This window comes from Oryctolagus cuniculus, chromosome 15 (genome assembly GCF_964237555.1).
Source record: "Oryctolagus cuniculus chromosome 15, mOryCun1.1, whole genome shotgun sequence".
Lineage (NCBI taxonomy): Eukaryota > Metazoa > Chordata > Mammalia > Lagomorpha > Leporidae > Oryctolagus > Oryctolagus cuniculus.
Window position 1 is genome coordinate 88,673,102 of NC_091446.1, and position 144,179 is coordinate 88,817,280.

The 144,179-nt window shown below is 40.2% G+C and overlaps 2 long non-coding RNA genes and 2 pseudogenes across 3 annotated transcripts; 2 read left to right on the forward strand and 2 right to left on the reverse strand.

The window, feature by feature from the left end:
- Window positions 1-7,632: 7,632 nt before the first annotated feature.
- LOC138845446 (uncharacterized) lies at window positions 7,633-56,106 on the reverse strand. Its single transcript, XR_011382706.1, has 4 exons — window positions 55,880-56,106; window positions 48,102-48,169; window positions 14,734-14,845; window positions 7,633-11,005 (listed from the first exon to the last, which is right to left on the reverse strand). It is a non-coding gene; the product is annotated as an uncharacterized lncRNA (long non-coding RNA).
- Window positions 56,064-70,226, forward strand: LOC127484110 (uncharacterized). Of its 2 annotated transcripts, XR_007910862.2 has the most exons (4): window positions 56,064-56,388; window positions 56,813-56,918; window positions 63,631-63,752; window positions 69,878-70,226. It is a non-coding gene; the product is annotated as an uncharacterized lncRNA (long non-coding RNA). The 2 variants fall into 2 exon arrangements; XR_007910861.2 differs by lacking the exon at window positions 63,631-63,752 and having other exon boundaries at window positions 56,084-56,388.
- Window positions 70,227-106,916: 36,690 nt separating this feature from the next.
- LOC100356738 (large ribosomal subunit protein eL42-like) lies at window positions 106,917-107,341 on the reverse strand (annotated as a pseudogene).
- Window positions 107,342-118,559: 11,218 nt separating this feature from the next.
- On the forward strand, window positions 118,560-120,121 carry LOC138845507 (E3 ubiquitin-protein ligase Mdm2 pseudogene; annotated as a pseudogene).
- Window positions 120,122-144,179: the final 24,058 nt, after the last annotated feature.

Consider the following 144,179-nt stretch of genomic DNA (forward strand, 5'->3'; position numbering starts at 1 on the left):
CATGAACTCAGTGACCTATGTCTGAATGTACAGTTTTTCCTATAGGCTTGGCTTGCTTACAGGAAAACAAGATAGGGAGCAAGGACAGATGTGTGTTCCTCTGGGTTCCTAGCCAGTTCCAAGAAAAATAGACAATCTACATAGCCACACAAGGAGTCTTTGTTCAGAATAATTTTAAGAGACCATTGGAGGGAGAGACTTCGAAATTTCACCTACATAGATGAGGCTCTGTGTGGGACCTCCCAAGAAGAACCCTGAAAAGCTGCCCTGGGATTCCCCAGTCGTGAAGTTTTAGGAGCTGGCATTTTCCCCCAATTTGATGCTTTCTTCTTAACCTTTTTTTCTTTCTCTTTGATTGTAAATAAATTTCTGGCTGTTCTATCTCTGTGTGGAGAGTGCTTGTTGCTCACAGATTTGGCCCTGCTGAATTCTGCAGCTGCACTTTAAAGTAGCTCTTTAATGCTACACACATGCAGCCAGGTTCACTTTTTGTTTTACATTTGAATTGATCACCTTCATTTTTGTAGATCAGTAGCCTGTACTGTAACGTTTATCACAAGTCTAACCTCAAATCACCAAGCATGGCTTTCTGATTAGGGCATCATCCAGTCCCTGTCATTACATCAGTTGTCTCAGAAGCAGCCATGTCTATGATTTTTTGGAACCCACTAGGGACATATGTCATCAGGTGCTGTCCCAGGAAATGCATATCTTTACATATAGATGTGTACATTTTTGTTACTTTTGGGGGATACTCAGGAAAAAAATTTATTGTTTTTTTTAATTGTCTAAAATACAATTCCTTAGCCTCACCTTTCCTTTAATATATTTGCTTTATATCTTTGTCAAACCAGTGGTTAATAATGCTATACTACTGTAGTTTTCATGATCTGTCATTATTTAAAAATTTATGTGGTTGAAATGATTATATTTACATTTGATAATTATTTATAACCCTTGTCTATATTTCCACTGAAGTAGGGTCTTTATTTATTTATTTTTTTTGGACAGGCATAGTTAGACAGTGAGAGAGAGAGAGACAGAGAGAAAGGTCTTCCTCTCATTGGTTCACCTTAATGGCACATTAAGCCCTTGACTATATTGTTAAATAAAATATGTTATCTCAAAAACAAGGATTAATTTACTTGACCCATTTATTTTTGATGATGATCTCAGTTAACCACTCCGTTTTTTTTTAAAGATTTAATTTAATTATTTGAAAGTCAAAGTTACACAGAGAGAGGAGAGGCAGAGAGAGATAGAGGTCTTCCATCCAATGGTTCACTCCCCAGTTAGCTGCAATGACCAGAGCTGTGCAGATCTGAAGCCAGGAGCTAGGAGCTTCCTCCAGGTCTTCCACACAGATGCAGGGACCCAAGTACATGGGCCATCCTCTACTGCTATCCCAGGCCATAGCAGAGAGCTGGATCAGAAGTGGAGCAGCTGGGAATAGAACAGGCGCCCATATGGGATGCAGGTGCTTTGGACCAAGGCGTTAACCCACTGTGCCACAATGCCAGCCCCATCCACTCTGAATTTGTACCTAACAAACTAAGGAGTTACTCATAGGATTGTTGTGGATTTAAGAAGCAGTTAAATAAGTATCATTGGGCTCCAGAAATCCTGATGAGCAGCTGTCATTGCAGCAGTGCTATTGAGATCTGCTTTATCAATTGTATCTGTGAATAATTACTAGGACAAAAAAAATTGTTTCAGGTAGAGAGTACCATTAAGCAGTTGAATTTGACCACAGACTATCTCTGGGAGCAACCATGACAGCTTCTTTAGGGACTATGACACACGCACTCCAGAGTCCTCATAAACAGCTGTCTCTTCCTGTACACTATACCCTGTCTAGCAGGCTACACATGAAGAGATGAAGCTATTCATCTCCTTCGTAGGATGTTAGGCTTTGATCTGATTAAAAGAGTAGCCAGTTAGGATGCCTTAGATGAACAGTGACTATGATACCACTTGTGTATATGTAAATCTTGCTTTTCCACCTCTTGTGGAGGAGTTTGTAGGAGTGACTTTGAGCCATCACCAATCCAAAATTTGATAACACTATTGATAAGAATCTCAGGTCTCTAAGTCAGTTTAAATATTCACCAGTTCCTTCTTGGAACAGCGAAAAGGAAACAGAATGCTTCTTTGCATCAACTCCCAGTCTGCTATGTGACTTTACAATCTTTGTTAGTTTCACTGTTGCTTAGCCCTCTGCCATACTCCCAACTAGTCTGGTTTGTGAGTGACTGTGGATATTTGAGCCATTCCTAAGGATTTAAGATTTTCTAAAACAAAAGAATCTAAAAACCTTGGCTATGACAAATCAAGGAACCTCATGAACTCATATGGGTGCACTTGTGGAGTGGGGAGTCAGGAAGTAAGGAAAGAAAGATTATCTAATGATTAATCCCTAGAATTAGCTTCTCATTAGAGCTGTGATGGTCATGTGTGTTTCCTAAAATCCAACATTAGGGGCTAGCATTATGGCACAATGGGTTAGGCTGTCGCTTGTGATGCCAGCACCCTATATTGCACTGATGGTTTGAATCCAGTTCTGCCTCTAATCCAGCTACCCAATTATGAATCTAAGAAGGGAGCAGCAGATGACTCGAGTGTTTGGGACCCTGCAACCCATGAGGAAAACCAGAATGAAGTTCCTGGCTCCTGTCTTTAACTGACCCAGCCCTGGCTATTACAGCCATTTGGACAGTGAACCATAACATGGAAGATTCTCTCTCTAATAAAAGATCCTTAATAAATAAAATCTAATATTTTGGGTAAAGAAAATGAGTTTGTGCCTAAGAGAGACTAAATTCTTATTTTACTTGTGCGATATATGTATATAAAATCCATTCTTATTATAAGTGTTTCTGCTCATATGGATATAAAAAAAACTATGCATGCATCTTTGCATGGACTATTTTCAAAATAATCCAACATTGCTTTATATAGAGGGAATTAGTTTGCACATTTTGGGCCTGAAATTTTGTGATACTTTTCCTTCATTGGACAGTGCAAAATAATAAAGACAAAAATAAATTAAAAATTTAAAGCCAAAAAAACCCACAAAATTTGCTTCTATCAAAAGTATTTGAATGGATGTCACAGTGGTAAATAACAGTATTTTTTGACATTCTTTAGTATGTATGTATGAATACAACATGGAGCCCTCTACTCCTGGAGCTGTGTAACTGGTCTTGTTTACTTCCAAATGTTGATGATGAAATTTTTAAATTCAATATGAGACTTGGAATTTTAATGTCCCTTCCAACTTTTATATTAAAAATAAAAACAAGAAAATAAGAAAATTGGAAGTTGTTTTTCACCTGTATAAGCACAAATGGGTTATCTTGAAACTGGTCATGAATAAAACCTTAGTGTATGTCATGGACAATTAACTGTTAAAGTCACTGTAAGATATCTGTATTTAGCAGACTATTTGTATCTAGAATGATCTGAGTTGAATTTCAAGACTATTAAATTATGTTTGGAAGTTTTAACATCAGTGAAGTAATTATTTACTGTGAAATTAACAAACACTGAATTAATGAAGTATTCATTTGTTAATAATATTAACTACAATATAACTATAATATATAATATTGTAATTATAATTATATATGTAATATAACTATAATATTAACTTGCAAAGACTAAAGAAGCAACTCAGTAAAAATTAATGAAAGAAAATGAATAATGTTATTTATGGATTTTTTGTATACCAAAAGTTTAACTGTTATTTATTTACTACTAACAAAAACATTGGAAGACTGATACTTTTTCTCTCATCTTATTTATACCAAGACATATGTTAGATTATTTTTACAGGTAGACACTAACAGCCTACTTTCTTCCTTGAATGCTTATATTTGGATTGACAAAATGGTTTTAAAAGAAACAAACTGGCCAGCGCCGTGGCTCAATAGTTTAATCCTCCACCTAGTGGTGCCAGCACACCGGGTTCTAGTCCTGGTCGGGGCGCCGGATTCTGTCCCGGTTGCCCCTCTTCCAGGCCAGCTCTCTACTGTGGCCCGGGAAGGCAGTGGAGGATGGCCCAAGTGCTTGGGCCCTGCACCCCATGGGAGACCAGGAGAAACACCTGGCTTCTGGCTTCAGATAAGCGCGGTGCACCGGCCACAGCGCGCCAGCCGTGGCGGGTATTGGAGGGTGAACCAACGGCAAAGGAAGACCTTTCTCTCTGTCTCTCTCTCTCACTATCCACTCTGCCTGTCAAAAAAAAAAAGAAAAAAGAAAAAAGAAACAAACTACTTTTCCCCATCTCACCAACATCTGCTTTTTGTTTTTTGGATAATAGCCATTGTAACTGTAGTGAGGTGATACCTCATGGTGATTTTTGTTTGAAGTTCCCTGCTGCCAGATATTTAAGGAGCTCAGTAAATACAATAACCACAAAACAAGTATCCCAGTTGTGAAGTGAGCAAAGGATACATATGAACAGATATTTTTCAAAGGATGAAATACAATGGGTAGCAGACAAATGAATAAAGTCTGTTTATATCATTTATCCAGTGGTATATTCTGGATATTAATACTTATATCAGATACATAACCTAAAAACGTTTCTCCCATTCTTTGTTTGCCTCTTCATGTTGTTAGTTGTTTCCTTCACTGGGCAGAAGTTTCTCAGCTTATTGCAATCCTATTTGTTTATCTTTGCCTTTATTGCCTGTGCTTTTTGGATCTTATACAAGAAGTATTTGCTGAGGCCAGTGTCTTTCAGCATTTTCCCTATATTTTCCTCTAGTAATTTGATGATTTTAGGGCTTAAGTTTAGATCTGTTACCCATGGTGAATTTATTTTTGTATAGAATGTAAAGAAGAGGTATTGTTTCAAACTTCTGGAAGTAGAAATCCAATTTCCCAAAGTTTGTTTGAATGGAGTACCCTTTTTCATGAATGATTTTAACTGTTTTGTCAAAGATTAGTTGATTGCAGATGAATTTCAAGATTTTTTGGGTCTGTGTGGAATTTCCTTGGGATTTTCATTGGAATTTCATTGACTGTAAATAGGTGTGGATAGTTCAGACATTATGCTGATAATTATTTATTTTAATCCATGAACATGTACAATTTTCCAGTTTTTATGTCTTCTATTTATTTCATGTTTTTGTAATATTCATTATATAGATCATTCATATCCTTGGTTAATCATATCCCATGGTACTTAAATTTTTAAAGGTATTATGAATGGGACTGTTGTTTTGAGCCCTTTTTCAGCTAGGACATTGCTGGTGTTTAAGAATGCTATGGATTCTCTGTGTTTTTGTAACCTGCAACATTATCAGTTCTAATCGTCTCAGAGGATTCTTTTTATTCTCATGTATAAAGGATCATGTTGTCTGCAATCAGAGATAATTTGACTTCTACCTTTCTAATTTTATTCCTTCAATTTCTTTTTCTTATATAATGACTGTGGCTAAAACTTCCAGAAACATATTGACTAATAGTGGTGAGAATGGGTGTCATCATCTGGTTCCAGACAATGTAGAAATGCTTCCAGCTTCTCTCCATCCCATATGATTTTAGCTGTGGGGCTGTCATATATTCCTTGATTCTGATAAGGTATGTTCCTTCTACATCCAATTTTAAGGTTTTTATCATGACAGAATGTTTTATTGAATGCTTTCTTGGCAAATATTCAGGTAATCATGATCTTTATCTTTCATTTTATTTATATCATGTGTCAGATTTATTGATATGTATATGCTGAACCATTCCTGTGTCTCTAGGATAAATCCAAGTTGGTCTGGGTAGATAATATTTTTGATGTATTGCTGGATTCAATTAGCTAATATTTTCTTGAGAATTTTTGCATTTGTGTTATCAGAAATATTGATCTATAGTTTTCTTTTTTGTTATACCTTCACCTAGTTTTGGAATTAAGTCAATTTTAGCATCATAAAATGATTTTGGAATATTTTCCTTGCTTTCAATTGTTTTTGGAAAATTTAAGAAGAATGGCTATTAGTTGTTCCTTGAAAGTTTGGTATAATTAAGTAGTAGAATTAAATATCCAATCCAGGGCTTTCCTTTGTTGAGATCTTTAATGCTGCTTCTATGTCAGCCTGGTTATTGATCTATTCATGTTTTCTATGTCTTTGTGCACCAGTTTTGGTAATTATATGTGTTCAGAATTGTATCATTTTTTCTAGATTTTTCAATTTGTTGGAATATATCTGTTTGCAGTAATTCCTAATAGTTCTTTCATTTCTGTGGTATCAGTTATGACATATCCTTTTTCATTTTGTTTTATTAACTTGAGTCTTGTCTTTTCTCTTTGTTAGTTTGGTCAATGATTTATCAATTTTATTACTTTTTTCATTTCACTGATCTTTTGTAAAATTTTTATTTTTTATTTCTTTTGTAATTTTTACTATTCTTCCTAGTAATTTTGGATTATGTTTTTTTGTTATTTTTGTATGTCTTGAGATAAATTGTTAGATCATTTGTTTGATATCCTTTCCTTTTTTCTAGAAATTTATTTATTTATTTGAAAGAGTTACACAGAGACAGGAGGAGAGGCAGAGAGAGAGAGAGAGAGAGAGAGAGAGAGTTCTTCCATCTGATGGTTCACTCCCCAATTGGCTGTAATGGCCAGAGATGCACAGATCCAAAGCCAGGAGCCAGGGGCTTCTTCTGGGTCTCCCAAGTGGGTGCAGGGGCCCAAAGATTTCAGCCATCTTCTACTGCTTTGCCAGGCTACAGAAGAGAGCTGGATTGGAAGAGGAGCAGCCAGGTCTTGAACTGGCACCCATATGGGATGTCGGCGCTTCATGCCAGGGCATTAACCCGCTGCACTACAGCCAGCCTTGATAAATTTTCTTTTCTTTTTTTAAAGATTTATTTATTTACTTTGAAAGGAGTTACACAGAGAAGGAGAGGCAGAGAGAGTGAGAGAGAGAGAGAGAGAGAGAGAGAGAGAGAGAGAGAAGGAGATAGAGAGTTCTTCCATCCACTGGTTCACTCCCTAGATGGCTGCAACAGCTAGAGCTGCGCCAATCCAAAACCAAGAGCCAGGGGTTTCTTACGTGTCTCACATGCAGGTGAAAGTGCCCAAGGACTTGGGCCATCTTCTGCTGCTTTCCCAGGCTATATCAGAGAGCTGGATTGGAAGTGGAGCAGTCAGGACTCAAACCAGCGCCCATATGGGATGCTGGCACTGCAGGCGGCAGCTTTACCCACTACACCACAGTGCCAGGAGCAGAATCCTTTCGATTTTTGTTATATATACTCGTTGATATAAACTTTCCTCTTAACACTGATTTTGCTATATCCCATAAGTTTTGATATGCTGTGTTTTCATTGTTACTTATTTCAAGCATTTTAAAATTTCTCTTTCTATTTCTTCTATATCCAATTTTTATTCAGGAATATATTGCTTATTCTCCATGTGTTGTATATTTTCTAGAATGTCTTTGATTTTTATCTCCATCTGCATTCCACTGTGGTCATAAAAGTTACATGATATAGTTCCACTTTTTAAAATTTTGTTAGAACTTGTTTTATGATCATGTTTTACAGTTCATTGCAGGGAATGCTCCACTCATTGCAGGAAAAAGTGATACTTTCTACCCTACCCTCCCTCCCACCCTTCTTCCTCTTCCCTCTCCTATCCCCATTCTTATTTTTTATGAATATCTATTTCAGTTAACTTTATACTCATAAGATTAACCCTAGACTAAGTAAAGGATTCAATAAATATTGTGAAAAGAAAACACTGTTCCTCAGCAATAGAGACAAGGGCTATAAAAAAATCATCAAATCTCAAAATGTCAATTTTAATCCTATAGGTTATCTTTTAGGTACTCTATTAGTTATCACAAATAAGCAAAAACATATGGTATTTGTCTTTTTCAGACTGACTTATTTCACTAAATATGTGTCCAGTTGTGACCATCCTGTTGTAAACAATAGGATTTCAATTTTTATGGTGTAGTAGTCCATAATGTGTATTATACACCACAATTTCTTTATCCAGTCTTCAGTTGATGGATATCTGGGTTGATTCCATATCTTAGCTATTGTGAATTGAATTGCAATAAGCACAAAGGTACATATAATTCTTCCATATGCTGATTTCTTTTCATTTGGGTAAATTCCCAGGAATAGGATGACTGGGCCATGTGGTAGGTTTCTAGTCAGATTTCTGAGTTATCTCCATGCTACAGTGACTGTGTAAGTGTACATTCCCACCAGCAATGGATTAGGGTGGCTTTTCCCCCCCACATTCTTGCCAGCATGTTGTCTGTTGATTTCTTACAAGAATGATTCTAACAGTGATGAGGTGAAACATCATTGTGGTTTTGATTTGAATTTCCCTGATGGCTAGTTATCCTGAGCATTTTTTCATGCATCTGTTGGCCATTTGAATCTCCTTTCTTGAAAAACACCTTTTCAACTCCTCTGTCCATTTCTTGACTGGGTTGTTTGTTTTGTTGTTGAGTTTCCTGAGCTCTTTATAGACTCTGGATATTAATCCTTTATCAGTTTCATAGTTTGCAAATATTTTCTCCCATTCTGTTGGTTGCCTCTTCACTTTGCCGAGTGTTTTTGGTAGTACAGTAGCTTCTCAGCTAGATGTACTTCCATTTGTCAATTTTGATTGCCTGTGCTTCTGGGGTCTTTTCCAAGAAGTCTTTGCCTATGCCAATGTCTTACAGTGTTTTCCAATGTTCTCTAATAATTTGATGGTATCAGTTTGTAGATTTATGTCTTTGTTCCATTTTGAGTGGATTTTTGTGTAAGGTGTAAGATAGGGATCTCATTTCATACCTGCATGTGGAGACCCAGTTTCCCCAGCACCATTTTTTAAGAGACTGTCCTTGTTTCAGGATTTGACTTTACCTCCTTTATCAAAAATAAGTTGATTGTAGATGCATGGATCAATTTCTGGAGTTTCTATTATGTTCCATTGATCTACACATCTAACCTGGGTAGATCTTATTTCACCTTCATCTATCTATGAGATCATCCCTGTGTAAGTATTCTGGATTGGCTGATTTTTTTCTATTAGAATTTGGACTGTATCTATTTGTTCTCTCCTGGACTGCAATGTTTCTGTTAAAAAACATGTTAAGGGCCGGTGGTGTGGCCCAGTGGGTAAAAGCCCTGGCCTAAAGCTTTGGTATCCAATATGGGTGCCAATTCTAGTCCCAGTTGCCCCTCTTCCTATTCAGCTCTCTGCTGTGGCCTAGAAAGCAGTGGAGGATGGCCCAAATCCTTGGGCCCCTGCACCCTCATGGCAGACCTGGAGGAAGCTTCTGGCTCCTAGCTTTGGATTGGCGGAGCTCTGGCTGTTGCGGCCATCTGGGGAGTAAACCAACAGATGGAAGACTTCTCTGTCTCTACCTTTCTCTGTAACTATGTCTCTCAAATAAATAAAATAAATCTTCAAAAAAAAAAACCACACTAACCATATGGGTATGTTTTAAAAATGACCAGCCATTTATCTCTTGAAAATTTTAGGATAATCTCTGTATGTTTTACTTTTGAAAGTTTGACTATAGTGAGGATCTTTTTGATCATGCCTATTTGGGATTGAAGGTGCCTCCTGTATTTAGGTGTCCATACTTTCTCCAAATTAGGGGAATTTTCCAATATTATTTTATCAAATAGGATTTAAAAACTCTCCCATTTTTCCATTTTTTCACAAATTTCTAAGCCTAATGTATTTCATCTTTTGATAGTATCCCATAGATCATGAACACTTTTTCCATTTTCTCTGATCTTTACTAGCTTTGCTTTTTAATCTAACTGAAATATTTCCAAAGACTTGTTTTGCAGACCAGTTACTCTTTCTTCTGGCTCATCTGGTTTGTTGTTAAGACTTTCCATAGTGTTTTTTAAAATTTGGTTTATTGAATGTAGTTTTCTTTCTGAACCAGCAAACCAGCTTTCTGGGGACACACCCTGTGTGCTGCTTACTGGTTTGGATTGGATACAGCTACCTCAGGCCAAGCATCCAGTGAGCAATAGTATGAAACTTCCAGGTTCTGTGGGAGGAGCTGGAGCCCAGAGCTCAGGGTCACTGTGACTGGGAGAAGAGTCCAGAGTGACATCTAAGTAGTGGACAGCCTCTTTGGCTACAGTCAGTGGAGTGAGGGGATGTTGGCTCTCTCTGGTGTACTTGAAGTCCCATGTTTTCCATGGGCCAAGGTGAACTAGTCAATGCACAGCTCAGAATGAGCTCTTGAGGCCATCGTACTTCACCAATCCCGATGTGTTCACATTCCACAGCACTGTCTCTCTCTGCAATGTGCCCTTCATCCCCACTGTGAGATTTGCTCCCAGTGTGCAGTCAGACTGGGCAAGTGCACAGGAGCCCAGATTAAACCTGTAATTTTCCAAGTGTTCAGGGGAGATATCCCAGGGCATTTTCCAGCTGATCTGAGCCTGTTTGCTGCAGGAGAGTGCTAAATGGGTCTGAGATCCAGGACTGCAACTGCCCTGCTATGTCCAATTGGACCTGCTGAGCTGTGTTTCCCATTAGAATGTAGGACTTTGGGAGTCCTGGAAATAAGACAGAGAGGCAAAGCTTGTGAGTGGTTCCTCCTCTCAAGATAGCATATCCCCACCACAGTCCATGTTCTGAGGAGTGGGAAGTGGGGGAGGGAAACATGTGGGTTCCCCCTCTGAAATCCAGGAGACCTAAAGTTTCCAGAGACCACTTTTCATTGAGCTGCTGATGTGTAGCTGCTGGATACCTCTTCACATACTATCTCCTGGGCAATAGTCTGTGCAGATCCACACTAACATGTTTGAACTTGTTCCTCCTTCTCCCCTCTCCAACATGCTATGCCTGTTATCAAAATTCTGCTTGTGTCTTCTTGCTTTTGGTGCTCTTCTGGAAGTACTCATCTGTAGACATAGCTGCTGTGGAGTATCTCAGTAGAGGAGTGGGCAAACACTGTACTTCTCCATATGGCCAGCTTGAATCTCCAACTTCATTATTTAATTAGGTTTCCTCCCAACATCAAATCTGACATAGCAGAGAAAAAGACAGATGCTATGATCTCTGTTCAAAACTGCTTTAACAGAGCTAAGAATGAATAAGTGTTGGAAATTAATTCAGGATCCATCTATCACTCAATAAGCATCAGACAGCCTGGAGGAAACTTATCAAGAACTCAGATCCTTAGCATCTCTTGCATGTATTAGAATATCCCAACTAGAGAAGAAGCTTGTCTGATTGCTGGTGACAGAAGTCATTGTAGGAGAAAAAAATGAGTCTCTAGCCTCTAAGCATTCACAGCCAAGAAGCCAGCTGCCTAAGCACTGAGCATGCAGACTGAGAAAGAAGTAAGATTGCCTGGAGTCCAATCTTATCTACAATTGCCAGGTGCACACGGCATGATTCCCCAAATTTTAGCCTCAAGAGGACCCCCAGACCAACCCATATGCACATGCAGAGTACTCTGATAATCTGGGGGAAGCATCTACTCGCCTCTCACCTGGTCAAAATTCTGAAACCTTTGGCAATTGCTATTTATAAAGAATGCATTCATATCCCCATCTTATATCTGAGAAAATAAAACTATAGGTTACATGTTAATTACACTTCGTACTTATTCACTAGCTTCCTTTAATCCCAAACTTATGAAAATCGGACACATGTGAATCCAAATCCAAGAAATTGCTTTAATTTTTTTCAGATTTGTTCTTGACTTGATGTACTAACTTTGTTCCCTCCTTCTTCACAGAAGTCTCTAGCCTCAGATCCCCCCAACCTTAAGTGGCCTTCGGACTCTCTGAGGAGAATGACATAAATTGGCTTGTGTTCTCCATGTTAGGGATTCACATAGTGTGTGTTACATAATTCTGGCCACTACCTCTCCCTCAGTGATGTATTTGGAGTTCAGCACAGGCAACTATGGCACAAATTTCATGATGAGGTAAAATATATTGGAAGATTCAGATTTCCAACAGAAAGGTCTCTAAATTATCTACCAAACACTCTAATGCTAGGGTCCTATGATCTGTGCATGGGAGAAAAGATCACAAAATACACAGTGAAGAAGTATGGGGGAAAGTTATTGGTTCCATATAGTATATTAGTGAAATAGTATCTGAAATACTGTCCTATATTAATAATCGCTGTGGGCAGCAGTATCCTGCAAAGTTAATGTTTGTGTGGCATTTGTTAACTAAAGTTATGCCTAGTACACTTACTAATTAAATATGCTATATGGATAAATGGTGCTTCTGTGAAATAAGGGCAAAATGAATTTTACCCTTTGATACTGAGAAGCCTAATAGGAAAAGGTACACAAAAATCTCTACTAATTAAAAGTATGTTATAAAGTTTTACATATTGATCCACTAAGAATCATGGAGAGTCACGAATGTTTGCTGCAGCAGTTAAGATGTCACCTCTTGGGATGCCTGCATCCCATATCAGAAAATATGGGTTCAAGTCTTGACTCTGAATCTGATTCCAGCCGCTGCTAACATGTGCCCTGAAAGTCAGCAAGTATTGACTCCACTACTTTGATTCCTGCTTCCCATATGGGAGATCCAGGCAGAGCTCTATGCTCCTAGCTTCAGCCTGGCCCAGCCTTTACTGTTATGGCTATTTAAGAAGTGAATTAGTGAATGGAAGACCTCTGTCTCTATCTCCACTTTCAAATATATTTTTGAAATATTGTTTTTTAAGGAATATTTTATTTATTTATTTGAGAGGTAGAGTTACACACAGATAGAGGGAGAAATCGAGAGAAAGGTCTTCCTTCTGCTGATTCATTCCACAAATAGTCATAATGTCCAGAGCTGGGACAATCTGAAGCCAGGAGCAAGGAGCTTCTTCCAGGTTTCCCACAAAGGTGCAGGGGCATGAGCACTTGGGCCATCTTCCACTGCTTTGCCAGGCCATAGATAAAACTGGATTAGAAGAGGAGTAGACAGGACCCATATGGGATGCTGGTGCTGCAGGTGGAGGCTTAGCATACTACACCACAGTGCCAGCTTCTTAAATACATTTTTTTTTAAATCAGGAATTAGACAAAATGGGGAGTTAAGAGAGTGATGACAAGCTAGCTAAAATGTTTTCAAAATATGAGGGTGTAGTAAGTGATATAATGTGGTAGCATCAACCTCAAGAGTTTCAAATATCTTTATTATTCAGTGAATTTTAATAGTATTCATCAATAATTTTTAAAAAATTTTTTGTGGAAAGGCAGAGTGAGAAAGAGGAAAATACAGAGACATAAAGCAGTCTTCTAACCACCTGTTCATTCCCCAGAGGCCTACAATGGTCAGGGCTGGGACAAGCCAAAGCCAGTAGCCTGGAACTCTATCTGGGTTGCCCACAGGGGTAATAGAGGCCCAGGCACTTGGGCCACTCTCTGCTACTTTTCCAGGTGCATCATCAGGGACCTGGATCAGAAACAGTGCAGCTGGACATGAACCAGTACTCCCATATGGGATGCCAGCATTGCTGGTGGCAGCTTAACCTGTTGCTCCACAGCGCTAAGCCCTGGAAAGGAACTTTTTATTCTCACAATTTTTGACTCAACAATTATGACGCTGAAGGAAGGAGCTTCAATAATGGTAAAAACTGCACACATGGAAATTTGTGACAATACAACTCCAGGAGCTGTGCCTAGGATGATGTCCGGTACCTAGTAGAGTCACACAGATAATAAAAGTTTGTGAAATGACCGTCTAATGACAAAAAAGTAAACACAACTGAAGAGGCTAATATATTTCATCTGGGTAGATTTAAACTATTATATTGGGGCTGGCACTGTGGCATAGCAGGTAAAGCTGCCACCTGCAGTGCCGGCATCCCATATGGGCACCGGTTCAAGACCTGGCTGCTCCACTTCCAATCCAGCTCTCTGCTGTGGTCTGGGAGAGCAGTAGAAGGTGACCCAAGTCCTTGGGCCACTGCTCCCACATGGGAAGGCCCAGAGGAAGCTCCTGGCTCCTGGCTTTGGATCCGTACAGCCAATTGGGGAGTGAACTGCCAGATGGAAGACCTCTCTCTCTCTCTCTCTCTCTGCCTCTCCTCTGTGTAGCTCTGACTTTCAAATAAATAAATAAATAAATCTTTTAACAATGTAATGTTAAGCTTTTAAAAATAAACTATTATAGTATATATTTTTAATGCTATATCACATAGTCATTAAAACTAAGCTTTTGAGAACTATCAATATATGACATGGAATGATGTTTGGCCTAGCAGGTAAGATGCCTGTATCCTATATCATCCCATATCTGAGTGCGTGGGTTCAATACTCACCTCCAGCTTCCTGATAAGGAAGACCTTGAGAAGCAACAAATAATGACTCAAATAATTGAATCCTTGCCACACATGTGAGACCTGAATTGAGTTTCTGGCTCCTGGATTTTGCTCAGCCTGGGTTATTGCAGGCATCTGGGGAAGTGAACCAGTGAAGGAAAGTGCTCTCTTAAATAGCTAAACTTTAAAAATAAGACTGGATAAAACATTGTAGGTACATATAAAGCTTAAAAAATTAAAGGAGTTGCCTGTTTGTTTAAAGAGCAGTAATAATTACTTACATAAAATTAAAATCAGAATGGGAGAGGGAGTGGGAGATGGGAGGGTTGCGGGTGGGAGAGAAGTTATGGGGGGGGGAAGCCATTGTAATCCATAAACTGTACTTTGGAAAATTATATTTACTAAATAAAAGTGTTTATAATAAAAAATTAAAATCAGAAAAGATGAATTTTATGAAAAATACTTACCTGTTTAAGCAATAAATATTTTTCTTCTTCAAGGGAAAATTTAGCTGCAGAGTTTGTAGTACATAAAACTGAAAAATTTAACTGTATATTATATTAATGGTCTTGATACATGCTAAGGGAAAAGAAGTGAAATGAAATTGTCAGAAGGAAGGAATCTTCAATACTTTTAAACAATTTTAACCATTTAAACATTGAGATATAATGACATAGAAAGCACATTGTTATACTCTTTAATCATTATGACTTCTCCAAAACATTATGATGGTTTCAAAAACTACTTACTTCCTTTTAGATTATCTTGTAATATAGAAAATCATAGTAACATAATGGTCTATTATATAAAAAGTTTGGGTTTACTTTTATTCCAATGGTAAGAGTCAAATAAGTGAACATTATTTCCAATAAATATTTTCATTTATAAAAATATTAAGCACATGTCCAGATAAGTTAAATATATTAGTTAATATATTCAAAGGGATATTAATCTAATAAGTCTAGGGATCAGGGGGCTGGAGCTATGGCATAGCAGGTAAAGCCCCTGCCTGTAGTGCCAGCATCCCATTTGGGTGCCAGTTCAAGTCTCAGCTGCCCCATTTCTGGTCCAGCTCTCTGCTATGGCCTGAGGAAGCAGTGTAAGCTGGCTCAAGTCCTTCCCATGCACCCACATAGGAAGAAGTGGAGGAAGCCCCTGGCTCCTGTCTTTGAATCGGCACAGCTCCAGCTGTTTGGCCAAGTGGGCAGTGAAACCAGCAGACAGAAGACCTCTCCCTATCTCTCTGCCTCTCCTTCTCTATGTATCTCTGACTTGCAAATAAATAAAAAGATCTTTAAAAAATTCTAGGATTAGAACACTCAATTATTCTACTTTCTGCTTCTGGGTAAATATTTTGGATGTCATTTAATATATGATGAAGTTTTCTATTATGTGTCAGTTTAACTTACAGTTTCAAGTACCATTCTTAAATTTAAAATCAATGGAGTTCATCAAAGAATAATCAATTGAGTTAATCAATGATTAATTCTTTTTTAAAAAGACTTATTTATTTATTTGAAAGTCAGAGTTACACACAGAGAGAGAAAGGCCTTCCATTCACTAGTTCATTCTCAAATTGGCTGGAACAGCTGGAGCTGCGCTGATCTAAAGCCAGGGGCCAGGAGTTTCTTCCAGGTCTCCCACATGGGTGCAGGGGCCCAAGGACTTGGGCCATCTTCCACTGCTTTCCCAGGCCACAGCAGAGAGCTGGATCAGAAGTGGAGCAGCTGGGACTGGAACTGCCAGTATGGGATACTGGCAGTGCAGGTGGTGGCCTTACCCACTATGCCACAGTGCTGGCCCCAAGGAGTAACTTTTGAATGCCTTTAGATTCCACCTCTCTCTTCCATTTGCCATGATTTCCTAAGAGATTGACAAGAGAAATGTAATTTTTCTTGCAGAATTCTCCTATTCCTGTTTTCACGTGTTTCTATATTTTCTGTGTAGATGGATGGTGCTGTACATAGTTTTATATGTTCTCCTGATTTTTGTGATCTCATAAAAGCTCAGTAGAGTGCTTTGTTCTTTGCAGGGTCCTGATGTGCCAGGATCAAGATGCCCTGCTGGTGTGTACTGCAGAGCTGCTCAACCTTTCCCAGGTGCTGCCTCCATTTCTGGTCACATGCTGATGATTATGTGGCACTTGCTGTTTTCAAAGCTTCCACCAAAGCCAGCTTTGCAAAAACCATTATCTTTGAAAGAACATGTGATATTGGTGATTTCACTCATACCTCAGTAAGTTTGACCTTGAAAAGGACTGACATGTACAAATTTTTGTAGAATGAGAGTACCAGAAACTCATTCATTTCTGATAGCCACATACTCTTTATGTTTAAAAACTTTGTAAAAATCATTTGGCTGGCCGGTGCCATGCCTCAAAGGCTAATCCTCCACCTAGCGGCGCTGGCACACCAGGTTCTAGTCCTGGTCGGGGCGCCAGATTCTGTCCTGCTTGCCCCTCTTCCAAGCCAGCTCTCTGCTATGGCCAGGGAGTGCAGTGGAGGATGGCCCAAGTCCTTGGGCCCTGCACCCCATGGGAGACCAGGAGAAGCACCGGGCTCCTGGCTTCAGATCAGCATGATGTGCCGGCTGCAGCGCGCTGGTCTCGGTGGCCATTGGAGGGTGAACAAACGGCAAAAGGAAGACCTTTCTCTCTGTCTCTCTCTCTCTCACTGTCCACTCTGCCTGTCAAAATAAAAAAAAATCATTTGGCTGTGTCTACTAACAATCAACCACAAATACAAATATGTTGTGATCCAGTAATGCTATGTTTCGCTATACGCCCTAGACCTGTGCTTTGCAGTATGATAAATATACATCACATAGAGCTATTGGACACTTGAAATGTAATTTGTTTCACATGTTGTATAGACCATATTTTTCTTATATTTGATTAAAAGATATTAAAATTATTTGTAGTATTTTTCATTTTACTTTTTAGAATGTGTATACTACAGGGGCACACCTTGTGGTGTATTGTGTTAAGCCATTGTTTGAGACACTCAAACCTCATGCTGGAATGCCCAGAATCAAGTTTTGCTTCTTTTTCCAATACAGCTTCCTGTGGATGCCCACCCAAGGAGATAGAAGATGGTGGCTCAAGTGCTTGGTTCCCTAAGACTAAAATGGGACAGTTGGGTGGAGTTTCTGGCAACACTTCAGCCTGGCACAGCCCCTGCAGAAACACAGCAAGTACTCCAGGTTCTCTAGTAGATTCCATTACACTTTACTTATTTCTGCCTCCTCCCTGAACTCTTTACTCTGCAAAAACAGCTACACTCTCCCTACTTTTTGCTGTGTTCCCTAAACCCATAAGAGGGATAGGCCAGACATCACTACCCACTTGTATTTGTCTACAGATTTGATAGCTTAGCTTGTTGGATGCAGACCATGCTGGAGTTATAAGCAGATCATGAGTCTATTTGGATCTCATGGGTTCTGGAAGGATATTTGATATTTACAAGACAAATGACTGTTGCTTACTCTCTAGTGATTTTAACACCAAACAGATCACCTATCTTGTCTAAAGACCCAGGGATATCACAAGGGGTCCAGACATAAGTTGCATGCGTGGTTGACGATAGAGACAAGGAATGCAGAACGCTAGTCCAGCTCCATGAGCAGCTATACACATCAAAGAAAATAACAAATAAGTGAGTTCATATCCACAGGGCTCCCTGAACCAGCTGTGCTCCTTAGGCATCACAACACACACCAGACTCACAAACTAGACAGGCCAAACATACACTGAGATGCACAACCCATCACCCTGCACAGTGTGTGATATCAACCACAGTCACTCCATGCATCCCCATCTTATTTCTGAAGTTTTCAGCTACAGGAACTGAGTCCCAGAAAGCTATGCAGTGACCATTATTTCTGTGAACATGGCCATGGCTGTACCCAAAATGCACATGTCTCTCCCTCAAATGATGGTACCCTTTGGAGCTTGGGACTGACTGCCTGAAAGACCCTGTAGGCAGCAGAGGGGTTACCTCAGCCAGTAGAAGGTTCCTTTGCTGGAAACAAACTCCATGATGGGATCAGTAATATGACTTCAGACTGGATAAATAAGAGATGTTACTGAGTCTCTATGATTTGTCTGCTTCATTATATTGCTCAACTTTAATTGTATATTTGGTGAGGTCAAGTTGGGAGGCACAAAATCACTTATAATTCTTAAATCATCTTAATAGATTCAAGATTTTATCAATATTAAATTATTTTGTTTCTAAAAATGCTTTGACCTTGAAGTCAACACTTTTTATCTTTTTTGGGGTTACTTTTCAAGAAAGTAAATTTGTCTAAACATGTAACTGTATAAATGAGTAGCATCTTTTTTTCCTGTAATCTTATTCTTGCATTCCATGTGTGCATCTCATGATGAACACTTGAAATATGCCCAGGGCACATGCCTATGGCCAATAAACAGCAGTGGAGGTGGACAAAAGTAGTTTCAAGACTGTACTCAGGGTGGAAAATAGAAAAGCAACAACTATATTCAGATCGTCCATCATCTCAATTGTAGGCAAGTTACCTAGAAAGTGTCATGCCACCTTGATGAAGTGTTCCATCCTGAGTGGGTACATGCTGAGATACGAACTAATTATAAATCTAATGAGAAGGTGTGGGGAGCAACCCGGACTGGACTGAGTTACTGGAATTAAGACTTATTCTATGCATCTGCTCTCCCACAATATGGCGCTGGGAGAGAAGAAAACAGCTTCTACGCAGCTGCCTCTTGCCAACTTGAGTGATGACCTCCAGGAGCTGATCCTGCTCCTGATTGGAGGAGAGCAGCGTACTCGGCGTGTGGGCAGCCGAGTTAGGATTGGTGGAGGAGGACTATAAAGGAGGAGAGAGATGGCATGCACGAGGAACATCTAAGGGGAACATCTGAAGGAACACCTGTGCAGCCCCCGAGAGAGCCGGCCGGCGGTGTGCCGCTCCCCCGCGGAAGTGGGGAATGTGGCAGGGGGAACTGCCCTTCCACGGAGGTGGAAGGGTCGGTAGCCAACCCGGGAAGAACCAGCAGCAAACCCGGGGAGGGCCGAGCAGACGAAAGAACAACGCAGGGTCCTGTGTCGTTCCTCCGCGAAGATGGGGAGCGACAGAAGGCAAAAAGGAGTTTGTGAATGGGGAAGGGAAGTTCACAGAATTTAAATAAAACTGAGTGTTACCTTGAAGTGAGGGAGAATAATGAAACCAAAGAAGACTATATTAAAATGGATTTAAATCTACATTATTATAAGATAGTATAGAAATTTTTGTACTAGTGCCTTTGTTGTGGGGGTGGGGAAACTAGGTTATGCTTTACTCCATATTCTTGTCTCTAGATAAAAAGAATTCAAGGAAGTAGATAAAAGGATAAAAAAGGCAAAATTTATTTAAAGGGATAGTACACATTCACATGGGAATGTAGGCAACCTCAGGAGAAAATGACTATTGCAATTTAAAAGATTTGGTATTATCATTTATAGGATACGGGGTTGTGTCTGGGGTCAGCTCTCATTGAATATTCCAATTGAGTGCATTTAGGGTGGGGCTTGAGTGCTGCCCAATTCCATGTTTTTAGGGAACTCTTAAATGTGTCATTGTATCTGATGCCAGTGACTGGAGCACATGTTGAAAGTCCTAAGTGTCATGGCATCTGGTATATTATGGTAAATGATGCTCAAGTGCCTAAGGAAGAGTGAGTGTGCTAAGACTGCAACCATGTTGGATGCTTCTATTCAGCACAATCTTGGCAACTGTATACAGGTGTGGGGTTTGGGGAGTGGGTGTCTTCAGCACAGTTGATGATGGAATTTTCTGATCCAAGAGCTTGCTAGTTACCAGCCTATCTTTCCTCTACTTAGATTTTTGTATAATGTTTAAAGGAGTTCAAGAGAAGAAGGTCAATCTGCTGTAACTTCATGCTATGGCAGGGCATTGTTACTGTCTAGCGAGGAAATGAAAAACACTAACTGACCCAGAGATTTCATTTGATGGGCTAGAGGTTTTCTACTACTGACAATGAGCAGAATTTCTGCCTGACCAACACTGTACAACAAACTGTTGAATTCTCAAAGAAACAAATTTGACAATTCAGAGGCGCACACCGGAAAAGACAAGTGTAAGAACATTTTATTGCTTCACTGATGGTAGAAGATCATGGAACCACCTGGCTGGGTTAACATCTGGAGATGACTACCACTCAGTTAAATACTTATAATCTAATGCTTTAAGATTATATGATTATCAGAGGAGGCATATTTTTATTAAACATTTGTTTATTTGAAAGACAGAGTGACAGACAGGAAAGCAGAAAGCAAAGATGTTCCATCTGCTGGTTCATTCCCCAAGTGGCTGCAATGAACAGGGCTAGACCAAACCAAAGGCATAAGCCTGGATCTCAATTTTAATGTTCTACAATATTAGCAGGGGCCCAAGTATTTAAGTCATATTTTATGTTTTTCTGAGCATATTAGCAGGGAGCTGGATCAGAGGCAAAGCAGCCAGGATATGATTTAGTGCTCTGATGTAAGATGCTGGCCCATCATGCCACAAGACCAGCCACCACTCAGGAGATTCCTAAGCAAAGTACTGAAATAATGGTTTTATGCCTCCTGAATGCTTGCAGGAAAATGCAAAATGAGCAATGTATTAAAGAAAGTATTGGAAAACAGTATAAGAACAGAAGGATTTGGGAAATTTTCATCCTTTCTCTGTTACAACCAAGAGAATGCATATTGGTAACAGAACATCAGTGGGGCTGGCACTATGGTATAGAGGGTGAAGCTGCCATCTACAGTGCTGGCATCCCATATGGGCACTGGTTAAATTTCTGGCTGCTCCACTTCCAATCCAACTCTCTGCTACTGCCAGAGAAAGCAGTGGATTATAGCCCAAGTCTTTGGGCCCCTGCACTCGCATGGGAGACCTGGAAGAAGCTCCTGGCTCCTGGATTTAGATCTGCTCAGCTCTGGCCATCGCAGCCATTTGGGGAATGAAGCAGCAGGTGGAAGATTCTCTCTCTCCCTCCCTCTCTCTCTCTTTCTTCCCTGCCTCTGTAACTCTGCCTTTCAAATGAATAACTCTTAAAACCAGTGTGTTGTCTCTCTCTCTCTCTTATCTATGTATATATGCAAATATTTCTATGTGTGCTATATATAAGGTTCAGCAATCACTGATTTCCATCTGATAATCTATAAGACAACACACATTTATTACATAAATAGGTTTCCTATTCTTTTGAAAATTCCTGGAATATTTAGCTATGTCCAAGACATCAGTCAGAACCACAAAGTGGTGAAGATGGTCCACTCCCCAGTAACATTTGTCCTGGATTTTCTCAAACGCATTGTTGTTCTCTCTCTCTCCCTTTCTCTCTCTCTATATATATATATTTATATAGAGAATTTTATGTATTTTATATATTTATAAATATATTTAATATATTTTTGTATAAACAATATATAATTTTATCAATATTTGTATTTCTATTTTAATTTATATATAAATATATAAATTTTATATATAAATAGAATTATATGTTTTTTATATATAAGAAATTCTTTCTTAAAAATCTAATTTTTTTTTTGGTTCATAGAACCAGAGAGAGAGAGAGAGAGAGAGAGAATCTATCCACTGGCTCACTCTCCAAATGGCCATAACAGCCAGGGATGGTCCAGGCCAAAGCCAGGATACAGGAAACTCAGGTCTCCCATGTGGGTGCAAGGGCCCAAGCACTCAGGCCATCTTCTGTTTCTTTTCTAGTAACACCAGGATGGAGGTAGATTGGAAGTAGAGCAGCTGGGACTCGAACTGGTACCCACATGGGATGCTGGCAGTGCAGACAGTGGCCACACTGGCTACACCACAGCGCCAGCCCCTAGAACCAGTTTCTTGCATTACATCCTGTGAGAACTCATGGCTATCATAAATGTTTCAGAGCATTCAGGAGGCATGAATAAATGTTGCTGAAGACATTAAATTCAAAAAGTGAGAACACTAACAAGAGTGTCTATTGAAATTTACTTTGATGGTTTCTAGAGCTTTTTGTTGGAGGGGGGTCTATTTAATATGTGCTGATTTGTAAAGCTGCATCTGCAAGGAGATTAATCAACATTTATGTACAAAGCATACATTTCCACTGGAACACAAGACAAAAAGTTATTAGACTTGTCTTTTTTTAATGTTTTAAATACTTATTTAAAATTAAAGTTACAGAGAGAGCAAGAGAGAGGTTTTCCATGTGCTGGATCATTCTTCAAAAGGCACAATAGCCAGGGCTGGGCCAGGCTAAAGCCAGAAGCCAGGAGCTTCATCTGGGTCTCCCATGTGGGTGCAGGGGGCCAAGCATTTGGGTGATCTTCCAGTGCTTTTTTCGGGCCATTAGTAGAGAACTTGATTGGAAGTAAAACAGCCAGAATATGAAACATTGCGCATATGGGATGCCAGTGTTACAGATGGAGCTTTACCAGCTAAACTACAAGACTGGTCCCTAGACTTTTCCTTTTTCCTGAGTATCAAATGGGTCTCCTTGAGGAAGAATTTAGTTAATGTGATATCATTCCTGTTCTACTGTTGAAAGGCAGATGCAGTTAAAATTTGCCAAGGTTGTTTAAGATGGTGTTGAGGTGTCAGTGCACACTCTTGCAGAGTTATACTGCAACCTTTTAATGTGAAGGGAAACTGGGACTGAGAAGCTTTTGAAAAACCAATGAACAACAATTTTTCCCTAATACGTGTGTGTGTGTGTGTGTGTGTGTGTGTATTATACCCCACGGTGAAGGAATGGGTCAGAGACAGAAGGAAATCAAGAAAAGATGTAAGCGTTTTGCATGCTAGAGGATGGAAACATGGGGACATCAGAATGTGAGTGTGTGTTCTTCAGTAACAAAGTGGATACACCCTGAAGGTAGAGCTTGTGACAGTCACTGTTTAAAGTTCAATGATCACTAATTTCTGTCTGGTAATACGTAAGGCAACACATGTTTATTACATAACTAGTTTTCCTTATTCTGTTGCAAATTCACAGAATATTTAGTTGTGTCCATGACATCAGTCAGAGCCACAAAGTGGAGAAGATGGTCCACTCCCCTGCAGTTCTGTGTCCTGGAAATTTCTCAAGTCACTTGGAACTCAGTATTTATCTGTAAGGTGAGGACTTTTTTTTTGACAGGCAGAGTGGACAGAGAGAGAGAGAGAGAGACAGAGAGAAAGGTCTTCCTTTTTGCCGTTGGTTCACCCTCCAGTGGCTGCCATGGCCAGCGCATCATGCTGATCTGAAGCCAGGAGCCAGGTGCTTCTGGTCTCCCATGTGGGTGCAGGGCCCAAGCAATTGGGCCATCCTCCACTGCACTCCTGGGCCATAGCAGAGGGCTGGCCTGGAAGAGGGGCAACCGGGACAGAATCCTGCACCCCAACTGGGACTAGAACCCGGTGTGCCAACACCGCAAGGCAGAGGATTAGCCTACTGAGCTGCGGCGCCGGCCCAAGGTGAGGACTTTTGATAAGATTTTTAACAATAATGCTTGCTTAAACGTTGCTTGTAAAAATCTAATTAATCATTGCATATAAATAATAACAATAGAATATACTTAGTATAACTGACTCATTACTAACAGATTAACTAACCTAAACATATAACAAGAAATCTGAATATCGGCTCTATCTCTCACATTAAAACCATCTTGGAAATCATATCATTCTTTGCTAATATATAAAGGCACTGGTGTAGTTCTGTCAAAAGATGGACTGAAATCACAGAAATGAGAATGAGAGTCCCAAATCTAGATCACTCTTACATGTAGTCATGATGATTTTTGGAATAATATAACTATTATTAGCTATATTTACTGAGCATACACCACAGTCTTATGTTAGACTGTGGTTTATACTCATATTCAATGCAAACCAAATATAAATTCTTCCACTACACTGACTAAAATGCTGTACACAATATTGCATAAAGGGTAATGAATTTATTTTGTTTCTGCTAAAGAAATTAATGTCATTAACTTGCAATCTTGCACCGTCTGAATTCAATCATACACTAGTTAATAAATTTAATCAAGAGCAGTTTCAGTGAGGTTTGCTATGATGGAGACTGAGGTAATTTTAGGAGTATTAACTGTTTACAAACGTCTCTGGTACTGTAGAGTCTACAAACAAATTCACTTATTCCACAATATTTGCTGAGTGCCCACTATCCATTAGACATTTGTGTCATGGAAATACATCAAAGAAAAAGCTATTTGTTTACACACTGGAAGGGATGGACAGCAAATATACACATGAAAATGGGATTCACTTTCAGGAGGTAATGGAATAAACCTGCATGCCAAACCCTCCCACATTATTCATTGAATATTATGACAAAATGTATTTCCAACCTATTTCTTCCCACTCTGTGGAGGATATGGAAAAAATAATGTTGGAGAAACCAAGAGAGTTAGAAATAGCAGAGAGAATCCCAAGCCTGATGAAGATGGCTTCAAGGAGTTGACCCTGAGTTCTGGGAGGACATGCTAGACTGAGAAATGACTCTTGCCTGAGAAATCCAAGGACAAGAAGGGAGATGGGCTGAAGTGACTATGACAGCATAGGTGAGTGGGTTGCATTCTCTGGATCCTTGACAAATTCAAGGATCCAGCTCCACACATCATGTATGTAATCCTCTTGTGTATTACAAAGACACAGACAGAATCAACATTCCTAAAGTTCACTTTATGTTACTTTGTACAAAACAAAAAATAAGAAAGATGGTCAATGCTGAGCCAAGGAGATCAAAGGAGTCATAAGCAATAAGAGCTCTACAGTGATACCCACTTCCTGATGCATTAAATAACACTTAAAATGGCCCAGGTGGGAGCAGCTTTGGTGAGTGAGGAGCAGAGTGGTGCTCCCCAAGATCTATGTCCTTCTCCCTCAACAGAAACCAGAGTATTACTGAATATCAGCATTAGATATCTAAGAGAGTTTGGAGTATTCAAGAGATGAGAGAATATTTTCTGAAAGTTTGAAAATAAAATATTTGAAATGCTTAGCATTTCATCTAGTTCCAGGAAAAGATCAAACCCTTCTTCCTAATGAGATGTGCGCGAATGATTGAGAGGAAATTGGCACAAATGAGTGGCCTATATTTCATGGTACAACTCTTTCTATGACTTGATAGCACATGTAATTTCAGAACAGTTCAAATAAAACTAGCTTATAACATGAAAGTAAGATTAGAAATATAATAGGAAAAAATAAAGGTGTTTCCAAGAAGGTGACATTTGAGAAAAATCAGGAAAAAAAGGGACCCACATAATCAAAGTATGGGCAAGAGTTTTACACAAAGGTGGAACTATGAAGGACCAGTATTTTATTTTATTTTTTTTTATTTTTTTTAATCTTTTATTTAATGAATATAAATTTCCAAAGTACGACTCATGTGTTACAATGGCTTCCCCCCCATACCGTCCCTCCCACCCACAACCCTCCCCTTTCCCACTCCCTCTCCCCTTCCATTCACATCAAGATTCATTTTCGATTATCTTAATATACAGAAGATCAGCTTAGTATACCTTAAGTAAGTATTTCAACAGTTTGCTCCCACACAGAAACATAAAGTGAAAAATAATAGATGATTTTTTTTTAATGATGATGAAATCAGATCAGACCTATTGTCTTGTTTAATCCCAGTGAGAGTCAAGTTGGGAATTGATAATTTCTTTCTTTTTTTTTTTTTTTTTTTTTTTTTTACAGAAGATCAGTTTAGTGTACATTAAGTAAAGATTTCAGTCGTTTGCACCCCCATAGAAACACAAAGTGAAATATACTGTTTGAGTACTCGTTATAGCATTAAGCCTCAGTGTACAGCACGTTAAGGACAGAGATCCTACATGAGGAGTAAGTGCACAGTGACTCCTGTTGTTGACTTTACCAATTGACACTCCTGTTTATGGCATCAGTAATCTCCCTATGCACCAGTTATGAGTTTCCAAGGCTATGGAAGCCCCTTGAGTTCTCCGACTCTTATCTTGAGTGAGATACTCAGCAGACTCATAGAATGGCAGATGTCCTAAATAGCACTCTGGCCTCAGAATCAGCCCTAAAGGCACTCGGATCTGGCTGAAAAGCCCATGAGAGTATTTCAGGCATGGAAAGCCAAGACACTCTGGCAAAAAGATCTCTGTGAGTGAGATCCCAGTGGAAAGAACAGGTCTTCAAAGAGGGAGGTGCCTTTCTCTGAAGGGAGGAGAGAACCTCCACTTTGACTATGACCGTGTCTAAACAAGGACCAGTATTTTAATCCAGTTTTTGCCACTATAACAGAAAACCTGAAGTCTGATAATTTATGAAGAACAGACTCATTTCTGAGTTTTGAAAACTAGGGATTCCAAGTGCATGGCATCAGCATCTGCCCAGGGCATTCCTACTGCCTCATAACATGGTAGAGGGCAACATACGGTGAGAGAGAATGTATGAATCAAAATACTGGTTGGAACGTGCCCTTTAATCAGGAACACACTCATTCACTAACTATCCCTCTACTGCAATAATAGCCTTACTCAGTTCATGAAAGCAGAGCCTCCATGATGTAATCACCTCTTCAAGGTCACATAAGACTGTTACAAGGACTGTTAGATTTATTTAAAGATTTATTTTATTTATTTTATATAGAGAGGTAGAGACAGAGAGAGAGGTCTTCTATCCATTGGTTCACTCCCCAGATGGCCACAACGGCAAGAGCTGCACTGATCTAAAGCCAGGAGCTTCTTCCAGGTCTCCCACATGAGAGCAGGGGCCCAAGGACTTGGGCCATCCTCCACTGCTTTCCCAGGCCACAGCAGAGAGCTGGATCAGAAGAGGAGCAGCCAGGACTAGAACCAGTGCCCATATGGGATGCAAGCACTTCAGGCCAGGGCTTTAACCCACTGTGCCACAGAACCAGCCCCAGGACTATTAGATTTTAATGGAGGCAGTCAAGGTGGTGCTGTGGCTCATAGGCTAATCCTCCGCCTGAGGCGCTGGCACCCCGGGTTCTAGTCCTGGTTGGGGGGGCCAGTTCTGCCCCTGTTGCTCCTCTTCCAGTCCAGCTCTCTGCTGTGGCCTGGGAATGCAGTGGAGAATGGCCCAAGTCCTTAGGCTTGCACCCACATGGGAGACCAGGAGGAAGCACCTGACTCCTGACTTGAGGTCCACGCAGCACGCTGGCCACGTGGTGGCCATTTGGGGAGTGAACCAATGGAAGGAAGACCTTTCTCTCTGTCTCACTCTCTGTCTAACTGTCTAACTCTGCCTGTCAAAAAAAAAAAAAGGCAGATACCCTGACTCAAAACTGAGTGAGTCTCTATGTGAATCTCTATGTTGTAGCTAACACTTTGGATTTTTCTTAAAACATTACTTATTCATTGTTCCTAACAAAGCTTCATCACCCTAACAAATGTGACTCAACATTTATCAAGAGGAAATTTGCCAAAGTAGAGATACCCAGATCAAGTCAGTTTCAAAGGTATAGTGAGAACACACTGTGCTCTCACAGCAGCACTGTGCAGTGTTTGTGCCCCTGGACGTGAGTGCTGATGCTATTTCTGCATTGAAGTCTCATCTCTCTGGTTGGCCCCTCTAGCCTTGCATGCAACCTTCCAATCCGACATGTTATCCTTTCTAATGAAACATTAGGGACAGTGGTCCCTGCTCCACAAGCTACTGGGCCTCTGTAGCTGTTCCACCAAAACAGAGGCTGAGGCTCATACACACAACTGGGAGATTACCAGGAAGTGCTCTTTGTAGCAATACCTGTGAGGGAGCATGGGAAGCAGGACCCTACAAAGGCTGGGATGAAATGATGATATTCTTGCATGGACAGCCTCCGCTGCTGGATGCCCAGAGGCTGCCAGGCCCTTTGGAGACTGCTCAACATAAAGTACTATGTTGAATAAACCTTGGCTGCAGGATGTCTCTGTGTCAGGAGATGGAAAGGCTTGTGTAATGTAGCTCACTTTTGTCATCAATAGCTTCCAGGGAGGGATTCTGCCATCTTAAGTTACAGAAACAACAGCTGGCCACTGTGGGACTGGTATCTACATCCTGAGGGAAATGCCCAGTTTACACTGCAGTGTCCACCCCACATGATATAATTGAAGGGATTCTGCCAAAGAGAATAATCATACAAGAAGTCAGTATGGGTCAAGCAATCTAGCAATCACATCCTGGAGTCAATAGAAATATTCTGGTGAGTGTTAAAAGACAGAAGGGAGAGATCATCCACATCTTCACTATCTGACATTAGAAAATTGTTGGATTGGGCTGGCACTGTGTGGTAGCAGGTAAAGCCACAATGCCAGCATCCCAAATGGGCACTGGTTCAAGACCGAGCTGCTCCACTTCTGATCTAGCTCTCTGCTATGACCTGGGGAAGCAATACAAGATGGCCCAAGTTCTGGGGCTCCTGCACCCATATGGGAGTCCTGGAAGAAGCCACTGGCTCCTGGCTTCGCATTGGCAGAGCTCCGGCCATTACAGCAAATTGGGGAGTGAACCAGCAGATGGAAGACCTCTCTATCTCTGCCTCTCTTTCTCTCTCTGTGTAACTCTGACTTTGAAATAAATAAATATTTTTTTAAAAAAAGAAAAGTGATGGATCATTTATTAATAACTAGCAGGAGAGTGTCACCTATTATAGACAAAACTAATACTGAAGAGGGCGGCTGATAATGTTTACAGAGACCCAATTTTTACTTTCTTGTGAGATCCTTGAGTTAGTCCTTATAAGACTGTTCTTATGAAAGACAAATCTTATCCCCAAATCACTCTTTTGCTTCCTGTCTCAGCATACAATTTCTCCTCACAGAGATTCCCAACATTGTGATGCCATAGCACTGAGGCCCTCACTAGTGCTAAGCAAATGCTTGTGCCATGACCTTGAATATCCACAACTGTGACTTAAATAAATTTATTTTTCTTTATAAAATTGTCTGCTTCCATCTGCATGTGTACAAGTATGAAACACAACCCCTGCCTTAAACTTACAAAAAATCATCTCCAAATAGGTCAAGAATCTAAATCAATGATGTGCTACCATCAAATTACCAGAGGAGAACATTGGAGAAATTCTGCAAGATATCAGCATAGGCAAAGACTTCTTGAATAAGACCCCAGAAGCACAGCTAATACAAGCCAAAATAGACAAATGGGATTACATCGAGCTGAGAAGCTTCAACACTGCAAAAGAAACTCTCAGCAATGTGAAGTGGCAACAATAGAATGGAAAAAAAAACATTTGCACACTATGTAACTGATAAAGGATTAATATGTATAAAGAGCTCAAGAAATCCAACAACAAAACAAATGATCCAGTCAATAAATTGGCGAAGGATTTGAACAGACATTTTTCAAAAGAGGAATTTAAAATGGTGAACAGAAACATTAAGATTTAAGTGACACTATAGCCCAAATGGATCTAACAGATATCTACAGAACTTTTCATCCTACACATAAAGCATTTACATTCTTCTCAGAAGTACATGTAACCTTCTCTAGTATTGACCACATACTAGGCCATAAAGCAAGTCTCAGCAAATTCAAAAGAATTAGAATCATACCATGCAGCTTCTCAGACCATAAAGGAATGAAGTTGGATTAGCAACTCAGGAATCCCTAGAGCATACACAAACACATGGAGACTGAACAACATGCTCCTGAATGAACAATGGGTCATAGAAGAAATTAAAAGAAATCAAAAGAGCATGGTACTGGTACAGAAACAGATGGATAGACCAATGGAACAGAATTGAAACACCAGAAATCAATCCAAACATCTACAGCCAAGTTATATTTGATCAAGGATCCAAAACCAATCCCTGGAGTAAGGACAGTCTATTCAACAAATGGTGCTGGGAAAACTGGATTTTCACATGCAGAATCTTGAAGCAAGACCCCTACTCTACAGCTTATACAAAAATCCACTCAAATGGATTAAAGATCTAAATCTATGGCCCGACACCATCAAATTATTAGAGAACATTGGAGAAACCCTGCAAAATACAGGCACAGGCAAAGACTTCTTAGAAAAGACCCTGGAGGCACAGGCAGTCAAAGCCAAAATTAATAATTTGGATCACATCAAATTGGGAAGTTTCTGTACTACAAAAGAAACAGGAAAGTGAAGAGGCAACCAACGGAATGGGAAAAATATTTGCAAACTATTCAACCGATAAAGGATAACTATATCCGATAAAGAGATCAAGAGACTCCAAAACAACAAAACAACCCACTTAAGGGATGGGCCAACGGCCGGCGCTGTGGCTCACTAGGCTAATCCTCCACCTTGCGGCACTGGCACACCGGGTTCTAATCCCGGTCGGGGCGCTGGATTCTGTCCCGGTTGCTCCTCTTCCAGGCCAACTCTCTGCTGTGGCCCGGGAGTGCAGTGGAGGATGGCCCAAGTGCTTGGGCCCTGCACCCCATGGGAGACCAGGATAAGTATCTGGCTCCTGCCATCGGTTCAGCGTGGTACACCAGCCACAGTGCGCCGGCTGCGGTGGCCATTGGAGGGTGAACCAATGGCAAAGGAAGACCTTTCTCTCTGTCTCTCTCTCACTGTCCACTCTGCCTGTCAAAAAAAAAAAAAAAAGAAAAAAAGAAATGGGCCAAGGACCTCAATAGACATTTTTCAAAAGAGGAAATCCAATTTCCTCTTCTTTTCTTTGGTTTGACTGTATACTTTCCTGTTTTCTGTCTTCTAAGTCTGATATTCTCTCTTCTGCTTCACCCATTCTGTTTTTAAGGCTCTCTAATGTGTTTGTCATTTGATCTATTGAATTCTTTATTTCATTATGATTTCTCATCACTATCACAGCTTCATGTTCTACTAGTTGTTTCACTTCATTTTGATTCCTCCTAAATATTTCATTTTCATGAAAAAGATTTTCTATCTTGTCCATTAAGTATTTCTGTAGTTCCAGAATTTGTTTTTGAGAACTTCTTAATGTTCTTATCAATTTTGTGAGATCTGCTTCTTGCATTTCTTCTATGTCATTATCTTCATAATCTTGAATTGGGGTGTCTTTTTCATTTGGGGACGTCATAGTGTCTTCCTTGTTCTTATTACCTCAGTTTTTGCATTTGTTGTTTGGCATATTGGAGATATTGTTTGGTTTCTTCGCTGTGGTGCTTTTTCTTGTTATACTATGACTCTAGATTAAGTGGACTGTCTGCTTTTGATGGAACCTTAGAGGCTTGAGATGGGTGTGACCTGAGAGCTCTGTTTGGTTCCTCAGGGTTAAGGGTGTGCCAAAGGTGACACTCCCAGGTTAGGCATGGTAAATCTCTCTCTCTTTGTTTCTTTTTTTGATTCAAAAGGGAAGTAATTCCACACAGCTGAATGGAATTGGAGGTAGTTAACAGGCGAATGATATACCCACAGGAGCCAGAGATCAGAAGCTCTTTCCCAAGGACCACACAGGGAATCTGTTCTGCCCTCAGTGTGAGCTCAAATTCTCCTGCAGTCTCCCACTGGGTTGCCAAGGTTACTGAATTGTAGCATCTCTGGAGAGTACTCATGTGAATTCCATGAGTGCTCTCCCCCACCGTTTCTTTTTTCACAGTCTCAATTCAGTAGCACCACACATTCACTAGGTCCTAATCTCCTGTTATTTCACAGCCCCCGCACCCCAGAGTCAGGTTTTCTGCTAGGCTCAGGGCCGGTGCAGACCTGAGGTTGCCCTGCTTATCACATATGTCCAAGATGGCACCTGCTCTTTGTCTTGCTCGCCTTTGAGAGGTGAGCGGAGAGAGAGAAACTCATGTCCGTATTGGTGACTTTTTTCTCTCTCTCTCTCTTCTAGTTAGCCTGGTGAACTTTTTCCCCACAGGGTTTCAGGCCTCGTTCCCCCTAGTCTCCTTTTTCCGCTTGCCTGCCGGTGTCTCAAGCTATTGAAGTTTGGCTCACCTTGCGTTCCAGTGCTGGTGTGTTGAGTCTGCTGCTGGTGTCCTGAACTGTGGGCTCACACACTCTCCACGCAGGTCCACTGTGAATCACTAGTTCTGGAAGAGTTTCCTCTGCTGTTTCTTCCCCTACTCTTCCTTGAACCTGCAGTATCTCCACTTTCATTAACTGTCTTTCCCTGGACTATCAATGTGCTCCCTTCCTATTCCACCATCTTGCCATTCCTCGTTCAATAGGATGCTTGCTGTGGGTTTTTCATAAATTGCTTTGATTGTATTGAGAAATGTTCCTTCTATACCCAATTTGCTTAGAAATGAAAGGGTGTTGTATTTTATTGAATGCTTTCTCTGCATCTATTGAGATAATCATATGGTTTTTCTTCTGCAGTTTGTTAATATGATGTATCACACTGATTGTTTTGTGAATATTGAACCATCCCTGCATACCAGGGAGAAATCCCACTTGGTCTGGGTGGATGACCTTCCTGATGTGTTGTTGCATTCTATTGGCCAGAATTTTATTGAGGATTTTTGCATCTATGTTCATCAGGAATATTGGTCTGTAATTTTCTTTCAATGTGCATCTTTTTCAGGCCTAGGGATTAAGGTGATGCTGGCTTCATGGAAAGAATTTGGGAGGATTCCCCCTTTTTTGATTGTTCTGAATAGTTTGAGAAGAATTTAGAATGGCTCATATACAGAAATCTACCAACAACAGATGCTGGCAATGACATGGGGACAAAGGGACACTAACTCACTGTTGGTGAGAATGCAAACTGGTAAAGCCACTATGGAAGTTAGTCTGGAGATTCCTCAGAAACCTAAGTATAACCCTACCACACAACCCAGCCATCCCACTCTGTGGAATTTACTCAAAGGAAATTAAATTGGCAAACAAAAAAGCTTTCTACACCTCAATGTTTATTGCAGCTCAATTCACAATAGCTAGACCTAGAATCAACCTAAATGTTCATCAACAATAGACTGGATGAAGAAATTATGGCATATGTACTCTATAGAATACTATACAGCAGTAAAAAACAATGAAATTGGGTCATTTGCAACAAAATGGAGGAATCTGGAAAACATGCTGAATGAAATAAGCCAGTCCCAAAGGGACAAATATCATATGTTCTCCCTGATCGGTGACAACTAACTGAGCACAAAAAAGTAAACCTGCTGAAGTGAAATGGACACTATGAGAAACAGTGACTTGATCAGCCCTTGCCCTGACTGTTGATGAACAACTTAATACTTTAACCCTTTTAGTATTTTTAATTTGTTCTACTTAATTCTATTGGTTGAACTCTGTAATTAACACACAATTATTCTTAGGTGTTTAAATTTAACTGAAAAGTGATCCCTGTTAAATATAAGAATGGGAATAAGAGAGGGAGGAGATGTACAATTTGGGACATGCTCAAGCTGACTTGCCCCAAATGGTAGAGTTAGAAATGTGCCAGGGGGTTCCAATTCTATTCCATCAAGATGGCATGTACCAATGCCATCTCACCAAAGTGATCAGTTTCAGTTCATAATTGCTCATAATGATAAGATTAAGAGTCAAAGGGATCACATAAACAAGACTAGTGTCTGCTAATATCAACTGATAGAATCAAAAAGGAGAGAACAATCCAACATGGGAAGCAGGATACACAGCAGACTCATAGAATGGCAGATGTCCTAAACAGCACTCTGCCCTCAGAATCAGCCCTGAAGGCATTTGGATCTGGCTGAAGAACCCATGAGAGTATTTTAGGCATGGAAAGCCAAGATACTCTGGCAAAAAAAAAAAAAAAAAAAAAAAGACATAAATGCAAGATCTCTGAGAGTGGGATCCCAGTTGGCAAAAAAAAAAAAAAAAAAAAAAAAAGACATAAATGCAAGATCTCTGAGAGTGGGATCCCAGTGGAAAGAACGGGCCATCAAAGAAGGAGGTAACTTTCTCTGAAGGGAGGAGAGAACTTCACTTTGGCTATGGCCGTGTCTAAATAAGATTGGAACTGGCAAACTCAACGGGCTTCCATAGCCTTGGCAAAACATGACAAGAGCCTCGGGTGATTATTGACGCCATAAACAAGAATGTCAATTGTTAAGTCAACTACAGTAGTCACTGTGCATTTAGTCCCCATGTAGGATCTCTGTCCTTAATGTGTTGTACAATGTGAATTAATGTTATAACTAGTATTCAAACAGTACTTTACACTTTGTGTTTCTGTGTGGGTGCAAACTGTTGAAATCTTTACTTAATATATATTAAATTGATCTTTTGTATATGAAGATAATTGGAAATGAATCTTGATGTGAATGGAATGCGAGAAGGAGCGGGACATGGGAGGGTTGTGGGTGGGAGGGAGGTTATGGGGGGGAAAAGCCAGTGTAACCCAAAAGTTGTACTTTGGAAATTTATATTTATTAAATAAAAGTTAAAAAAAGAAAAAGAAGAAAAAAAAGAAGAAATGCTAAGGATCACTAGCCATCTGGGAAATGAAGCTCCAAACCACAGGGAGGTTTTGCCTCATCTCAGTTAGAATGGATCTCATACAGAAATCAACAAACAATATGTACTGCAAGGAAGTTGGGAAAAAGGTTCCCTAATCCAGTGTTGGTGGGAATGCAAGCTAGTATAACCATTGTGGAAAACAGTTTGAAGATTCCTTAGAAAGCTGACTCTAACATCCCATTCCTGGGAATTCATCCAAATGAATTGAAACCAACATATGAAAGAGTGATCTGTATCCCATGTTTATTGCAGCTCAATTCACAATAGCTAAGATATGGAATGAGCCCAGACATTCATCAAGTTATTACTGGATAAAAATTATGATATATGTAATATATGTAACATTATATACATTATATATATATACACATATTATATATACCTCTGATAATTTGATGGTATCACATCATTGATTTAGATTTTTGATCTATTTGGAGTTGATTTTTGTATAAGTTTAATGTAATAGTCATATTTCATACTTGTACACATGGAGATGGAGGCAGGCAACTTTATAAAGAAAAAGATACATAATATATATATGTATATATACATGGAAAGAGAGAGAGAAAGAGAGCGAGAGAAAGAGAGTGAGAGAATGAAAGAGAGAGAGAGAGAATGGAATACTACAGAATATATAGTATGGAATATATAGTGTGGAATACATGTCAGGCATAAAAAAAAAAAAACAAATGAAATCCTGTCTTGGCAGCAATTGCAATATCCTGGTTTTGGAAACCATTATACTTAGTGAAATAAGCCAATCCCTAAAAGACAAATATTATATCATTTCCCTGATCTGTGGTAACTAATAAAATACAAAAATGCAATGTGTTTGAGCAAATTTGACATTTTGAAATTCATTGTTTTTTTATAGCACTTGTTTCTACTGTTGAGGAGCAGTGGTATTTTCTGTTTTGTTGAATACTTAGTATGGGCTTAATTTTATTAGTATAAAGTAAACTGAAAGTAGGTCATTGGAAAAATTGATAGAATAAGAAAGGAAGGAGGAGGGAGGGTTTCAGCATGGGCAGGATGGGGGTAGGGTGAGAAGCATCATTATTCTCCTAAATCTGTATATATGTCATACATGAAATGTGTTCACCTTAAAAACTAAGTAAATTAATTAATTAAAAGATACTTTAAAAAGGGAAATCTCATCTTTCACATCAAAATGTATGCAACTGGAAACTATTATTTAGTGAAATAAGTTTATTTAGTGAAATAAACAAGTCACAAAAATACAAATATCATGTTTTCCTTGAACTGCAGTAGCCAATGGAGTACCAGAAAATTATTTCTGTACATAAACTAACGAGAAAAAATGGCTCAAAGTCTAAATGACCTTAATTGTTGTCTTATAATCACATAGGAAATATTTAGATGTTAAATTGTCATTGGTTTTATTTCCTTGAAAAAATTATGAATGCCTAGTTGAAAAAAAAACCTGTATAAGGGTGAAATGACCAACTATACGTTGAGTTATTATTTATAGCCATTGTCTGTATTCCCACTAATCTAGGGTCTTTTGGCTTTTTTGTTAAATGTCTTATTCAGTGTAGAATTAAGACTCTTTACCATAACAGAAATTTAAAATGTTATCTCAAGAAACAAAAAAATACAGAAAGGTAGAAGGATGGAGGACACGAGGGAGGGAGGGGAGAAGGAGAAGGGGGACATAATTATGTCCTTAGGTGTGTATCTATGAATCATATTGAATTTGTTAAAATTAATTAAAATTAAAATTAAAATGAAGTAATTAGAGATAGAAGAAAAGTTCTCAGTATCACTAGTGTCCAGGAAAAGCAAATTAAAACACATTCTGAGGTTTCCCCTCACCTCAGTTAAATGGCTGTCATTCAGAAATCAAAAAAAAAAAAGATATTAAATGCTGATAGTATGTGGAGGAAAATGTATCCTAAAATTCACTGTTGGTGAGAATGTAACCTATATAAACATTATGGAAGATTGTATGGGGGTTTCTCAGAAGTCTAAAAATGGGTTTGCCATATAATCCTCTCTTTCTATTCCTGGGAATTTACACAAATGAATTGAAATAAGCATATAGAAGTTATTTGAACTCCATTTATTATGGTTCAAATCATTATAGCTATGTTATGGAATCAACACATATGTGCATCAACTCATGACTAGACCAACAAAATGCTCTATGTACACTATGGAATACTACTCAGTTGTAAAAAATGAAATAATGTATTTTGCAACCAAACGGATGTAACTGAAAACCATTATGCTTTGTGAAATAAGGATGGCCCCCAAATACATATATTTTTTTCTCTGATATGTGGTAGTCAACATAGAATACAAAAATGTGTAGGAATGAAATATACATCTTGTGATATAATTGTTATTTTAGCCCTTGTTTATACTACTGTAGGACTATGGTCTTTCTACTTTTTACTAGTTTGAATATTCTGGTTTGTTTTTTATTAAGCCTGATTATAGAATGGATTGAAATTATTTTTTTGTAAAAATTGAAGAAAAAAAGAAAGAATGAGGGAGAATAAGGGAGGTCGAGAAGTAAGGTTACCTTTTTAGAATTATTCCAATGAAATGCATAAAATCTATTATCTTTATATTGTAAATGTAAAACAGACCCAAAGAATGATGGTTACACATAAAAATGGACATGGTAAGTTGCTCATGATATAGCAAGTAAAAACGTTAAAAATGTTTATATTGCGTGCAAGTAACTGTGGTAGATACTATTACTATTTCCATGTTCAGGAAGATGTTGTTTAGAAAGGATATGTAACTTTTCCAATTTCAAGGTGATTCTGGAATAAATTCCAGGCAGACTGGCTCCAGAAATTCTATTCCTAAACATTCTACTTGGCTACTTCTCTTAGACCCACAAAAATATCTATAAGAATGAACATATCTTTATTGTTGTTGCTTCTAGAAAGAGGAATTGAAAGAGGAAAAACTATGACTTTTTTATCTTTACTGTGTTCAATTTTCCCATGATGACTAGTTTGTATTTAAAATATATGAAATTAGGAGCCAGCATTGTGATGAAGTGGATCAAACTGCTGATTGCATCACAAACATATCAGTGCCAGTTCAAGTCTTTGATACTACAATTACAACCTAGCTCCTTGCTAATGTGCCTGGGAAAGCAGTAGAAGGTCTGAATCCTCAGGACTCTGAAACTCATCGGGGGACCCAGGTGGAATATCAGGTTCCTGGATTCAGACTGGAGCCTGGGACAGTCCCAGCTTCTATGGCCATTTGAGGGATAAACCATCAGATGGAAGATTTTCTCTCTCCCTCTCTCTCCCCCTGTTTCTCTCTCCCTCTACTTCTCTCTCCCTCTCTCTCTTCTTTCTATGCCTGTCTTTCAAATAAAACAAATCTTAAAATAAAACAAAATATAAAACTAAATCTAATGAAAAAGAAATATCTTTCATCTCTGAATAAGCATATCACTTAGGATAGATTGTATATGGTATTCTAGTTTTTTTTTCTTTTTTTTTAAACTTTTATTTAATGAATATAAATTTCCAAAGTACGAATTATGGATTACAATGGCTTCCCCCCCATACCGTCCTTCCCACCCACAACCCTCCCCTTTCCCACTCCCTCTCCCCTTCCATTCACATCAAGATTCATTTTCGATTATCTTAATATACAGAAGATCAGCTTAGTATACATTTAGTAAGGATTTCAACAGTTTGCTCCCACACAGAAACATAAAGTGAAAAATAATAGATGATTTTTTTTTAAATGATGATGAAATCAGAGCAGACCTATTGTCATGTTTAATCCCAGTGAGAGTCAAGTTGGGAATTGATAATTTCTTTTTTTTTTTTTTTACAGAGGATCAGTTTAGTATGCATTAAGTAAGGATTTCAACAGTTTGCACCCCCATAGAAACACAAAGTGAAATATATTGTTTGAGTACTCGTTATAGCATTAAATCTCAATGTACAGCACATTAAGGACAGAGATCCTACATGAGGAGTAAGTGCACAGTGACTCCTGTTGTTGACTTTACAAATTGACACTCCTGTCTATGGCATCAGTAATCTCCCTATGCTCCAGTCATGAGTTTCCAAGGCTATGGAAGCCCTCTGAGTTCTCCGACTCTTATCTTGTTTAGACAAGGTCATAGTCAAAGTGGAGGTTCTCTCCTCCCTTCAGAGAAAGGTACCTCCTTCTTTGAAGACCTGTTCTTTCCACTGGGATCTCACTCACAGAGATCTTTTGCCAGAGTGTCTTGGCTTTCCATGCCTGAAATACTCTCATGAGCTTTTCAGCCAGATCCGAGTGCCTTTAGGGCTGATTCTGAGGCCAGAGTGCTATTTAGGACATCTGCCATTCTATGAGTCTGCTGAGTATCTCACTTCCCATGTTGGATCACTCTCCCCTTTATTTACTCCATCGGTTAGCGTTAGCAGGTACTAGACTTGTCTATGTGCTCCCTTTGACTCCCAGTCCCTCCACCATGACCAACTGTGAACTGAAATTGATCACCTGGAACAGTGAGATGGCATTGGTACATGCCACCTCGATGGGATTGAATTGGAATCCCCTGGTATGCTTCCAACTCCACCACTTGGGGCAAGTCAGCCTGATTTCTTATTTTTAAATTTTATTTGAGAAAGTGAGGTATCATCTACTGGTTCATTTCCCAAAAGCCCCCAAACACCCAGAGCTGTGTAAATTGGGAATAGAGAATTCACATCTCCCAGCTTAACAGCAGGAACCCAGCAACTTGACCTTTTAATGGTTTCTTACATGCAAATAGCAGGAAGCTGGAGTAAAAAGCCATAATTAGAGATCAAACACAAGCATTCCCTGATCTGGAACACAAGCATCTTGTATCTTAACCACTAATACAAATACTTGTCCTTTAATTTCTTTTTGTTAAGGATTTTTTTAATTTATTTGACAGGTAGAGTTATAGACAGCGAGAGACAGAGAAAGGTCTTCCTTCCATTGGTTCACTCCCCAAATGGCTGCTATGGCCAGTACTGTGCTGATCTGAAGCCAGGAGCCAGGTGCTTCCTCCTGGTCTCCCATGTGGGTGCAGGGGCACAACACTTGGGCCATCCTCCACTGCCCTCCCAGGCCACAGCAGAGAACTGAACTAGAAGAGGAGCAACCAGGACTAGAACCCAGCACCCATATGAGATCCTGGTGCTGCAGGCAAAGGATTAACCAAGTGATCCACAGTGCTGGCCCCACTTGTCCTTTAATTTCTTGATTAAACTGTAAGCCTGTTAACTGGAGGGTTTTGTAATTGTGTCTTCAGTGGCCATTGTGGGGTGCATCACTCATACCACGTATACAGTGATTTACCAAATGAGACATTGACCTCAGAAATGGAGGAGTCGGAAAACAGCTATCCCATCTAATCAGTGCTATAAATGTCCAATAGCTTTCATCAAATATGCTATTATGAAATCTTGAAGATGGCGGAATAGTGAGGGCGTGCACCGATAGTCCGGGAAAATTTAGTTTAATAAAAGGGGAGTTACGGTAGCCTCAGAAAAAAGAACCAGGAAAATATTGCAGACAAAACTCTTCTGGATCCAGTGGGCGTGAATCGGAGGACCTACTGGGAGAACAAGGTCGCCCACCGCGCGCGAAAGCCGAACCGCAGGACCGAGCCGCGGGACTGAGCCGCGGAAGCTGAGCCGTGGGACTGAGCTGTGCAAGCTGCAGGGTCTGCGCGCAAGTGCTCGAAGGGGAGTGCAACAGCGGGGAGACTTGGGAAGTCCAGGGCTCCGAGTCCACACATCGGCGCTGGAAGGGGAGCAGACCTGCGTGGAGAGCGTGGGAGCCCACAGTTCGGGACATCAGCGGCAGACTCAACACACCAGCGCTGGAACGCGAGGTGAGCCGAACCTCAATAACCCGAGACACCGGCAGGCAAGCGGAGAGAGGAGACTAGAGGGAACGACCCCCGGGGCGGGGGGGACTTCACCAAGCTAACTGGAAGAGAGAGAGAGGGAAAAAAAAAAGGTGACTGGTATGGACACGGGTTTCTCTCTCTCCGCTCACCTCTCAAGGGCGAGCAAGACAAAGAGCAGGCGCCATCTTGGACATACGTCATAAGCAGAGCGACCTCAGGTCTGCACCGGCCCTGAGCCTAGCAGTAAAACCTGACTCTGGGTGGGGCGAATTAACAGGAGATTAGGACTTAGTAATTTTATGGTGCTACTGAACTGAGACTGTGAAAAAAGAGACAGTGGGGGAGAGAACTCACGGAATTCACGTGAGCACTCTCCAGAGACGCTACAATTCCGTAACTTTGGCAACCCAGTGGGAGACTGAAGGAGAATTTGAGCCCACTCTAAGGGCCGAACAGATTCCCTGTGTGGTCCTTGGGAAAGAGCTTCTGATCTCTGGCTCCTGTGGGTATATCATTTGCCTGCTAACTACCTCCAACTTTGTTCAGCTGTGCAGAATAACTTCCCTGTTGAATCAAAAAAAAAAAGAGAGAGAGAGAGAGAGGTTTACCACGCCTAACCTGGGAGTGTCACCTTTGGCACACCGAACAGAGCTCTCAGGCCACACCCATCTCAAGCCCTAAGGCTCCATCAAAAACAGATAGTCCACTTAATCTAGAGTCATAGTATAACAAGAAAAAGCACCACAGTGAAGAAACCAAATATCTCCAATATGACAAATAACAAACGCAAAAATCAAGGTATTAAAAACAAGGAAGTCACCATGAAGCCCTCAAATGAAAAAGACACCCCAATTCAAGATTAAATAAAAGTTAAAAAAAAAAACAAATATGCTATTATGTCATAGTCAGTCTGGCTAGCAAAATGACATTTGTCTAGGAATGTTACATTTAGGAATCCAGAAAGAGGCAAGAAACAGGAGAGCTGCTTGAATCATGAACTTTCTGTCAGTGGGTCAGCTCCAGGAAGTTTCTCTTTTCAGAAAAAGATTTATGACAGTAAAACAGTAGGCCTTTAATGTATTTTTCTTACAAATTGAGTGTATGCTGTCCTTTCTCTACAGAAAGCTCTGTGAAGCTTTGCTCAACTTGCAGGGGATGGAAAGACATTTATTTACTACATATCTATTACACAAAGAAAGCAGAGAAAGTGGGAGAATACTTCTACCAACTTCTGTCTTTAGCAAACATTGAGCCTCATAGCATGAATCTGCTGGCAACAAATAGAAGAAAAAATGTAAATTTTAATCCAAGAAGAACTCATGAAAGACTGTCCCACATCTCCAGATGCTCTTGCAGAAGAGGAGTTATTCCATCTGTAATTATTTTAATGTTAACAGAGCCTAAATTGATCAGAAGAGCTTAGCTAACTCAGATGCCACCAGCGTGACCTAATTTATCTATTTATAAATCCTGAGGTGAATTCTCCATTGAGAGATTTAATTTCAACCTGAGATACTGCTCACTGGGAATGATCTATGAGAAAAGTTTATGGTTCTATATTGAGGGGCTAGAAATAAAGTTATGTATGCAGAGAATAGAAGGAAGCATTGGAAACTGAGAGCAACGGGTTTCTCATTGGCCATTGGAAAGTGAACACACACACCCTTCTCCACCTTCAGTTTTTTATTTCTCCCTTTTCTCCTAAGGTTAAAAATGATAATAAATCTTTCATAACCTAATTTAAATGATTTCAAACAAATTGCATCTAGGTATACTGTCAGTAAGAACTAAAAGCAAGTCTAGTTATGATTTTATATGAAACAACTAAATTAGGAGAGGAAGAAAAGTAAAACATTTTGATTATATTCTGCTTGAATGTACACCATTTTGAGGTCATTTTATTTTTTTAATCTGGTTAACCCTTTCTTGGATCAAACAAATCATTCTTTTTATTAACTTAAAGAGAACAGAGTTCATTTATTTAATAGATGCAGTTCTAAGAAGATAACCATACTTTCCATCCTCTCTCCCTGCCTCAATACCCCATCCTTCCTTCATTGCTTATTTCTTTCCTTTCTTTTTTCTTTAATTTTTGCAATATCATAATTCCAAGTTACTTTGCAATCATATGTTTAATTCACCACTAACTTAATGCTCACCATCTAAACAGTAAAAGTCTGCTGTCTCACATCAATATAGACAAGGGCTATAAATAATATTTAAACTGTAAGATGCAGCTTTATTACTACACATTTTTATATTCAATAGTAAATACCACTTGTCAGGCAAAAAGGTATGATGTTTATCTTTTTGGACTGGCTTATTTTACTATGCATAATGTCTTCAGTTGCATTCATGTTGTTACAAAAGACAGGATTTCATTATATATATATATATATATATATATATATATATATTACAGGCAGAATGGACAGTGAGAGAGAGAGAGAAAGGTCTTCCTTTGCCATTGGTTCACCCTCCAATGGCCACTGGGGCCGGCGCACTGCGGCCAGCACACCGCACTGATCTGATGGCAGGAGCCAGGTGCTTCTGGTCTTCCATGGGGTACAGGGCCGAAGGACTTGGGCCATCCTCCACTGCACTCCCGGGCCACAGCAGAGAGCTGGCCTGGAAGAGGGGCAACCAGGACAGAATCCAGTGCCCCGACTGGGACTAGAACCCGGTGTGCCGGCAGCGCAAGGTGGAGGATTAACCTAGTGAGCCATGGTGCTGGCCGATTTCATTATATTTATGGCTGAGTAGTGTTCCATAATGTGTGTGTGTCACATTTTCTTTGTCCAGTCATCAATTTATGCACATATGCATTGACCACAGCAGGTTAATCCTTACCTGCAGCCCAGCTCCCATATGGGCACTGGTTCTAGTTCTGACTTCTCTTCTGATCCAGCTCTCTGCTATGGCTGGGAAAGCAGCAGAAGACGTCCCAGGCACTTGGGCCCCTGCACCCACATGGGAGACCCAGAGGAAGCTCCTGGATCTTGGCTTCAGATTGGCCCAACTCCAGCTGTTGTGGCCATTTGAGGAGTGAACGAGTGTGTGGAAGACATTTCTCTCTCTCTCTCTCTCTCTCTCTCCCTCTCAATCTATGTCTCAAATAAATAAATAAAATCACAATGGCTAGGGTGAGTCAGGCCAAAACCAGGAGACAGGAGCTTCATCCAGGTCTTCCACATGGGTAGCAGGAGCCCAAGTACTTGGACCATCCTTTGCTGCTTTTCCCAGGCCAATATCAGGGACCTGGACCTGAAATAAGGCAGCTAGGATACCAGCTGGTGCCCAGCCTGGGCATAAACCAGTGTATATATGGGATCCCAGCATCACAGGAAGTGGATTTACCTGATAAGCCACAACACTGCCTCCCCACACTAGTAGAATAATGTAAATCTGCTACTACAGATTAATTATCTAATTCTAAATGAGAAGGTAGTTCAAAGCTTTAGCAATATAACAAAAATACTTGGCTAAGTAGTATGGCATGGCAGGAACTTGGCTTCAGGTCTACCTTTTTCTTTCTTCTTTTTTATTTTGAAAGTTAGAGTTGCACAGAGAGAGGAGAGGGAGAAATAGAGAGAGAGGTCTTCCATCCACTGATTCACTCCCCAATTGGCCACAACAGCTGGGGCTGTGCTGATCTGAAGCCAGGAGCCAGGAGCTTCTTCCAGATCTCCCACACTGGTGCAGGAGCCCAGGGACTTGGGCTATCTTCTCTGCTTTTCCAGGCCATAGTAGAGAGCTGGATTGGAAGTGGAGCAGCTGGGTCTCGAACCGGCGCCTTTACGGGATGCTGGCACTTCAGGCCAGGGCATTAACCCACTGCATCACAGCACCGGCCCCAAGGTTTACCTTTTTCCAAAACTGAGAATCCAAACATGTTCATCTTCAGGGGCACCCATCAGATCTAAGCTTTATTGGGAATGCCACTTTCTAATTAATTCATACTATTGTCCCATATGACTCATTGGTGGCATTGCAAGGGAATTCCCTCTCTATTGGATCCAGTTCCATCTTCTTAATTTGACTTTCTAGTTCATTCTAGTTACTTATTTTACCACATTTTTACTAAGACTGCAGACTCTTAGTCATTATGTCTCCTGATTAAAGATAGCTTTGTGACTCAAAATGTTTGCCAATCCTGTGGCTGCATCTGACAGAGTATATGACAAGGATATTTATCCTGGTCTAACTAGATTCATCATTCACTAAATCATTTTAATATACATCTTTTTTTTTTATCTTTTATTTAATGAATATAAATTTCCAAAGTACGACTCATGGGTTACAATGGCTTCCCCCCCCATACCGTCCCTCCCACCCACAACCCTCCCCTTTCCCACTCCCTCTCCCCTTCCATTCACATCAAGATTCATTTTCGATTATCTTAATATACAGAAGATCAGCTTAGTATACCTTAAGTAAGTATTTCAACAGTTTGCTCCCACACAGAAACATAAAGTGAAAAATAATAGATGATTTTTTTAAATGATGATGAAATCAGATCAGACCTATTGTCATGTTTAATCCCAGTGAGAGTCAAGTTGGGAATTGAAAATTTATTTCTTTTTTTTTTTTTTTTTTTTTTTTTACAGAAGATCAGTTTAGTATACATTAAGTAAAGATTTCAGTCGTTTGCACCCCCATAGAAACACAAAGTGAAATATACTGTTTGAGTACTCGTTATAGCATTAAGCCTCAGTGTACAGCACGTTAAGGACAGAGATCCTACATGAGGAGTAAGTGCACAGTGACTCCTGTTGTTGACTTTACCAATTGACACTCCTGTTTATGGCATCAGTAATCTCCCTATGCACCAGTTATGAGTTTCCAAGGCTATGGAAGCCCCTTGAGTTCTCCGACTCTTATCTTGTTTAGACACGGTCATAGTCAAAGTGGAGGTTCTCTCCTCCCTTCAGAGAAAGGCACCTCCCTCTTTGAAGACCTGTTCTTTCCACTGGGATCTCACTCACAGAGATCTTTTTGCCAGAGTGTCTTGGCTTTCCATGCCTGAAATACTCTCATGGGCTTTTCAGCCAGATCCGAGTGCCTTTAGGGCTGATTCTGAGGCCAGAGTGCTATTTAGGACATCCGCCATTCTATGTAAATCATTTTAATATACATCTAGAAATACTATTGCATCTAGCAAATTACAGCATTCTTATGCTCCATGAATATCTCATATCCTCTTCCATGCACTGGGAATCCCCATATTTTCATGTTACCACTCACTTTTTCCTACACATGTGGAATGATAATTTGACAAAATACCTGTGTTTATGCTATACAATTTAAAAATATTACTGCATTGATATTTCATTTCATACTTCTTTCATTATAGCTGGAAGATCGTATTTACCTTAGATAATTCATTTTTTGAGACATAGGAACAATTCTTTTATTATACATTGGAGAAGTAGCCTGGTGTGTTGGCTCAAGGTGCAATAGAACAAAAGAGGGAGGGGCTGGCACTGTAGCATAATGGGTAAAACCACCACCTGTGATACTGTGAAACTAGCATCCCATATAGGCACCTGTGGGTCCTTCTGATCCAGTGCCTTACTAATGTGTCTGGGAAAGCAGTGGAGGGTGGCCCAGGTGTTTGAGCCTCTCCATCCACATGTGATACATGTAAGAAGGTCCTGGCTCCTGGCTTCGGACTGGTCCAGCTCTGGCCATTGCAGTCATTTGCAGATTGAACTAGCGAATAGATCTGTGTGTGTGTGTGTGTGTTTAAAAAAATGAATAAATCTGGAAGGAAGGAAGGAAGGAAGGAAGGAAGAAAAGAAGGAAAGAAGGAAGGAAGGAAGGAAAAAGGCGACAGTGAAAGGAAGGGAAACATCTTGAGGTCCAAAGTTGAAAGCCAGACAGGCATGATATACCAGGTTAAGCCACCATATGTGGCTATGGGTACTGGATGATCCACTTCAGATCTAGCTCCCTGCTAAATGTATGAGAAAAGCATTGGAATATGACTCAAGTCTTTGGGTGCTTGCATCTGCATGAAACCTGGATGAAGTGCCTAGCTCCTGGCTTCTGCTTCTGGCCTGGTTCACCTCTGGCTGTTGCTGCCATCTGGGGAGTGAACCAGAGGAAGAAAGATGCTCTCTCTCTCTTTTCTCTCTGTCTTTCTGTCTCTCTGTAGCTTTGACTTTCAAATAAATAAATAAATGAATCATTTTAAAAAATGTTGCAAACCAAAAATCTTAAAAGATTTCCTCATGCAACAGGCATTTTTGCAAATACAATGCAAAACAGGCAGCTGGTATACCTTAAGAGAATCCCTATAACTAATAGAAAAAACACTCCCAGCATTCCTTTAGGAGCACAGGGGCAAGAAACCTAAATACTTTTTTGGCATTTCAAGATATTTGGTTCTCTTATGATTGTATTTCTTAAAAATCTTGAAACAGAATAAAGTGACCTATTATCAGAGAAAAAAACCAGGCTGCTCACAAAACAACCTGCTAGGGGAGGGTCAGAAAAAGCTCAAGCATTTTGTTTTTAGGTTTTTTCTGACATGTAAAATGTGACCATTTGCATTATGTTTCGGCCAAAAGCTTGCTGTAACAAATATAAACTTCACACTTCATTTTATAATAAAACAGGATCCTTTCTATATCTCATTTCTCTTTTTTTTTTTGACAGGCAGAGTGGATAGTGAGAGAGAGGGACAGAGAGAAAGGTCTTCCTTTGCCATTGGTTCACCCTCCAATGGCCGCCACGGCTGGCATGCTGCAGCCGGCGCACTGCGCTGATCCGAAGCCAGGAGCCAGGTGCTTCTCCTGGTCTCCCATGGGGTGCAGGGCCCAAGCACTTGGGCCATCCTCCACTGCCTTCCCAGGCCACAGCAGAGAGCTGGCCTGGAAGAGGGGCAACCAGGACAGAATCCAGTGCCCCAACTGGGACTAGAACCCGGTGTGCTGGCACCGCTAGGTGGAGGATTAGCCTATTGAGCCACGGCACCGGCCTATATCTCATTTCTTAAAACTAAGTTATCTTCTTGCTTCAAACACATTCCTGATCACTTACAAAGATAATCAAACAGTATCTACTTATGTGAAAGGCTGAGAGACAAAGAGACAACAGATAGTGATCTCTCCTATCGACTTCACATATGCCTATGACAAACAGGACTGGGTGAGGTTAAAGCTAAGCACCCAGAAATCAATCTTGGAGGCCAGCGCCATGGCTCACTTGGTTAATCCTCTGCCTGTAGTCCCGGCATCCCATATGGGCACCGGGTCCTAGTCCTGGTTTCTCCTCTTCCAGTCCAGCTCTCTGCTGTGGCCAGGGAGGACAGTGAAGGATGGCCCATGTGCTTGGGCCTCTGCACCCACATAGGAGACCAGGAAGAAGCCCCTGGCTCCTGGCTTCAGATCGGCCCAGGGCCAGCCATAGCAACCATTTGGGGAGTGAACCAACAGAAGGAAGACTTTCTCTTTGTCTCTCTCTCTCACTGTCTATAACTCTACCTGTCAACAAAATTTAAAAAATAGAAATAAATCTTGGTTACTCACATGAGTGGCAGGATATCAGGGGTCTGATCCATCATCTGCTGCTTCCCAAGGTGTGCATTAGTAGGAAGCTGAAATAGGAAGCAGAGACAGTTTTAAACTCTAAGCCCTCCAATATGGAATGCAGGCACATCCCAAACATCTTTTTTTAAAGATTGATTGATTTGAAAGTGTCACACAGAGATAAGAGATGGGAGGGGGTGTTCCATTAAATGGTTCAGTCCCCAAACGGGTGCAACAGCCAGGTCTAGGCCAGGATGAAGCCAGCAGCCAGGAGTTGCTTGCCGATCTCCCATGTGAGTGGCAGGGCCCCAAACAACTGGGCCATTTTCAGTTTTCCTGGGCCATTAGCCCAGACTTGGATCAGAAATGGAGCAGCTGGTACATGAACTGGTGCCCATTATGGGATGCCAGCATTGTAGGTGGTGGCTTTACCCTCCACTTTACAACACTGTCCCCCCCCCCAACGACCATCTTAACTACTGATGTTTTCTTGTTTATTTTGGTTTATTCCCTTTAGACTAATCACAGAAAAATTAGCTGCAGAACCATAATTCAATTAACCTCTTAAACAAATCAACAGAGAGTTGCTGTATACAATAACCTACTGTTCTCAAAATGCTGGTGCCCTGTGCCTAGTAACCTGAAAATTAAAAATTAGATCATGGGTTGGGTGTGATTCAGAGGTTGAGATCTGAGCATCCCAATTCAAAGTGCCTGGTTTGAGTCCTGGCTACTTTATGGCTTCCAATTCGGGTTTGTGTAATGCCCCTGGGAGGTATGGGATAATGTCCCAAGTACTTGAGTTTGTGCCACCTAGATGGGGTTCCTGTCTCCTTTCTTCAGACTGGCTTAGCATTGGCTGTTGTAGCCATTGCAGTGTGAACCAGTGAATGAAAAATATATTTGTCTCCCCCTCATTGTTGCTCTGACTTTTAAATGAGCTGAGAAAAAAAAATCTTTTTTAAAAAACATTTATTTGAAAGTGAGAGTCACACACAGAGAGAAGGATAGACAAAGAGAGACTTTTCCATCCACTGGTTCACTCTCCAGATGGCTGCCAAGGCCAGAGCTGCACCGATCTGAAGCCAGGAGCCAGGAGTTTCTTCCAGGTCTTCCATGCAGGTGCAGGGGCCCAAGGACTTGGGCCATCTTCCACTGCTTTCCCAGGCCATAGCAGAGAGCTGGATTGAAAGTGGAGTGGCCAGAACTTGAACCAGCACCCATATGGAATGCCAGCACAGCAGGCGGTGGCTTTACCCACTATACCACAGCACTGCCCCAAAATCTTTTTTTAAGACAAAGGAGGGTGTAACTTACTGCAAAAGGGATAAAATAGTTGGAAAATTTCCATGACTGACTCATTGATGTTGTAGTCACTACATTTGAGGACTCAGATTTTCAGACACTTTGCACAAGTTGTGATCTCCTTTATTCTAAAGTTCATGATTGCATCAGCTTTATGATCTAAAAGGCATAGTCTGCTTAATCTGAATTAAGCTCAAGATCAATGTAATCACATTATGACATCGTCAACAAATTTTTCTCCCTCATTATGTACAATAGCTATGTAAGTTAAAGAAAACATGATGAACACTTTTGCTCTGTCCAAGTTCTAAATGGTTATAAAAGGTGCCCCCATGAGTTTGCATAGAGACCCTTCTGCTTTGTGGAGTTTGACTTGTTCTGATAAGAAATTCAGATAATTTCTGCAAGAATGTTAGTCTTAACTTGAAATAAGTGTAAACTACTGATGTTCTCTGAGGCCATGAATTTCTGAACAGCTCTCTATTAGAAAGAGTTTTATTTTACTGATTACAGGGACAAGCATTTGACAATGCTACTTGGAACACTCCTATATCAGAGTGCCTTTAAAAATTGTTTATTTTGTTTATTTGAAAGGCAGAGTTAGGGGTGGGAGAGAAGCAGATTTTCCATCCACCGGTTCAATCCCCAGATGGCTGCAACAGCTGGGGCAGGGTGGATCTGAAGCCACAAGCCAGGAGCCTCTTCTAGATATCCCATGTGGGTTCAGGGAACCAATAATTTGGGCCATCTTTTGCTGCTTTCTTAGGCACATTAGCAGGGAGATCTCTCAGAAGCAGAGCAGCTGGGACTTGAACCTGTGCCCATATGGAATACCAGCATTACAGGCAGCGGCTTTATCTGCTCTGCCACAGGTCTGACCCCTCAGAGAGCCCCTATTATGAATGCACACCCTGAGAGGCTGCAGGTGATGGTCTAATTAATCAGACATCTATCAACCATATGGGAAACACTGACTAAATTACTGGCTCCTGAATCAGGTTTACCCAGCCATGCTATTGCAGGCCTTTGGGGGAATGAAGCAACTGATGGGAAATAGCCTATCACTCTTCCTTTGAAATAAATAAGTATATTTTTTAAAAATCTAATTGCATATTATATTTCATATAATATATAATGATGTGAAACAGTAAGAGAGCAGATAATTGAGGATTCTAGAGTCTATGTCTTTGACATGGAAATGCTTTTGGAACAGATAGATTTTTGAATTACATTCAGCTCCATGAAAATTCTTCTAATGAGTAGATAGAACACTAGATCGCCTTTGATCAAGGTAATAAGCTAAGCATGTCAATTTTCTCAATTGACAGTGAGAAATTCTCTTAAATATATTTGTGTTAGAAATAAAAATTATTAGGAATTACTACAAAGATCTGTATGCCCACAAATAGGGTCACCTAGAAGAAATGGATAGATTCCTGGACACATAAACCTACCAAAATTGAGCCATGAAGACATACAAAGCCAAAAAAGATTGATAACCAAGATGGAGATTGAATCAATAATGAAGGCCCTCCCAACAAAGAAAAGCCCAGGACCAAATGGCTTCACTACAGAATTCTAACAGGCATTTAAAGAAAGAACTAATTTCAATTCTTCTCAAGCTATTCAAAACAATTAAAAGGGAGAGACTCCTCCCAAACTCCTTTTATGAAGCCTGCATCACCTTAATTCCTAAACCCAGAAAAAGATACAGCAGAGAAAGGGAACTATAGACCAATTTCCCTGATGAACATAGATGCAGAAATCCTCACCAAATACTAGCCAATTGAATCAAACAACACAATCAGAAAGATCATTCACCCAGACCAAGTGGGATTTAATCTTGGTGTGCAGGGATGTTTCAACATTCACAAATCAATAAATGTGATACATCACATTACAAACTGAAGAATGAAAACCCTATGACATCTAAACAGATGCAGAGAGAGCATTTGATAAAATACAATATCCTTTCTTGATGAAAACCTTAAGCAACTTGGGTATAGAAGGAACACTCCTTGAGACAAGGCAATCATGACAAACCCACAGCCAGCCTCTTACTTAATAGGGAAAAGTTGGAAGCTTTCCCACTAAGAATAGAATATGGCAACGATTCCCACTCTCACCGTTACTATTCAACAATATCCTGGAAGTTTTAGCCAGAGCCATTAGGCAAGAAAAAGAAATAAAAAGCATGCAAATTGGGAAGGAGGAAATCAAGCTATCCCTAATTGCAGATGACATGATTCTATATATACGGGAAGAAAGGACTCCAAGAAGAGACCATTGATACTCAAAAAAGAGATTGGTAAAGTGTCAGGATATAAAATTAACACAGAAAAATCAATAGCCAATGTATACACAGACAATGTCATGGTTGAGAAAAAACTTCTAAGATCAATCCCATTAACAATAACTATAAAAAATTTAAATAACCAACTGGCACCAGGGCTCACTAGGCTAATCCTCTGCCTGCAGCATTGGCACTATGGGTTCTACTCACGGTTGGGGTGCCGGTTCTGCCCAGTTGTTCCTCTTCTAGTCTAGCTCTATGCTGTGGCCTAGGAAGGCAGTGGAGGATGGCCCAAGTGCTTAGGCCCTACACCCGCATGGGAGACCAGCAGGAAGCACCTGGCTCCTGGCTTTGGAATGGCACAGCACGCCGGCCTTAGTGGCTATGTGGGGGGTGAACCAACGGAAGGAAGACCTTTCTCTCTGTCTCTCTCTCACTGTCTAACTCTGCCTGTCAAAAAAAAGACCAAGGAAATGTAACAACAGACACCACAGAAATAAAAAGAATCATCGGAAATTACTACAAAGAGCTGCATGCCAACAAACTGGGAAACCTTAAAGAATTGGGTAGATTCCTGGACACAAACAACCCACATGAATTGAACCATGTAGACATAGAAAATCTAAACAGACCCATTACCAAGACACAAATTGAATCAGTAATAACGGCCCTCCTAACAAAGAAAAGCTCATACCAAATTTCTTCACTGATGAATTCTTCCAGATATTTAAAAAACACCACTTCTCAAGTTATTCAAAACAATTGAAAAGGAGGGAATCCTCCCAAATTCTTTTTATGAAGCCATCATCACCTTAATTCTTAAACCTGGAAAAGATACAACAAAGAAAGAGAATTACAGACCAATTTCCCTGAACTCAGATGCAATATCCTCAACAAAATTCTAGCCTTTCAAATCCAGCAACACATAAGGAAGATCATTCTCCCGGATCAAGTGGGATTTATCTCTGGTATGCAAGGATGGTTCAGCATTTGCAAAACAATCAATGTGATACATCACATTAACAAACTGTTGAAGAAAAACCATTAGATTATCTCAATAGATGCAAAGAAAGCATTTGATAAAATACAACACCCTTTTATGATGAAAACTCTAAGCAAACTGGGTATAGAAAGAACATTCCTGAACAAAATCAAGGCAATTTATGACAAATCAACCATCAGTGACATATTGAATGGGGGAAAAGTTGTAAGCATTCTCACTGAGATCTGGAACCAAACAAGGATATTCACTCTTGCCATTGCTATTCAATACAGTCCTGGAACTTTTAGCCAGAGTCATTAGACAACAAAAAGAAATAAGGGATTCAAATTAGGAATGAGGAAGTCAAAGTATCCCTATTTTCAGATGACATGATTCTATATATAAGGGATGCAAAAGACTCCACCAAGAGACTATTGGAACCCATAGAAGACTTTGGCAAAGTAACAGGATACAAAGTCAATAGACAAAAATCAACAGCCTTTGTATATACAGATAATGCCATGACTGAAAAAGAACTTCTAAGATCGGTCACATTCACAATAGCTACCAAAAAATATTATTCTTTGAAATAAATTTAGCCAAGGATGTCAAAAATCTCTATGATGAGAATTACAAAACATTAAAAAAGAAATAGAAGACACAAAAAATTGGAAAAATCTCCCATGTTCATGGTTTGGAAGAATCAATATCATCAAATGTCCATTCTTCCAAAAGCAATTTGCAGATTCAATGTGATACTAATCAAAATACCAAAGGAATTCTTCTCAGATCTAGAAAAAATGATGCTAAAATTCATTTGGAGGCATAGGAGAACTTGAATTGCTAAAGCAACCTTATACATAAAAAGACAAAGAACATCACAATACAAGATTTCAAGACATATTACAAAGCAGTTATAATTAAAGCAGCCTGGTACTGGTACAAAAACAGATGGATAGATCAGTGGAACAGAATAGAAACATCAGAAATCAATCCAAGCATCTACAACCAAATTTTATTTGACCAAGGAGCTAAAACCAATCTCTGGAGCAAAGACAGTCTCTTCAACAAATGGTGCTGGGAAAACTCGATTTCCACATGCAGGCATCTGAAGAAGGACCCCTACCTTACACCGTAGACAAAAACCAATTACAAATGGATTACAGACCTAAATCTATCACCTGATATTATCAAATTACTGGAGAGCATTTGGGAAACCCTGTAAAACATTGGCAAAGGCAAAGCTTTCTTGGAAAAGATCCCAGAGGCACAGGCAATCAAAGCCAAAAATCAACAGATGAGATTATATCAAATGGAAAAGCTTCTGTACTGCAAAAGAAACACCCAGGGAAGTGAAGAGGCTACCAGCAGAATGGGAGAAATTATTTACAAACAATGCAAGTGATAAAGGATAAATAATGAGAATATATAAATAGATCAAGTATCTCCACAGCAACAAAACTAAACAACCCACTTAAGAAATAGGCCAAAGATTTAAACAGATAATTTTCAAAAGAGAAAATCCAAAATGGTCAAAAGACACATGAAAAATGGTTCAGGATCACTAGTCAGAAGGGAAATGCAAATCAAAACCACAAAGAGGTTTCATTTCAACACAGTTAGAATGGCTTTCATGCAGAAATCAACAAACCAAAAATGCTGGTCAGGATGTATGGAAAAATGTACCCTAATCCACTGTTGGTGGGAATGTAAACTGGTAAAACCATTATTGAAATCAGTTTGGAGATACCTCAGAAATCTGAATATAGACCTACCATATGACCCAACCATCCCACTTCTGGGAATTTACCCAAGGGAAATGAAATCAGCAAATAAAAGAGTTATCTGCACCCTCTCCCGCCATGTTTACTGAAGCTCAGTTCACAATAGCTAAGACATGGAATCAAACTAAATGTCTGTCAACTGAAAACTGGATAAAAAAATTATGGGATATGTACTCTATGGGATGCTTCACAGTGGTTAAAAAATGAAATCTTGTCATTTGCAACAAAATGGATGAATCTGGAAATCATCATACTTAGTGAAATAAGCCATTCCAAAAGGGAAATATACTGTGATAACTAATAAATAAATTGAAAGGAAATCTGTAGAAGTGAAATTGACACTTTAAGAAGCAATGACTTGAACAGCACTTTTCTTGACTGTGGAGAGAGTTCTTTTTTTTCTTAATGGAGAATGGGTGAGAATGGGAGAGGGAGGAGGATGTGGGTGGGAGTGGGGGTGAAGGGTGAGCATGATCAGAAGAATTACTATATTTCTAAGGTTGTACTTATGAAATTTGTACTCATTAAATAAACAGTTTCTTTGGGAAAATAAAGATTACCTTGACCTGCTCTTATGAAGCCTACAGTAGTATCATCATATAATGCAGTAAAGATGTCCCTTGTACATCCAACAGTCTATTGATGACATAATCAAATAAGGACATGAAATAAAAAGGAATTTAAGGAACATCTCTTGAATAAAAAGCAATACAAATATGCTAAGAAAAATTATTGTGTTAAACAATATGTAAAGTCATATATTAATAACAGGCTGGATATACTAAAAGATGCAAAGGTGGTTAACAATTAAAAATGAGTGTCGATTATCCGTGTAAGTAAAAATACAAGAAAAAGTTATATAATCCCTTAGATTAGAATACTTAATCAAATTTGGTATCTAACCTTAAATAAGAAGCTGTTAGAATAGTACATCACAGCAACTTCATTATTCCAACTAAGCTTACCTACTAGTGAGCCTATTAAAAACAGCATAATTGACACAGAACATTGAAATCTTTTTCTCTGGAAGCAGACCTAGACAAAGCTCTCTGTTCTCATTATTTCTCTTCAAGATTGTACATGAGTTGTGGTCAGGTAAATTAATAAAAAGGAAATACTGGGTGAAAGGACCAACTTTTAAGCAACAAAATTGTCAATATATGTGGGTGATGCCATTATCAACAGACAATCCAACATAATTCAGATATAACAGAAAATATTAACAAAATTAAACAAGATTCCTGGGTAGAAAGTCAATATATGCCATCAACTGGTATACTATTCACCAGCAGGAAATAAACAGAAAACGATTTGAAGGACAAAACAGAGACTCACAAACACATCCCTGTAAGAGAAATGAAAGATGAAATAGTCCATGGGATATCTTTACATTCAGATAAACAGCTTTAAAAACCTTCAGATGAGCTAACAACAGCAAGCCAAGACTGCGGGAAAGGCACGCGTTCAGCAAGCATCTTGTAAACTGCAGCTCTCAGGAAGCAAGCTTGGGCTCACAGGATCCAGCAGGACCGCAGACAGCTGAGGGCGCCCAGAAGCTGAGGTGCCCAGAGCAGGGACAGCGCCCCCTGCTGCCGGAGCACCGGGCCGGAGAACATGGCGGCTTCAGTCTGAGCCCCACCTCCCCTGTTACCAGGCACCGCCCCAAGGAACCGCCCCAGCCTAGGGGATTCTGATTGGCTGCACCTTCTGTGACGTCGCGCGGCCGGCTGCGGCCACTGTCCAATCAGGCACGTCAGGGCGACCCTGCGGAGCCCCGCGGGATCTTTCTTTGTGGCAGCGCTGGGAGGGGTCCCCGGGGCTGCTGCTGAGCGGGCTCAGGTGCCTCAGGGGCTGCGCTGTGTGACCTTCCTGCACCGCAGGAGCCGCCCACGGACCCCAGAATGCCGCGGAAGCGAGGAAATGGTGAGTGTGGGGCCCACCGGGTGGGAACTGCGCTGGTGGCCAGGACCCGGGTTTCTGCCCGTGCGGACTCCGCCCAGGGACCGCAGCCCCAGGTCTGCCCTGTTTGTGCAGTTAGGGCGGGCTGGTCCTCAGGGAGACTGTGGACTGCACTGTGGGGAGGAGCTGTGGTCTGCGGGTCCTCCTGCCCCTCTCTCTGCCCAGGGTGCCTGATTGCCCTGAGTTTTCTAACTGCACGGGGAGTGGAGTCTCAGGTACACCGCCGGGTTCTCTCAGAGTAGCTCTTCCTGGGGCACTGAGTCCTTCTGCTGTTACCTGAGCACAGCGTCCCACGCCGGGTGGGCGGTAGAAGCGGTTTATTTGGCTCAAGGTTTTGGTCCGAGGTTGAGCAGCGTCTGGCGGTGTCCTTTTTTTTTTTTTTTGGCAGAGGCCTGAGGTGGCTCAGGGACAAATACAGGGCCGCGGAGAGTGGCCAATCCAAAGTGGATTTCATGGGATACCCCGAGGAGATCAGCCATTAACCCGTTAATCACGTGAGTGGATTTATCCTAGTCACCTCTTATGAAGTCTGACCTGGACTCCCCCTCCCTTTTAAGATTCATTTATTTATTTGAAGGTCTGAGTTACGCACAGAGAAGAGGAGAAGCAGAGAGCGAGAGTGAGAGAGAGCGAGAGAGAGCTAGAGAGAGAGGTGTCTTCTATTCATTGATTCACTCCCCATGTGGCCACAACTGGCTGGGCTGATCCGAAGCCAGGAGCCAGGAGCATCCTCTGGGTCTCTCACTCTGGTGCAGAGGCCCAAAGACTTGGGCCATCCTCTACTGCTTTACCAGGCCATAAGAGAGAGCTGGATTGGTGCCCATGTGGGATGCGGGCACCACAGGTGGCAGCTTTACCTGCTAGGCCACAGCACTGGTCCTTGGACCCACTTTTTAATATCTCACAATTGGGGTTAAATTTCCTCATGAGTTTCAGAGGGGACAAATCATTTCCAATTCAGAGCACTAAGTCTGACAACAAACCCATAAATGTGCAGAGATCTCCCCAAGTAGCCAGATGCCAACTTCTACCCTGAAACTTACAGCATTATAAACCATTTTCTCCCATGGAAAATCAATATATCAAAGGTTTGTTGTCTGTTTGTAAATGTTTTCCATGAGAGGAAAGGAGGTAACATCTACTTGATACTCTAATATAAAATTTTTATGCTGAGATGGATGATTGGTGTAGTAGTTAAATTGGGATGTCTACATTCCATATCAGAGAGTAGCTGAGTTTGAACCTTGCTCTTCCAATTCCATATTCTTGCTGGTGCACACCATGGGAGGCAGTAGGTGATCGTAGTAGGCGATGTTTAGTAAGTACATGGGTTCCTGCAATCTGCATGGAAACACAGATTGAAATCTAAGGTTTCTGGCTTCAGGCTGGCCCAGTCTTAGATGTAGTAGGCATTTGGTGAGTGAACTACTGGGTGGATAATCTCTCTTCCGATCTCTCTCTCTCTCTCTCCCTTTCTCTCTCTCTCTTTTTAACAAATTGATTATTTTTAAAACAACTTATTAAAAGTTGGGAGCTGGGAACTAAATCCAGGTCTCCAAATGGCTTAAGGTTCCCAGTCACTTGAGCTGTTGCCTGCTGGATGTGTCCCCAGGGTTTCCACTAGCAGGAAGATTGAATTCAACCAGCAGTGGAAATGGCACTCAAACCCTGGCACTATGTGATCTGGGTGTCCCCAGCAGCATGTTGAGCACTAGGCCAACTGCCCCCACCTCCTACTTTCTTTTAGAGGTGCTAAAATGTTCTAAATTGGCAGCAGAGATGGCTACCAAGAACTGGAAAGGAATGAATTGTATGTATATTTTTAGTTCATGAATTCCATGATAAGTGAGCTATATTCATAACTCAATTATACTACATAAGAAAGTTATATGATTTCTGATATTTTTAAAAGTACATATTGGATTATTTTGGGGTTTAATGTAATATTTAATATTGTAGTATTCCAAACTCAAATCCACATGAAATCTGTCTTCCCTTCACTGCATATTTCTATAGACATGTGTATATAAATACAAGAGAAAAGTGATAGGAGGATGTAAACTGTACATCACAATGATTGATTCAGGACAGGGGTTGTGAGGAAAGGTGATATTGTCCAGCCCTGCAAAGATGCTTAATGATGTTGTTGGTACACACAGAAATATGGCAAAGTTGTTACTTATGAATAGTCACATTGAATGCACATAGCCCCCACTTTCCAGTTAAAAGGCACAGACTAGCTGAATGGATTAAAAAGCAAAACCCATCTATTTGCTGTTTGCAAGAAATACATCTTTCCAACAAAGTTGCATGCAGACTGAAAGTGAAGGTTGCAAAAGATATTCCGTGCAATCAAAACCAAAAGAGAGCTGGTGTAGCCATCTTAATATAGGACAAAATAAACTTTAATAAAAAAAAACTGTTAACAGAGGCAAAAGATACTATATAATGATTAAGGGATCAATTCACCAGGAAGATGTAACTATTATGAATGTATATGCAAATAATTATAGGCCACTTGCCTATTTAAAAGAAATGTTAAGGGATTTAAAGAGAGACTTAGATTCCAATATAATAGAATTGGGGGACTTCATTATACCCCCTTAAGTAGTGAATAGATCAAGCAGAAAGAAAATCAACAAGAAAACAGCAGATTTATTCAACACTATAGACCAAATAGACCTAAGAGATATCTACAGAACTTTTCATCCTACAGTTCCAGAATAGGCTTTCTTCTCAGTAGTGCATGGAATTTTCTCTGCTTTTGCTGTATCCCTTAAGTTTTGATATGTTGTGTTGTTATCTTCATTTGCTTCCAGAAAATTTTTTGAATTCTCTTTTAACTGCTTCTGTGACCCACTGTTCATTCTGGAGCATGTTGTTCAGTCTCCATGTGTTTGCATATGCTCTAGAGATTCCTGATTTGCAGATTTCCAGCTTCATTCTATTGTGGTCCGAGAAGATGCATCGTATGATTTTGATTTTTCTGAATTTGCTGAGGCTTGCTTTAGGGCCTAGTATGCTCTCCCGAGTCCTGCGCTGCCTCCTTCTCCCTCTCACCCTTGGAAGTTGGGGGTATAGCATCTGGGTGGAAGGATGTTTTACGGGTGGTATCAAAGTGTCTCTCCCTCTCAAGGGTGAGTTTTTCCACCCATGACAAAGTGTTCCAAGAAAAGAGATTGGCCGTCTGAATCCAAAGGGCCAGGGTTATGACAGCTTCCCAGACACTTTCAAACATATAGCATAAGGCCTTTAAGGCCTGGTCCTTTGGGGATGAAACTGCATCACCCATACTGAATGTTTCACTTATCCTGAGAGACCGCTTAGCTTCGGCTGAAAAGCTACTGGTCATGCATCACGTTGGGTGCCAGATGCAGGGTCTTAGTCCACCCTAACAAGGATGGACTGAGTCCAAAGAAAGGTAAGTGCACTGCTCACCTGTTCCTCAGCCTCCCGATCCCAGAGACAGATGCAGTGGAGAGTCAAGTCAAGGAAGCAAGAACTCAGTTTATTGCGTGCATAACAAAGCCTTTTAAAGCACAAGACCACAGGATTACTGGGGCAGGGCATAAGGACCAACCAATTACTTAAAAGGTCATTTTACAGGGTGACTTTTTACAGGACCAGCCATATGTCTGTACACTCATCATCAGTTGTCACCTCTCCTGATGCTGCGTGGCCAATCAGCTTTGGTGGTAAATGACTTTGGGTACCACCCACCTTTCTTTGGGCGCCATCTTTGAATTGCCACGTTTGTCTAATTTCCCTGCAGGAGCCATCTTTGAATTGCCTCCTGTGTCTAATTTCCCCACACAAGTGGTGGCAAATTCTTTCAATTTCTGTTTGTTATGAAAGGTCTTCATTTCACCTTTATTCACAAATGAGAGCTTTGCAGGGTATAATAATCTGGAATGACAGTTTTTTCCTCTTAGGACTTGGGCTAGATTTTGCCATTTTCTCCTAACCTGCAGGGTTTCTGATGAGAAGTCTACTGTGAGTCTAATTGGAAATCCTATGAAAGTAATCTGGCATTTCTCTCTTGCACATTTTAGAATTTTCTCTATTTGTTTCACTGTGGTTAGTTTGATTACAATGTGTCATGGCAAGGATGTTTTCTGGTCATGTCTATTCGAAGTTCTGTGTGCTTCCTGTACTTGGACATCTCTTCCTTTTTCCAAACCCAGAAAGTTTTCTGCTAGTATCTCACTAAAAGTGCCTTCTAATCCTTTCTCTCTCTCCATGCCTTCAGGAACTCCTAGATCATGAGTTTTTTTTTTTTTTTAATAGTATCCTGTAGATTCCCAACAGTGTTTTTTAGATTTCTAATTTCCTCTTGTCTTTGGTTTGACTGTATACTTCCCTGTGCTCTGTCTATGTCTGATATTCTCTCTTCTGCTTCATTGATTCTATTTTTAAGGCTCTCCACTGGATTTTTTATTTGTTCTATTGAATTATTCATTTCACTTTGATTTCTCTTTAATATCTCAGTCTCATGTCCTATTGAATTCTTCATCTTGCTTTGATCCCTCCTTATAATTTCAATTTCATGCGAGAGATTTTCTTTCATGTTCTTCATGGGTTTCAGTACTTTGTGTGTTTGCTTTTAATTACTTCTTTTTAATGTTATGATCTAATTTTTGAGTTCCATTTCTTGCATTTCTTCTATCTCATCATCTTCATGATCTAATATTTATGTGTCGTACTCTTTTGGGAACATCATGATGTCTTCCTTATTCTTGTTTCTTGAATTCTTGCATTTGCTCGGCATTTCAGGAGATACTCATTTTTTTTTTCTGCTGTGGCAGTTTTTATCATTGTATTATAACTGTAGATAAATGGACTTTCTGCTTTCAGTGAATCTCTAGAGGCTTGTAGTAGGTGTGGCCAGAGAGCTCTGGTGAGTTCTCAAGGGTAAAGGGTATGCCTAAGGTGACACAACCAGGTTTGGCATGTTAAGTCTTCTCTCTCCTTTTTTTAATCAGAAGGGAGTTATATTCTGTTCAGCTGAGCTCTTCTCTTCAATGGAGCCCAGTGCCTGAGTACTGAAACAGGTGTGTGTAATATCTGCTCTGTCGCACGGACCACATAAGGATCTGTGCTCCCCATGTGAGACCTCTGTCCATAATGAGTTGTACTATGAGAATTAACATTAAATCTAGTCTTCAAACACCTGTTTAGCTGGGAGCCTAGAAAAAGTGCTCAGGCAAGCTATATTGTGAAAAATTAGTTCTAAGTAATATGAAAGATAACCCAGATAAAACAGCAGTCCAGCAAATCACTCAACCTCACTGAAACTACAAGCAGCCACACCATTTTCTATTAAATCTGTTTATAATAAGATTTAATATGATGAACACTTGTAAGAAGCTGTGGGTACTTAAACAGGGATGAAGAGCTATTTCTAATGTGTAGTAATGGAGGTGGAATGGATTAATGCACACCTATTATCTAGATGGGAAATATAAGAGCTATTACCGCTAGATGCATCATAGCATTTGTAGCCCTGTTACCAAGGGATGGCCATGCAACCTAGGTAAAGTGTTCCTCCTGAGGGTATCCTCAGGAATGAACTGAATATAAATTAGATTTACATAAATAAAGAACTTTGTAAATTGGAAGGGATAAAAACACACATTTTCAATAAAAATGAGGGTCACCTGTAGGAGCAGGGAATAATACAACAAAAAAAGGTTATAAAAATTATAGTAAAGTTAAATTAATACAAAATTATACTAGAGGAGTTAGGACTGTGGTGCAACAGATTAATGCCCTGGCCTGAAGTGCTTACATTCCATATGGGTGCCGGTTTGAGACCCGGCTGCTCCACTTCCAATCCAGCTCTCTGCTATGGCCTGGGAAATGGAAAAAGGACCAAGTGCTTGAGCCCCTGCACCTATATGGGAGATCAGGAGGAAGCTCCTGGCTTCAGATCAGCAGTTTCTGCCATTGTGGCTAATTGGGGAGTGAACAAGTGGATGGAAGACCTTTCTCTCTCTGTGTGTAACTCTGATTTTCAAATAAATAAACCTTTTTAAAAAAGTGGACATTTATGCTCCTGCTTCTCTGTTGCAATGGGTACCACCTGGATAGACTTGAATCCATGTTCTTGTCTCAAGGAAATTAGGAATTGAATGAAGAATTTCATGAATGAAAAAGGCATTATGCACTCAGTAATACAGGAAAATTCAAAAGATGAGTGTTGCAACTTATAGGGTTTGAGGTTGTCCCTTTTAAGAATGAGGGTGATGTGTGGGACAACATCTACTTGCATATTCAAATAGACCTTGGGTAGTGGAGTCTAATCCAGATGCGCACACAGGTAAGTTGAAATTTATCATGGATATATAAGTCATCACAAACTCATTCCCTTGTGCTTCACACAACATTTATTATCCAGGGCTGGGGTACACTATTATGGCTGGAATATGTGTCACTTGATATGCCTATGGTCACATCACTGGTTTGCACTACAATAATGTGGGGAAAGAATCCTGGGTGGACAAAAAAGCAGACATAAAACAAGTAGCTGTAATTGATGAAGATGGTATTCCAAATAACTATTGCAATAACTGTTACTCTACTTTTAAATATTTATTAAAATTTACACAAGAGAGCATAGTTCAGTTCATATACTTGATCCCGTTCACAAAGAGAAACCAAAAAAGCAGGTTGTATAAGAGAAAAAATTTCTGAACAATGGTTAACCACTCTCTATCACAATTTGTCACAGAAACTGCCCAATACTTGCTAAGGTGTGATTCCTCCAAAGAATTCCAAACAAATTATATTTCAGGGACTTCTCTCTATAATCTTGTTATGTTTTGTGGAAGTCTGCCTAATAATAATGATATTTCCCATTACAATATAGTCATGGAATTTTTTCTTTCTGTGAACTGTCAGGTAACCATTGGGAGATGACATATAGTACATAACTTTTCTACGCATGTATTTTCTCATTTCTGAGTCTCTTCAATGTGAATTGATTAATGGCAGAAGAATTTTTTCACATTCATTTAATTGATATTTTGCTGTATGAATACTCTGGTGTTTGTTGATGTTTAATTTCTTTTTTAAGGGTTTTTGTTTAGTTATTTGACAGAGAGAAAGGTCTTACTTTATTGGCTCACTCCCCATATGGCCACCACAGCCACAGCTTCACTAATCTAAAACCAGAAGCTAGGGGCTTCTTCCTGGTCTCCCATGCAGGTGCAGGGGCTCAAGTACTTGGACTGTCTTCTACTGCTTTCCCAGGCAACAGCAGAGAGCTGGATTGGAAGAGGAGCAGCTGGGACTAGAACTGGCACCCATATGGCATACCAGCACTGCAGGTAGAGGATTAACTTACTGCACCATGGTGCTGGCTATGGTTTTTTCACATCTACTGCACTTGATGGATATCACCTTTTTTGAGTTGCATATTTATGCAAGCCTGAATTCCATTAAAATATACTTCCACATTCATTACACTCCTAAGAAACCCCTTGTGTAAATTCTCTGATGCATAATGATCGATTTCTAACAAATGACTTTTTGTCACTAATATTTTTTTGTCACTAATATTTTTGACCTTTCTTCCTTTTTTTTAACAATTTGTTTATTTGAAAGACAGAGTTACTGAGAGAGGTACAGAGAGAAAGGTCTTTCATCTGCTGGTTCATTCCCCAGACGGATGCAATGGCTGGAGCTGCAGCAATCCAAAGCCAGGAGCCAGGAGCTTCTTCAGGGTCTCCCACATGGGTGCAGGGGCCCAAGGACTTGAGCCATTTTCTACTGCTTTCCCAGGCCATAGCAGAGAGCTGGATCAGAAGAGGAGCAGCTGGGACTAGAACCAGTGCCTACATGGTATGCCGGTGCTTCAGGCCAGGGCTTTAACCCACTACACCACAGTGCTGGTCCTGACCTTTCTTTCTTATGGGAGTCCCTATTGTATGGGATGTAATTTCCAGCAAAAGGCTTTGTCACAATGGTTATGTTGATTTTGGGAAAAGTCCTTCACATTCATTATATTCTTAAGTTCTCTCCCTTGTTTCAACTACATGTGTTACGAGGTATTACTTCTGACAAAAGTCTTTCTCACATTTATTACAAGATTTCCACCATGTAATAAATTCTCTGATATTGTGATTTTGGCAGAGTTTTCCAACACTCATTCCATTCATAAGGTTTTTCCCCCATGTGAATTCTCTGATGTTTTATGAGGTGTTACTTATAGATAAAAGATTCCCCATATGCATTATATTCAAAGGGTTTTCCTCCTATATGAGTTAGATGATGTCCAATGAGGGCTGAATTATGGAAAAAAGCTTTCCAAGTCATTATGTTCAAAAGGCTTTTCTTCATGTGAATTTTCTGATGCATTCTCAGATGTGACTTATTGCGAAGGGCTTTTCTACAGTCATTGAATTCATGAGGTTTCTCCCCGGTGTTAATTCTCTGGTGTGACATGAGCTATGATTTAACAAAAGGTTTTCCCACACTCATTAGATTCATAAGGTTTCTGCCCTGTATGAATTCTGTTTCAATATGAGGTATAATTTATACAAAAAGGCTTTTCCACAGTCATACAAATTTTAAATTTATTTCCCTGTGTGAATCCTCTGATGCATTTGGAGTTGGAACTTAAGACCAAAGGCTTTTCCACAGTCATTACATTCATGAGGTTTCTGCCCTGTGTGAATTTGCTGATTGTTTATGAGGTGTGAATTTTGTGTAAAGGCTTTTTCACAGTCATCATATTCATGAGGTTTCTCCCTTGTGTTAATTCTCTCATGCATTATAAGGTTTGACTTTTGTCCAAAAGCTTTTCCATAGTCATTACATTCATAAGGTGAATTAAAACTGAGTGATTTTCCACAAGGTTTACATGTGTAGAGTTTTTCCTTTGTATTTAGCCTCTGATTTATTGCAAGATGTGACTGGTGAATGACAGGTTCAACATACCTAATGTATTCATAAAATTTCTCTCTTGTGTGAGTTTGTTGATGCATATTGAAGCTAGAATTTTCATGGATAGTTTTTTCTATTTGAGTTGCTTTTCCAAAAGTGACAGTTGACTTATTATGATTTTCTGCCATATGAACTCTCTCAGATTTACAACACATCTTTCTTGTGAAGACTTTTGCTTGTCCACTGGGTCCAAATGGCTGCTCCATGATGTGAGTCTTGTCATGCTGACCAAGAGGCTCACAGAACTGGAGAGAATTTCCAGGTATCTTAGTGTTATCAAATTTTTCTCCAGCCTGTAGTTGATCAGGTCCACTGGGGGGATACACATTGTGACATTTATTGCATTCCTCAGGCTTCAATCCTGAATAGGTTCCCTTTTTAATAATCAGTGTTGGAGTATGGCTTGAATTTAAACTAAGTGTTTTTCTTAATTCAACTCTCTTGGGGGTTGATGTCTTGTTATTTTTCATAAAATCCTGATTCAGAATTTCGTCCTGACTTTCCTGGTTGATCCAAATCAGGTCATCTCTTTTCATGCCCACTGAAATGAGAAAAAGCAATCATGTCACTGAATCAAATGTAACTGTTTCTCCTGGCATACTCATATAAAGGAAATGAAGTTGCTTGTTATCCAAGTAGCATAATATTTTCATAAAATCAGTATGAGGTACTTATTTATAACCATTATATGGTTTTTCTCCTTAATACATTAATATATTAAATTATATCATGAAGTTTCCCAGTGTTCAAACAAGATCCTTTTTACTATGAGAATTGTTCAAGGATGGTAGAATGACATTTGTGCTATGATGTGTTGTCGCTCCCCCTCTTCGCGGAGGAACGACACAGGACCCTGCGCTGTTCTTTTGTCTGCTCGGCCCTTCCCGGGTTTGCTGCTGGTTCTTCCCGGGTTGGCTACCGTCCCTTCCACCTCCGTGGAAGGGCGGTTCCCCCTGCCACTTTCCCCACTTCCGCGGGGGAGCGGCACACCGCCGGCTGGCTCTCTCGGGGGCTGCACAGGTGTTCCTTCAGATAGATGTTCCCGGTGCATGTTGTCTCTCTCCTCCTTTATAGTCCTCTTCCACCAATCCCAACTCTGCTACCCACACGCCGAGTACGCTGCTCTCCTCCAATCAGGAGCAGGTCCTACAGTTTATTGGTTGAACTAGAGGCAGCTGTGTAGAAGCTGTTTCCTCCTCTCCCAGCGCCATAATGTGGGAGAGCAGATGCATAGAATAAGTCTTAATTCAAGTAACAGTCTAATCCGAGTTGCTCTCCACAATGTGTGGGATGCCTGCATCTCAAATCAGTGTCAGTTTGAGCCCTGGCTACTCTGCTTTCAGTACAGCTCTTTGCCTATGTAAACTGGGAAGAAGCAGATAATGGTTCATGTGCCTGGGGACCTCTGAGACACCAGGGAAGACTAGATGAATTCTGGAGTTTTGGCTTCAGACTAGTTAGTGTCATCAGGAGTAAGGCTAGAGAAAAATTCATGGAAAGAGCACCAGTCAACATCTGCACATTTTCTGTCTTGGCCTCCCTGTCACTTATGTACAGACTGACCTGAAAGGCTCTGATTCAGGCATTCTTTCACCTTCCATGGCTCTGCACCTTGTTCCAACTTGAAGATCAAGTCAGGTTTGGTAATGCAGGGCCCTATTAATGGAAACAATGTAAGACTTTGTGAAATCACTATCTTGGGTTATTTAAAGGACTGCAGCTTGCTCCAGGAGCTATGCAACAAATGTTCCAATTTGAATCTCTTGCTGGATGGTAGATATCCAGATTATTCATGGGCTCAAATTCTATACCTGGCCAATATTAAACACTATTAAGAGTTCCCTTATTTCTCAAATAGCAATAAAATGTTATCACTGGGCATGTGATGGCTGTTACTCACCCAAAGAGAACAGGCTGCTGTAGGTCTCCAGCATCACATCTCTGTACAGGATTTTCTGAGCATTGTTCATTTTCTGCCATTCCTCCCAGGTAAAGTACACAGCCAGGTCTTCAAATGCTATCATCACCTGTAACATTACACTTCCAGTCAACATATTAACTCTGTCACAAGATAAACACTGACAGTTGTGTATTGATATGAAGGAAAAAAGGAAGGATATGGTTTCACATTAGACTTGTTGAGGGTTTAGAAAGCCACACAGAGCATTCAACAGAGTCAAACCTATGATCTACAGGCTGTGAAAAATGTCCAAGCTGAAGGGAAACAGTAGGTACAAATCACAAAGGCCACATCTGTCAAGGGAAATTGCACAGCAGGCTAAAAGAGGGGCAATATTGACTCTTGAATGGGCAATGTTAAGGAGAAGTATGTAGAAGCATTGAGGAAAAAAGACAAGAAACCATCAGTGAAACTATGATGGGAATGAACAGAAAAGAAATTCAAGGAAAACACCAAGCATATCACTTCCAATATGTCAGAGAAAAAATATATACTAAAAGAGAGGACAGACATTTAGCTTAGTTTTTATGATGCCACCTCAGAGTGCCTATGTTGGATTTCCAATGCCAGCTTCAGTTTTTAGCTCCCAGATAATGTAGACCTTGGGAAGCAGTGGTGTTGTCAACAATGAAGGAGGTCTAGATTCCATTCCTCAATCCTGGCTTCAGTCCTGCCCCAACTTTGGTATGGTTACTTAGTGAGTGATTGAATGTGTCAAAGCTCTCTAATTCTTAGTCTATCAACTTGTTTCTCTATCAAGCTAATAAATATTTTTAAGTAAGAGAAAATACAGGTAATACAAAGAATAGAAATTAACTTTTGCCCTTGTCTATGATTATTCTACTGATAAAGAATTGAAATAACATTATACCTAATTAAAGTGAAAGCAATGGAATTACTTGTCCAAAAAGAAAACCTGGGAATGTCTGCAGTACAATCTGCACTTGTGACTCACAGAGAAAAATGCTTAGTGATTTGTTCAAGAACCTACAATAGTCACCAAAATTGTGATGCAGCAGATTAAACCTCCACCATCACTGCTGGCATCCCATGTAAACAGAGGATTTGAGTCCTGGCTGCTCCACTTCCAGTCCAGCTCCCTGTTAATGTGACTGAAAGAGCAGTGAAAGATGGCCTGAGTATTTGGACCCTTCACCAATGTGGGAGACCTAGATGGAGTTCCAAGCTCCTGGCTTTGGCCTGGCCCAGTCCCAGCCATTGTGGGCATTTGGGGAATGAAACAGTAGATAGAAGATATCTCTTTCTGACTCCCTGTCTCTCCAAATCTCTGTAACTCTGCCTTTCAAATAAATAAATAAATTTTCAAAAATAAATGAGTCTCCAGTAGATTCTTTCCCCCACATATTCCTTATCCTATTCCTGAATCCAATTCAGCTTCTCAAATGTACTAAGGACTCTATTACTCTAACAGTTCAAAACCAAACTTAACTGATTTGTGTTTTAGCACTAGGTAACTCTTCCTCTTGCTGAATGCTAGGTGTTTACTTCATAGGTAGCACTAAAAAACTGCTCAGTACATCATCTATGTGACAATAAACACTGTTTCAGACAACATGACCCCAAAAATGTAGCATATTTTGCTTAGTTTCAGCTCAATTCATGTAACAAATATGTATTTTGCTATAGCAAAAGAAAGACAAGAGACCAAACTGCGTTATTATAGATGACAGTAACGTTTCATAATCATGCCAAATTCATCATTCATTTCTGTATGTTCTGTGAGAACAAATTTTATGTTTATTTTTCTATTTTAAAAAATTTTAAAGATTTATTTATTTATTTGAAAGTCAGAGTTATGCAGAGAGAGAGAGAGAGAGAGAGAGGTCTTCCATCTGCTGGTTCAGTCCCCAACTGGCCACAATGGCTGGAACTGCACCAATCTGAAGCCAGGAGCCAGGAGCTTCTTCTGGGTCTCCCACATGGGTGAAGGGACCCAAGGATCTGGGCCATCTTTCACTGCTTTCCCAGGCAATAATAGAGAGCTGGAGCAGAAGTGGAGCAGCTGGGTCTCAAACTGGCTCCCATATGGGATGCTGATGCTTCTGACCAGGGCTTTAACCCACTGAGCCACAGAGCCAGCCCCATATTTTTCCATTTTAATTAACTAGTATATTGGGGCCGGCACTGTGGCACAGTGGGTAAAGCCACTGCCTGCAGTGCTGGCATCCCGTATTTGTGCCAGGTCAAGTCCCAGTGGCTTTGCTTCCAATCCAGCTCTCTTCTATGGCCTGGGAAATCAGTAGAAGATGGCTTAAGTCCTTGAGACCCTGCACCCATGTGGAAGCTCCTCACTTCTAGCTTTGGAGCAGTGCAACTCTGGCCGTTGCGGCAAACTGGGGAGTGAACCAGCAGATGGAAGACTCTCTCTCTCTCTCCCTCTGCCACTCTGTAACTCTGATTTTCAAAAAACAAATCTAAGAAAATAAGTAAATAAACTAGCATTAAACTCATAAGTACTGACAAGCTGGGGAATAATTAACAAAAAAAAAACACTTACAGTGATATATTAATTTTCTTTCCTCTTAGAAACATGTGGAGGACCCAGAATCATACCTGGAAGAGAAGGTAAATGGAAGTTCAAAGAAAACTCTGGAGGCCAATGCTGTGGCATAATGGGTAAAGCTGCTGCCTGCAGTGCATGCATTCCATATGGGTACCAGTTCAAGTCCTGCCTGCTCAATGTACAATCTAACTCTCCGCTATGTCCTGAGAAAGCAGTGAAACATGGTCCAAGTCCTTGGGCCACTGCACCTGCATGGGAGATCCAGAAGCTCTTGGGTCTTGGCTTTGGCTCAGCTCAGCTCTGGCCTTTGCAGTAATTTGGAGGGTGAGCCAGCAGATGGAAGACTTTCTCTCTCTCTCTCTCTGCAACACTTTCAAGTAAATAAATGAAATCTTAAAAAAAAAAAAAACCTCTTGTTTCCTTCTTCACTGAACAGTGGAAAAAGAAGAATATCATAGAATGAATAAAGAATAATAAATACATTATCCAAGAAAACATCAGCTTCACTGTGGAGGAATAAACCTGTAAAAATGGAAATATATAGAAAATGCACCACCTATATTAAGTGACAGAGATTAAACAGAAGTTATCATTGGTTTAATGAAAGCATTATCTACAAATTTTGTAAAATAATAATGTAAAAGTAAAAAGAAACATTGAGTGTACACATAAATAAGGTTATCAGAGATAAACATGTTGTTATTAAAAGTTTATACTAAAGAAAGTTAACAAATACACATAATGTATATTTAATGCAGTACACTTTACCAGTAATGATTCTAATTAGCATCTTTCCCTGTATTCATCCCTTCACAAAACCCTTGATTGGGCTGGCACTGTGGCCCAGCAGGTAAAGCTGTGACCCGCAGCACTGGCATCCCATATGGGCATTGGTTTGATTCCCAGCTGCTCCACTTCTGATCCATCTTTCTGCTATGGCCTGGGAAAGCAGTAGAAGGTGGCCAAAGTCCTTGGGCCCCTGCACCCATGTGGGAGACGCAGAAGAAGCTCCTGGATCCTGGCTTTGGATTGGCACAACTCTGGCCATTGCAGCTAACTGGGGAGTGAACCAGCAGATGAAAGACCACTCTTTCTCTGCCTCTCCCTCTCGCTGTGTTTAACTCTTTCAAATAAATAAATAAATCTTCTTTAAAAAGACCCTAAATTTCACCCTTTTACTTGATTTACCCCATGAGATACCAGAAAATGTGATAGAAGTAGACAATTTGTTAAAAGATTTATTTATTTGAAAGAGTTACACAGAGAAAGAAGAGGCAGAGAGAGAGGGGGAGAGGGGAGGGAGAGGGAGGGAAAGGGAGAGGGAGAGTGAGGAAGGGAGGGAGAGAGAGAGGTCTTCAAACCACAGGTTCACTCCCCAGATGGCTGCAATGGCTGGAGCTGTGTAGATCCAAAGATAGGAGCCAGGAGCTTCTTCCAGGCCTCCCACATGGGAGTAGGGGCCCAAGGACTTAGGCCATCTTCCACTGTTTTCCTAGGCCATGGGAGAGAGTTGGATCAGAAGTAGAGCAGCCGAGTCTCGAACTGACACCCATATGGGAATGCCGCAGTGCAGGTGGTGGCTTTACCTGCTATGCCACAGAACTAGCCCCAGAAATAGACAATTCGTAAAGTATTTGCCTTCTCAAATTTTCCTTTTTTGACAGTTATCTTCTGAAAAACCCTGGGGCCTGCCTGTTGAAGAGATAGTATGTAACCAAGATTCACCACAAACCCCAGACACTTAAGTGAAGCCTCAATCAGTTCCCCAAATGACTAAACTCTCATTTCTGCTCCTGGACTGATCATAGGGACTGCCCAGCTGAGTGCAGCCCATAACATGGAATCAGAACTGCAAATCAAATGGCTATTTGTTAAGCCACTGTGTTTTCTGATTTGTCCTACATCAAATGCTGATACATATCAGTAAGTATGGCAGAAAGTTGAATTACATGTAAACTACAATGCATACAACTTTAAAATTTCATTTAGAGGTTCCCATAAAACAGGGCCAGCATTGTCACATAGCAAGTAAACCTGCCTTCTGCAATGCAAGCATCCCCTATGAGCATTGGTTCATGTTCTGGCTGTTCTGCTTTTGATCCAGCTTCCTGCTGATGGCCTGAGAAAAGCAATGGAAGATGATCCAAATGCTTGGGCAATGCTACCAATGTGGTAGACCCAAATGAAGATCTTGGTTCCTGGCCTCATTCTGTCCCAGTCCTGCTAAATGCGGCCATCTGTGACATGAACAAGCAGAAGGAAGATCTCTCTGGGTCTCTCCTCTATATACAATATTTTCAAACAAATATTTAAAGAACTTAGAAAAAAGCTCCTATAAACACAATCTTTGCCTATCAATTAGACCTTAAAAAAAAGTCCTGGGATTCATACAAATAAATTACCTGGAGGTCATAAGGTTGGTCTTCACATTTCTGCTTATATATTGTCATTGTGTTCTTTTGATTTATATTTTAAGAAGTTTATTATCACGTGAATCTGATTTAATATAATTTTACTATTTCAGAAAGCAGGATAAAGGTTCACAGTAATTTTCTGTAGCTGCATGTATATTGTATATTATTCAAGAAGAAATTACTGAAATGGGCAAATTTTTTATGATGTGTTTTTTTTTTTCTTTCTTTCTTTTTTTTTTTTTTGACAGGCAGAGTGGACAGTGAGAGAGAGAGAGACAGAGAGAAAGGTCTTCCTTTGCCATTGGTTCACCCTCCAATGTCCGCCACAGCCGGTGCACTGTGGCTGGTGCACCGTGCTGATCCGATGGCAGGAGCCAGGTGCTTCTCCTGGTCTCCCATGGGGTGCAGGGCCCAAGTACTTGGGCCATCCTCCACTGCACTCCCTGGCCACAGCAGAGAGCTGGCCTGGAAGAGGGGCAACCAGGACAGAATCCGGCACCCTGAATGGGACTAGAACCTGGTGTGCCAGCACCGCAAGGCAGAGGATTAGCCTAGTGAGCCACAGCACTGGCAACTTTTTGTTTTTATTTTTTTAAAGATGTATTTATTTATTTGAAAGTCAAAGTTACATAAATACAGGAGAGGCAGAGAGAGAGAGAGAGAGAGAGAGAGAGATCTTCCATCTGATGGCTCACTCCACAAATATTTGCTATGGCTGGGACTGCACCAATCTGAAGCCAGGAGCCAGGAGCCAGGAGCTTCTTCTGGGTCTCCCACGTGGGTGCAGGGATCCAAGGACTTGAGCGATTTTCTACTGCTTTCCCAGGCCATAGCAGAGAGCTGGATCAGAAGTGGAACAGCCGAGTCTTGAACCCGTGCCCATATGGGATGTGGGCACTTCAGGCCAGAGCATTAACCTGCTGTGCCACAGCACTGGCCTTATGATATGCTTTTTGAAGTCACACACTCCAAACATAGCATTAGTAGCAAAAAGGAAGACATGCTCAGGGAAGTTTTCTAAAGCAGTACTATTTGAACTGGTGACAATTTCTGAAATGGATTTGAAAAATAAATGATTTTTAATTAAGGGTGTCAAGATAGAGAACATTAGACAGAAGTTAGGGTGCCGGGTATTTACAAATCATGTGACACTACACAAAGCACTTTTCTCCTGAAATACAATTTGTTTCATCTTTTTTTACAGAGATCCTTGCAAAACTTCCTTGAGCTACCAGGAAGGACTATTAGAATACAAGGGGCAGCAGCATAGCCTAAGTACCAAGAATATGACTGACTAGGTTTCACAGACCTCCATTTCTAGAGATTCTGATAGTGGAATGAAGTAATGGGTATGTGGTAGGAAGCAAGGCAGATGGTGACTCTCAGATAGGAGAGGTTATCCCTCCACCCCAGTTGCACCCTTAAGACCACTGTCTTTCTAATCCATTCACAACTCTCTTTTGAATGCTGGTCCAAAACTTCTATGACCACCAAGTCTTAAAAACTAATGGATGAGGTAAGGTAATATCAAGTACATCTTGTTCACTCTGGTCCAATATGCTTGGACCATGCTACTAGGATCTTTACATTTCAATGACTCTTGTCTCTTCTCTGAGCCTTAAAGTGTTGTCTCAGAGAGCATTAAGTTGTATTCTGTTAGAAAAGATTCCTATTTGTGGAGTTCCCTTCTTCAAATACCATAACTGCTACTCACTTCCAAAGGAAATGGGACTGTCCCCCAGTACCCAAACTTCCATGTCCCCAGAAACTATGTATTGTATAAGTTCTGTAACCTCAAATGAGTAGCACTGGGCAGGCTATAAAGTGCAGGATACCAGAAACTTCATTTAAAGAAGATACACCAGAAACCCCATAAATGCAATTGCAACACAGTGTAAACCAGCCTGCACACATCTCACAGTAAGGACATTTCACTAGTATTGTTGCTATTCTCATCTTAAAGATGAGTAAACAGTGACAGAGGTGCAACCTACATTCAGCTCATATACAATTCAGCTCAAATGGTCTGAACACCCATCTCCATCCTACAGCCATCTTGTATGAGACTAGTTGTCTACAGAAATTTTAGAACCCCTTTCTGTATACCTGCAGACCCACTGGTCTTCTGTCAGACACATCATCTTTTTTTTTCTAAAGATTTATTTTTATTTATTTGACAGGCAGTTACAGAGAGAGGTAGACAGAGAGAGAGAGGTCTTCCATCCACTGGTTCACTTCCTAGATGGCCACAACAGAGCAGTGCCAATCTGAAGCCAGGAGCCAGGAGCTTCTTCTGGGTCTCCCACGCAGGTGCAGGGGCCCAAGGACTTGGGATATCTTCTACTGCTATCTCAGGCCATAGCAGAGAGCTGGATCAGAAGAGGAGCAGCTGGAATTAGAACCGACGCCCATGTGCGATGCCGGTGCTTCAGGCCAGGGCATTAACCTGCTGAGCCACAGCGCCAGCCACTCATCTTCTGACCAAAAAAAAAAAAAAAAAAGTCCTTGAAAACCCAACATTATTCATCCCTTCTATGGCTTTGGAACTGAGGATCTACCACTGGTATCCTTTCCTGAACCAGCCAAGGTCTATAGGGTGTACCTGAATCAGAGATTATAATGCCTCCAATCTACAACTGCACCTATGACACCAAGAGACAGGAACCTGTCCTGCTCTCCAAAGTTCCTTTTATCCCCACACTAACATTCACAGACATAGAAACCAATCACACAGTCCTGAAGCAATATGAGGACAGTCTCAGGACCAGAAATTCTCTAAAGATGGTGGGAGTGGTTGCAATGGCATATGCTGAGAAGGAAAACAAAGGAGACTTATCATCTTTCCCTGTTGACATCACGGGCAGATGAAGCTACCTTCCCTGTAAAACAGTGCACACCTCCATTAGGAAGAAATTTGCTGGAAAATCAACCTCTTAGGATACAGTGGGGGTACGTAAAAACTTGTGTAACCACATGAAATCCTCACATAATATTGCAATTCCTCATTAATTCCTGCTTTGGCAAATACATTTGAAAGAAACATACTATAAGTGGAGAAATAAAATGTGCAAAGAATTTTTGGAAACTGTCATTAAATATATTATTATTTTTTCAATTCTCATAATTAAATTATGGGTTTTTTTTTTTTTGACAGGCAGAGGGCAGTGAGAGAGAGACAGAAAGGTCTTCCTTTACTGTTGGTTCACCCTCCAATGGCCGCTGAGGCTGGTGCGCTGCAGCCAGCGCACCACGCTGATCTGAAGCCAGAAGCCAGGTGCTTCTCCTGGTCTCCCATGCGGGTGCAGGGCCCAAGGATTTGGGCCATCCTCCACTGCACTTCCAGGTCACAGGAGAGAGCTTGGACTGCAAGAGGGGCAACTGGGACAGAATCCAGTGCCATGACCGGGACTAGAACCCGGTGTACTGGCACCTCAGGCGGAGGATTAGCCTATTGAGCTGCAGCACTGCCCAAATTGTGGTTCTAAAACCCTCAAATACTTCTACAGATATTTAGAAAAAATCTCCAAGGACTCTTTTTAACTTCAGCATTTAAAAAAGAAAATAATATCTCTGAATAAGTAATTTTTAATCCTTTAAAATGATGCTTGATCTTACCCACTAAAACAATTTGTGGACCATCAATGGATCATATTTCACAGTGAAATAGTAATAATTTGGTGGATTAATATGGCTGGAAAACAGGGTGAATGCCTTGTAAAATCTTTGTGAACATTTAAAACTGTACTATCTAGTAATTCTTTGCATAAAACATCCTGAAATTCATCTACCCATCACATCCAGTTATCTGTATATTTTTAACAAAGCTACATTTTAAAAAACTGCACTTAAGTAGTTGTTTCTGCCACAAATTAGGCAAAGAGACAAATATTAGGGTATCATGGAGCTCCTGCTTTTACTCCTCTTCTTGTCTAAATGAGAATTGGCATGAAATTATAGTCAAACTCTTGAGGATTTAAGTGATGGTCTCATGGGCCATTGACTGTTGGCCCACAGCTATTGGTCATTTTTTCTATGTATAGTGTATGAATTGTACTATTGAACTGCCTATACCATCACTGATCTGGTAATTGCCTTTCAATGACTTCATTCTACAAATTGAGCAGCCTCAGTTTTGAACTTCTATCTTAAATAACTTCATCTCAGACCCAGAAGAAAATTATTATTTAGTTCCCAGCATCATACAATGTAAACAGAAAAAGAAGTTGTAGGCATCAAACAAGAATAGTATCTGAAATAGTGGATTCCCTTGTCCTTTCTAAAAATTATTGCTCCCTATAGTGGTAGCTACACACTTCTGATAGCAGGAGTTGCTGATTTTAGAATTAAGATTGAAAATTCTATGGGGATTCCTGAGAAGAAAATGGGAAGGCAGCACACAACTCAATTGTTGTTGATTGATCTTTTACAACTCATTTCCTCTCACTGGTTTTAAATACACCTTTTTGTTTTTTATTTGACAGCTAGCATTATAGTGAGAGAGACAGAGAGAAAGGTCTTTCTTCTGTTAGTTCACTCCCCAAATGGCCAGGATAGCCGGTTCTGCACCGATCTGAAGCCAGGAGCCAGGTACTTCTTCCTGGTCTCCCATGTGGGTGCAGGGGACCAAGCACATGGGCCATCCTCCACTGCCCTCCCAGGCCACAGCAGAGAGCTGGACTGGAAGAGGGGCAACAGGGACTAGAACCTGGTGTCCACATGGGATGCCGTTGCCACAGGTGGAGGATTAACCAAGTGAGCCACGGTGCCAACCCCTATACACACCTTCTGAGTAATGACCAGCATTTATAATTTCAAGCACTTAGAAATAGGAACTCTAATACCTGATTTTACTGAATCAATAATGAAAAATGTAGTCCCTAAGATATAAAGAGAGTGATGATCACAGAGTGAAAGTAATTCAGGATCCTACAAGGGCTAAATTTGAGGTCAAGCTTGAGCTACTTATCACTGATAGAAATATCACTAATAGAAACAATCAGTGTTGTCTGATCAAGTTTTACTAGATGGGAATGGCATCCCATATTTGTGCCAGTTTGTGTCCCAATCTCTCCACTCCTGATCCAGCTCCCTGCTACTGAAACTGGGAAAATAGCAGCAAAAGATGGCTCAAGTATGTGGGCCTCTGCCCACACCACAGTGCCAGCCCTAATAAATCTTCTGAAAAATCTAAAGAAGAAAAATGTAAAAATTTATAAATTATAGTTGTATATAGGTGTAAATTTTTGAAAAATATGTAATTTCATCCTTCTAGACATCTAAAATTTATTTTTAAATTATACAATTAAAAAAATAAAAAGACATGGATTCATATGTCTCTTCATCATAAGACATCAACTTTCCCAGGTTCTAGATGCACTTATTCACAATTTCATAGGTGTAACCAGTAATGTGGCTTAAATAACAGTCTTACCCAGGGACACCCCTAAATTTAAACAGGGTACTCAATACCATTTTAGAAAAGTTTCACAATATGTATCAGAAGAAAAAATTATTTATTTGGTACTTCTCATTTTAATTATACTACTACCTAAATTTCCAATAGTCAGATGTACTCAAAAAATACCACAGGTGGGAGAGATGGCCTAACACAGCAAGTAATTATTAAAATAAAAATTTTAAGCTACAACTTAACTAGGGAAAATTACACTCCACAGGTCCCAAACTAAAATAATTAAGATGACATAATAAAAGGAAACTCAATGTCTTCATGCATTAAAATTTATTACATTAGACTTAATTAACAAAGAGGTGATTATTCCAGCTCTTTCCCAATTGGCAGCCCAATTTTGCCTGCTGAATCTGGAAAAAAGTAAATGACATCTCATGGTAGATTACTCAAATTTAATGCTATATGCCATCGCTTATGTCCACCACACTTTATATCTAATATTAACATACCTGATGACTCTTAATAGATAAATGACCTGTCTTAATTATTACAAAAGTGGCAAATGTGTTTTGTTCAAAGTTTTTCCCACAGCTCCTCAGTCTATTTGCCTTCACTTTGAAAAGACACTTTTTCTAGGGTATACATGAGCATTTCATTCACTTTGCCATCAAGCATAATTTTTGCAAAGAATTTAATTGCACCCAGTTATTAGCAGCAGCACAAGAATATATCACATTGATGACTTCCTCCCTGAATGAGACTATTTGACACACTTGTGAAGAACATACAATGCTAATACCTTTTAGTCCTTCCTGGGTTTTTGTGCAATGCATGCCTCATTTAAAAAATTAATTGTCATGGATGCTACAAATTAGCAGCTTATATGGCCCCCCTTCCAATGAAAAGTGCTAAAATCAGTCAAATTAAATTCTGTGGGCACTATCATTAGTGCTCTCAGTGACTTCTTCACTTGTGGAGCTCATATGCCTTCTAAATTCTTTGGATCATCTATGATATTTATTACTTCTCAAGGGGTGTGATGCAAGAAATAACCTCTCTTGGAACCTTGCTATGTGCCAGTAAAATTAAATTAGATGGCTATTAACTGTGCTATACTGGAAAAACAGTCACCTACACACCTTGAGCCTGTGATGCTCCAAACCTTGTTGTCTAGTAGGACGTTGGCCATTGATATATAATAGTAAAACATGAGAATGGCTACTAAGGCCTCCTTAATAAATGATGGACCCAAAACTTGGCATACTCCTTTTGGCAAAGGGGATGGCTTCCAAGGTCTACTGTCTATGTCCAGATGCCAGGGTACTGCAGGAGGTCACTATTCTAACAATAAAAAAGAAAAACCATTTAAGTTCTTCTGGACACCATTCTGCTGACTGTTGATCTCATTCCTGTTAATCTGGATGCCTTCACAGGTGACAATCCAGAGACCCAAAGTAGCCACAGCCATTATATGCTAATAAAAGCTTAAACCAAGGGTTATGAATTAATATCTATTATAACACAATTTCTCAGAACCCATATAGTCCAAATCTTGAGAGTTAGAAGCTGTTATACTTGGCCCACCCATAAATAGGACATTAATTGTGCCAGATGTGTTCTATATTCTTATACTGCAAGGAAGATGTCATAGATATTGATGCTCCAAACTTATCCAGCTCCCTGATAAGGTGTCTGGGAAAGCAGCAAAAGCTTGCTCAAATGCTTGGGCCCCTGAACTCATGTGATATCTGGAAGAAGCTCCTATCTTATGAGATCAGCCTAGTCATTGTAGCCATTTTGGAGGAGAACAAACCAGAAGGAAGATCAGTCTCTCCCTTTCTCACTCTAACACCACCTTTCAAATATATAAATAAATCTTTTAAAATGTAAATCATTTCAATAGATTCCTCAGTGCTCAATCATGATGACTTTTACTATCTTAAGGATATTTTCATTTCTTTTTTAAAGATTTGTTTATTTGAAAGGTAGAGAAAGCACTGGTGTTGTGCTGCAGTATGCAAAGCTGCCATCTGTTATACTGGCATCCCCATAGGCACTGGTTCAAGTCCCACTTGTTCCACTTCTGATTTAGCTTCATGCTAATGGTCTGATATAGAGTGGAAGATGTCCCATGTACTTGGGCTCTTGCCACCTCCATGGGTGACTCAGAAGAAGCTCCTGGTTTCAACTTGGCCCAACACTGGCCATTGGAGTCACCAGAGGAGTGAACCAGATGATGGAAGATCTCTCTATGTCTCTCTCTCAGTAACTGTGACTTTCAAATAAAGAAGTAAATAACTTTTAAAATTATTTTAAAAAGGGCAGAGAAACATACAGAAAGTGGGTGGGGAAAGAGAGGCAGAGAGGTATTCCATATGTTGGTTCACTCTCTAAATGTCTGCAACAGCTGTGGCTGGACCAGGCTCTCAGGTCCCCTAATAAGTAGTAGATCTTGCACTTAGGTAAAAGAAACTGAAGAATTTGAGCCACCACCCCATGCTTCCCAGAGATATTAAGTAAGAAACTGGTTTGGAAGTGGAACACTGAAAATTTAGATTAGCACTGCAATATAGAATGTGGGCATCACATGCATCACATGCATCACATGATCAACAAATTAGAAAACCTAGAAGAAATCAAGGCATGCTAGATAACAAAACTGAGTCATGAAGACATATAGAAAACCTAAACAAACCAAAAACCAAGACAGAGATTGAATCAGTAACAAAAACCCTCCAAAGAAAAGCCTGAGACCAGAAAGCTTCACTGCTAAATTCTACCAGACTTTTAAAAGAGAATCAATTCCAATTCTTCTTAATCTATTCAAAACAATTAAAAGAGAAGAGTATTCCCAAACTCTTTCTATTTGGCAAGTGTCACCTTATTTTCTAAACCAGAAAATGATACAATAGAGAAAGAGAATTAAAGAACAATATCTCTGATAACCACAGATCCAAAATTTCTCAACAAAATACTAGCTAATAAAATCCAACAACAGATCATAAAGGTAATTTACCTGGACCAAGTGGAATGTACCCCTGGTATGCAGGGATGGTTCAACATATGCAAATCAATAAATGTGATATGTGACACAAGCAAACTAAAGAATAAAAACCACATGATGATCTCAATAGGTGAAGAGAAAGTATTTGATAAAAAACAAGCTTTCATTATAAAACCTTAAGCAAGTTGGGAATAGAAGGAAAATTCCTTAACACAATCAAGGCAATATATGACAAATCTTCAACAAACATCATATTGAATGGGAAATCATGGAAGCATTTCCACTAAGATCTGAAACCAAAGTTGCTCTCCATCATTACTGCTGTTCAATACACTACTAACAGTTTTAGCTATGGCAATAATGCAAGAAAAAGAAATTAAAGGAAAACAAATTAGAAAGAAGAAAGTCCAATAATCTGTTTGCAGATGACATGATCCCAAATATTGGGAAACCAAAAGACTCCACCAAGAGATTATTGAAACTCATAAGAAAGTTTGGTAAAGTTGTAAGATATAAAATCAACACACAAAAATCAATAACCATTATATACACAAAAATGCCATGGCTGAAAAATAACTTATCAATAAAATATTTTATGGTTGGAATAAATTTAGTCAAGGGTGTGAAAGATCTCTACAAGAAAAATTACAAAAGATTATAGAAATAGAAGAAAAAACACAAAAAAGAAAAATCTTCCATGTTCATAAATTGGAAGAACTAATATCATCAAAATTCCCATACTAACAAAAGAAATTATTTTTAATTTTACTTTTACTATCATTTATTTATTTGAGAGGCAGTTATAGACAGAGAGAGGGAAAGACAGAAAGTGATGCATTCTAACTGTTGGTTAATTCTCCAAATGGCTGTAATGGCTGGTGCTGGGCTGATCTGAATCCAGGAGCTAGGAGTTCCTCCTCATCTCCCATGTGGATACAGGGGCCCAAGCACTTGGGCCATCTTCCACTACCTTCCCAGGCCATGAGCAGAGAGCTGAATCAGAGGAACAGCTGGGACCCAAACTGGCATCCATAGGAGATGCCAATGCAACAGAGTCTCAACTTACTATTCCACAGTGCCAGCCCTCCCCAAAAGCAATTTACACATTCAATGTGATCTCAATCAAAATACCAACATTCTTCTCAGAGTTAGGAAAAAGATGATGTTAAAATTGGTATGAAATGCCAAGGCAATATTAACAAAAGCAAAGCTGGAGGCAACACAATTCCAGAATTCAAGATCTACTACAGGGCAGTTATAATCAAAATAGCTTGTTATTGGCATGCCAAAAGATATGTAGACCTATGAAACAGAATAGAACCTCTGAAAATTAATCCACACAGGGTGGAGCCAAGATGGCAGAATAGTGAGGATGCACACTGAAAGTCCAGGAAAAGATAGGTTGATAAAAGTGGAGTTACGGTAGTTTCAGGGAAAGGCTCGGGGAAAAAATTGCAGAGGAAACTCTTCCGGATCTAGTGGATGTGACACGGATGACCTGTGGGGAGAGCAGGGATGCCCACAGCTCCAAAGCCCAACAGCAGAGTCTACACATCTGTGCTGGAAGGGGAAGTGACCTCAGTAACCCAAGACATTGGTGGAGAAATGGCAGACAGAGCCTAGAGGGAACTAGGCTTGAAGCAAATGGCAGACAGAGCCTAGAGGGAACTAGGCTTGAAGCCCCGCTGGGGAAAGTTCACCAGAATAACTACAGGACAGAGGGGGAAAAAAAGGAAAAAAAGGGGGGGGGGCTGGTACATATGAGTTTCTCTCTCCACCCACCTCACAAAGGCGAGCAAGAGACAAAGAGCAGGCACCATTTTGGACATACGTAAAAGGTGCATGACCTCAGGGCTGTGTGTGATCTCAGAGCTGTTCCTGCCCTCAGTCAAACAGAAAAACCTGAGGGTGTGTGTGAAATAACAGAAGGTTAGGATTTAGTGAATGAGTGGAGCTAATGAACTGAGATGGTGAAAAAAGAGACGGTGGGTGAGAGAACTCATGGAGTTCATGTGAGTACTCTCCAGAGATGCTACAATTCAGTAACCTTGGCAACCTGGTGGGAGACTGCAGGAAAATTTGAGCCCACACTGAGGGCAGAACAGATTCTTTGTGTGGTCCTTGGGAAAAAGCAGATAAATGATATACACACAGAAGCCAGAGATTGGAAGCTGACTACCTTAAATTCCACTCAGCTGTGCAGTATTACTTCCCTCCTGAATAAAAAAATAATAAATAAATAAAGAGAGAGAGATTTACCATGCCTAACCTAAGTGTGTCACTTTTGTCACACCCTTAACCATGAAGAACCAAGCAGAGCTCTCTGGCCACACCCATCTCAAGCCTCCAAGGCTCCTCCAAAAGCAGACAGTCCACTTAATACACTCATAGTATAACACCACAGTGAGGGAAGAAGAATTCAAAGAGTATGTCCAAAATGCCAAACAACAAACACAGAAACCAAGGAAACAAGAACAAGGAAGACATTATGACACCCCCAAATGAAAAAGACACCCCAAGCCAAGATTATGAAGATGATGAGATAGAAGAAATGCGAGATATGGATTTCAAGAAATTTATGATCAGAACATTTAGAAGTTTTCAAAAACAAATTCGTGAACTACATAAATCCTTACTGGACAGGATAGAAAATCTCTCTCATGAAAATGAAATCTTAAGGAGGAATCAAAATGAAATGCAGAAACTAGTAGATCAGGAAAGTGTGATAGTGAAGAGAAATCAAAATGAAATGAAGAACTCAATAGATCAAATGACAAACACATTAGAGAGTCTTAAAAACAGAGTCAGTGTAACAGAAGAGAGAATATCAGACTTAGAAGACAGAGCACAAGAAAGTATACAGTCAAACCAAAGAAAAGAAGAGGAAATTAGAAATCTAAAAAATATTGTTGGGAAACTTCAGGATACTATTTTTTTTAACTTTTATTTAATGAATATAAATTTCCAAAGTACAGAATATTGATTACAATGGCTTCCCCCCCATAACGTCCCTCCAACCCGCAACCCTGCCCTTATCCACTCCCTCTCCCCTTCCATTCACATCAAGATTCATTTTCAATTCTCTTTATATACAGAAGATCAGTTTAGCATACATTAAGTAAAGATTTCAACAGTTTGCTGCCACACAGAAACATAAAGTGAAAAATACTGTTTGAGTACTAGTTATAGCATTAAATCTCAATGTACAGCACACTAAGGACAAAAATCCTACATGAGGAGTAAGTGCACAGTGACTCCTGTTGTCGACTTAACAAATTGACACTCTTGTTTATGGCATCAGTAATCACCCTAGGCTCTTGTCATGAGCTGCCAAGGCTATGGAAGCCCCCTGAGTTCACGGACTCTGATCATTTTTAAACAAGGCCATGGTCAAAGTGGAAGTTCTCTCCTCCCTTCAGAGAAAGGTACCTCCTTCTTTGACGACCCATTCTTTCCACTGGGATCTCACTCATGGAGATCTCTCATTTAGGATATTTTTTTTCCCCCAGAGTGTCTTGGCTTTCCATGTCTGACATACTCTCATGGGCATTTCAGCCAGATCCGCATGCCTTAAGGGCTGATTCTGAGGCCAGAGTGCTGTTAGGACATTTGCCATTCTATGGGTCTGCTGTGTATCTCACTTCCCATGTTGGACCATTCTCTCCCTTTTTTATTCTATTAGCTAGTATTTGCAGACACTATTCTTGTTTATGTGATTCCTTTGGTTCTTAGTCCTATCATTACGATCAATTGTGAACAGAAATTGATCACTGGGACAAGCCAATCCCAAAGGGACAAATACCACTTGCTCTCCTTGATAGGTGACAACTAACTGAGCACCAAAAAGGAAACCTGTTAAAGTGAAATGAACACTAGGAGAAATGGTGACTTGATCAGCCCTCACCCTGACTGTTGATGAGCAGCTTAATATCTTATCCCTCTTAGTATTTTTTTTGTTTATTCTACTTAATACTTTTGGTTGAATACTGTAATCAATACACAATTCTTCTTAAGTGCTGAAACTTAACTGAAAAGTGATTGATGTTAAATATAAGAGTGGGAATAAGAGAGGGAAGAGATGTGCAATTCAGGACATGCTCAAGCTGACTTACCTCAAACAGTAGAGTTAGAAACATACCAGGGGATTCGACTTCAATCCCATCGAGTTGGCATGTACCAATGCCATCTCACTAGTCCAAGTGATCCATTTCAGGATGCTATATAAAAATGCAATATTCGAGTTCTAGGAGTTCCTGAAAGCATGGAGAGAGAGAAAGGATTAGAAGGCACTTTTAGTGAGTACATGGAACCTACTCTAGGATTGCCCACATACTAGGCCATAAAGCAAGTCTCAGCAAATTCAAAAGAATTAGAATTATATGATGCAGCTTCTCAGACCACAGTGGAATGAAGTTGGAAATTAGCAACTCAGGAATCCCTAGAGCATATGCAAACACATGGAGATTGAACAACATGCTCCTGAATGAACACTGGGTCATAGAAGAAATCAAAAGAGAAATCAAAAACTTTCTCGAAGTAAATAAATGAGGATAACAGCACAACATATCAAAACTTATGAGATACAGCAAAAGAAGTGTTGAGAGGAAAATTTATATCAATAGGTGCCTACATCAAGAAATTGGAAAGGCACCAAATAGATGAGCTTTCAATGCATCTCAACAATCTAGAAAAACTGCAGCAAACCAGACCCAAATCTAGTAGGAGAAGACAGAAATAATTAAAATCAGAGAAGAAATCAATAGGATTGAATCCAAAAAAACATTACAAAAAATTAGCCAAATGAAGAGATGTGTTTTTGAAAAAAACAAAACAAAACAAAACAAAATTGACACCCCATTGGCCCAACTAAATAAAAAAAGAAAAGACTCAAATCAATAAAATCAGATATGAAAAAGGAAATGTAACAACAGACACCACAGAAATAAAAAGAATCATCAGAAATTATTACAAGGACTTGTATGCCAGCAAACAGGGAAAACTATCAGAAATGGATAGATTCCTGGACACATGCAACCTACCTAAATTGAACCAGGAAGACATTGAAAACCTAAACAGACCCATAACTGAGTCAGAAATCGAAACAGTAATAAAAGGCCCTCCCAACAAAGAAAAGCCCAGGACCAGATGGATTCACTGCTGAATTCTACGAGACATTTAAAGAAGAAATAACTCCAATTCTTCTCAAATTATTCAGAACAACTGAAAAAGAGGGAATCCTCCCAAATTCTTTCTATGAAGCCAGCATCACCTTAATTCCTAAGCCAGAGAAAGATGCAGCATTGAAAAAAATTACAGACCAATATTACTGAGGCACATAGATGCAAAAATCCTCAATATAATTCTGGCCAACAGAATGCAACAACACATCAGAAAGATCATCCACCCAGACCAAGTGGGATTTATCCCTGGTATGCAGGGATGGTTTAATGTGCACAAGACAATCAATGTGATACACCACATTAACAGACTGCAGAAGAAAAACCATATGATTATGTTAATAGATGCCAAGAAAGCATTTCATAAAATACAACACCCTTTCATGATGAAAACTCTAAGCAAACTGGGTATGGAAGGATTCCTCAATACAATCAAAGCAATTTATGAAAAACCCATGGCCAACATCCTATTGAATGGGGAAAAGGTAGAAGAATTTCCCCCTGAAATCTGGTACCAGACAAGGATGCCCACTCACACCTCTGCTATTCAACATAGCTCTGGAAGTTCTAGACAGAGCTATTAGGCAAGAAAATGAAATTAAAGGGATACAAATTGGGAAGGAAGAACTCAAACTATGTGTTTGCAGATGATATGATTCTTTACTTAGGGAATCGAAAAAACTCTACTAAGAGACTATTGGAACTCATAAAAGAGTTCGGCAAAGTAGCAGGATATAAAATCAATGCACAAAAATCAATACCCTTTATATACACAGGCAATGCCATGGCTGAGAAAGAACTTCTAAGATCAATCGCATTCACAATAGCCACAAAAACAATCAAATATCTTGGAATAAACTTAACCAAGGACGTTAAAGATTTCTATGATGAGAACTACAAAATCCTAAAGAAAGAAATAGAAGAGGATACCAAAAAATGGAAAAATCTTCCATGCTCTTACATTGGAAGAATCAACATCATCAAAATGTCCATTCTCCCAAAAACAATTTATAGATTCAATGCAATACCAATCAAAATACCAAAGATATTCTTCTCAGATCTGGAAAAAAAATGATGCTGAAATTCATATGGAGACACAGGAGACCTCGAATAGCTAAAGCAATCTTGTACAAAAAAAAAGAAAACTGGAAGCATCACAACAGCATATTTCAGGACATACTACAGGGCAGTTGTAATCAAAACAGCATGCTACTGGTATAGAAACAGCATGTATAGAAACACATGCCTAGCATGTGGTCAATCCTAGAGAAGCTTCCATGTACTGCTGAGAAGAATGTAAAATCTTTAGCTTTAGGATTGAAAGTTCTGTATATATCTGTTAGATCCATTTGGGCTATAGTGCCGTTTAAATCTACTGTATCCTTGTTGATCTTCTGACCGGATGATCTGTCTATTTCTGAGAGTGGAGTATTGAAGTCCCCCAGTACTATTGTATTGGGGTCTAAGTCTCCCTTTAAGTCCGTTAATAAATTTTTTAGATAAACTGGTGCCCTGTAGTTAGGTGCATATTCATTGATAATTGTTATATCTTCCTGTTGAATTGATCCCTTAATCATGATATAGTGTCCCTCTTTGTCTCTCTTAACAGTTTTTGTGGTAAAGTTTATGTTGTCCAATATTAAGATGCCTACGCCTGCTCTTTTTTCATTTCTGTTGGCATGGTATATCTTTTTCCAGCCTTTCACTTTCAGTCTGTATGGATCTTTGTTGGAAAGATGTGTTTCTTGTAAGCAGCAAATAGATGGGTTTTGTTCCTTAACCCAATCAGCCAATCGGTGTCTTTTAACTGGACAGTTCAGGCCATTCACGTTCAAAGTGACTAATGATAAGTGGTAACTTTGCCCTGCCATTTGCCAAAGATAAGTTCTAATATATGCTTTGAATTCCCTGTGATCTTTTGCTGTGAGGTTTCCTTCCTTGATTTCCTTCCTTTACCTTCTTTCATATTGATGACCGTGTTTCTGTGTTTCTGTGTGTAACACATCTTTAAGCATCTTTTGCAGGGCTGGACGAGTGGCCACAAATTCTTTCAATTTCTGTTTGCAATGAAAACTCTTTATTTCACCTTCATTCACAAATGATAGCTTTGCAGGATATAATATTCTGGGCTGGCAGTTGTTCTCTCTTAGTACCTGGGCTATATCTCGCCATTCCCTCCTAGCTTGTAGAGTTTCTGATGAGAAGTCAGCTGTGAGTCTGATTGGAGATCCTCTGAGAGTAATCTGACGTTTCTCTCTTGCACATTTTAGGATCTTTTCTTTATATTTCACTGTGGAGAGTTTAATTACAACGTGTCGTGGTGAGGATCTCTTTTGGTCGTGTTTATTAGGGGTTCTGTGAGCTTCCTGTACTAGGATTTCTCTGTCCTTCTCCAAACCTGGGAAATTTTCTGCTAATATCTCACTAAAAAGGCCTTCTAATCCTTTCTCCCTCTCCATGCCTTCAGGAACTCCTAGAACCCGAATGTTGCTGAAGATTCCCGACAATATGTTTTAGAATCCTAATTTCCTCTTCTTTTCTTTGGTCTGACTGTATCCTTTCCTGTTCTCTGTCTTCTAAGTCTGATATTCTCTATTCTGCTTCACCCATTCTGTTTGTAAGGCTCTCTAGTGTGTTTTTCATTTGATCTATTGAATTCTTCACTTCAGTCACTATCACAGTTTCCTGTTGTACTAGTTGTTTCGTTTCATTTTGATTCCTCCTTAATATTTCATTTTCACGAGAGAGATTTTCTATCTTGTCCATTAAGGATTTCTGTAGTTCCAGAATTTGTTTTTGAGAACTTCTTAATGTTCTTATCAATTTTTTGAGATCTGCTTCTTGCATTTCTTCTATGTCATCATCTTCATAATCTTGAATTGGGGTGTCTTTTTCATTTGAGGGCGTCATGGTGACTTCCTTGTTTTTATTACCTCGGTTTTTGCGTTTGTTATTTGGCATATTGGAGATATTTGGTTTCTTCACTGTGGTGCTTTTTCTTGTTATACTATGACTCTAGATTAAGTGGACTATCTGTTTTTGATGGAGCCTTAGGGCTTGAGATGGGTGTGGCCTGAGAGCTCTGTTTGGTGTGCCAAAGGTGACACTCCCAGGTTAGGCGTGGTAAATCTCTCTCTCTCTCTTTTTTTTTTTTTTTGATTCAAAAGGTAAGTAATTCCGCACAGCTGAACGAAGTTGGAGGTAGTTAGCAGGCAAATGATATACCCACAGGAGCCAGAGATCGGAAGCTCTTTCCCAAGATCCCCACAGGGAATCTGTTCGGCCCTCAGAGTGGGCTCAAATTCTCCTTCAGTCTCCCACTGGGTTGCCAAAGTTACGGATTTGTAGCGTCTCTGGAGAGTGCTCACGTGAATTCCGTGAGTTCTCTCCCCCACTGTCTCTTTTTTCACAGTCTCAGTTCAGTAGCACCACAAATTTACTAGGTCCTAATCTCCTGTTAATTCGCCCCACCCAGAGTCAGGTTTTTCTGCTAGGCTCAGGGCCAGTGCAGACCTGAGGTCGCTCTGCTTATGACGTATGTCCAAGATGGCACCTGCTCTTTGTCTTGCTCGCCCTTGAGAGGTGAGCGGAGAGAGAGAAACCCGTGTCCGTACTAGTCACCTTTTTTTTTCTCTCTCTCTCTTTCTCTTCCAGTTAGCCTTGTGAACTTCCCCCCCCGGGGGTCGTTCCCTCTAATCTCCTCTCTCCGCTTGCCTGCCGGTGTCTCGGGCTATTGAGGTTCGGCTCACCTCGCATTCCAGCGCTGGTGTGTTGAGTCTGCCGCTGATGTCCCGAACTGTGGGCTCCCACGCTCTCCACGCAGGTCCGCTGTGAGTCACGCGTTCCGGAAGAGTTTCTTCTGCTGTTTCCTCCCCTACTCTTCCTTGAACCTGCAGTATCTCCACTTTTATTAAACTATCTCTCCCCAGACTATCAGTGTGCTCCCTTCCTATTCCGCCATCTTCTCTCCTAAAAATCTTTAAGAACTTGCCAGAAACTTATAGCAGAGCAGGGAATGATGTGCCAAGGATAGTCAGCGTGAGTAGTCTAGGAAGCCTGTTCTTGGCTGTTTTCAAGTTCGCATTAATGTACACACAATACAGTTGCTGAGAAAGTGGTCTTAGAGTTGTTTCCTGGGTGTGAAGCAACTCTTCTCAGCAGAAACACATAACTGCTTGTCCACTCACAAGCACTGTCATAGAGTACATGGGAGAAAAGGTCAAAAACACACTGGGTTTGATAGGAAGAATGCTGTTACCTTAGCAACCTCTATCCAGGATTCCCTTTCTATTTTTACTTCCTAGGTCACTTTACTATGCTAAATGAGTTTCACAGATTAGTAATCTGGTGACAACAGGACTCTAACAGAACCTATGAATCACTCAGTTAATCCAGTTGAAAACTTCATTATATTGCATATATTAGTCTATAGCAGTAGTTTTCAAGGCCACATCTTTTTTTTAAGATGTTTTATTTATTTATTTGAGAGGTAGAGCTACAGTAAGTGGGAAGGATAGACAGAGAGAAAGGTCTCCCTTCTGCTGGTTCACTCCCCAGATGGCCAAAATGGCCAGAAGAGCTGCACTGTTCTTAAGCCAGGACCCAGGAGGTTCTTCTGGGTCTCCCACCTGGGTGCAGAGTCTCAAGCACTTGGGCCATCTTCTACTGCCTTCCCAGGCCATAGCAGAGAACTGGATCAGAAGAGGAGCAGATGGGACTCGAACCAGTGCTCATATGGGATGCTGGCTCCGCAGGCAGAGGATTAACCTACTATGTCACAGTACCAGCCCAAAGCCACATCTTTTACCCTACTGTGTGGGCATTGCTGTGGGGGGAGAGGAGCATATTTTCTTTCTTTTGTACCCCTCCCCACATTAACACCTTGTACAAAGGCTTCCACAGATCACCGTAATTAAGAAAATCTATCACTAATATCCTCCCATGTTGAAAATGTCATGGGGTTAAACACAGAACCCAGAATAAGAAAAGTAACTTGAAGCTAGTGCTGCGGCCGAGCGGGTAAAACCATATGGGAGCCAGTTTGAGACCTGGCTGCTCCACTTGTGATCCAGCTCTCTGCTATGGTCTGGGAAAGCAGTGGAAGATGGTCCAAGTGCTCGGTCCCCTGTACCTGTGTGGGAGACCTGGAAGAAGTTCCTGGCTCCTGACTTCAGATCCATGCAGTTCTGGCCATTGTGACCATCTGCGGAGTGAACCAGCAGATGGGAGACCTCTCTTTCTCTGTGTCTTTGCCTCTCTGTAACTCTGCCTTTCAAATAAATAAATAAAATCTTTAAAAAAAAAAGTAACTGGCCCTCTTAATTAAAACAGTATGGACTATAAGATAATCAGCTTAGCAGAGCTCTGAGTGAGAGAAGAGAAAAATTTACTTTTCTGTATTTATGTTTTCATAGCTCTCCACTTTATGAAAATCCATATTTAAGTAGCTCATTATTAACTACACGGTAGACTTGCATTAATTTCAGTTCACTTCTCACTTTGCAATGGGATTAGCAGCAGATAATAATAGTTGACATCCCTAATACCATGAGAAGAAGGGTTGAAGACAGAAATCCAAAAGCAGGAAAATAAATCATCAGCTACATTTCCATGGCCTCAAGCTCCAGACTGAAAGAGTCTGTTAATTAAACACAGAGGAGAGATCAATCCACAAAGCTACTGCACAAGCTTCATGTGCTGCTGGGAAGGTCAGCAGCACATAGGGCCCCAGCTGTCAAATGTGTCCGCGGGGTCCAGCATGGGGGCCAGGAGCCAGATCCTACTCTGATCCTCCATCCCCACCTCTCCACTGCCTCGGGCTCCAGCTGAAGGACACCAAACCCCGCCCAGCTGGAACCACCATGGGATATAGCTGGAGGCCCAGCCGGAAGGCATTCTCTGACCCACCCAAAGTGAGAACTGGGCCTATTTAAATATAGAGAATGGGACTCCATTCTGCTGTGCCCTAAACTGCCCTGCTTGTGCCATTCCTCGTACAGTGTACTTTAAGGAATTTGAGCGAGGCAGCCTGTGGGACTGGCTGAGTGTCAGGAGACTGGGAAGTGGCGGTGGGAGACACAACACCTAGGCCCAGCCTTGACTCTGCCGGAAAAGCTCCCAGGATCACTGAGAAGCAAGTGATCAATGTCTGGGAGCCGCCACCCACCATCGCACCCACCCCTCTCCCACACACACATAGATGCCCCTTCCTGTTCTCCATACTTGCCGTAGAAAATCTCGGGAGCATGTCCCCTTTCTTCAGGACACACGGGGAGCAAAGCGGAGAGTGTGGGACAGAAGTCGCTGGAACTTGGGACCCATGGGTGGCAGATGCAGAGGCACAGAAGCAGCGGGTGGCAGATCTGGGGCGTGTGCTCCCGAACCGCCTGCAATTGCACTTGCAGAGCAAGACTCCCCAGTGAATGTGGGAGAAGGTGCAGCACGGCCTCTCAGGGCACACTCTGATCAGTACATTAACTTCCTCTGTTCCCAACCCTGGGCCACATAGAAAGGCACGCGCATGCGCACATTCTCCCACATACAAACGCAGGGGCGTTCAGAGCACGAAAAGCGTTTGAGCACCAGGTGGCCCTGGGAAATGGAGTCCAGGCCAGGGCATTCCTAGATAGACTTACTGGCCCTCTCCTAGGGCTTCAGTGTGGGGTGGGCGGGGACAGCCTGGGAACCAGAGGGCGTTTGCTATTGTTTACATCCCTCCTTCCCTTCCTTCCCACCCCAAATCTCAAGGGTCAGGTGCTGTTCTTCCTTTCTTGAACAAAATCTTAAGAAGTGGCAGCCACTGCTGCTGAGTCCCAAATCCCGGTTCCCTCACACATGCTATTTTCCTCAGAAAAATCTTACTGCTGCTTTATTCCTGGACAGCTTCTCTCAAGTAATGAATGACAACAATTTCAATGTAGCTTAGCACAGGTGTACAAGGCATAGTTTAACATCTAGATTTGAGAATAGAGTTTTTATTTGTGTCTTGTTGATGTTTATTTTTCTTTTCAAATTTTTTTTACACCACCCTCTCAACAAGTACAAAAAAAAAAAAAACACAACAGGAGAGCTGGATACAGAACTAACATTGCCAAGTATCTTCTAGGGGCCAGATTAACAGAATAAAAGCCTTACTTTGTATCATTTATACCTTAGATTAATTCTGGAGACAATATTATCAATTTACAAAATGGAAACTGAGGTGGAAAGAGTTTAGAATTGAATTTGCCCATGGAAATATGGTTAAAAAGTCTAGGTTAAAGGCCAACCAAAGTGAAATACTGGTTTAAGAAATCTTTCGGGAGCAGCACTGTGGCATAGTGGGCTAAGCCTCTGCCTTCAGCACCGACATTCTATATAGGTGCTGATTCAAGTCCCTGCTGCTCCGCTTCCAATCCAGCTTTCTGCTCTAGCCTGGGAAAGCAGTAAAAGATGGCCCAAATGCCTGGGACCCTGCATCCACATTGTAAACCCAGAAGAACTTCCTGGCTCCTGGCTTTGGATCAGCTTAACTATGGCCATTGCAGCCATTTGGGGAGTGAATCAGTGGATGGAAGACTTCTCTCTCTGCCTCTGCCTCTCTGTAACTCCACCTTTCAAATAAAAAAAAAATAAATCTTATTTAAAAAAGGAAATATTTATTTTATCTTGGAGATCAGTTTCTAAAACCCCAGGTTTCTCATCTCTAAAATAAAAAGTGAAGGAGAGGAAGAGTATCTATAATGCTAATCTCCACTGTAGAGAAACACATTGGATTATAAATTATCTAAAAAATAAAGGAGATTCAAAGTTGCTATTGCTGTATGGTTATATTTCTCATGTTTAATATCAAGATAGCATATAAATATTTTGCATTCTTAGGTATATGTGCTTGATTTTTAAGATTTTAAGTAGAAGTGTAAATGGAAGCAGGATGACATGGAGTTCTGTTTGTGATTACTTCTGTCAATTATAATTCATGGGATTAGAATTGCTGGATTAGGAATGCTTAAATGTATCCACTCATTTCACATTAATGTTTATTAAATCAGGCAATATTCTTTGTGTAGACTGCTTTTTCTTGACAGATTGAAAATTAGGAGGGCAAAAAACATGTTTGCTTTGACATGAAAACTCAGCATCTTGATAGAGTAATTCTTTTTAGTTGAATGAATAAATAAGGATATAAAAATTAAACAAATACCATTTCTTATCCCCAAGAACTACCTAGTTGAAGAGACAATGAAATAGATATCTATTTGATAACTGCCACAATTAGATGAAAATATAATTTGTTGCTCAGAGACAAATTTGATAATTAAAGAGACATATTAATAATGACACAGGGTTGAAATGTATGAACAGAAACCATCCAGGGCCAAGTAGGTTAAATGTTCACCCTAGCTTTGTAAGGCATTCCATTCATTATTTAGTAAGCATTTACTGAGCATTCTTTTGTGTGGTGTGTTGAAAGAACTACCAGCCACATGATTTTCCCAGATATTGGAGTAAGAGATCCTGAGCAATCAGAAAAAGGCTGAGATGAACTAAGGGGCTTTTGACACAAAGGTAAGAAAAGAATAAAGTAGAGAGGTCAATTAAAAAGTATATCAAAGGTAATTAGTAGGATCTGAACCAAGGTATCGTGGTAGTGGGAATGATGAAGAAGGAACAGATTACAGGGAGATCTAAAAGGCAGAAACAACAGGATTTCAACGGTAGATGAAAGCAGGAGGGTACTCACGTGTAAATCTTCATTTTGATTTTATTATTTTATAGGTAAGGAGTTATCAGTACATTAATGTTCACCAGTAATAAAAGGCTACCTCCAACTGACTTATAAACTTCCCCTAAATCCAGGACACAATCTCATGGGTAGCTACTATCTACAAGCCTTATGTTGATCATCAAGCCAAGTATTTTTAACTGCTACAGTATACAATGGTCCTCGTTATGATGCAGTTACTTAGAAACTAGAAGACATAATCAGTGTCTATAAGAACAATCGAAATAAAAAAGTTAAATTCAGGGGCTGGCGCTATGGCGAAGCAGGTTAACACACTGGCCTGAAGTGCCAGCATCCCATATGGGTGCCTGTTTGAGACCCAGCTGCTCCACTTTCAATCCAGCTCTCTGCTATGGCCTGGGAAAGCAGTAGAAGATGGTTCAAGTCCTTGGGCCCCTGCACCCATGTGGGAGACCCAGATGAAGCTCCTGGCTACTAGCTTCATATTGGCACAGCTCCAGCCATTGTGGCCAATTGGGAAGTGAACCATCAGATGGAAGACCTCTCTCTCTCTGTGCCTCTCCTCTCTCTGTGTAACTCTGATTTTCAAATAAATAAATAAATAAATAAATATTTTTTTAAAAAAGAAGAGTAATGCTCAATATTTATTTTAAAAAGTTACATCAGAAGATGGCAGAATAGTGAAGGCGCGCACCGATAGTCTGGGAAAATTTAGTTTAATAAAAGGGGAGTTACGGTAGCCTCAGAAAAAAGAACCAGGAAAATATTGCAGAGGAAACCCTTCTGGATTGAGACTTCGTGAATCGGAGGACCTACTGGGAGAACAAGGTCGCCCGCCGCGCGGAAGCCGAGCCGCGGGACCCAGCCGCTGGAACGCGAGGTGAGCCGAACCTCAATAGCCCGAGACACCGGCAGGCAAGCGGAGAGAGGAGACTAGAGCGAACGACCCCCGGGGGGTGGAACTTCACCAGGCTAACTGGAAGAGAGAGAGGGTGACTGGCACGGACACGGGTTTCTCTCTCTCCGCTCACCTCTCAAGGACGAGCAAGACAAAGAGCAGGCGCCATCTTGGACATACGTCATAAGCAGAGCGACCTCAGGTCTGCACCGGCCCTGAGCCTAGCAGAAAAACCTGACTCTGGGCGGGGTGAATTAACAGGAGATTAGGACCTAGTAAATTTGTGGTGCTACTGAACTGAGACTGTGAAAAAAGAGACGGTGGGGGAGAGAACTCACGGAATTCACGTGAGCACTCTCCAGAGACGCTATAAATCCGTAACTTTGGCAACCCAGTGGGAGACTGAAGGAGAATTTGAGCCCACTCTGAGGGCCGAACAGATTCCCTGTGTGGTCCTTGGGAAAGAGCTTCCAATCTCTGGCTCCTGTGGGTATATCATTTGCCTGCTAACTACCTCCAACTTCGTTCAGCTGTGCAGAATAACTTCCCTTTTGAATCAAAAAAAAGAAAGAGAGAGAGAGAGAGAGGTTTACCACGCCTAACCTGGGAGTGTCACCTTTCACACACCAAACAGAGCTCTCAGGCCACACCCATCTCAAGCCCTAAGGCTCCATCAAAAACAGATAGTCCACTTAATCTAGAGTCATAGTATAACAAGGAAAAGCACCACAGTGAAGAAACCAAATATCTCCAATATGCCAAATAACAAAGGCAAAAACCAAGGTAATAAAAACAAGGAAGTCACCATGAAGCCCTCAAATGAAAAAGACACCCCAATTCAAGATTATGAGGATGATGATATAGAAGAAATGCAAGAAGCAGATCTCAAAAAATTGATAAGAACATTAAGAAGTACTCAAAAACAAATTCTTGAACTACAGAACTCCTTAATGGACAAGATAGAAAATCTCTCTCGTGAAAATGAAATATTAAGGAGGAATCAAAATGAAACGAAACAACTAGTACAACAGGAAACTGGGATAGTGACTGAAGTGAAAAATTCAATAGATCAAATGAAAAACACACTAGAGAGCCTTACAAACAGAATGGGTGAAGCAGAAGAGAGAATATCAGACTTAGAAGACAGAGAACAGGAAAGGATACAGTCAGACCAAAGAAAAGAAGAGGAAATTAGGATTCTAAAACATATTGTCGGGAATCTTCAGGATACTATTAAAAAACCCAACATTCGGGTTCTAGGAGTTCCTGAAGGCATGGAGAGGGAGAAAGGATTAGAAGGCCTTTTTAGTGAGATATTAGCAGAAAATTTCCCAGGTTTGGAGAAGGACAGAGAAATCCTAGTACAGGAAGCCCACAGAACCCCTAATAAACACGACCAAAAGAGATCCTCACCACGACACGTTGTAATTAAACTCTCCACAGTGAAATATAAAGAAAAGATCCTAAAATGTGCAAGAGAGAAACGTCAGATTACTCTCAGAGGATCTCCAATCAGACTCACAGCTGACTTCTCATCAGAAACTCTACAAGCTAGGAGGGAATGGCGAGATATAGCCCAGGTACTAAGAGAGAACAACTGCCAGCCCAGAATATTATATCCTGCAAAGCTATCATTTGTGAATGAAGGTGAAATAAAGACTTTTCATAGCAAACAGAAATTGAAAGAATTTGTCGCCACTCGTCCAGCCCTGCAAAAGATGCTTAAAGATGTGTTACACACAGAAACAAAGAAACACGGTCATCAATATGAAAGAAGGTAAAGGAAGGAAACCAAGGAAGGAAAGCTCACAGCAAAAGATCACAGGGAATTCAAAGCATATATTAGAACTTATCTTTGGCAAATGGCAGGGCAAAGTTACCACTTATCATTAGTCACATTGAACGTGAATGGCCTGAACTGTCCAGTTAAAAGACACCGATTGGCTGATTGGGTTAAGGAACAAAACCCATCTATTTGCTGCTTACAAGAAACATATCTTTCCAACAAAGATCCATACAGACTGAAAGTGAAAGGCTGGAAAAAGATATACCATGCCAACAGAAATGAAAAAAGAGCGGGCGTAGCCATCTTAATTTCAGACACCATAAACTTTACCACAAAAACCGTTAAGAGAGACAAAGAGGGACACTACATAATGATTAAGGGATCAATTCAACAGGAAGATATAACAATTATCAATGAATATGCACCTAACTACAGGGCACCGGTTTATCTAAAAGATTTGTTAACGGACTTAAAGGGAGACTTAGACCCCAATACAATAGTACTGGGGGACTTCAATACTCCACTCTCAGAAATAGACAGATCAACAGGACAGAAGATCAACAAGGATACAGTAGATTTAAACGATCCCAAATGGATCTAACAGATATATACAGAACTTTCAATCCTACAGCTAAAGATTTTACATTCTTCTCAGCAGTACATGGAACCTTCTCTAGGATTGACCAAATACTAGGCCATAAAGCAAGTCTCAGCAAATTCAAAAGAATTAGAATCACACCATGCAGCTTCTCAGACCATAAAGGAATGAAGCTGGAAATTAGCAACTCAGGAATCCCTAGAGCATACACAAACACATGGAGATTGAACAACATGCTCCTGAATGAACAATGTGCCATAGAAGAAATCAAAAGAGAAATCAAAACCTTTCTGGAAGTAAATGAGGATAACAGCACAACATACCAAAACTTATGGGATGCAGCAAAAGCAGTGTTAAGAGGAAAGTTTATATCAATAGGTGCCTACATCAAGAAATTGGAAAGGCACCAAATAGATGAGCTTTCAATTCACCTCAAGGATCTAGAAAACCTACAGCAAACCAGACCCAAATCTAGTAGGAGAAGAGAAATAATTAAAACCAGAGAAGAAACCAACAGGATTGAATCAAAAAAAAATTACAAAAAATCAGCCAAACGAGGAGCTGGTTTTTTGAAAAAATAAACAAAATTGACACCCCATTGGCCCAACTAACTAAAAAAAGAAAAGACTCAAATCAATAAAATCAGAGATGAAAAAGGAAATGTAACAACAGACACCACAGAAATAAAAAGAATCATCAGAAATTACTACAAGGACTTGTATGCCAGCAAACATGGAAATCTATCAGAAATGGATAGATTCCTGGACACATGCAACCTACCTAAATTGAACCAGGAAGACATCGAAAACCTAAACAGACCCATAACTGAGACAGAAATTGAAACAGTAATAAAGGCCCTCCCAACAAAGAAAAGCCCAGGACCAGATGGATTCACTGCTGAATTCTACCAGACATTTAAAGAAGAACTGACTCCAATTCTTCTCATACTATTCAGAACAATCGAAGAAGAGGGAATCCTCCCAAATTCTTTCTATGAAGCCAGCATCACCTTAATTCCTAAGCCGGAAAAAGATGCAGCACTGAAAGAGAAATACAGACCAATATCCCTGATGAACATAGATGCAAAAATCCTCAATAAAATTCTCGCCAACAGAATGCAACAATACATCAGAAAGATCATCCACCCAGACCAAGTGGGATTTATCCCTGCTATGCAGGGATGGTTTAATGTGCGCAAGACAATCAATGTGATACACCACATTAACAGACTGCAGAAGAAAAACCATATGATTATCTCAATAGATGCCGAGAAAGCATTTCATAAAATACAACACCCGTTCATGATGAAAACTCTAAGCAAACTGGGTTTGGAAGGAACATTCCTCAATACAATCAAAGCAATCTATGAAAAACCCACAGCTAACATCCTATTGAATGGGGAAAAGTTGGAAACATTTCCACTGAGATCTGGTACCAGACAGGGATGTCCACTCTCAGCACTGCTATTCAATATAGTTCTGGAAGTTCTAGACAGAGCTATTAGGCAAGAAAAAGAAATTAAAGGGATACAAATTGGGAAGGAAGAACTCAAACTATCCCTCTTTGCAGATGACATGATTCTGTATTTAGGGGACCCAAAGAACTCTACTAAGAGCCTATTGGAACTCATAGAAGAGTGTGGCAAAGTAGCAGGGTATAAAATCAATGCACAAAAATCAACAGCCTTTGTATACACAGACAATGCCATGGCTGAGGAAGAACTTCTAAGATCAATCCCATTCACAATAGCTACAAAAACAATCAAATACTTTGGAATAAACTTAACCAAGGACGTTAAAGATCTCTACGATGAAAATTACAAAACCTTAAAGAAAGAAATAGAAGAGGATACCAAAAAATGGAAAAATCTTCCATGCTCATGGATTGGAAGAATCAACATCATCAAAATGTCCATTCTCCCAAAAGCAATTTATAGATTCAATGCAATCCCAATCAAGATACCAAAGACATTCTTCGCAGATCTAGAAAAAATGATGCTGAAATTCATATGGAGGCACAAGAGACCTCGAATAGCTAAAGCAATCTTGTACAACAAAAACAAAGCCGGAGGCATCACAATACCAGACTTCAGGACATACTACAGGGCAGTTGTAATCAAAACAGCATGGTACTGGTACAGAAACAGATGGATAGACCAATGGAACAGAATTGAAACACCAGAAATCAACCCAAACATCTACAGCCAACTTATATTTGATCAAGGATCTAAAACTAATTCCTGGAGCAAGGACAGTCTATTCAATAAATGGTGCTGGGAAAACTGGATTTCCACGTGCAGAAGCATGAAGCAAGACCCCTACCTTACACCTTACACAAAAATCCACTCAACGTGGATTAAAGACCTAAATCTACGTCCTGACACCATTAAGTTATTAGAGAACATTGGAGAAACCCTTTAAGATATTGGCACAGGCAAAGAATTTCTGGAAAAGACCCGGGAGGCACAGGCAGTCAAAGCCAAAATCAACTATTGGGATTGCATCAAATTGAGAAGTTTCTGTACTGCAAAAGAAACAGTCAGGAGAGTGAAGAGACAACCGACAGAATGGGAAAAAATATTTGCAAACTATGCAACAGATAAAGGGTTAATAACCAGAATCTACAAAGAGATCAAGAAACTCCACAAAAACAAAACCAACAACCCACTTAAGAGATTGGCCAAGGACTTCAATAGACATTTTTCAAAAGAGGAAATCCAAATGGCCAACAGGCACATGAAAAAATGTTCAAGGTCACTAGCAATCAGGGAAATGCAAATCAAAACCACAATGAGGTTTCACCTCACCCCGGTTAGAATGGCTCACATACAGAAATCTATCAACAACAGATGCTGGTGAGGATGTGGGGAAAAAGGGACACTAACCCACTGTTGGTGGGAATGCAAACTGGTCAAGCCACTATGGAAGTCAGTCTGGAGATTCCTCAGAAACCTGAAGATAACCCTACCGTTCGACCCAGCCATCCCACTCCTTGGAATTTACCCAAAGGAATTTAAATTGGCAAACGAAAAAGCGGTCTGCACCTCAATGTTTATTGCAGCTCAATTCACAATAGGTAAGACCTGGAACCAACCTAAATGCCCATCAGCGGTAGACTGGATAAAGAAATTATGGGATATGTACTCTTTAGAATACTATACTGCAGTAAGAAACAATGAAATCCAGTCATTTGCAACAAAATGGAGGAATCTGGAACACATCACGCTGAGTGAAATAAGCCAGTCCCAAAGGGACAAATACCATATGTTCTCCCTGATCGGTGACAACTGACTGAACACCAAACAGGAAACCTGTTGAAGTGAAATGGACACTATGGGAAACGGTGACTTGATCAGCATAGCCCTGACTGTTAATGAACAACTTAATACATTATCCCTCTTAGTAGTTTTTTTGTCTGTTCTACTTAATATGACTGGTTTAATTCTGTAATTAATACACAGTTATTCTTAAGTGTTGAAAATTAACTGAAATGTGATCCCTGTTAAACATAAGAGTGGGAATAAGAGAGGGAAGAGATGTATAATTTGGGACATGCTCAAGCTGACTTGCCCCAAATGGTAGAGTTAGAAACATAGCAGGGGATTCCAATTCAATCCCATCAAGGTGGCATGTGCCAATGCCATCTCACTATTCCAAGTGATCAATTTCAGTTCACAATTGATCATAATGAAAGGACTAAGAGTCAAAGGGAGCACATAAACAAGTCTAGTACCTGCTAACACTAACCGATAGAATAAATAAAGGGGAGAGTGATCCAACATGGGAAGTGAGATACTCAGCAGACTCATAGAATGGCAGATGTCCTAAATAGCACTCTGGCCTCAGAATCAGCCCTAAAGGCATTCGGAGCTGGCTGTAAAGCCCATGAGAGTATTTCAGGTATGGAAAGCCAAGACACTCTGGCAAAAAGATCTCTGTGAGTGAGATCCCAGTGGAAAGAACAGGTCTTCAAAGAAGGAGGTACCTTTCTCTGAAGGGAGGAGAGAACCTCCACTTTGACTATGACCTTGTCTAAACAAGATAAGAATCGGAGAACTCAGAGGGCTTCCATAGCCTTGGAAACTCATGACTGGAGCATAGGGAGATTACTGATGCCATAGACAGGAGTGTCAATTGGTAAAGTCAACAACAGGAGTCACTGTGCACTTACTCCTCATGTAGGATCTCTGTCCTTAATGTGCTGTACACTGAGGCTTAATGCTATAACGAGTACTCAAACAATATATTTCACTTTGTGTTTCTATGGGGGTGCAAACTGTTGAAATCTTTACTTAATGCATACTAAACTGATCCTCTGTAAAAAAAAAAAAAAAAGAAATTATCAACTCCCAACTTGACTCTCACTGGGATTAAACATGACAATAGGTCTGCTCTGATTTCATCATCATTTAAAAAAATCATCTATTATTTTTCACTTTATGTTTCTGTGTGGGAGCAAACTGTTGAAATCCTTACTTAAGGTATACTAAGCTGATCTTCTGTATATTAAGATAATTGAAAATGAATCTTGATATGAATGGAAAGGGAGAGGGAGTGGGAAAGGGGAGGGTTGTGGGTGGGACGGACGGTATGGGGGGGGGAAGCCATTGTAACCCATGAGTCGTACTTTGGAAATTTATATTCATTAAATAAAAGTTAAAAAAAAATAAAATAAATAAGAGGTCTCTAAATCACATCTTCATGTTCTTTTAGTACTTTGGAAAATAATTCACCTGAACACAAACATTGAGTTCTTTGTGTGGCTGTCATGTCCCTGTCTTCCTATTGATATCACTTAAAGTTCAAGTTTTACATAAGCACTTTTTTCAATAAATAAGAAATTCAAGCATGATACTTTCTGAATAAATAGCAACAAATAATATTCTACATTTTCTAGACCATCTCAGTTGTCAATAATAACAGGAAATCCCCATGATAGTTTCATTTTTTTATCCGTATTTCACAGCATGCCCCTAGCTCATATCCTATCTCTACCTTACTGCTACTTATTGAAATATGGCTTGAGTTTTTTCTAAGAAATTTTGACACACCTAAGCTGAGTATCAACTATATTATATTTTCCCAATACTACAAATTTAGAGGATACCTCCATAAAAGCCAATTGTTAATGCTGATTATTTAACAGATATATTTTTTTTATTTTTTTTTATTTTTTTTTATCTTTTATTTAATGAATATAAATTTCCAAAGTACGACTCATGGGTTACAATGGCTTCCCCCCCCATACCGTCCCTCCCACCCACAACCCTCCCCTTTCCCACTCCCTCTCCCCTTCCATTCACATCAAGATTCATTTTCGATTATCTTAATATACAGAAGATCAGCTTAGTATACCTTAAGTAAGGATTTCAACAGTTTGCTCCCACACAGAAACATAAAGTGAAAAATAATAGATGATTTTTTTTAAATGATGATGAAATCAGATCAGACCTATTGTCATGTTTAATCCCAGTGAGAGTCAAGTTGGGAATTGATAATTTCCTTTTTTTTTTCAGAAGATCGGTTTAGTGTACATTAAGTAAAGATTTCAATCGTTTGCACCCCCATAGAAACACAAAGTGAAATATACTGTTTGAGTACTCGTTATAGCATTAAGCCTCAGTGTACAGCACATTAAGGACAGAGATCCTACATGAGGAGTAAGTGCTCAGTGACTCCTGTTGTTGACTTTACAAATTGACACTCCTGTTTATGGCATCAGTAATCTCCCTATGCACCAGTCATGAGTTTCCAAGGCTATGGAAGCCCCTTGAGTTCTCCGACTCTTATCGTGTTTAGACACGGTCATAGTCAAAGTGGAGGTTCTCTCCTCCCTTCAGAGAAAGGCACCTCCCTCTTTGAAGACCTTATTTAACAGATATATTTTCTCTGAGGAAGAGTTAGATGAAAAACGCACCTCTTATATACAGCGAAATTTTTTTTCATATTCCCAGGTAATGGACTTTATACTTGTGAATAATGTCAGAGCACCCATATGATGGCTCACTCATCCAGTGTACAAAGCAGATAAGGCTAGGCCAGGCAGATGCTGGGAATAGAGAACTCAATCCAGGTTTCCCACATTGGCAGCAGGGACCAAATTACTTGAGCCATCACCTCTGCCTTCTAGGATGCAGATTAGTAGGAAACTGGAAACAGGAGCCAGTACTTGAATCTACATATCCCAATCTGGGTGGGCTTCTCAAATGACATCTGCTAGAAAGATAATTTCCAAAAAACTTTGGGCTTCTCCTGGTTACCCTAATATATTCTGCTGCTCCTGATAGTGAGTCTCAGAGAGTCTTCCTTTTGTTTTTCCACCATTTTAATGAAACTACTGAGATTTAGTACTGGAGATCTTGCATGCCTGCATTCAAATACAGGGCTCCCAATTTGCTGGCTGGGTAAAATTGTACCAGTTAACATTAGTGCACCTCAGTTTTTCATCTGTGAATGGGGAATAACATTAATGTCTCCAGGGCTATTATAAATGTCAATCTGTATGGCCTACCAAGTCAGTGATAATATGTTCAAAACCCTGTACAAATACTAGTTCTGTGCAATTCTTGTTCTCAGTGGGATTGCAAAATGACAGGAATGTGGACAGGAGCTAGGGCAGAAGACTACAACTGGAAACCCATGGTATGTCAGAGGTCCTTCTGAACAGTGCTATGCTGTACAATTAAAATCTGGTAGCAACAATCTACAGTTATATCACCCTGGATACACCGAGGTCATGTCTGGTCTGAGAAGTTAGGCAGGATCAGCCCATTTAGTTCTTGGGTGGGAGGTCACCTGGGATTTTTGGGACATACAAAGAGGTGTGTCAGAGGCTGCTGAACTATGAGTCTGAGCCTGCCAGTTTCTAGCAGAAGTCTGCTGATATCCTGTGCAACCACTGAACCAATGGGTGAATGACTGGAAAGGACTTGGCCCTTACCCTGCAGGAGATAGTTTGTGATGTTGCAGTTGGCTCCATGGACTGATTTCAATGGGACATGAGACCCTTTACCAACATCTCATCTTCCAAACTGCAACAGTACTGACCTAGTCCGTTTCTATAGACCAAGAGCATGGTGCCTGGGTAAGGCAAAATGAGTACTGAGAAGAGATCAGGCTCTGGAGTCAGGAAAATTGGAGGGTGAATTCTGCCTCCATTCCATATTTCTAGTTGACCATATATGATCTGTTCAAGTTTGGATTCTCTATTTTATTTTCTTATCTCCTCCCCTCTCTCCTTCCCTTTTTTCCTTTCTCTCTGCCTCCTTTTCTTTATCTGTTTTCATTGTTTCCCTTACTCTTTTCCTTTCCTACACTCTTTCTCTTTATATTCTTTATTTTTTTTCCTTCCTCTTCCCTTTCTTCCTAGAGTGGTAGATAGAGTTTCAACCTCCTGGTTCATTCCTCTAAGCCTGGGGCTGGGCTGGGGCTAGATCAGGTGAAGTCAGGTCAGGAGGCAGTAACTCAACCTAAATCTCCCACTTGGGTGGGAGTAATCCAACTACTTGAATCATCACTGCTGTACCCCAGGGTCTGCACTGGAAAGAAGCTGGAGTCAAGGACAGAGACAGGAATTAAATCTAGTACTCCAATATGGGACATATTTAATTATCAATCTAATTTCTCATTCTCTGGGGCCCCTTTGAAAGTGAAAGGGGGGCTATTAAATGCTCTCAAGGACAAGAGATGTATGTGGAACTTTGCCAGGTCCTGACATGTGTGGATGCCCCATCTATAGCTGGGCAGCTTGAAAAAAGTTATACCTCTGTAAATTGTTTTCTCACCTGTAAACTGGGAATAGTTGTACCCACCTTCATAAAAGCAATGACATAAAGTATGTCTTTTTAAAAAGATTTTTTTTATTTATTTGAGAAGCAGAGTTAGAGAAAAAGAGAAAGAGAAAGGTCTTCCATCCATTGGTTCACTGCTAAAGTGACCACAATGGCTGAAGCTGGACTGATCTGAAGCCAGGAGCCAGAAGCTTTTTCTGGGTCTCCCATGTGAGTGCAGGGACCCAAGCACTTGGGTCATTTGCCACTGCTTTCCCAGACAGTAAGCAGAGTCGGATCAGAAGAGGAGTAGCTAGGAATTCTGGTGCTCATGGGGGATGCAGGCACCACAAGTGGAGGCTTATCCTAAGATGCCACAGTGTCAGCCCCAAAGGATGCCTTATTTCCAGGGAAAGGGAAGGCATTCAACAAATGATATCTAAAGCAGTAACACTGAAGTCAAAATTCTAAACCAGCTGGCCACTTGCTTTGGTGGGTGCACCACATACTATGCACTCAGCCCCTTCTCTGCCATGCCCCTCTACTCTTCCTCTGTGATGGTGTTCTCTTGGCCTCAAGAATCCACACCTACTTCCTGTATCCTCCTCTAGGCTAGAAACTTTTTCATGGAACATGGCCCCCACTTCCTTACTGCAGCTAATTTCAGTCTCTCTTGTGTCCTTCACATTGCTTCTTAGTGATTTCAGAGACCTGATAATGACCCACACACTGATGCAGAAAACTTTGCAACATTTCTCCCAACCTCATCACCCCTACATAGCACATTTAAAAACTTAGCATTCTGTGATAGGCCCTTAGGGTCTGATCCCACCATTCTTTCCACTGGTGCTGCATTGCAGGTCCCCTGAGAACCCTGTCATGGCTGACTTGAGGAACTTGCTTTATGTTATTTCCTCAATCATAATCTCCTTTCCATAGGTTGGCTGTTTGACACAGCAGTTAAGACATTGCTTCAGATGCTCTCGACCCATATTGGAGTCTCTGGGTTCAATTCACAACTCTACTTTTGATCCTGCATGTGGAAGAGTGGGTTAAACCCATATAGGCAACAATGTCTGCTCTACTTCTGATCCAGCTCCCTATTAATGCACCTAGGGAAGCAGCAGATGATTCATGACCCAGTTTTTTTGTCAGCATTTGGGAGACACTCCTAGAGTTTTAGACTCCTGGCTTCAGCCTGGCCCAGCCCTGGACATTGTGTCCATCTGCAACATAAATCAGCAGAATGGAGATTTCTCTTTTTTAAAAAAAATTTCCAAGAGGAGTTTTATTGATGGCTCTGGTTCATTCCCTTCCAAAAGACCAAATGAAGTGAACAGTGGTAACCTTTAGATTCTATTGTCTTCATAACAAAACAGAAGATGAAGATTAGAACTGGATCATTTGCCCCTTTTTCTTCTTATCTCCTCCCAATTCAAAGTATTTACATCTCTTAATAGCCAACATTCTCTTGGATCTGCAGTTGGGCTCCACACACTCAAACCTCAGCACAATCTTCTTTATAGTTTTAGCCTTTTCTGGAAAATTGGCTTAGTCTGTCCCCCATAGCCACTCTGCTTTCTATCATAACGCCACTTTCCCTGGGCATACAGAGTCTTTGCCCTTCTTATACTGTATCATCTTGTGGGGCTGGTGCTTGCCACACTTCTTACAGAAGGTCCGGCAGGTTTTCGGAATATTCACCATGTTGCTGGAATGCTATCAGCTCAGAAAGAAAGAGAACCAGCCTGAGATTTCTCTTTATTTCTGCTTCGTTCTATCTTTCTATCTTTATTTCTACTTCTCTGTGCACAAATAAATGAAAAAAAAATGTGTATTACAAAAGAATGATGCATGGGTACCCAAACTTCTTGTAGCAAAATATAATTAGTTTTAAATCTCATTTTCCATTAACTATTTGAAGTGCTCTTATATATTAAAAACTCTATATGCAATCTCAGGGATCTGGAAACCACCTTCCATCCCCAGTTTTGAGTTCTGAGGCTAAAGAACACTACAAGAGTTGATGTTGATTGAACACTGCCCATATACCAGGCAGTGTTCCAAGTACCTGCAGGTCCACCTCTCTTGGACTAGGAGTGAGCTCTCTAAGACAGCTATCTGTTGCACTTCTCCAGTGCCTCCTGTGAGACACCTGTCAGCAGCATTATGCAATCCTGACTTGTACCAGCTCTGCCTTACCTACAAGTGTGAGTGCCACTTTCCAGCCAAGGGCTCATTCTCTGCCCTATGCACCTGTCCCTGAGCACCACCTGTGGGAATGCAGAAATGTTGTTGTTGCTAGGATGGCTTCCTACTTTCCTTCCTTTTGAAATATGAAAGTTAAGAAACTGTTTCCTATTTGCTTCCTCTCCCCAACTCAACCATTTGCTGATTCATGCTTCTTTCTTCTTTCAGGACCCAAAATTGCTGTCCATCTCCCACCCTCTTATTTCCCTCCTTCCTGCTTGAGCCTTCCTGCTGCATACCTGAGACAGATAAAGGTAGATGAGGGGACACATCTGTGTGAGATTCCCAAAAGGAGGCTGTTGCACTTGATTTCTCAACAATGTTGCAGTGGATTCATTTCTGAGAGGAGGAGCGTGGTGGGGGCAAGAGGTGTGGAGTCACCACACAAACCCCAGGAGTCGGGTGAAAGTGGGCTTGAGGCAAGCAGCCCACAGACTTGTTTATTTCAGTTAGTACAACAGCTTATATAGCCAAGACCAGTCAATCCGGTCAAAGGGGTGGTCTATGCCCCAACCAATCACAGCCTGTTGCCAGGCAGTTTCCAAAGCCATCCAATCACAGCCTGTTTCCAGGCAGGCTCCGTTGCCAGTTGGATTCAAAGCCATTCCTTAGTAACTGACCCTCGCTTGCCAGTGGCCATCTTGGCATGCCTTCTCATTCCACCACAGGAGGCCAGTTCCTGAGGGGGAGGGCCACAGTAAATGACATCTGTTACCATTTGCTAGCTTCCTCCCCAACACCTACAATGTATAAGAAAAATTCTATATTGGCCCACATCAACACAAAATTTTGAATCTTCATGCTGGATATTTAGACACATTCAGTAGAAACAAGCCTGATAGCTGCTGTGTCCAAGCCCCATCTTATGATATACTGACACACGGTGACAAACAAGTAACTTTGTCCCAGCGCTTATGTTAAAGGAAACTCCACTCAGTAAAATCAATCCTTAATATTCAGAGAAAATAATGAAGTACCTTGTGCAAGTGGAAACACTCAATCTCCTACATTTAGCCAGCTAAGTAGAAATGCCATTGTTTTATTCACAGCACAGTAATAGGTTTACTTTTTGAAGTAAATTTATATCTTCCAGCTGATGGACCTTGAGGGGAAATAGCTTGCATTATCCTCACCAATGCCAGAGAGATCACTTTAAAATCCCACACTGCTAGATCCACCCACTGATGGCTTCAAATCAAAGACACTCCCAGGCCAGCCACTACTTTCAATTTTTGGTTCTGCTTTTATAACTTGGGCACTCCTCTCTCCTTCAAATAGATTCCATATGGCATCTCTGCCATCTTGGGTCTGAAGATCCCTGGGGAGGGTAACAGGGCATGGACATGGGGAAAGAAAAATGAGAGTTGACAAATACAGGATATGTCCATTCCTGTAGACATTTCTGAGAACCCCAGAACAGTATGGTGGACATGAAATATTGGGTCCAAGAATTAGAGATCAGGGGCTGCATTGACTTTCCACTTACCAGTGTGTGGCACTGGGCATGCCACTCCACTGTTTTGAGATTCTGTTTCCACATCCATTTTCCCCTCCCATACAACACACCCTTCATCTGTGCCTTGTCTTGTGTTAATATCTTTCCCAACACTAATAGCAGCTTAGGTGTCATAGTCTTCTCCCTATCCCAAGGGCTGGAACTCTGTCTGTCCTATTCCTTATAGTTTAATCCCCAGAGGCTGAACTGTGGGATCTACTTGGTACATGATATTGCACAAAAATTTCCTGCAGAGTCCAAGCACCATATAAGAGGGAGCCTTGAAGGCATGAGCTCAACTCCAGCCTTTGCCCATGGCCAGACATGATGGACACCCATCAGAGCCTAGTCTGTCAGCTCCTGGGTGTGTGATTCCTGTGCCCCAACATACCATTCTAGGGCAGATGTCACATTTCAGACTTTATGGAAGGGCACTCATCCTAACATTTTACCACATTTCTATAATATGATCCCACACTTACATATCCAAGCTAGAGAATTCTCTTGCAAATTAAAAAAAATTATTCTTTCCTAACTTGCTGGAGATGAGTGAAGGTTGCCCCATAGATGGGTATGTACTGACCCATTCAAGATTCCCCAGGTTTGCCTCCTCTTCCTCATCTCCTCCACTTGCAGGAGGCCTTCTAATCAAAGTCTACCCAGCCTTTAATATACATAACTCAGTGCTTAGCTACAGCTTCCCCTGTGCAGGATCAAAGGGTCTATGCTTTCTGGAGTCAAGCTGGTAAATACGGACTTTAATATGCTCTGTCTCAAGACACAATATAGAGAGCTGCTTCCAAACCCCACCCTGACTTGCATATATTACTTCTTCCAGATACAGGGATTTAACTTCCTTAACACAGGTGAATTTGCAAACACCTCCTCTGCCAACTCAGCTTTCTTGGCCAAAGATGCCCAATTTTCAAAGTAGTTCATGCCCACCCATCACAGGACCAGGTCAGTGGCCCCCTCAAGAACTTGTCTGAGCTCTTAGTCTTGCCTCCTCCTTTGACAACCTCCAGTCTTCAGCAGCCAGAAAAAGAGCCCATCCTTCAGCATCTACAACCACACATGCAGCTGCATTAGCAGACCTGGAGTGCAGGGAGAGCAGGTTAAGTGAGTAACAAGATGGCTACCCGACACCCGCAAAGCACTGTATAGAACCATGTGGCTGTGACCAATCCTCCACATGCACAAAGTTGTATCCATTGGCCAATCAGTTCTCCCAGATGAGTGAAAAACTCTACCCTAGTGCTCCATTCATTCCATCCAGCTTCTTAGCCCCAGCACTATGTTCCTGAGATCCCAAGGGACTCCACAGAGGCCGACTGTGCCATAACTGATACCCACTTTACATGTTGCTGTTTCTGCTCCTGCACACAAAGCCCAACAGATTTGCACTCCATCCTGGGTCCTAGCTCAGGATCACTACATCTCAGCTCCTAAAAAGTCCTCTTCCCACAATGCAGCTCCCTACCACCACCCTACAAAAGGCTCATCTTGCCTTGCTCTGCTTGCCATGCTCAGGCTACCTGGGAACTCTGCAGAGAATTGCCAACTGCCGAGTCTCTCTGTCTCTGGAGACACAGCGAGGTGCAGGAGTGGACAGGCTAAGGGAAGGCAGGAGAGAGAAGAGGGTACAAGGAGCAAAAGTTCAGGCCCCTCTGGGGTTGGCCATTCCTTTTCCCGGAGAGTTCCACTGGTAGAATCAGGTTCCATGGGCTTATATGTGGGCCAGAGTCCCTACATCCTTCCCAGATGTGGCAGAGGGCTGAAGAAGGGTTTCCGGTGGCAGTGCAGAGCCACCCTATACATGCCCAGGCCCATGTGTGGATACTTCCCAGATGTCTGAAGGGGTGAGGAGCACACTGCTGGGGCAAATTTCTGCCCCCACACACACCCACATGATCAAAGCAACATCTTTGCCAGTCCCTGCCAGGACTGGGGGGGTGGAAACACCTGATCTCTACTCCCCAGGATGTTGTGCAGCACTGCATGCATCCCTCCCCAGCCTCGAGGCATCCACAGCAACACCATGTTACCTCACAGTCCTGTGCCCCTGAGTTCCTCTGTCCCTGAGCCCAGCAGTGCCACCAGGAAGCCATTTCAGGAGGGTCCCAAAGGGCTCTAGGCTCTGGGAGCGCAGGATGACACGGCGGGTCTGATGCCTGCCACTGTTGAAGGAGAAAGCTTCTGGGAGGCTGGGTTGAGGGGTTCCCTGCCCACAGATGCTTGGGCTCAGAGAGCTTGCAAGTTTTTGACAGGGCTGCAACCCCCACTGCAGCTGGGAGCACCACAGGGAGAGACCATGGAAAGCAACCGTCCAACCAGACTCCCAGTGATCAGCGTCATCAGCTGCCTGCACTGCTCCACTGGAACCAGACATCTCACAAGAACCATGAGCCCAAAGTCAGACCCCCTGCTGCTGCTCCTTTCTGCCCATCCTGGAACCTGGCACCCAATGCCTACCTCAGAAGACAGTCTCAGCCCATGAGCCTCTGCAGCCCTGGCTCCATGGGAATGTGCCCAGCCCCACATCTATGCTGACTAAATATGGCTTCCTGAGCACAGACTGGAAAACTTGGGAAGTGACTTGCAGATATCAAATGAAGACAACTGTTATCCCACCCAGTTTGTGCAGCAATAGAAGGTATTGAGCAGAATGTGGAATATGAGACCAGGTTCCCATCTCCTCTGCATCCAAAGAAACCGATTGGTAGGGTGCAGTGATTGCAAACAGTTGAACTGAATGTCCTTAAGTCTGGCAGCGACTGCCTGCCAGAAACAGTTGAAGAAATTTGGCAGATGGAGGCCAGTCCATATGTTGATACTCAAGGCCAAGGTGCCAATGGCTAAGGTGCCATTGGTGGATTCTTTGGCCACACCAAGGCTGACTAGACTGCTATGTCTTGCTTGTTTGCTCTTGAGGCACTGCAAATGTTTTAACCAGTCTCAGTGGCCTGTAAGCCACTGCTCCAGCCAGCCAACAGGGAGACGGAGGGTAGAAAGGCAGCCCATGGCCATTGATGCCAGACTATGTTCTGATGTCACCATCAGTTAAAGCAAAGACACCTGTTCTGGAGAGCACATTCAGGGGATGCTTGGAGAGCCAAGTCATGACTTTCAGGAAACTGAGATCCAAAACAAAATTGAATACTCAGTACTTTGCTCATGTTCCCATAGCCAAAGTCTTCTTCCTCCAGTCAAGCAGGATAGGCGCTGGATGCACCTCCCTAACAATAGAGGGCATGCACATGTGTGTAATGAGTGATCCCTAATTCTGCCACTCTCCCTTTCCCCATATTGCTTGAGGCTTCATCTATTCCCAGAAGCTATAAGCAGCCATGAGGCCCCTAAACTTTTTTCAACATTCATGGCAATTAGTGCAGATTTCAGAATTAGAGAAAGGGGTACAACTGACAAGAGTATGGAACTGGCAGGAGGCTTGACATTATCTAAAATTTGGTCTTGTTTTGCTGCAAAGAATGCCTCTGAGATGGAAATCTCTGAGGAAAGATCAATGCAGCAATAGGACTAGCCTCAGAATATCAGACCAGATGGCCATTTCCGCAAGGACTCTACTTGGTGTGTTCTGTTCTTTACTTTTTTTAAAAGTAAAATGAAAAATGTTTCTGAGAATACCATGAGTTCTACTTTGTGGGATTCACAAGTCCCAGTAGTTGATGATTCCATTTTTCATGAACTTACACATGTTGTGAATTTGGGGTTTACTTATTAGTTCTCGAGAGAAGCCTGCTTTCATTGAGATTTGCATAGTGGAGTAATTGCATATGGGGACTCAGTGCAGGCAGAACTCGTAAAGAGGGTGGGTTGTACTTGAGTCTGGGAAGAAGGCCCTGGGCCAGGCAGCTGCCAGACTAGAGTGTGCAGTGGGCTTCACAAACACAGGGCAGGGTATGTGCAACACTAAGAGGGAAATCCTCTGCTCTAATTGTGTTTGGAGCATTACTCCATGGCTACTTTCCATCATGGAACTTAAGAATCCAATTATAGTGTAGCATTTTTTTATATCTCACACAAATTTGAGTTCTTCATAATGATCATACAAAATGCATATCATAGTTGTGTGAATGTGGCCTAAGAATAAAGACACAAGTTGGAATATCTGCTTCCCATTTCAGAGAAACTGGGTTCAAGACTCACCTTCTCAATATCAGCTTTCTATTTAGCTTCGCCTAAGAAGGTAACAGAAAATGATACATTTAATTGATTTCCTGCAATCTATGTGTAAGATCATGATAGCTAGTTCAGCTCCTCACTTTATCTTGTCACAATTCTACCCATCAAGTGCATTAGAAAAGTGGATCTACAATAGGTTTCCTTTTGGTGCTTGGTTAGTTGTCACTGATCAGGGAGAACATGATATTTGTGCCTCTGTGACTGGCTTATTTTACTCAGCATGATGTGTTCCAGATTCCTCCATTTTGTTGCAAATGAACGGATGTCATTTTCTTTTTACTTCTGTATAGTATTCTATAGAGTGCATGTCCCATCATTTCTTTATCCAGTCAACTGTTGATGGGCATTTGGGTTGATTCCAGGTATTAGCTATTGTGAATTGAGCTGCAATAAACATTAAGGTGCAGACCATTTTTTTGTTTGCCAATTTAATTTCCTTTGGGTAAATTCCAAGGAGTGGGATGGCTGGGTTGAATGGTAGGGTTATATTCAGGTTTCTGAGGAATCTCCAAACTGACTTCCATAGTGGCTTGACCAGTTTGCATCCCCACCAACAGTGGGTTAGTGTCCCTTTTTCCTCACATCCTCACCAGCATCTATTGTTGGTAGATTTCTGAATGTGAGCCATTCTCACCGGAGTGAGGTGAAACCTCATTGTGGTTTTGATTTGCATTTCCCTGATGGCTAGTGATCCTGAACATTTTTTCATGTGTCTGTTGGCCATTTGGATTTCCTCTTTTGAAAAATGTCTATTTAGGTCCTTGGCTCATGTACAACTTAATACTTTATCCTTTTTAGTATTTTTTGTTCTACTTAATACTATTGGTTTAATTCTGTAATTAACACACAATTATTCTTAGGTGTTGAAATTTAACTGAAAACTGATCTCTGTTAAATATAAGAGTGGGAATAAGAGAGGGAGGAAATGTACAGTTTGGGTTATGCTCAATATGACTTGCCCATGAAGAGTTAAAATTGTATATGTGTGGGTGTAAAAAGTTAAGCTTAAGCTTACAGGTTTAAACCTTCCTGGTGCAGCTGTGAAAATAAGACAGAGTAAAGTAGCATCTTGACAGTAGGGACTCCATTTTGGAGCACTTGAGACTCCATTCTGAGAAAGCACCCCCCCCCACCATGAGACTCTGGTCTGAAACTATGATCTCAAATAGTCGGACAATAGCAGTGCACTACATCACCCTTGGCAGAGCACAAAAAAACCCATAGCATGATTGTTCAAGCTTAAAAGTAAAAAGGTTGCACCTGGGTTACCTGGGCTAATAATAAAGATGTGATTTGTCTGTGTCTTACATTAATGTCAAGTCCTAATTCTAATTGTAAGATTGTAACTGGTATTGTCAAGATTATGATAAATATTAATTTCACTTAGGTTTTAGGTTATGTTGACCCCAGTAACCATATACTCTCTTTTGATTTTATGTACTCTCTTTTGATTTTAGCAACTGTGTATAGCAACCGTGCATAGCAACCATGTATTCCCCCCTTTCCGGTTTTGCGGTTTTTGCCTTTATAAACCCTAACCTTTGGTTATTCGGGGCTGCTCTGCTCATGATGATCAGACAGCCCCAGCATGCTGGATAATCAATAAAGCTTCCCCTTGCTGTTTGCATAAGAGACGTCTCTTGGTGACGTTTTTCGGGCAGTAGACTCTAACATCCAAATGGTAGAGTTAGAAATGTACCAGGGGATTCCAAATCAATCCCATCAAAGTGGCATGTACCAATGCCATCTCACTAGTCCCAGTGATCAATTTCAGTTCACAATTGATCATACTGAGTCATCTAAGAGTCAAAGGGATCACATAAACAAGACCAGTGTCTGCTAATACTGATAGAATAAAAAAGGGAGAGAACGATCCAACATGGGAAGCGAGATACACAGCAGACTCATAGAATGGCAGATGTCCTAAACAGCACTCTGGCCTCAGAATCAGCCCTTAAGGCATTCAGATCTGGCTGAAGAGCCCATGAGAGTATTCCAGGCATGGAAAGCCAAGACACTCTGGCAAAAAAAAAAAAAAAAAAAAAAAAAAAAAAAAAAAAAAAAAAAAAAAAAAAAAAACTAAATGAAAGATCTCTGCGAGTGAGATCCCAGTGGAAAGAACGGGTCATCAAAGAAGGAGGTACCTTTCTCTGAAGGGAGGAGAGAACTTCCACTTTGACTATGACCTTGTCTAAATAAGATCAGAGTTTCAGAGTTGGCAAACTCAAAAGTTTTCCATAGCCTTGGCAACTCATGACAAGAGCCTAGGGAGATTACTGATGCCATAAACTAGAGTGTCAATTTGCTAAGTCAACAACAGGAGTCACTGTGCCCTTACTCCTCATGTAGGATCTCTGTCCTTAATGTGTTATTCAATGTGAATTAATGCTAAAACTAGTACTCAAACAGTATTTTACATTTTATGTTTCTGTGTGGATGCAAACTTTTGAAATCTTTACTTAATATATACTTAATTGATCTTCTGTATATAAAGATAATTGAAAATGAATCTTAATGGAATTGAATGGGAGAGGGAGTAGGAGTTGGGAGGGTTGCAGGTGGGAAGGAAGTTATTGGGGGGAAAGCTGTTGTAATCCATAAGCTATACTTTGGAAATTTATATTTACTAAATAAAAGTTAAAAAAAAAAAGAAAAATGATCTGCAAATGGGCACTGCCTCTTGCCCTCTTGTCTTTCTGTGTCTCTTTCTGGCATAGAGATAATTGTTTTCATTTGAGTGAATAAAGAAACATAAAACTTATCTCGATAGATTAATTCAGTAAAAATAATGTTCATATCCAGTTAATATCAAAATATCACCCTCTTTTTAGACTTGCATAGATATTAAAAATTCATCTCAAATGGTGGGAAGGTGAGAATTTCCAAAAGAATCCTGAAGGTGCAAAATAAAATTAGAGGGCATTGTAGCTATAACAGCTTTCATATTTCTGTTCATAAAGTACCCATATACCACTGAATGTGTTTTATTTTAATACAATTTGATATTCCAAAACATAACATGACATGACTACTTATACTAATGTTTTCAAAAATTTCAGGTGATTTCTATTGTAACATCTCAAAGTTACAACCGTGAATTCCCCAGAAATCACTGATATTAAGATTTTACAAGTATGCTCTAGTCAACCCAATGCTATGCAACTCACACACTATTCCTAGAATGATTTTCTTATATGTTACACTTTAATGTCCCGGCTTCAATAATTGTGCTTCTATACATCACAAATTGTATGACAGCAACTGTCATGTTCATGTCAACAGTTGGTGTGTGGCGTGTAAGAGTGATGAAATGAGTAACAATATGAGTAATTGATGTCAACATTCAAATATTGCATGAATTCATCTGCTAACATAATACAGCACATCTCACTGGATTTTATGGGAGAGATGATAGGTTAGCTGAAAGAATATATTCTCAAAATCAAACCAGTTTTACTGCTGAAATATTATACACATTTTAAAAACCCTAACTGATTGACTTGAAAGTGATATAGATTTCCCATTTGCTGTTTTATTCTATTTTAAGATTTATTTATTTATTTTAAACTCACAGTTACACAGAGAGAGAAGGAGAGGCAGAGAGAGAGAGAGAGTGAGGTCTTTCATCAGCTGGTTCACTGCCCAATTGGCTGCAATGTTTGGAGCCTCACCAATCAAAAGCCAGGAGCCAGGAGCTTCTTCCAGGTCTCCCATGTGGGTGCAGGGGCCCAGGGACTAGGGCCATCTTCTATAGCTCTCCCACAGCAAAGAGCTGGATTGGAGGTGGTGCAGCTGGGCCTTGAACCAGTGCCCACATGGGATGCTGGCACTGCAGGAGGCGGCTCTACTCACTACGCCACAGCGCCAGCCCTGGTTTATTCTTTAAATATCTGAAATAGCCATGGCTGAACCAGGCAGGTTCCAAAAGTCTAAATTGTAATCTGGGTTAACAATGGTGGCAACAGGAACCCTCTTCTAAGCCCCCATAAGGCCCTGTAATAACATAATTTATATTCATAAATGTGCCCTGACATGGGACAGAAGTTGGGTTTTTTCAAAGCATGATTTTTTTTCCACAAGTTGATTTATTATGGAAATTACTTCTGTCCAGGTATGTTTACATTAAGTACACATTCTTGCACAATAAAATGGGTGCATTAGATGTAAGCTACAATGCTGACACAATTTTGTTCATTAAATCACTTTTTCTTTGTGAGTAAGGTGCTGTTTATGGGAGATAACAAGTTACAATCTTGACTTTCAGTGTATGCCTGGTCCATCACTGGCTACTGTAAATGTTAAAGAGATTAGCCTGCAAATGAGAAAATACTCTCTGTCTCTTCCAAAATCATCAATCAATATTTTAAAAGTGTGTATATTTCACTGGTCAAACTAGTTTAATTTGGATAGATGCTCTTTCAGCTTCAACATCAGTCTTATAAAATCCACAGACGAATGTTGTTACAAGATGGATTTGTACAATTTTAGTATCTTGACTTCATTTACCTGTATATTCTTATATATTCCAAAACCCTTACATGCCAGACACTTATCAGCTGCTGACATGAGCAAGATAAGAGGGTTCTTGGAATTGTGGAATTTTCAGGGTAATGGAAATGCAGTTACTGAAGCCATAAAATGAAAGTCTACATGGAAGAAAATCAGGATAGGGGGCGCGCGCAGCTGCACCTCGGTGGGCCTGGCTCCTTTTGGCGCCTGTGTGGCCCTACCCCTGTGTGACTGCGAGGAAAACGAAGATAGTAGACGAGCCTGAGGGGCGGCTGTGACTCCCTGGCCCAGGTCCTTGCCGCTTTCGCTGCCGGGAGCTTCCCTCCTCTTGGGATTCCGTGAGTCGGAGCGCCCCAGTGGCCTAGCCCCACCAGTGGAATGGTCGCCGAGGCCCACGGCGGTGGGCGTCTGCGCGCCCAGTAAGCGGACGAGGGAGGCTCGAGGGACCTCCACCCCCACGCCAGGCGAGAAAGCCCCCGGCATGGCAAATGTGCAATACCAACATGTCTGTGTCTACTGATGGTGCTGTAAGCACCTCACAGATTCCAGCTTCGGAACAAGAGACCCTGGTTAGACCAAAGCCATTGCTTTTGAAGTTGTTAAAGTCTGTTGGTGCACAAAAAGGCATTTACACCATGAAAGAGGTTATATTTTATCTTGGCCAGTACATTATGACTAAACGATTGTATGATGAGAAGCAACAACATATTGTGTATTGTTCAAATGATCTTCTTGGAGATTTGTTTGGAGTGCCAAGCTTCTCTGTGAAAGAGCACAGGAAAATATATACAATGATCTACAGAAACTTGGTAGTAGTCGATCAGCAGGAACCATCAGATTCAAGTACATCTGTGAGTGAGAACAGGTGTCACCTTGAAGGTGGGAATGATCAAAAGGACCCTGATCAGGAGCTGCAGGAAGAGAAACCTTCGTCTTCAAGTTTGGTTTCTAGACCATCTACCTCATCCAGAAGGAGAGCAATTAGTGAGACAGAAGAAAATTCAGATGAATTATCTGAATGCCAAAGAAAGCACCACAAATCAGATAGTATTTCCTTGTCCTTTGATGAAAGCCTGGCTCTGTGTGTAATAGGGGAGATATGTTGTGAAAGAAGCAGTGGCAGTGAATCGACAGAGACGCCATCAAACCTAGATCTTGATGACGGTGTAAGTGAACATTCAGGTGACTGGTTGGATCAGGATTCAGTTTCTGATCAGTTTAGTGTAGAATTTGAAGTAGAATCTCTAGATTCAGAAGATTGCAGCCTTAGTGAAGAAGGACAAGAACTCTCAGATGAAGATGATGAGGCATAGTGAGTTACTGTGTATCAGGCAGGGGAGAGTGAGACAGATTCATTTGAAGAAGATCCTGAAATTTCCTTAGCTGACTATTGGAAGTGTACTTCAGGCAATGAAATGAATCCTCCCCTTCCACCACATTGCAACAGATGTTGGGCCCTCCGTGAGAATTGGCTTCCTGAAGATAAGGGGAAAGACAAAGGGGGAATCCCTGAGAAAGCCAAACTAGAAAACTCGACACACGCGGAAGAAGGTTTTGATGTTCCTGATTGTAAAAAAACTACAGCAGATGATTCCCAAGAATCCTGTGTTGAGGAAAATGATGATAAAAGCACACAAGCCTCTCAATCGCAAGAAAGGACTTCTCTCAGCCATCAACTTCTAATAGCATTATTTATAGCATCCAAGAAACACAAGACAAAGAAGAAAGTACGGAATCTAATATTCCCCTTAATGCCATTGAACCTTGTGTGATCTGCCAGGGTCGACCTAAAAATGGTTGCATTGTTCATGGCAAAACAGGACACCTAAAGTCATGTTTCACATGTACCAAAAAACTAAAGAAAAGGAATAAGCCCTGCCCAGTATGTAGACAACCAATTCAAATGATTGTGCTAACTTATTTCAACTAATTTACCTGTCCATAGAAATGGAATTATATATTTCTAACTATGAAGCCCTAAACATTTAGACAACATGGATCTATTTTTATTTACATATATCAAAGAGAGGAATTGTCTCAGCCCACCTAGATTGCCCTTTTACAATGTAATTTAACTTTGGGAGGGGGAAAATGAATTTTAACTTTTCAAAGGAAAATTTCACTTGGGTTGTAATATGATTTGTGTTGGATAAATGACTATAGCTCATTCTTTACCCTTACTCTTGACTTTAAATAGTTGCCACTCCACTTTCTTCTAAATGTAAATGAAAAGTATTGGATTTAAAAAAAATACATATATAAATAGGACATTGAAATATAAATTTAGTGTCTTTTGTGTAAGGAGAGAAAATATTTGTGAAAGAGTTAATATTTAAATTTTGGATACTGTTAAATTGTCTGAGTCTTAGTTTTTCTACTCTCAAAGCTTAAAATACTTTTTTCAGATAAAGAAGTTGGTAGCTGTATTTGGTGCTCTGTAAGTGAAACATGTACTTATTCTTTAAGTCTTTTCAGTGTAACCATGTGGTAAGGAGTACTTGTGGTAACGATGTTAGTTGAGAAAATAGCCATCATTTACCCACACACAAAACCTTCCCAAGCCTCCCTAGTAAACTCAGATTGTTCTGGGTAGGCAGGTATACTAGGCCTTTTCCACACTTTAGGAATTTAGTGGACTCTCTTGTTTCCTCTAAGTTGGAAAGAATTCTGAGACACTTTGAATGATCTTCTTGGGCTGGGTTACATGGTTCCTGGCAGTTGCCTAGGTTTCAGACCAGTTTTAGAAACTAATGAATTCAGAAACTTGGTAAACAGAACTATCCATTTTAAAACTAGCTGGGAAGACTGCAACTTACAAGTTATGCAGAATTCGTTCATTCTGTTCCTTCTAAGAATGACAGGGTCAGAACACAGGATTATGAAATTCTCTCAAACTGTAGATTAATTTATTATGGTTAAGTATGAGTCTCCACCAAATACTGAAAATAACTATTGACTTAAGATCCCAGTGTTTTTCTCTTATATTTGACAGTTGTGCATATTCAGATGAGGGCTATAAAACCAACTGAACTAACTAAATTTTAGAACTGAGGGATAATTTGTGGAGCTGATTACTAACAGAACATTGTTGATATAAGCTTTATAAGCAAAGGTCACATACATCATGATTCCATGTGCATATCTAGGTAGGAAGCGATTGACTGGCAGTACTTTATTTTTGGTCTTCAAATACCACAAAGCTTTATTAATTTGTGATTTGTAATATTTCAGCTAGAGCTGTATACATTCATTCTGAAAGTTGGTAGTACAAATGAGATGATAGATGGTGTATGTTAGGATATACCTATGCAGCAGTTGCTATTCACATAACATTCAGCTCTGCACATAGAGTCATTCTGCGTGCTTCTGGATTACCAATGTAGTCTTGATTGTCTAAATTTTTAAGTTTCATGTGCATATATTATTTATTGATTTACAAATAAATGACTTATTAAATGTTAAAAAAAGAAAATCAGGATAGGAACAGTGTGTGAGTTATATAGCATTGGTTTGACTATAGGATATTTGTGAAATCTTAAAAGCAATGCATTTACACACATTGCAATTTGTAGCTTTAAAATTTTGCAATATAAATCACCTGACAATTTTTAAAGTAACATTACAATATGTGGTATTTTAACTCTATTCTGTGGTACTTTACCTGTTTTAAAGATCAAACACAATTTGTTGGGGCCGGTGCCGTGGCTCACTTGGTTAATCCTCCACCTGTGGCACCAGCATCCCATATGGGTGCTGGTTCTAGTCCTAGCTGCTCCTCTTCCAGTCTGGCTCTCTGCTGTGGCCCAGGAAGGCAGTGAAGGATGGCCCAAGTGCTTGTGTCCCTGTGCCCATATCAGAAACTAGGAGGAGGCACCTGGCTCCTGGCTTCAGATCGGCGCAGCGCTGACTGTGTCAGCCATTTGGGGAGTGAACCAACAGAAGGAAGACTTTTTTCACTGTCTCTCTCTCTCTGTCTATAACATAATTTATGTTCTAAAGGTATTTTCTGAAGAGTACTGTGAAAACTAGATCTATTAAAATGTTTAAAGTCTTTTTTACAATTTAGAGAGATATTGCATGTTAACTAAATGTAAAAAGCCTTCAAAGAACTAAGAATCTTTTTCTTCAGTTAAGCATACATTTTCCATATGTATGTAAACTGTAATAGGTATACATACTTACTATCCATATCCATACATATATATAATATATGCAAGTTGAAAAAAAAGTAGTGAACTGCTGGTTTCAGAAACTGCAACTTAACTCACTGTGCCACAATACTGGCCCTTTATGTTTGACTTCTAATGTAGGACCCCTTTAAGCATTTCTTATAGATCTCTTATGGAGGGGATGAATAACCTCAGCTTCTGTTTGTGTGGGAAAAATTTTACTTCTTCACTTCTAGAGGTAGCTTACCTATGGGCAGTATTCTCAGATGGGACATTGAGACAAGACCAGTTGTTCATCTGCAGGACTGGATTTGTGTTTCCCAGAATGGGAAAAGCCACTGATAGCTTTGATCATGAAGAAGGCTTTACATTCCCGTTCAAGAAGGGCAAGTGTCTCTTGATTTGTTCTGCCCAGTATGAGAATTTCAAATGGGATAAAAATCAATGTACAGGTACTACATCTAACACAAGGATCTCTGGAAGCTACTTGCAAGAGTGAAAAAACTGGAAAGAAGCAGCTCCTGCTGCTCTTGAAAAATATCAGGAACTACAGAGACCAGAATAGGTAACAGGCACTCACCTGCAGGCCCAAGTGGAAGGTGTACCCTGGCAGATACGGAGAAATTTGGGCCCTCCAGGGCTCCACACACGTAGGGACCTGGCCCCCCTGTAACTGAGGGCACTGAGCTCCCAGTCCCTGGCTGATTTTCAGCACATAAGCTGGGCAAACAGAGCCAAGGCTACCTTTCAGAGCTGCTGGAACAAAAGTGAAAGCTTAGCTGGTTGCTGAGCTACTTGTGATCTAGATCCTGGCTTTGACCTGGCCCATCCTCATTCATTGTGGTCATTTGGGGAATGGAAGAGAAGATGGAAGGATCTCTCTCTCTCTATCTATCTCTCCCTCTCTGTGTGTGTGTCCTTCTCTGTAAATCTACCTTCCAAATAAATATTCAAAAAATTCCCTGTAGGGCTCATATGGTGGTGTTGGATTGCCTTAGCTTTTGCATTCATAGGAAAAATTTTATTTCTTTTTTGCAAGATGAACAAGCTTTACTAGTTATAGTACACTCATTTGAAAGGTTTTTGTTTTTTTTTCTTTCTTTACATTAAATATATTTTGAAATACTCTTCTGACCTACTGGTTATAATACATGTGCTGTTTTTCTAATGAGACTTCTTTGGAATCTGTCTCACTTTGTTTTGGATTCTCTCCTTGTCTTCAAATCTTGACAGTGACTATAACATACATTAGAAAATGTCATTTTTGTTTAATATGGTTTGATATTATTAAGCCAAATAAATATAAATATAATATAAATATAGATTATATAATAATATAATTAGATAAATATACATACTGTATATATGTGCAGGAAATTAGAGAATATTCCAAATTAGTTCCTACTGAGAGAGTAATACACATTATACTTTTACCTGGGATTAAAAATGATACTTTTTTTAAGATTAGAAAGATTTGTGAAGCTTTTTGCAACAGAATTTGGCTGACATATATTTTAATTTCAATGTGCACATTATATCCCTAGAAAAGTCTACCCTTTAATCATTGTTGGATAAATATTTCATCATAACCAATGCCTGTATCATTATTCCTTCCCTTTATTTAAATTTTTATGTTATTCAGCATCTGACACTCTATTTGTATAGCTGGATATTATCTGATTGTTACAGTTAGAGTTCTTATAAAATTTTCAAAATTATATATGAAGCCAATGTAGAAGTACCATGGAAAACACATGACATTTGAAGAAACATAGATTTTGCTTTCATAAGAGCTCTGAAATTTTACTATGTGCATGACATATAACAAGTGACTTACCTTTTCTGCACTTTTTTTCCATATATAAGAACTACAATTATTAAAGTCAAATGCAAGTTTTTAAAGGAATGCAAGGTAACAATATGAGTCTTTTTTTTTGTTTTTGTTTTGGTTTCCACTGATGTGTTTTCTTAATTTTATGTAAGTTATACAATTATCTGTAATTCATATATACAGATTTAAGAGCATAGTGATACTTCCCACTCTAACCTCTATCCTGCTCACTCTTCAACCCTTCTTCTTCTTTCTCCCATCCTCACTTTTAAATTTTACAAAGATCTACTGTCAGTTCATTTTTTGATGGTAAAGTTAACCCTGCACTAAATAAAAATGTTACAAATAGTATGAAATAAAACATTGTTCTTCAACAGAAGGGGCAAGGATGGTAAGCAATCATCAAATCTCAAAATATGTCCATTTCACTCAAAACATTACATTTTAGGTTTTCTACTAGTTACCTCAGATCACAGAAAACATATGGTGTCGGTCTTTTGGGGACTGGCTTTTTTCAGTAAATACAATGGTTTCCAGTTGTATCCATTTTATTGCAAAAGACAGGATTTCATTGTTTTCACAGCTGAGTAGTACTCCCTAGTGTATTTATACCACAATTTCTTTATCCAGTCAATAGTTGATGGACATCTGATTCTATTTCTGAGCTATTGTGAATTCAGCTGGAATCAACATGGGCATACAGATAACTTTTATATGCTGATTTCTTTTGATTTGGGCAAATTCCCAGGAGTGGGATGGCTAGATCATATGGTAGGTCTGCATTCTGATTTTTGAGGTATTTGCATACTGTCTTTCACAATACTTGCACCAGTTTGCATTCTTACCAGCAGTAGATTAGGCTACCTTTTCTCCCACATCCTCACCAGCATTTCTTGGTTAATTTCTGTATGAGAGCTATTCTAACTTGAGAGAGGTGAAACATCATTACAGTTTTGATCTGCATTTTCCCAATGGATAGTGATTCTGAGTATTTTTTCAAGTGCCTGTTGTCCATTTGATTTCCTCTTTTGAAAAATGCCTATTTAAGTCATTTACCCATTTCTTAACTGGTTTGTTTTGTTGATTTTTTTAAACTTGTAGATAATGGATGTTAACCCTTTATCAGTTGCATAGTTTGCAAATACTTTCTAGCATTCTGCCTCTTCACTTTGCTGAATGTTTATTTTGCAATGCAAAATCTTCTCAACTTGAAGTAATACCATTTGTCAATTTTCATTTTGGTAGCCTGTGCTTCTGGGGACTTCTCCAAGAAGTCTTTGCCAATGTCAATGTCTTGCAGACACTGATCTCTAGTAATTAGATCATTTTGGGTCATAGATTTAGGTCTTTGATCCATTTGAGTGGATTTTTGTGTAAGGTGTAAAGTAGGGGTCTAGTTTCATACTTTTGCCTTCAGAGATCCAATTTTCCCAGGACTATTTGTTGAAGAGATTGTCCTTGTTCCATGAATTGATTTTTAGCTCTTTGGTCATAGATAAGTTGGTTGAGATGTGTGGATTGATTCATGGAGTTTGTATTCTGTTCCATTGGTCTGCAAACTTGTTTTTGAGCCAGTGTCAGGTTGTGTTGTTTATAAGTGCTCTGTAGTATGTCTTGAAATCTGGTTTTGTGATGCTTCTGGCTTTGTTTCTGTTGTATAAGATTGCTTTAGGTATTCAAGACTCTTGTTTCCATATGGATTTTAGTATCATTTTTTCTAAATGTGAGAAGAATGTCATTTGTATTTTGATTGGAGTCATATCAAATCTGTAAATTGGTAGTATGGACTTTTTGATTATGTGGATTCTTCCAGTCCATAGTGATGATTTTTCCATTTTTTATGTCATCTTCTACTTCTTGCTTTAATGTTTTGTAATTGTCATTGTAGATATCTTTGATGTCCTTGACTAAATTTTCCAAGGTATTTAATTTTTTGTGGTTATTGTGAATGGGACTTATCTTAAAAGTTCTTCCTCACCCTTAATATTGTCTGTGAATAGAAAGGCTATTGATTTTTTATGTGTTGATTTTATATCCTGCCACATCACCAAGTTTTTTATGAATTCCAATAATCTTTCTGTGGAGTCTCTTGGATCCCCTATATATATACATATATAGAATTGTGTCATCTGCAAATAAAGATAATTGAATTGCTCCTTTCAAATCTATTTCCCTTTGATATCTTTTTCTTGCTTAATGGCTCTGACTAAAACTTTCAGGATTATATTAAGTAGTAATGGTGAGATGGGCATCTTTTTCTAGTTCTGGATATTGGGGGGGGGGCGGTGCTTCCAGTTTTTTCTCAATCAATAGGATGTTGGCCATGTATGGGTTTGTCACAAATTTCCTTGACTGTGTTGAGGAATGTTTCTTCTCTATCCAATTTGCTAAGGTCTTCATCATGAAAGGTTATTGTATTTTATCACATGCATTCTCTATATCTCTTGGGATAATCATGTTTTTTTGTGTTTGTTAATGTATCACATTGATTGATTTTTGAATGTTGAACCATCTCTGCATATCAGTGATTAATCCCACTTGGTCCAGGTAAAAGATATTTCTGATGTGTTCTTGGATTCATTTATCTTTTATTTTGTTGAGGAGTTTTGTGTCTCTTCATCAGGGATATTGCTCTATAATTCTCTTTCTTTTTTTTTAATTTTTTTTTGACAGGCAGAGTGGACAGTGAGAGAGAGAGAGACAGAGAGAAAGGTCTTCCTTTGCCGTTGGTTCACCCTCCAATGGCCACCGTGGCCGGCGCACTGCGGCTGGCGCACCACGCTGATCCGATGGCAGGAGCCAGGAGCCAGGTGCTTTTCCTGGTCTCCCATGGGGTGCAGGGCCCAAGCACCTGGGCCATCCTCCACTGCACTCCCTGGCCACAGCAGAGAGCTGGCCTGGAAGAGGGGCAACCGGGACAGAATCCGGCACCCCGACCGGGACTAGAACCCGGTGTGCCGGCGCCACTAGGCAGAGGATTAGCCTAGTGAGCCACGGCGCCGGCTTTATAATTCTCTTTCTCTGTTTTATCTTTCTCTGGTTTAGGAATTAAGGTGATGCTGGCTTCAGAGAAGGAGGTTGGGAGGATTTGCTGTATTCTAATTGTTTTGAATAGCTTGAAAAGATTTGGAATTAGTCTTTAAGTGTCTGGTAGAATTCAGCATGAAGCAGTCTGGTTTTGGGCTTTTCTTTGTGGGAATGTCTTTATCACTGATTCAATCTCTGTCCTGGTTATTGATCTGTTAAGGTGTTCTAAGCCTTAATGACACAATTTTGGTAGACTGTATGTGTCCAGACATCTATTTATTTCTTCTAGTTTTCCCAATATCTTAGCAGGCAAGCCTTTGCAGTAATTTCTGATGATTCTTTATATTTCTGTGGTATCTGTTGTTATATGTCTTTTCTCATCTCTGATTCTATTGAATTGGATCTTCTCTCTCTTTTGGTGAGTTGGGCCAATCATGAACCAGCTTTGTTTATTTTTTTGAAAAACTGCTCTTCAGCCAGCGCTGCAGCTCACTAGGCTAATCCTCTGCCTTGTGGCACTGGCACACTGGGTTCTAGTCCCGGTCAGGGCGCCGGATTCTGTCCTGGTTGCCGCTCTTCCAGGCCAGCTCTCTGCTGTGGCCAGGGAGTGCAGTGGAGGATGGCCCAAGTACTTGGGCCCTGCACCCCATGGGAGACCAGGAGAAGCACCTGGCTCCTGCCATTGGATCAGCGTGGTGTGCCGGCTGCAGCGCGCCGGCCACAGCAGCCATTGGAGAGTAAACCAATGGCAAAGGAAGACCTTTTTCTCTTTCTCTCTCTCTCACTGTCCATTCTGCCTGTCAAAAAAAAAAAACTGCTCTTAACTTTCACTGATTTTTTTATTTTTTGTTTCAATTTTATTTTCTCCCTAATTTTAATTATTTGTTACTTCATGCTAATTGGGGTTTGGTTTATTGTTGTTTTTTTAGGTCCTTGAGATGCACTGACAAATCATTTATTTGGTACTTATCAAATTGTTTTATGTATGTACCAATTGCTATAAACTTTTATCTTAACACTGTTTTGCTATGTCCAAGTTTTGATATGATGTTTTGTAGTCTTCATTCATTTCCAGAAACTTGTTGATTTTTCCTTTGATTTCTTCTATGAACCAACCTGTTGTTCAATCAGAAGCATGTTGTTCATTCTCCATGTATTTGCATATGATCTAGATATTCTTGAGTTGTTGATTTCCAACTTGATTCCATGTGGTCAGAGAAGACACATGGTATGATTTTGATTTTATTTTAATTTGCTGAGACTTGCTTTATGGCCAAGCAGATGGTATATCCTAGATAAAGTTCCATGCATTAATGAGAAGAATGTGTATCCTGTAACTGTGAAGTGAAAAGCTTGGTAGGTATCAGTTAGGTCCATTTGTTCCACGGTGTTGACTAACTCTGTTGATTTTTTGTCTAGTTTATCTGTCCATTTTGAAAGTGGGATTTTGAAGTTCCCTGTTACTATTGTATTGGAGCCTATGTCTCATTTAGATCCATTAATGTTTCTTTTAAATAGCCAAACAAAATGGATTTTGTTGTATATACTTCTATTATAATCCCATTTTCCTGTTGAATTGATTCCTTAATCATTACATAGTGTCCTTCTTTGTCTCTTTTAAAAGTTTTTGTGTTAAAGACTATTTTGTCTGATATTACAATGGCTACATCTGCCCTTATTTGCTTTCTATTAGCATGGACTATTTTTTTTCATCCTTTGACTTTCAGTCTGCATATATCTTTGCTGGTGAGCTGTGTTTCTTGTAGTCAACAAATAGATGGGTCTTGTTTTTAATCCATTTGGCCAGTCTGAATCATGTAACTAGAAATTTGAAGCCATTTACAGTCAAGGTTACTATTGATAAGTAATGACTTGGCCCTGCTAGTTTTCTATAAGTAGTCATATTGTTTACTTTGGATTTCTGCAGTTTTTCTATTGTGAAAATATCTGCCTTTACATTCTTTTATAAGGATGACTATCTCTGTGTTTCTGTGTGTAACACATCCTTCAGCATCTTATGTAATGATAGATAAGTAGAGACAAATTCTTTCAATTTCTATTTGTTATGGAAGGTCTTTATTTCACCTTTATTCACAAATGAGAACTTGGCCAGGTAAAATATTCTGGGTTGACAACTTTTTTTCCTTTTGAAAATTGGAGTATGTCTCACCATTCTCTCCTAGCATGTAGAGTGTTTGATGAGTAGTCAGGTGTGAGCCTAATTAGAGAATCTTTGGAAGTAATCTTGTCATGTCTCTCATGCACACTTTAGAATTCTTTCTTCATATTTTACTGTCCTATGTTTTACAATGCTTCATGGTGATAATCTTTTATGGTCATGCTTCTAAGGAGTTCTATGTACTTCCTATAGTTGGATGTTCCATTCTTTCTCTAAGTTGGAAAAGCTTTCTGTAATTTTTTTACTATATAGGCCTTCCAGCCCATTCTATACTTCTACACCTTCAGAAACTCCTAATACACATACGTTGAGTCATTTGACAGCATCCCATAAATTCCCAACACTATTTTTATGTTTCCTAATTTCTTTTTTTGGTCTGATTGAAAGATTTCCAAAGATTCATATTGTAGCTTGGATACTCTCTTCTGCCTCACCAAGTCTTGATAAGGCTTTCCACTACATTTTTATTTGATCTATTTAATTCTTCATTTCTAGTATTTTATTTCATAGGAAAGTATTCTTTCATGTCATGTATGGTTTTCTTTAGTTGGTAGATTGGATTCTTCTTGCTTTAAAGTAATCCTATGGGCTGGCGCCGTGGCTCACTAGGCTAATCCTCTGCCTTGCAGCACCGACACACCGGGTTCTAGTCCCGGTCGGGGTGCCGGATTCTGTCCCGGTTGCCCCTCTTCCAGGCCAGCTCTCTGCTGTGGCCAGGGAGTGCAGTGGAGGATGGCCCAGGTGCTTGGGCCCTGCACCCCATGGGAGACCAGGATAAGCACCTGGCTCCTGCCATCAGATCAGCGTGGTGCGCCAGCCGCAGTGCGCCGGCCGCGGTGGCCATTGGAGGGTGAACCAACAGCAAAGGAAGACCTTTCTCTCTGTCTCTCTCTCTCTCACTGTCCACTCTGCCTGTCAAAAAAAAAATAAAGTAATCCTATGATGAATCTTTGGAATTCCATTTCCACATTATAACAATCTCTTCTTTACGTTGTATTATTGAAATGCTGTTGTGTTCTTTTTTGGGGGGGGGGGTCATGATGTCTTTCTTACTCTTTTTTCTTGAATTTTTGTATTTATTTTTAGGTATTTGAGGAGCTACTTTTTTTTTAACCTCTGATTGCTTTTATCTTTGAAATATGCCTCTGTGCCTTAGTGGAATGTCTTCACTTTCAATGAATACCAAGTGGTGTCAATGTTTGTGTTGTATCTGGTATTTTGCTGTGCATCCACACCTTCCACACAGGCCCATGATGTTCCTCTTCCTTTCATAGAATTTCCAGTGCAGTTTTCTCTCTAATTCTCCCCTGAGCCTGACTTCCTACACTTGTTTAAAAAACTATTTATCCCTACCCTAGTGCAGTACATCATTCTCTATTCCCTCATCTTGAACTCCCTCCTTGAATGTATCACTTCCTATAGATCCCAAAACTATAGGTTAGTAGGATCCATCTACATGCATAAATTATTAGTTCAAGGTTAAGCATTATAATTAGAAATGCATAGGTATTCAGAATACTTATAAAATTTTTAAGTAAATCATTGATGAAAGATTAATGGAGATGCTATTTAGGGTTTGATTTTATATAAAATTTCTGCTACATGCCTATTATAAAGCAGATGATTGCAGAACCTTATTTTGTTTTAAAGATTTAATTACTTTATTTAAAAGGCAGAGTTACAGAGAGGGGGAGAGAGAGAGGGAGGTCTTCCATCTGCTTGTTCACTCCCCCAGGGAACCACAATGGCTAGAGCTGTACCAATCCAAAGCCAGTAGCTAGGAGTTTCTTCCAGGTCTCCCATGTGGGTGCAGTGGCCCAAGGACTTGGGTCATATTTTAGTAGTTTTCCAGGCCATAGCAGAGAGCTAAATTGAAAGTGGAGCAGCCAGCTCTTGATCTGGTGCCCATATGGGATGCCAGCATTGCAGGTGGCTTCTTTACCCGCTGCACCACATTGCTGTCCCAGAACCTTAATTTTTTTTTAATTTTTTTGACAGGCAGCGTGGACAGTGAGAGAGACAAAGAGAAAGGTCTTCCTTTTCCATTGGTTCACCCCCCAATGGCTGCTGTGGCGGGCTCACTGTGCTGATCCGAAGCCAGGAGCCAGGTGCTTCTCCTGGTCTCCCATGCGGGTGCAGGGCCCAAGGACTTGGGGCATCCTCCATGGCACTCCTTGGCCACAGCAGAGAGCTGGATTGGAAGAGGAACAACCAGGATAGAATCCTCATTTTTTTAATTTTTAAATTAAAAAATTATTTTTAAAAATTTTATTTATTTTTAAGAGTTTTTTTTTTCAGGCAGAGCGGACAGTGAGAGAGAGAGAGAGAGAGAGAGAGAGATAGAAAGGTCTTCCTTTGCCATTGGTTCACCCTCCAATGGCCACCGTGGCCGGCGTGCTGCAGCCGATGCACCGCGCTGATCCGATGGCAGGAGCCAGGTACTTATCCTGGTCTCCCATGGGGTGCAGGGCCCAATTACCTGGGCCATCCTCCACTGCACTCCCTGCCACAGCCGAGAGTTGGCCTGGAAGAGGGGCAACCGGGACAGAATCTGGTGCCCTGACCAGGACTAGAACCCGGTGTGCCGGTGCCACAAGGCGGAGGATTAGCCTAGTGAGCCGTGGCGCCGGCTAAAAAACATTTTCAAATCCAAAATACTTTAAAGGTCCATTCAAACATACAGGTCCCTAAATTATTTATTTTGTTCAAAAGATATAGGCAGATTTCTCCCTTGATGGTTAATTCCCTAGATGTCAGAAATAGCCAGGGTTGACCAGGCAAGAACTTAAAGTCTAGATTAATCTGATTCTCCATGGGGCTAGCAGAAACTATCTTCATGTTCCCATCTAAGTCTCACTCATCAAATTCTTTGACCTGATTTCAAAGAGATATTGGATTTTACCAAAAGATTTATGGGCCCAAAATTGATATATTATGGTAATTGTTTCTCACCAGTTTCATATTCCATAATATATACGGTGTATACCATAAAATGTGTCGATTAAAAACAAATTACTGCACAGATGTAATTTTACAATTTAAATCATGTTTCAGTTTTCAGTAATGTGTCAATAAGTGGGGTGAAAAGTAGGTGGGAAACCTGCTGAGGTTTTGTTGTTTTGGTTTTGCTGCTCAGAAAGGTGGCCTAGACACTATTTGTCCATCTCAGATGCAGAGGAACCTCCCCTGGGCTGGGAACCTCATGTTCCTGGTTACAGGAGGGCCTGGTTCCTGTTTCAGACAAGACCAGTAAGGTGAGAGTCTCCACATCTTCCAGAGCCCACCAGTCACTGGCTCCCAGCTTGCAGCTCCTATTACTTGTTCTGGTCTTCGTAATTAACCTAAATAACCTAAACAAATCATCTTCATTTTTCAACGACAATCAGAGGAGAGAATAAAATATTTGATGACAAAGCAAGAGAATCCAAACAGAAGAGAATGAGGTGAGCTTTGGGACAGCTCCAGCACATCAATGAAATGTTAATGGAAATATGGAAGACTAAATGACAGAAATAGACTGAGAATGAATCCTAACAATTTTCCTGCTTTGTTTCATGAACATGTCTGTTATGTGTAAAAATGTAAGTATTCATTGCTCATTAGATGAAGTAGAAATGCATTGCTGAACATAAATATTATTGGAGTTGGCACTCAGGCATAGAAGGTAAAACTGCTGCCTGCAGTGCTGGCATCCCATATGGCCACCAGTTCAAATCTTGGTTGCTCCACTTCAGATCCAACTCTCTACTATGGCCTTGGAAAACAGTATAAGATGCCAGAGTGCTTGGGCCCCTGAAACCATGTGGGAGATCTGGAGGAACCTCCTGGCTCCTGGCATTGCACTGGCACAACTCTGGCTATTGTAGCTATCTGGGACACTCCCCAGATAGTGGATGGAAGACCTCTACCTCTCTCTCTCTGACTCTGCTTCTCTGTAACTCTCTCATTCAAATAAATAAAATAAATCTTTAAAATATTATTAATTCATTAAATCAGGTAACTATTGTACAAATAGAATGCTGTTATTGTATAAAAGCAATAAAGGTATTTTCATGATTAAATCTTGGACTATATGCTGCATGCAAAAATATGAAGAGGATATGTACTATGAAAAAAACTGCATGAATTTAAATATTTTTGTACAAAAATGAGCTTACCTTCCACATGAGAATAGGAATAAGAGTTAGATCTACAGAAAGAGAGAGAATAAGGGGCTGGTGCTGTGTCATAGTGGGTAAAGCCACTGCCTGCAGTGCCAACATCCCATGTGGGCACTGGTTTAAATGCTAGCTGCTCCTCTTCCCATCTAACTCTCTGATGATCTGGAAAGCAGTAGAAGATGGCCCAAGTCCTTGGGCCCCTGCAAGCAAGTGAGAGACCTTAAAGAAGCTCCTGGCTCCAGGCTTTGGATTGGTGCAGCTCCAGCCCTTGCGACCAAGTGGGGAGTGAACCAGCAGATGGAAGACCTCTCTCTCTGCATCTCCTTCTCTCTCTGTGTAACTCTGACTTTCAAGTAAATAAATAAATCTTTAAAGAGAGAGAGAGAGAGGGAATAAGTAAGTAAGAGAGAAAGATAGAGAGGTCACTATTTGCTGGCTTTCCTCTAAAATACCAACAATGGCCATGGTTGGGCTGAGTCAAACAGATGCATGAGACTACAATCCAGATCTTCTGCATTGTTGGCAAGGACCCATCAGTTTGAGCCATCACCTGCAGGTGCCCAATGATGTATATCAGCTGGAACCTGGAATCAGGAATGGAGCTGGGACTCCAACCCTGGCACTCCAATATGGGATGCAGTTATCCCAAATGGTATCTTAATTGCTTTACCTAAGGCCTGCCCTCCATGTATTTTATTTCCAAAACATATTGCTACTAGATTAAATTAAATGGTTAAATACATATTTACAGAAGTTAAAAAATAAGAAAAACAAATTTTATATTTACCTATGTATTTACCATTTTTGGTGCTCTTTCTTTTTTGTGGATCTGGATTTTCATCTGGCATAATTTTCCTTCAGCTTAAAATAAATTTTTGTGCATTTCTCACTGTGTATGTTTGTGGCAAGTAAATTTTCTCAGGTTTATATGCCTGAAAAAGTATATGAGAAAAAATATATATGTATACAAATATATATACATACATAATATATATATATATGTTACATACATATGTTTGTATTTGTAAACTAAATATAGATGTTCTGATAGGTCTTTCACTCTGGTTGTTTAAACTTGGAAACCTCTCCTTTTGGAGAATGGTTTTATCTTAGGATGCCTAGTTTCACCTGATGCACACACAATTTAGTATCTATCAACACAGAGACCCTTATGCATATTTCTTTGGCTCTTTCTCTGTGTAGCTTCCTTCTTCCTGACCTATGCATCTCAAATCACAGCTACATCGGAATCCAACAACATAATGTCTGTTTACTCAGCCTAGCAGGTCTGCCTTAGTTTTCCTTCTCTTGAGCTACCTTCTTCAAACAGAAAGTCTTCCTCTTTTGTAGGGGTCTCTTGTTTTCCTTCTCATTGACTATGACTATGATAGTATTGCTTTTGTCCAATATCTGCATACATTGGTCTCATTTTTGTGTTTTCTTCATATTTATGGTTGGAAGGCAAATCTAGTACCAATTACTTCAACACGCCTGTTAGTGAAGTTAGGCAATATTGTGTAGCCTTTCATTACAATATAGTGTAGAAATATTAAGTTTGAATTTAAGACAGACAAAGCAAAAACCTCCCTCTATTCTCAATTTGTTTTGTTCCTGCATTCTTTCTCAGGTGTAGATTGATTTTTTTATGAAATTAAATATATTTAATAATTACACATTTCTCATTAGTGGTAAACATTTTTGTTCATCTTTAGTATAAAGAGATAAAAATAGAGTCACAATCAGTATCAGTTCTTTGCCATTATAATTCATTATAATTATTTTAGTTATGAATATGAATTTTTAGGAGAATATTTTATGGCATATTCTCAAAATAGTATAATTAAATGTAGGATTTTTTTTCGAATCTTTGAAGATGAGAATAACTTTCTGTTGTTTTTCAACATAAATGATAAATTTGAGTTCACATAGCACTCCTGTGTTGTACATTTAAGAAAAACATTGGGATGTGTTTTGTGGCTCAGCAGGTTAAGCTGACTCTTAGGATGCTCACATCCCATATTGTACTTCCTGGGATTGTGTTCCACCTCTGCTGCCCATATGGATTTCTGCTAATACAGCTGAGAGGCAGCAGGTGATGGACCAAGTGCTTGGGTTTCTTTCAACCACCAGGGAGATTTTAGTTCCTGGCTCCTGACTTTTCTCTGACCCAGCCATGGTTGTTGTGAGCATTTGGGAAGTGAACCAGCAGATGGAATTTCTTCTCTTGTGCATGCTTGCACACTTTATCAAATAATAAATGAAAAAAAACCATAAAATTGTTTTAAAATTTTTACTTTCCAAATTCATTATTGAAAATTACAAATATGTGGTAAATATCATTTAATTCCTTTGGAGGTAATGATTATTTTTTGTTCTGCTAGTATGCATCCAGTTTTTAAACTTCAATGTCTTTCTAATATATGCCATCATGTATTCTATTCACTAAATTGATTTAGAATATAGCCAAATAATCCAACTTAGAATATCAATTTATAAGGTTTATAAATGTATACAATAGCATTTTCAACATCTGGGGACAGTTACTGTATTAACTTGAAATGCAAGTTCATTTTGGTGTAGCTTGCATTTCTTAACAGGCCCAAAAATTTATACTTCTGGCATATATATACTAAGTTAAAATGGTTAGAATTGCATAAATATTTGTTTAATGCAAGTAATTCATGTGTGTTCATGTAAAGACATCATGAGAGCATGTACTATCCAAATGATTCAAAAATTTGTCAAAATCTAATAATTAAGCAATGGTCAATGGTACTGTGACATATTTTCCAATATCATATTTTAGATAGGGTTGGTGCATTTAATTTATGATTCATTCTTTTCTGACAAATTGAATGAGCTCAATTTGGCAATAAAGAAACTGCTATGAACAAAATTACCAAAAAAATCACAAAGAAATTCAGTTTAGTAAAGTTTGATATCAAGATAACAGAAATATTTTAAAATGGCATTGTCTAATATCTGAGGATATTAATTTCCATTTAAAAGTATTTTAAACATATGATAAAGACTATTTTGTTTTTTAAAAGGTTGAATTTAGTTGAAAGCTAGAGTCACAGAGAGAGAGGGAGAGGAAAAAAGATCCTCTAACTGGTGGCCCACAACTTGAATGGCTGCAGTGCCCTGATCTAAGCCAGACCAAAACTAAGCAAATGGAGCTTCATCCAGATCTCCCACATGGGTGACAGGGACCAAAGCACTTAGATCATCTTCCACTGCTTTCTCAGCCACATTTGAATGGAATTGGACAGAACTGGAGCCTCTGGCCTCAAACTGGCATTCATATGAGAGGACAGCATCAAACACAATTGCTTTATCTGCTGAGCCATGGTGTTGGTCCCAAATTGCAAGGTTTTTTTCTTTTTTCTAAATTGAATCTTGGAAACTATTAAGAATCTCTTCATATTGTCTACTCCACAAAGGAACTCTGCCTTTCTATTTTTTTATTTTTTTATTTTATTTATTTATTATTATTTTTTTGACAGGCAGAGTGGACAGTGAGAGAGAGAGACAGAGAGAAGGGTCTTCCTTTTCCATTGGTTCACTCCCCCAATGGCTGCTGTGGCTGGTTTGCTGTGGCCAGCACACTGCACTGATCTGAGGCCTGGAACCAGGTGTTTCTCCTGGTCTCCCATGTGGGTGCAGGGCCCAAGCACTTGGGCCATCCTCCACGGCACTCCCAGGCCACAGCAGAGAGCTGGACTGGAAGAGGGGCAACAGGGACAGAATCTGGCACCCCGACCGGGACTAGAACCCAGGGTGCCGGTGCTGCAGGCAGAGGATTAGCCTATTGAGCCACAGCGCTGGCCAGAACTCTGCCTTTCAAATAAATAAATCTAAAATTATTATTTAGCAATAATAAATTTAAATAATAAATAAAATAATAAGCTACCACCTGCAAGTCCCAGCTGCTCCACTTTTATTCAAGTTCCTTTCTAAGAAGCCTGGAGAAGCAGTAAAAGATGATTCAAGTATTTGGGCCACTGTCACTCTGTGGTTATCCAGATCATTGAGTTCCTAACTAATGGCTTTAGCCTGGCCCAACATCTGGTGTTGCAGCCATTTGGGAGTGAACCAATGGATGGAAGAGTACTCTCTCTCCCTCCTTCCCCCTCCATCCCTGTCATCCTACTTTCCAAATAGAATGAATCTTTTTAAAAAGGATATGTTGGTAAAATTGGCATTATAACGATGCTAGTTAAGCCACTGCTTGCCATTTTAGCATCTCATATCACAGTGACAGTTTGAATGCTGCTCACTGCAATTCTGAATAGGCTTCCTGCTAATTCACCTGTGAAAGCAGAAGATGGCCCAATTACTTGAGCCCTTGCCACCTGTGTGAGACACATAAATTGAGTTCCTGGCATCTGGCTTCAGACAGATTCAGCTTGGGCTGTTGCAGCCATTTGGAATGTGAACCAGTAGATATAAAATTTCTTTTTCTCTCTCTCCCTCTCCTCCTCCCCTTCTCTCTTCCCCTCTTCCTCTCCCTGTCTCTATCCTTTCTTTGTGTATGTGTATGTCTTTCTGTATCTCCCTCCCTATCATTCACATTTTCAAATAAATAAAATATTTTTTTAAAAAAAGAACATATTAGAGACTCACCTCCAAAACAGAGCACTTTATTTCAATCATGTTTTATAATTAGTTTAATTGAATATCATTGTGACTTTGAAAGCCATTTAAAGAACTATTATTGCTTATATTACTATATTCATAAAGATTTCCTTGATTTCTTGCAAAGAACTTTTATTATCTACAGTACAATTGTATAACCCATATATCTCTATATATTTTTTAGAACATTGCCTAGCACATATTTACCCACCAAGTACAAGGTATTGTTATTAGTATGAAAATGAAATACAGATGGGTGGGAGGGAAGTTATGGTGGGGGGAACCATTGTAATCCATAAGCTGTTTTGGAAATTTATATTTGCTAAATAAAAGTTTAAAAAGTACATTTTGTAAAAAAAAGAAATACAGAAATAAACTAAGAAATGAGCATTAAGCTGTAAATTAATGCCAAGAAGTATATTCTCAAACTTCTATGTTCACTAAAATGGTCTCATTTATCTCAAAACTGGCTTTATACTTAATAAGATATTTTACACTATATTAAAAATTAATATTTTTCATAAAATCATGGCTGTATTGAAAGCTTTCTAAGATCCTTCTAATCCTAAATATTTGTGATTCTTAAATCATTAGCATTTATTGATTCTTTACATCTGGTTAAGGATCATAATTCACTCTTAAATGACTAACATATATGCTTTTATATATAAATATATGCTTTTCCAAGAATTTTAGTATATGTATACTACTTCCTGTAAAGTTGCCCTATCCAGTAAATAATACAGTTTCAGTTGTTCAGCATTATACACAGCTGTAAATTCCAGTATCATAGCAGTTGATTAGGAGTAATTACAGAGGAAGATAAAGATATGCAAAATGGTAGGAAAGGAATTTATACCATAAACAAATATACTTACTTCTAAAGTTGTAATATCTGAATATTTAGAAAAAGAAAGCTGAGTATTCCATTGTCAGAATAACTCATATTGTGACCAGTATAGAACTCATTTTCCATTCTATTGCACCAATGGATTTTGGGTTATAAAGAAGAAATAGGTTTACACATGCAGAAATTTTTAGCAAAACAAAGTATAGAAAGTTAATCAATGTCAACTGAAACACATAATTGATGGTATTCCACCAAACAATTTCTGATTATTTTTAACTTCAACTGATGAATGAGTTTCCTTTTCATTACAGAGCAAAGTAGTTATTCCATCTTCTATGAAACTAAAAAAGAATTTCTTAAAACTGAAAGAAACTAATGAATTCTATAAAATGTATTAATGTTGAATGGGCTATGAGAATGTATTTGGACACACAGACACAAAGAAAATAAAAACATTTGTTTTTTTTTTAACTTTTATTTAATGAATATAAATTTCCAAAGTACAGCTTATGGATTACAATGGCTCCCCCCCATAACATCCCTCCCACCCACAATGCTCCCCTTTCCGGCTCCCTCTCCCCTTCCATTCACATCAAGATTCATTTTCAATTCTCTTTATATAGAGAAAATCAGTTTAGCATATATTAAGTAAAGATTTCAACAGTTTGCACCCACATAGAAACACAAAGTGAAAAATACTATTTGAGTACTAGTTATAGCATTAAATCACAATATACATCACATTAAGGACAGAGATCCTACATGAGGAGTAAGTGCACAGTGACTCCTGTTGTTGACTTAATGAATTGACACTCTTGTTTATGGCATCAGTAATCACCCTAGGCTCTTGTCATGAGTTGCCTAGGCTGTGGAAGCCTTTTGAGTTCACCGACTCTGATCATATTTAGACAAGGCCATGGTCAAAGTGGAAGTTCTCTCCTCCCTTCAGAGAAAGGTACCTCCTTCTTTTATGACCTGTTCTTTCCACTGGGATCTCACTCGCGGAGATCTTTCATTTAGGTTTTTTTTTTTTCCAGAGTGTCATGGCTTTCCATGCCTGAAATAGTCTCATGGGCTTTTCAGCCAGATCCACATGCCTTAAGGGCTGATTCTGAGGCCAGAGTGCTGTTTAGGACATCTGCCATTCTATGGGTCTGCTGTGTATCTCGCTTCCCATGTTGGATCATTCTCTCCCTTTTTTATTCTATCAGCTAGTATTTGCAGACACTAGTCTTGTTTATGTGATCCCTTTGGCTCTTAGTCCTTTCATTATGATCAATTGTGAACTGAAATTGATCACTTGGACTAGTGAGATGGCATTGGTACATGCCACCTTGATGGGATTGAATTGGAATCTCCTGGTATGTTTCTAACTCTATCGTTTGGGGCAAGTCAGCTTGAGCATGTCCCAAATTGCACATCTCTTCCCTCTCTTATTCCCACTCTTATATTTAACAGGGATCACTTTTCAGTTAAGTTTCAACACTTGAGAATAACTGTGTATTGATTACAGTATTAAACCAAAAGTATTAAGTAGAAGAAACAAAAAATACTAAGAGAGATAATGTATTAAGTTGTTCATCAACAGTCAGGGCAAGGGCTGATCAAGTCACCATTTCTCATACTGTTCATTTTACTTTAACAGGTTTCCTTTTTGGTGCTCAGTTAGTTGTCACCGATCAGGGAGAACATATGATATTAGTCCCTTTGGGACTGGCTTAATTCACTCAGCATGATGTTTTCCAGATTCCTCCATCTTGTTGCAAATGACCGGGTTTCATTGTTTTTGACTGCTGTCTAGAATTCTATAGAGTACATGTCCCATAATTTCTTTATCCAGTCTACTGTTGATGGGCATTTGGGTTGGTTCCAGATCTTTACTATTGTGAATTGAGCTGCAATAAACATTAATGTGCAGACAGCTTTTGTGTTTGCCAATCTCATTTCCTTTGGGTAAATTCCAAGGAGTGGGATGGCTGGGTTGAATGGTAGGGTTATATTCAGGTTTCTGAGGAATCTCCAGTCTATCTTCCATAGTGGCTTAACCAGCTTGCATTCCCACCAACAGTGGGTTAGTGTCCCTTTTTCCCCACATCCTCTCCAGCATCTATTGTTGGTAGATTTCTGCATGTGAGCCATTCTAACCGGGGTGAGATGAAACCTCATTGTGCTTTTGATTTGCATTTCCCTGATTGCTAGTGACCTTGAACATTTTTTCATGTACCTGTTGGTCATTTGGATTTCCTCTTTTGAAAAATGTCTACTGAGGTCCTTGGCCCATCTCTTAAGTGGGTTGTTTGTTTTGATGTTGTGGAGAAAATAAAAACATTTAAATGTTTTCAAAAAAAGGTCATAATAGTACAGAACTTGATATATTGTGCACAAAATTCTGGATTTATTTACAATCTCAATTCACTTATGAAATTATCTGCTTTACTACACTCAGAATATTTTAACTATGTAGCATGTAAATTTAATTTCCTGAAACCTTCCAATTTTCTTCCTACTTACCCTGAGTCACAGCCAATACAGGAATTTGTCTGTTGAATCACTTATTTTTTGGATTTTGAAAGAAAAAGAAATTCCTAATGAGTATAAACAGCTTAGAGAAAAGACCGGATATATCCAAGGGATGCCATAAAAGTCAATTGAACAGTGAAAATATCACCAATATGTATCCTGGATGCTTTGTCCTTTACTATGTCTTTCTTGTTTAAAAAGATATAAGGGATATTGCTCTTTTTTAATATAACTAAGGAAAGGATATTCTTAATGTTCAATTAAACTGAGTAAATTAGACACCAGAGCTAATATAAAATACCAGGAAATATAAATTTAAAAATTTTGATATGCATTTGCTCCACTCTTCCTGACATAGCAGTGAAGTAGAACAAATATAAAATTTTAAAAAAAGGAAAAAAAACCCCTCAGGTTACATTAAGGCAATTTATCCTGTTCTAGAATAAACAATTTAAAATATCTGAACTGGATTAACATTAGTATGGGGGCAGAGCCAAGATGGCGGAATAGTGAGGGCGCGCACCGATAGTCCAGGAAAATTTAGTTTAATAAAAGGGGAGTTACGGTAGCCGCAGAAAATAGAACCAAAAAAAAAATTGCAGGGGAAACCCTTCTGGATGGAGCAGCCGTGAATCGGAGGACCTACTGGGAGAACAAGGTCGCCCACGGCACGGAAGCCAAGTCGCGGGACCGAGCCACAGAAGCCCCAGGGTCTGCGCGCCAGTGCTCCAAGGGGAGTGCACGCCACACAGACAACAGCGGGGAGACTTGGGACGCTCAGGGCTCCGAGTCCACACATCGGCGCTGGAAGGGGAGGTGAGCTCAATAACCCAAGACATTGGTGGGGAAACGGGGGTCAGAATCTAGAGGGGGGCCGGAAAGTGCAGCAAACTCACTACCGGAAAGAAGGAAAAAAAAAAGCTTTGGGGTTTCTCTTCCCCCTAACCTTGCAAAGGTTACAAGGCTGCAAGGCTTGAAGAATTCCCAAGAGACAAAGAGCAGGCCTCCTCTCTGGATTTACATATCAATGGGGGAGAGCTAAGGAACTGAGTCACTACAATTCAGTAGCCTAGGCAACCCAGTGGGAGTCCAGAGGAGCCAAAGACTGGAAGCTAAATACCATCAATTCTGCACAGCCCTGCCCTGTGGTGTTACTTACCCCCTGAATAAATAAAATAAATAAATAAATAAAAAGAGAGAGATTTACCACGCATAACCTGAGGGTGTCACCTTTGCACACCCTTAACCAGGAAGAACCAGGCAGAGCTCTCAGGCCGCACCCATCTCAAGCCTCCAAGGCTCCTCCAACAGCAGGCAGTCCACTTAACACGGACACAGTATAAAAAAAAAAAAAAAGAAAAAAAAAACGCACAGTGACGCAAGAAGAATTAACTATGCCGAGTAACAAACACAGAAACAGAGGGAGCAAGATCAATGATGACACTATGATGCCTCCAAATAAGCAAAACACCTCAAGCCAAGAGTATGAAGATGATGAGATAGAAGAAATGCAAGATACGGATTTCAAAAAATTTATGATAAGAACATTTAGAAGTTTTCAAAAGCAAATCCTTAAACTACAGAAATCCTTAATGGACAAGATTGAAAATCTCTCTCGTGAAAATGAAATTTTAAGGAAGAGTCAAAATGAAACTCAGAAACTGGTAGAACAGGAAAGTGCAATAGTGAAGAGAAATCAAAATGAAATGAGGAGCTCAATAGATCAAATGACAAACACATTAGAAAGCCTTAAAAACAGAATGGGTGAAGCAGAAGAGAGAATATCGGACTTAGAAGATAGAGCACAGGAAAACATACAGTCAAACCAAAGAAAAGAAGAGGAAATTAGAAACCTAAAAAATATTGTTGGGAATCTACAGGATACTATTAAAAAAACCAACATTCGAGTTCTAGGAGTTCCTGAAGGCATGGAGAGAGAGAAAGGATTGGAAGGCCTTTTTAGTGAGATACTAGCAGAGAACTTTCCAGGTTTGGAGAAGGACAGAGATATCCTAGTACAGGAAGCTCATAGAACCCCCAATAAACATGACCAAAAGAGATCCTCACCACGACACGTGGTAATTAAACTTACCACAGTGAAACATAAAGAAAAGATCCTAAAATGTGCAAGAGAGAAACGTCAGATTACTCTCAGAGGATCTCCAATCAGACTCACAGCTGACTTCTCATCAGAAACCCTACAAGCTAGGAGGGAATGGCGAGACATAGCACAGGTGCTAAGACAGAAAAATTGCCAGCCCAGAATATTATATCCTGCCAAGCTCTCATTTGTGAATGAAGGTGAAATAAAGACCTTTCATAGCAAACAGAAATTGAAAGACTTTGTGGCCACTCGTCCGGCCCTGCAAAAGATACTTAAAGATGTGCTACACTCAGAAACACAGAAACACGGCCATCAATATGAAAGAAGGGAAAGGAAGAACACCTACCAGTAAAAGAGCATGGGAAGCTCAAAGCATATACTAGAAAATATTTCTGGGAAAATGGCAGGGCAAAGTCACTACGTATCAATAGTCACATTGAACATTAATGGTCTGAATTCTTCAGTTAAAAGACACCGTTTGGCTGACTGGCTCACAGAACACAACCCAACTATTTGCTGCCTACAAGAAACACATCTCTCTAACAAAGAGGCATGCAGACTGAAAGTGAAAGGTTGGAAAAAGATATTCCATGCCAACAGAAACCAAAAA